At 35.3% G+C, this 144,179-nt stretch overlaps 1 protein-coding gene and 1 long non-coding RNA gene across 48 annotated transcripts in view; both read left to right on the top strand.

Moving 5' to 3' along the window:
- LOC111768611 (uncharacterized) overlaps positions 1 to 3,139 on the top strand; it is a 14,449-nt gene extending 11,310 nt beyond the window's left edge. For both annotated transcript variants that reach the window (XR_002801066.2, XR_011428034.1), the window contains exon 3: positions 2,823 to 3,139. This is a non-coding gene — a long non-coding RNA (uncharacterized lncRNA). The remainder of the gene's footprint in view (positions 1 to 2,822) is intronic.
- A 46,824-nt stretch (positions 3,140 to 49,963) lies between these two features.
- RBM26 (RNA binding motif protein 26) lies at positions 49,964 to 139,332 on the top strand. 46 transcript variants are annotated; one of them, XR_011427464.1, is made up of 24 exons: positions 49,964 to 50,527; positions 77,739 to 77,857; positions 78,496 to 78,632; positions 81,569 to 81,657; positions 82,321 to 82,538; positions 84,236 to 84,496; positions 85,257 to 85,496; positions 85,950 to 86,090; positions 86,435 to 86,590; positions 91,950 to 92,061; positions 93,164 to 93,323; positions 95,638 to 95,802; positions 96,761 to 96,892; positions 98,124 to 98,195; positions 105,993 to 106,118; positions 106,473 to 106,547; positions 108,005 to 108,172; positions 109,809 to 109,913; positions 113,260 to 113,460; positions 116,154 to 116,240; positions 127,511 to 127,624; positions 129,243 to 130,418; positions 131,050 to 131,108; positions 134,795 to 138,054. XR_011427464.1 is itself a non-coding variant. In XM_070239243.1 (22 exons), the coding sequence occupies exons 1-22, from the start codon at positions 50,457 to 50,459 to the stop codon at positions 134,816 to 134,818; spliced, it is 2,952 nt and encodes a 983-aa protein (XP_070095344.1). In that variant the 5' UTR covers positions 49,974 to 50,456; the 3' UTR covers positions 134,819 to 139,332. The 46 variants fall into 46 exon arrangements, 20 of the variants coding, with proteins under 20 accessions (XP_070095344.1, XP_070095343.1, XP_070095342.1 ...); XR_011427468.1 differs by having other exon boundaries at positions 49,966 to 50,527; positions 86,450 to 86,590; XR_011427467.1 differs by having other exon boundaries at positions 49,974 to 50,527; positions 86,450 to 86,590; positions 96,770 to 96,892.
- The last annotated feature ends 4,847 nt before the right edge of the window (positions 139,333 to 144,179 follow it).

Genomic DNA, 144,179 nt, shown 5'->3' with positions numbered 1-144,179 from the left:
GTTCATCTAGGCATTCTTTCTTTTACAGAGTTACCTACAACAATATCTTATGACATTGTGGTATATAGTGGGGTCACAAAAATGAATCAGACACCTTGTCTGCCCTCAAGAAGCTCACTATCTCTATGGCAAGGGTATCCAGGTCTGCTGGTAATTTCTTTTTCTTAAAGGAGAAGGAGGAGTGAGGTTAGGAAGTGGGCTAAAGATGTTTCAGGTAGGAGGAATTTTGAAGGTACACAAGTAGAACCTGGGAAACGAGAATGCCTGGTGCCTGGAGACATTACAGGTAGTTGAGTATCCTGGGGGAGAAGGGTGGTGAGTGATTGGGCTGTGTGGGTAGGAGGGGCTACATAATTAGGCACTCTATTTTGCATGCTAAGGAATCTGGATTTTGTCCTGAAGGCAAGGGGAAGTCAATTAAAGACTCAAATGAGAAATGTGATAAGATAAAATATGAGTTTACAATTAATCTAAGGATCAGGTGGAAGTATATTCAGATTAGAGGCACAAAAGTCAACTGAAAGAGAGTTATGGTAATCCTGGCCGGAGTCACACTTACCTGGAGCAAAGCAGGGACAGTGGGCACTCAGAGGCAGGGCCAGACCCCAGAGATAATGAGGAGGTAGAACTTGCTGGACATGGTGAGAGTCCCACCCAGGATTTAGCAGGTATAGAGGAGGATCTTGAGACCATAGTTTAATAAAATTTCTCGGGTAATGTTGTTGATTAGTCAAGTGTGGGACCCACCAGAGCAGACTGCTTCTCAAAGAGCTTGAGTGTCAAAGAAAAGAGGAGAGAGAGAACGGCAGTTAGAGGGCCAAGGGGAGCCTTTGGTTAAAGATGAGAAGGCCTTGACTGCTCACATGCCAAAGCCTGAGAACCAGCAAGGAGGGAGAAGCCAGAGGAACTGAGATCATGGAATCCAGCTCATGGGGGAAAGACTTTCAACAGGAGGAGGATTTCAGTTCTGAGATGAGAACTAAAGAAGAAAGGATAGGAACATAGACGCAGACGCTTGGAGAAGGAGGGGTGGGGACGGGGTTGAGGGAATTCAACCTTAAGACTCCTCAGTGTAGCAGGTGGTGAGCATCCAGCACCTTTTCTGAAAAGACTAAGGTGCATGAAAAGAAAGGTAAGGATCATGGAGATGAGAGGGACCTCACAAGAGAAAGATAGAGTGCTACTGGCTCTCAGAGAGCCCTATTGAAGAAAGAAACTGTGTGTTTGTACTGGTACCGATGAACACATTCTGTGATTTACTTCCCGTAGGGTTGCCAGATTTAGCAAATAAAAATATTCCCAGCTAAATTTGAATTTCAGATAAGCAATGGATAATTTTTTAGTAAAGAGTGTTTCATGAGATATTTGAGATCTACTTAAGCTAAAAAATTATTCATTAGTTATTTGAAATTCAGATTGAACTGGGCATCCTGTATATTATCTGGCAATCATATATGCGAACTTGAAAAATCAGATGTGAGGATTATGACCTAATAGTTAAAGTTAAGTTGAAGTTTACTATGAAAATCCTCTTCATTTATTAATGTTTATTTCATTTGCAAGCATGACTCACTGTCAGCAGCAGACGGGGCCACAAACACATGCTCATCACATGGCAACAACTACAAGCAACACTGATTAGCTCATGATTGTCAAGCTGTTTCTTTCCTACCTGCTCTGTCTCATTTCCAGAAACATCCACCTTCACTTCTGACTCTGGGAATCAATGTTTTTTAACAGTGAATCATCTGTTAGGTTTTGTTATCCAGATCTGGAAAAATTTAATCATTTCTCTTACACTATCCTAAAGCAGCTACCCTGATATTAGCTAAAAGTAGGGTAACCAACTGTCCCAGTTTGCCGAGAACTGAAGGTTTTCCAGGACTTGGGATTTTCAGTTTCAACACTAGGAATGTCCCAGGCAAACCAGGATGGTTGGTCATCTGCCTTGACCATTATAGATTCCTTTAAGCCAGTGATGTCTCTATTTTGATGATTAAGCTTTCATTCTCACAGGAGAATTATAATTTTTGTCCTCAAGAAACCTCATCTTCATTACTATAATTATCTCTCTCTTTTATATAAAATGTAAGAATTTATAAAGAAAAATGTACATTTTTCATATTTTATGCCATATCAAGTTTTAGTTCTTAGAACATTCTCACTGGAAATGTATGTCAATTATAAGATCATATTTTTTCTAGGCTAATTATTAGTGGTGCCATTTTTAAATGATTGAGTCAAGGAAAGAGTTGATCCTTATACATAGGCTGACTTCATCCCTTGTGTACCAATTTGGAGATATCCTATGATCCATGAATAATATAGAATGACAAAATACATGTATATATCTGTATATATTTGTATACTAGATGCAAAATATATATGATTGGCAATATCTTACTTTCAGAACTCAAAAATCTTAGTTTTGTACCTTGAAGTGAATTACCCTCATATAAACTTCAAGGAAACTCTCATTCCACTGGCTAAAGCATATCTTTAGCACAGGGCAAAAACAAAGACAACATAATTTTGGAGTCATGCTTAGGTCAATTAAAACCCTTATTATGGTGGCAATGTTAGGGTCCTGATTTACAGTTGTGAAAGAGGCTAGCTGCCAAACCAATATTGATTCTCTTCTTCTTACTTAATAACAAAACCTTGATTTTATTCCAGGTAGCAATATGATGAGCTAAAAAACTCCTTTTCACAGCCTCCACTGCAGGTAGACATGGAATCAGAAAGCCTCCTTAAGAGAGGGACAGCCAGCTTGCATGAGTCCTTTTAACTTTCTCTCCTTTCTCTTGCTTCTTGCCTGGAAGTCAAACATGGTGGCTGGAGCTTTGGCTGCTATCTTGGACCATGAGGAAACCTTGAAGATAGAAGCCATGGCTACAAAAGACACAGTAGGAATATGGAAATAGGCTAGGTCTCTGATGACTATGGCACCACCCTATGAGATCTAGACCTTCCATCCCCAAACTTTTATCTGAGAGAAAAGCAAAGATCCTGTTATTTTTATTATTTGCTACTAGCTGCCAAATGTAAATCCCAACTGATTCAATGGTTAATTGTGAATATAAATAAAGGTGAGGTATTGCTTGAATTAGTAATAACAATAAAACTTATCGAATGCTTACTGTGTGCCAATTTCTGAAATAGTTTCTAAACATTGTCTCATTTAATCCTCATAAAGGCTCTATGAGGTAGGTATTGTACATTCTCCATTTTTCATATGAAGAAACTGAGCTCAAGAATGTTAAGTAACTTGCTCGAGGTGAGACACTAGAAAGTGGTGGTATTGGGACTCAAACCCAGACAGGTTGCCGTGAGAGCCCTGGCTCTCAACTTTTCAAACGTAAAAGTTGTTCAAGCCTAGTGCAACCTAAAGAAGATTTTATAGTTTTTAATACAAGTCATTCATTTGTGAAATTATGATTGAGTGTTTGAGTTTTGCTGTTTAATAGAAGCTGACTATGTAGAAATGAATAAGGCACATATCCCATCTTTATAGCTCCTGATTGGGGGGGAAAGAATCCACGAAATATTCCTATGAATCTGTTTAATAATCCTAAGGAAATTACTAAACAGGGAAGGCTTTCCTTCAGAGCCCTCACAATCCTCATCAATCCTTTCCACACCTCCAGTTATAGCCAGGACTGTTGCCTGATTATGTGACACAGGATTCTAGAAGGCTCTGTTCACATCCCTAGTCACTGCTGATTTGTGTATTTATTACTATGATTTTCTGGCAGATGGCAGTAAAATGTCTTGAGAAAGTCTGTTTTTTTATAACTTGCACAAGGATGCTATTAGGGCTAGCGGCAAGGCTGATTATGTCCTTCTGACTTGTGATCTCCCACCCAAAGCACCCCAGAGCCTAGCCCCAATCATATCCTAACCCTAACCCAACAAGCTGTGTCCCAGAGAGCTTCCAGTGTCCTGGAATTAACCCTGTCATCTCCATTCAAGGTCCTGCTATCATTTAGCTGTCAAGGCAATGAAGTCCGTAAACTAAGTCATGATAAATATGGAAATCAATCTTTATTTTTGATTTTCTCTCTTGTCAAGACACACTTGGACACTCAAAGTCTTAATGCATAGAAGTGTGTGTGTGTGTGTGTGTGTGTGAGAGAGAGAGAGAGAGGAGGGAGAGGAAGAGGGAGAAAGAAAGAGAGAGAAATTTTAATAAAGTAATAGTCATTTAAAAATATAGTACTCTTACTATAATCCCTTACCCTTCTCTGTCTAATTCCCCAGGTGAAACTCTTTTTAACGCTTACACTTTTTTTTCTGGTAAATACCTCCATATTTCTAAATAATCTGCTTACACTGGTATATCTTATTTATTAATTTCAAAATTATTTATTAATATCCTGTTATGATGAATGAGAATTTACATCCTTTATACCACCAATATCACTTTCCTTACATCTGCCACTCTTCCAAGATAGTTATATGGCATTTTTTGGTTAAATCACTTCTCAGTATTTACACTTTCATGGCTGTGTAAATATTGACACTTCAGAATCATGTTCTATCTTGTAAAACATTGTCATTCAGCGTTAATAATTGCCACATTTTATCATTTCTTAACATTAATAACTGCCTCATTTCTCATGAGAAATTTTTATACATGCTCCATCATATCCCTCAAATATCAATATTTTTCAAGTACTCAAACATATCAGAAAATCTGTCCACTCCAACAGGCTCCCCCAATCCTCCTGCTCCAGGGTTGAATGGTTATTGCTGGGTTTGTTGCACAGCTGTCCTTTAGGTTGTCCTTCCGCTATTACTCGGGGACTTTTCTTTGCCTCCTACCTGTGTTGGATCCCTTCCTTCCTGTAGTCCCTGAAGTTTGCTGTCATGAGTGCTCCCTCAACTGTTGGAGTATATTCTCCAGCAGTTTCCTCCAAAGTTATGTATTTGAATTCTCATATTTCTGTAAATGTCTTTATTTACCCACATACTTGACCATTAATTCATCTAGGTGAAAATCATTGTCTCACAAATGTTTCAAAAATGGCTTCATTGTCCTCCAGGGTGTTAAATTTTTGCTGACCAGTCTGATGTCACATGGTTCCTATTCCCTTGCATGTGAACTAATTTTAAAGACACTTTCAAGATTCTTTCATCCCTGATGTTCTGACCATTTCATGACTATATGCCTTGGTATGGATCGTTTTTTTATTTATTCTGCTGCTGCTCAATGGGGTCTTTTCAATCTGAAAACTGATGGCCTCAGTTCCAGGAAATTTTGTTGTTCTTTTTTTTCTGGAACTCCTCTTTCTTCAGATGTTCTCCTAGATTGATACTTAGAATCTATTACAATTTTTGTACTAATGTCTTTTTCTTTGTCCTTCTGTCTTATTTTTCTGATAGGTTTTCTTAACTTTATCTTTCAACTCTCCAATTAAAGATTTTATTTTGCCTATCATATAGTTGATTTCTAAGAACTCTACTTTGTCATTTTTCATTTCATCCTGTTTTTGTTTTTTAGGGATGCAATATCTTAGGGAGGTTAGGTATGCACCAGGATATTAGTACTTGGGGATCAGGTCAGGAAAATATGGTTGGAAGCCTTCTTTGGAGAAACATGAGGAACTAATTTACTAACACACTTTAAGAAGATCATGAGGAATAACACATGATCAGACTTCTCAAAGTAGTTTCAGGATTGCCCTTATTTAAATCTATGGAACAACAATATTTTAATTCAGAGACAACTCAAATGTGTGGATTAGGTTATAGTAGGCATTAGACAATTTAATGGATGGAGAATGATTTCTAACAAAATAAGAGTATTTCTTCATTATTGAGCTCACATCAATACCAAAAGATCAATTTAGATTTCATCTCATCTTCCAGCTTTGCCTTCCAGCTGGCTAGCCAACATTTTTATACAGTTGGAATTACATTTAATGTGAAAATCAGGACAACCGAAGTGGTGTTTAAGAAGAATAAGGTAGAGGCAGTGCTTCCTCTTCATCTGAAGATGGTGGAGGCAAGCATGTCCTGATTATCCAGACAGATCTCAGGCCTGTCTCTAGCACTAGCGGAGCCACTTTCTCTCCTTTGGAAGAGAGTAACTGCCCTGAGTCACTTCCCTGCTGTTGCTAGGTGATCGTTTGCTAGGTAGTAACACACTCCGCCCCCACCTCCCCACACAGAGTTCTGGGGAATTGCCCCAATTTTCAGCTCTGCTGAGGTGGCCTGTGACTCATCCTCTTTTCTCTTTAGTGACCTTTTAAAGGGATGGGAATAACCCCTATTTTTAAATTTTTTTTAATTTTTAGTTTTCTTGGTCATTTCTCTTGTAGGCCTCTCCTTATTTATTTGAACACAAACTATAATGAAGTCTAAAATCAGTAACCTTGTTTGCATGCCATTTATATAAAATTGGCTTTCTATTCTGCTTCCCAGTTAAAATATTTCCTTTCTATTGGGGAAAAAAAAAAGTGCAGCAGGATCTTATCTCCTATGGGACAGTTGACTACATTTCCCATTAAATGCTATCAGTAGTTGTCCAAAATAAGGTGTAGAACTGCAATCGTAGGCACTCTATTTAGGATCTGTTTATTCATAGCTGCACATGCAATTCCACTCCTGGAACAACAAGGATTGCCAGCACAAGCAAAGTTACAGCATCTGATCTTTGCACTGTTCTGCAACGTCAAGTGTTTTTTAAATCTTAATTCCAGTATATTTGTTTCTTTGTTTTATTTTATTACTATAGTTTAAAACTGTTCTCATAATTAAATACCTTTCACCTTTTAGAATTGAAAGCCCATTAACCAATATTTTATGTTAGAATTCTTGACATGCTTATTAGCAATTTAACCTCCCATGAGATGGAGAAAGCCGTGTGGATACGCTATGGAAGATATGTCTTTGTCTATGTTCTTAACTCCTATCACTAGCCCTGGAACCAACTGGATTAGAGAATTTTAAGCAGCTCGATTTTGTTGGAACATAAGGTGTGAAGGTGGGAATGGCAGGAGATGATGTAGAAGAGACAGTGTTAAAAAGCTTAAATTTTGTTATTTTAGCACTCGTCATAGGTCTGGAGAGAAAGGCTGGGCAGAATTTAATTTTAGGGAGTCTAAGATCTAAACTAGATAAATTTTCCTAAATTTAAGAAACTATATTTCAAAAAATTCCGAGGAATAATGTATAAGGCTCCTAAGCAGTTCAAGAGGGTTTAAAACTCTGGAAATGTATTCTCATTATATAATTCAAATGGCACTGATAATCACACTGATACTGTGGAGATGCTTACACTACAGTGTCATTGATTTAGTATATTCATGAGTGAGCAGATGGGGAGATATGGAAAGAAACAATGTGATTCACAGAGAATTTTTTGGTAATCTCACATTTAAATTATATATATACACATACACTCACACACATATATATAGTTTCAATGTGAGACTACCTATACACACACACACATATGCATGTATGTACATACATGTAGTGCAAATACAAAGCACATAACTATGGACAGTGTCAAAGGGCAGCAATATGCCTAAAGAAAGAACTGAGATTATTTTTTAAATACCGTACATAGCAAATTGTTTCTTTCTTTCCTGCTTGCTCCCTCCCTCTGCCCTCTCTTCCCATAGTCTTTCCTTTTCTGTTATATTTGACAAAAAAGAAAGAAAGAAAGAAAGAAAGAAAGAGAAAAAGAAAGAAAGAATAAAGGAGAAGACCAAGTTCCATCACCTGAGGCTGGCACCTGCATGTTATGGGTCTCAGCCAGGCCTGACATGCCTCATACATGTTTGCAGACTGGTCACTGCTGCATAAGGCCACTGTACATTGATAAGCCCTAGTCATTTTTATATAACCTATGGACCAGGTAGCAAGATGGTATCTATGACACAGTAAAAAACTGTACCTAGAACCAGGATGAGATGCATGTAATGTAATTTGCTTAAGACAGTTTTAGAAAGCATATAAGGTAATTATCCTGGAGTTTCTGGTGAACATGGTTTATGTAAGAAGAGCAGCAGCAGATCCAGGTTTTGTGGGGTCTGAAGTGTATTCAGTTTGGGAGGAGGACTCTACTTAAGAAGAAATAAAAACTGACAAATTCCAAATTTCTATGGTCTCTCCCAAGGCCTAGGGAAAGGCTTATGCAAGCAAGGGACCCTAAAGTTTAAGCTTAAATCTGCCTTTGCTCCAATGGGGGATTTTCTTTGATGTGGCAGGAACTTACCCTGGACAATCACAAAACCATTGCCACCACTGAACACATGTCCTCTGTGGGACTCAAGAAATCACATTCTCTGCCCATCTGAGCCAAAGAACGTGGAAAAATGATTTGAGTGACAATTTTCACAACTATCCCAGGATGGTTACATAATTAGTACCACTCTAGATACAAAAGAGAGAAGTTAATTCATTGCATACAAGGGATGCCTTTGTGCAATATGCCCTAATTCTCTCATGGAACTAGTTGAGAAAGGCTGCCATAGCTTCATATCTTCTGTTGTTCTTTGCTGAAAATTTATCACTGGAAGTTACCCAAAATTTATAAGATATATATGCTGGAGTGCTCACTTTTGCTACTCGTTAAAGCTAATTTCTATGAGACTAAGTCATTACTTTAGACTATGGTCCCAGAAATAGGACTTAGAGTGGACAGATATGATCCTCTGATTAGTATCAGAGGAGTAATATCAATCATTAGGGCCAGAGGGCAAAGATGAGGTCATATACAGAAAGTGAGGAAAAGCTTCAGGAACCATGGTGGTCAGGAAAGAAATACCAAGTCTAAACATAGAGGAAATATTGCCACCCTGTTCTTAACCGGTGCTACCCATATGACACAAACACAGGCTTGACAGGATGGGTCCAAAGTGAGAGCCAATGGTGTGCTGATGACACAGAGAAAGCATACTCCTTATTTCCTATGCTGTTCTAATATTTTCCCTCAAGGAGAACAATCTTTTGAAGGACAATCATAAAATGAATATTAGTGAAGAATAGAAATGTACAGTTAAAGAAGAGGTTGCAAAGTACATGTTGATACTCTAAATGAGATGAAGTCTCCTAAGTTACTCCAAGTTGGGTAAGTTCCATGTCAGCTGTGGGATATAAGGCATAGTTACATATTAGCTATGCCTATGGGGAGAGGGCATCTAGGAAGGATTCTCAGAAAAGGTAATGCTTGAGATGAATCTCAGAGGTGAATAGAACACTGCAGGTGGACAAGGCAGGGTAAAAAGGTAAAGTCGTGTGAACAAGAACATTCATGAGTATCAGTAATGCTTGAAGGGCTGTGAAAGATGGATGCAGAGCAGGAGTAAAATAAAGATTATACGACATTCAGAAGAGATAAGAAGATCACTCCAGAAATTTCTAAAATGGTTGATCCCAAGGAGGATTCTAAATTAGATTCTTAAAGAATGCTTCATGTCCTTCTAGTTCCCAGTGTGAATTAACTTGACAAGATCAACACTTCCTAAACTCATCTCTCCTGATCCCAACCTACGATTCATTACTGATGGGAGAGGAGTGTGTCTGTGAGCCTAAAGGAGGGGGAGGAGGAGAAGGAGAAGAGGGGCATTGGCTAAGAGGCTGCCATGAAAGTTCATATAACGCCAAGGACTAAAGCAGGCAATGGGAAGGCTATGGCAATGGGAAACGTTAAGACCAGATGATTGAGGAAATAAAAAGAAAAAAATGTGCCAAGTTTTCAAAAATGTTAGAAAAAGAGTTACAGGAATTGAAGGCAGAATATGGTACCAAAAATATGGATCCCAGGATAATAATAGCAAGTGCAGTTTGGGATGAAATAGAAGGAAAGAGAGAGATGTGAGAAGACAGAGGAAGTAGGTCCTGAGTGGTTGTCCTAAAACATTAGTTCTTAAAGTGTGGACCCCAGATGAGCATTATGTGAGCATTTGTTACAAAAGAAGATCTTCAGGCCCTGCCCCAGACCTATTGAATCAGAAACTCTTGGGTGGGATCCAGCAATCTATTTTAACAAGCCCACCAGGGGATTCTGGCACCCACTGGAGTTTGAGAATGGCTTCCCTAGGATGTCAGCTAGAGCTTGCAGTTTGCTCTAATGGGAGCAGGGAGCTCAGCCCAACTCCAAGGGCCAGTTTCTGTCTTCTTATATATTAAAAGTTTTCATTAAAAAAGCCAACCAAAATTTTTGCTTTGTGTTTAGAATTTAAGGATCAGTTATAAATCTTTTTGTTAAAAAGATCTGCTGCAGAAAAGAAGTGTCAATTTTTTTCTCTAACCACTGGGAGTTACAATGAGCTTTTTATAGCTCTGAAAATAAAAGACCTAAAAAAAGAAAACTTAGTGAACTTGCTGCTGATTCATTTGTACCAACCAATAAAATTTATGAACCATCATCACTTTTCACTCTAGTTATTATATCATGGCTTTAGACAATTATTTACAGCAATGCTTCACAAAACCTTAACAGTTACTTAAGTACAAAGATTCCTACTGTGTCTTTCATAACAGATAAAATCATGTTCCATAGCACATCCTCTTCTTTTGGGGGACAGGAGCTTACAGAACAGAAAGTACACCATAAAACAAAATGCAATCTAATTTAGGACATTTATTCCTATTCTAGTGAGTCCAATGAGCAAAAGGCAATTTACTTGATAAAAAGATAAATGATTTCCTTCTCAAAGGGTTTTGAGTCAGGGTCCAGTCAGGAGACAGAAATCACACCAGTTATTTGAACAGGAAAAGTTCAATGTAAAGAACTATTAGATAGCAGAAGGTGGTCATCTACCAAAATGAGTAAATGTCAGGCATAAAAAAGTAACTACTATCTGTAGGCTGTGAAAACACAGACAATAAAGAAACTAAGCACCAGGAGAAGGCTGCCTCCTACTGCAGGTGGAGATTCTGACCTCTTCAGAGAGAAACTGGCTACCACAGTAACACATGGTCTGCTGGTGGGTGAAGACGTTGCCAGAGGATAGCCTGGCACTGGGCTGTAGAAGAGGCCTACCATTGCTGGAGGTTGTGTGGGCTGGAGACGGTCTCCAGAAGTGACATACCATTGCCAGAAGGTGTAGGCTGACCAGAGGTGTGCCAATGTGGCTTCTGGTAGGGAGATCATGGCCTCAGAGCACAGCTGAAAGCTCATCTGCACAGCTGGCTGCTAATTGCGTGCTCTGAATAATAATATCTGAGGTTTGGAATCTGGAGGACAAGTGTCTTCTTACTGTTAGCGTCTGGAAGGTCACACTAGTGCCCCCTACTGGCAAAGTCTAACATTCCCCTAATAGGTGAACAAGGAATGTTTAGAGTCCAAGAGCAGGAAGTATCACAAAGCAGGGCAACGAATGATGGATTTGGAGCTGAGAGACAATAAATTGGTAACTGTACCGCCCACCCTTTGGCTACTCAGCTTCCATATACACTTTCCTACACGCATTTAGACTTCCAGTCAACAACAAAACAGCTCAGGTTTTCACCCAACGAGATGCAGTTATTCTTTGAGCACATGAAGTTCTCATCCTCTTCCCAAAATGAGAGACACACAGTTCCAAGGGTTACTGTAATTACTATATTGTAATTCAATCACAGTCCCACTGAATATTCTGTTACCTAAAGGCTAAATTGTAAATTTCACTTTCAAAAACTTGTTTTAAAAAAATAAACGAAAGAAAGAGAAAGAAGAAAATCACTAATATATAAAAAGAAATGCATACACATAGCAAGCAAATAGAAAATATACAAAACTATTACAGTTCTTGTTTCTGTAATTGGCCATGAGGCTGTAGTAGATATCTATGACTTTTTTATTCTACTCTCCTTTCCATATTTCCCTTGTTCTCAGGAAGAATATCAGCTGGCTGGGCTCTTTGCCTGATGAAATGATCCAAAACTTAATTCCTAAGGGGTCTATATTCCCATAATCTTGTCTTTTCATTTATTTATTTGTTTTTGGTTGCTGAATTTTCCATTAACCTTAGAGCATGAAATTACTAAGAGGTAGCCCAGAGAATTCCCTGGATTCTAGACATAGTACTCCTTGCCTCTATGTGTATTAGCAACTCAATTTCCCCTTGGTAATTGGAATTAGCTATACTACACAGTAGAGTAACTTTCTTTTCTTCCTGTTGGTTTAGTAGCATAAGACCTTCAAATGACCAGGTGACAATAATTATCCAATTCAATAGAACTGTTATTTTGTCTTCTGGTGGAAGCATTGCCTCCTGGAACCAAGACTTCCAAACCAGCGGAGCTCAAAATTGCTGGGACAGGAAGCAAAAATTCTGTAAGTGGGTTATTAGGTAGAGTAGAAAGAGAAGCTGCTTCTACTTCTATCCCTTGATTCTTGTTACCATATATTATGAGGAGAGAATGCCATACAATAGTCCCTGATTCAAAGTGTATACTGTATTCTGTAAGACAGACCCCCTATCTTCAGGGTAGTTTTTCTCCACCTAAACTGGAGCCATAACTGAGTTTTTAGGAGGTCATTTACTAATCAATTAGGCCAATTGCTTCTAGGCCTCTGATTTCAGACATTTTTCTAAAAGAGAAGACTTACAGTTTTGTTCTTGGAGCAGATAATGAAAATGGCTTGGATCTAGTGTGGCTTGAACCACAGTGGAACATTTGACAAACAGATCATGATAAATTTATGGACTATTTAGGGAAATAAGGGTTAAGTAGATAGCTTGATTAGAAAATGGCTGAATAACCATTCCCAAAAAATTCACAGGTAAAAGTCACCTGGGAGGGACATGTCTAGTGCATCAATGCAGAAGAGTATCCTTAGCCCATTAACGTATCACACTCTGATAAATGGCATGGATCATGATGTGATGTTGAGGGCATACTCTTCAAATCTGTGATGTTACAAAATTGGAAAGGATATAAAATAAATTGAATGAGTCAGGATACTTAAATATTTAGATCTTAAATTTGGGACTTAGTTTAACAAAATTAAATTTAATAGGGAAACAATACAAATACTAAGAAGTTCTTGCAGAGTTAGACAAGTTGATATTAAAGTTCATATAGAAAGATGAACAAGCAAGAATAGCCAGAAAAATGCTGAAAAAGGAAACACATCCAGGAGGAATTAGTCCTACCAGGCATTAAAACATAGTACATACAAATCCTGTACAATTAAAAGAGTGTGGTACTGGCGTATGAATAGATAAATAGGCCCACTGAATAGAATAAAATAGCCAAAATTAGATCCAAATACTTATGGAAATTTAATATACGAGAAAGGTGACTATTCAAATCATTGGGTTAAAGATGAACTTTTTAATACATAGTCCTGAAATAACTGAGTAGCCATTTGGAAAAAGATAAAATTAAATTCATATCTTATACCATACACAAAAATAAACTCCAAATGGATTGGAAACCTAAATACAAATTAAAAAATTACAAAAGTACTAAAAGAAAACATGGGTGAACTCCCCCTTACCTCGGGTGTAGTAAAAGAGTTTATAATCATGACTCAAAATCCATAGGCAATAACAAAATTGTAAACTTGATTACATAAAAATTAAACATTATTTTATGATTAAGAAACCATAAACAAAGTCAAAGTATAATTGACAAACTGGGAGAAGTATTGATTTCTCCCAGACAGACAAAGGTTGATAATCTTAATATACAACAAATCTTAAAACTGAGAGACAGTAGCTAAAGCAGTGCTCACTAGGATATTTACAACATTAAATATTTATATTAGAAAGGAAGAAAAGTCTCAAATCAATAATGTAAGTTTCCAATTTAGGAACTAGCAAAAGAAGAGAAGAATAAACCCAAAGAAAAAGAACGAAGGAAATAATAAAGATTAGAGCAGAAATCAATCAAGTTGAAAACAGAAAAACAGTAGAGAAAGTCAATGAAATAAAAAGCTGGTTCTTTAAAAAAATAAATAAAATTGATAAACCTCTAGCAAGACTGAGTGAGTGGCACAAAAATACTAATATTAGGAATGCAAGAGAGGATATTACTGCAGACCCCATAGACAATAAAAGGATAATGAGGAAATACTATAAACAATTTGATACACATAAATTTAATAACTTCTATGCACATAAGACGAAAAGGACCAGTTCCTTGAAAACCACAAACTACCAAAACTTATCTAAGCTGAAATACATAACCTGAATAGTCCTATTACTATTCAAGATATTGAAGAAATATCCAGGCCAGATTGTTTCATTAGAGAATTCTATTAAACATGTAAAGAAGAAATAAGAGCAATTCTATACAATCTCTTGCAGAAAATAGAAAAGGAGAGAACACTTCCCAATTCATTTTTTGAGGCCAGTATTACTCTTATACCAAATCCAGACAAAGATATGAGAAAAGAAAACTACAGACTCATACCCTCAAGAATAGAGACACTAAAATCCTCAACAAAATATTAGCAAATAAGATCCAACAATATATAAAAAGAATAATACATCCCAACCAACTGGGGATTATACCAAGAATGCATGGCTCGTTGGTTCAGTATCAGAAATTCAATCATTGTAATTGTAACAGTCTAAAGGAAAACACTGCAGGATCATTACCAATTTATGCAGAAAAAGCATTTGACAAAATTCAACATCTATTCATGATGAAAACTCTCAACAAACTAGAATAGACAAGAACTTCCTAAACCTGATAAAGGGCATCTACAAAAAGCCTATAGCCAACCTCTATGTTGAACAGCCTCAATCCAATATCAAATATATATATTTGCCATAGGCAAGATATCCATATATTATAAAGTTGACATAAAGGCTTTCTCTAATAGGTGACATGGGTCACATGTTTGCATACATAATATACATAAAGAAGACAATCTTTCCCTTCTTTGTATTTTCTCAGGATATTATAACATTATCTTCGATGATCCTAATCTTTTTTGGTTAAAAAAAACCCAGAATTCCAAAGTTAGTGTGTTTACGTTTTTTATCTTTTATAAGGCAGAAGTTTCTCATATAAATGAAATGGCTTTAATTATAATTACAACAAAGACAAGCAGTCTTCTGAAAAACACCCTCAAGTTTTTCCTTACTTATGTTACACTCAAAGTAATTTTATAATTTCATTTGTAAGCTGGAAAGGTAATATAATTATCTTAGTTGTTTATGAAGCACAACGCATAATGTATTGAAACTCCAAATTCCTGCTTCAAACATTGCCAAATGTTCTCTTTATGAAAGGGATATCAATGAAAAGGTCTAGATTTATTTTATTTAGGGGCGAGTTTGGGAAATGGAAGCTTAATTTATCTCATCAGCCTCATTAATATTTGCTTATGCCCAAATGGAATGTTAATATACCTTATAACAACTACTAAATTGTAATTAGTATACATAATTTTCCAAACAAATGGCTAGAAAAAGGGTGACTCTATAATTCATAACTCTTATTTAAAAATAGTTGAAGTACTTATTTTTGTTTCCTTTTAGTATATAAACTTGCTAAGAGTTAAAATTTATAAGACCAATATAAAGGAGTGTTGTGGGCTGGATTGTGTCCCCCAAAATTCATGTTTAAGTCTTAGCCTCCAATACTTTAGACTGTGACTGTAATTGGAGATAGGCCATTTAAAGAGGTAATCAAGATACAATGAGGTCATATGTGTTGGCCCTAATCCAATATGATGGGTGTACTTATAAGAAGAGGAGACTAGGACATTGACATTCACACATTCAGAGGAAAGACCACATGAGAACACAGAGAGAAGGTGGACATCTGCAAGTCAAGGAGAGAGGCCTTGGAAAAAATCAAGCTTACTGACACCTTGATCTTGGACTTCCAACCTTCAGAACTGTAAGAAATAAGTTTCTGTTGTTTAAACCACTCAGTCTGTGTTACTTTGTTATGACAGCCCTAGCAAATGAATACAAGAAGTTTTCAATTCTTCTTTCAGGATGTGTCGAAAAACACTTGCTCTATGCTAGGCACTGTGGGGAACACAAACGTTTTTAAGAAACAGTTGTTTCACTCAAGAAGTTTAGAATATTCAGAATTAACTGGGTTGAGGACCACTGTGGTGGATCCTATATTCTCTAATAATCAGAAAAATATAGGTATGTATATATATATATATATATATATATATATACACTCACATTCTTTAATAAATAGAAGAGAAAATCGAGTTTTCTCTTCATGATGGCTAAAATAAATCTTACAGTGATTTTTTGACTATAATATATAAAACCCCACAATAATATGTAAATGCTGTTGAATCATGGAAAAATTACTAACGGAAAACATTTTTTCTGTTCAACCGCATTATCACAAGAAGTACAAAAGTAAAAATAGCAAAACTTATTCTGTATGTAACTGAGAACGTCCTCATGATCTCCAATGAAGTGCTTATTAACAACTGCACACCCACTGAAATACAATAATTTGAGGCCAGGGGACTGGTAATTAGAGCTGTGTAGAGAACAGGGGCCATGCACAAATGAAGCTAGAATCCAAACCACAGTGCCCAGGATTTTACTATTTGTACAAAACAGGGATGGCTCTTGTATTTGTAATTGTTCTGAGGAGTAATTATAGAGAACTTCTCTCCATTAAGAAGTTTCAAAACTTACACAATTGCTTTTTCCACTTAACAAAAACCTTTATTATTAGTTAAAAGAAGATATGTTGACAAATGAGAATTTTGTCTGTTCCCTATCATTTGGTACAAGCTGTATAATACATTCCAACCCAACGTCTACATTACTCATCTCTATCACTGAATAATTGAAAGTTAGCCTCACTTTTGGGCACTTACTGCATTATCTTCTCATACATTCTTAATATTGTATTTCTAATAAGTTGATAATGTACCACCTTATATTAGAAATAAATAATTAATCAAAGGTGCTGAACTCTGGAAATATGAGCTGTCAGCTTTCCTTTCCTCCCTAAATATTGAGTTCATTACTTTGATCACTTGGGCCAGTGGTTGGGGTTAGCCCATCCTCTGCTGAACATTGAATAAGCCTTTGAGGGAAGCTCCTTCTGCACATGAATTAATTAATTTTATCAGAAAGGTACAGAAGCAAGTTTACAGACATGTTTATAGTACTTGCTAAGAAATACTCCCAACACATAGTTATTGCTGAAAACTATGTGAAGTCCTCTTAGGCTTTGTTTATAACTTTTATAATTAATATTAAACAGATTAATTCCATTCTTTCATTCAGTCAGTCTACCAAGATTTGCTGAATGTCTCCTGTGAGATGCTATCTTATGTCAAGCTCCCTAGAAGCAGAGCCTGACACAGGGATTCTTGTTGAAATGATAATGTAGTTGAGGGAATGATCTCAGGAGAAGGTGTGTGAGGAAAGCAGGACAGTACAAGAGAAAAAGGCTTCACAAGGATGTGGTCTCAGCAGGACACTAGCTTCAGTCTAGTCCAACGGGAAATTCTGGTCCCATTTTGAGGGAAGGGGGCCAACTTGCGTGCCCCATGTCAGTCAATTATTGGATGGGGGCTGTAATCCTCAGGGTATGGCTGCACCAGTCTCCTGTTCTGCTAAAGGAAAGAGCGATTCTGAGGCGGGGACAGCTGTGAATTGCTAACAACAGATACTCATAACAGCTAGGGGATGGACAAACCAGCCAGATGAAAGAGCTGGGAGTGACGGGGCATCAACACAGTCCAGTAGATGACTGTGTTAGATAGGTCATGACTTGTTAAACTTTTAGAGGTAGAAAATACCTTAGAGATTAGACAGCAAATTGCCAGTCATTTTCCACATAAGAAGAGTGTCGGAAGTGCCTATTTAGGCATAATATGGAGTAAAGAACAAATCTGACTTCTAGTGGTGTAACTTTTATTATATCCTAATTCCTAACTCCAGAAATATTTCTTTTGATTAGTGTACAGAAACCTTATCTCTAATAAGGTTTTTCTTTCAGAGAACTAAATGACCTGATAACACATTTTGGGACTAAATAAGTTTGTAATAGGAAGGAATTAACTGCTCAGAAACATGTAACTGGACTTCTCCTGCTTGCAATGAGTTGAGGAAGAAGAATTCAACATCTAAATTTATATGAGAATGAAAAAAATTAAGAGGCAGCCCCAAACTGGAGATAAGAATAAGAAGCAAGAGGTCAACCTCTTCCTGTCACAAGTGAAGAGGCAGAAAAACCCTGGGCTGGAATAATGCCTAAAAATGAAAGAGCAGAAAGAGATGTCTCATCATTGGATTTTTTTTTTAACAGTACTAATCATTTTGACCACATTTTATGAAAAAGAATCTTGAAAGAAACTGAGAGGATTCTATTTTTGAGTCTTTAGACTTGACATAGACAAAACCAGAAATTTTCTTTTTCTCTTAAATCATCATGGCTTTACAGATGTATTTATGCTGTCTTTAGGCATTATGTAACTATACCAAATAGCTGAAATGTGAGGGTTATAAATTCTGTTTAATTTATCTATTTGTTTATATGAGGAGTTCTTAAATTGAAGTCCTTGGATGCCCAATGTGTCCACAGATATAAGTCAGAGGGTGCTTGAATTTGATGGATAAAAAATATACATCTTTATTTTTCAGTAACATTTAAGCGAAATTTAGAAAATTCTTCAAGTGTGAATGGTGGCAAAAATCTTAGTCCCTGTGACCTTGTCACTACTAGAAATCATAGACACTTTCAAATCACAGTGAAGTTGCAGATATCTCAAAACATCATTTATGCTCCTCACTCCTTCACAAATATTGCAGTATTAGGTCTCAGCCTCCCTGCCCACAGACACTCTTGCACTGGAGCTGGCCAACTTCAGTGCAATTCTGCGCCTCCAAATGGTAAATCCATATAACCTCAGAACAGAAATTTAACTCAAACAGCTTTAGAGAATTTTGATATTCCTCGAGAGAACTTATCTGTTTCTTGTTAAGCAAGCTATGGAATCTTTAATTATATTGATGATAATATATTTTAGAGAATTTGGACTGTCAGCACTTGTAACCAAAAAAACAAATACTGGATGTCTTACCTGACGTGCACATTGCCCTGTCAAAGAAAGTTTATCATTCTTGTTCATGCTAAACAACAACAGCCTTCACACTGAGAAGGGTTGTAAGAATAAAATTTAACTTTCACTTACCTACATTTTAAATCTATTGTTATTTAGCATATTTTTGAAAACTCATATATTGTTATATTACAAAAATATTTTTATAATTTTTTCAATAAACTGATATTTTTTGTAATCCTATATATTCTATGTATTCAAAACCTTATTCTTAATAGGAGACTGCCATGATATAAAAGGTTAGGAACACTTGATTTAGATGTAAGTTGCTATTTACATAAATTATGACACTGAATAGTTGCTTCTACTAGCCTTTGCTTCTGTGTTCTGACTCAAATCATTTTATTATTTCCTTAACTTTAATTTTTCCTTTTTTACACTTTTAATGAGATGTATTTACATATCATAAAAGTCTCCCATTTCAGATGTACATACAACTCAGTGATTCAATTAGTAACTTTACTGAGTGGTATAACCATCACCATAAGTCAGTTTTAGAGCATTTTCATTCCCTACTCAGATCACTCATCCTACTGACGATCCTGAGCTCATTATTAGGCATATTAAAATTGTATCCCACCTCCCTATCATTGATTATAGTGTTTTTTAGGTTATAAGAATTCATCTATAATTAAAGTTCTAGGATTATGCTAACATTTAGCATGGCATGAGTGGTATACATTTTAGAAACAAGTTTAATTAAAAGATATTAATTTTAATTGATTCAGGTAGTAGTCATCAATGGATGCTAAAACTAGTGTGTAAATGTTTGAGGAGTAACAGGATAGTTACATAATTTTAAAGTATCTTTCCAAAAGGCATTTATTGTTATAAGAGGTAACACAGTAATGCTACAGTGGAGAAACATGACAGACATCCCCTTAGCCAAATGATCAAGGTTGGCTTCATCAATAGTGAGACAAATCAACAGCAAATGCCTCCTACTGTGGCGCACCGAGAAGAACACAGCACCATTTCCAGGATATTCCTGCCAAAAGTGCATAATCTGAATGTAAACATGGGAAAACATCAGACAAACCCTAATTCGAGGGACAGTCTACAAAGCAATTGTCCTGTACTCTTCAAAGATGTCAGCATGAAATACAAACAAAGTCTCAGGACTACCATACTGAAGGAAAGTAAAGAGATATGACAACTGAATATAATGCATGATCCTACATTTCTTTTGCTGTAATTGCCATGACTAGAACAATCAGTGAAGTTTGAGTAAAAACTGTATAGTAAACAATAGTGTTGTATCAATATTAATTTCCTAATTTTGAAAATTGTGCTGTGGTTATATAAGAAAACATCCTTTGTTTTAGGAAATATACACTGAAGTGTACAGCAAGAAAGACGTATTGTGTCTACAACTTACTATTAAATGATTCAGAAATGTGTGTGTGTCTGCATGCACGCACATGTGTAGAGGGAGAAAGAACGAAGATTGTGAGTACAATGAAAGTCAACATTTGGGGAATCTGAGTGGAGGTTATTCTCCAATTCTTTGTATTATTTTTGAAACTTTTCTATGACATTATGTCAAAAGAAAATAAAATAAAAGACAGTCCTAAGTGTACTCACTGTCATACCAAATATCCAAAGTTCTGATACCTCAATTTATACTTCACTCTCAGTTATTTTTAGCCACTGGTAAATTCTCTCCATAGATTTTTTTTGCTGTGCCCCATTTGCTTCTTTCATTTGAGTATTTGTGCTCACCTCTTTTGTTTATTTTTTCCCTAGAGCAGATGATGTGAGTTTCAAACATATGGCCATTTTCATTTTCTGCCAATCATCTACGGAAAAAAAAAAAAAAGGCCAAAAAAGACCAATTGCTGTGATACACTAAAATAAGGTATGGAGATGTGGAGAAGAATGAGTCATATATTTTGAGAGTCAGCAGCTTTGGTTGGCCACTGATTCAATTCGTGACCTTGGGAAAAAACATTTCAGTGCTTTGTTCTCTGTTCTCTTCATAATCTTTTTCGTTAGAGTGTTGAAAGGATTAACTTATGATTGTGCATCACTTTGAAACTCCATGATTTAGGTATTAAAGGAGTTACCACAAATAAATATCCCTATAAATAGCATACTTATGAAAATCCTCTTCTTGGTATTTTGGTAGTTGTTTTAGAACTGGAGAAGCTTTTCATAATGCTCAAAGTATTACCAGCATTGGCTTGTAGTATACTTTCTCTCTGTAGACATTATATAACTGAATATTATTGAAGACAATAGGAATCATGCAAGAGATTTATAGAGCACCAATATTTTGCCTATTTTGTCTTTTCATTTCTAGACTAAGTGCCTAAGTTAATTTTTTTCTTCAAAAATTTTTACCCACTGCACCATGCCTGCTGTTTTTGCCTGCCTGGCATCCAGCAACGCTTTTTCTGGCATAGAGTTTAATCTAGGAAAACATGCCTCCCCCAATTCAGTTCATAGGGTTTAGTTGGGACTGATCCAGGAGGATGGGGTCCACGATGCAGATCTGACCAATCAGAGCAGCCCATACCCTGTCTATAGTGATTGAAGAAATAGGCACATGATACCAAGGACCATGAGTCTCTCTTATGATTCACTTAAAAACTATTAAGAAACAGGTGATCTCTTTCCACTAGGATTGCTAAACCAGGAGAATGTAAACCCATTTTTTTCTAGTAGCTCTCTTGCCACCATGAGGGGACAGTATGTCTATGCCTGTTTCCAATCCAGATAAAAGCAGGGGTGAGAAATAAAAGTAAGGAATTTCCTAATGAGCATTTGAGCACCTAGAAAGGATATGCCCAAATAGAGACACCTGAAGTTTGCTAATGTGGGTCAATATACTTCCTTTTTTTTGACTTTGGCTGAGGGAATTCCAACAAAATCATTTGGTACATGTGGTAGAGACAGCTAGTTGATTATTCAATATCCATTTTCCTTTTTATCCTTAGTAATATAATCTCAATTTTATTCAAGGTGCCAATTGTCCTAGCTTTGAAAAAAAGTACTTTCCATCCTCCTTTGTAGGTAGGTATGACCGTGTAACTAAGTGTTCATCCAAGAGATATGGGCAGAAGTTATAGGTTGGGATTTATTAGAAGGTTCTTATTAACAGAAAGCTTGGATGAGTCCTTTTGCTCCTTGCCCTTCTACTTATTCCTGCCTGAAATGGACATCTCCTGGTTGCAATTCCAGTGGCTGCCTTGTGACCTTGAGGATGGAAGCCATGTATTAAGAAAAGCACTGCAGGAATATAGACAGGCCTGGATTCCTGTTGAACTCCATATCAGTGTGGATAGCCCACTTTTGAACTTTTTTTTTTTTTTTTTTGCTGAGGAAAATTCTCCCTGAGCTAACATCTGTTGCTAATCTTCCTCTACTTTGTATGTGGGTCGCTGCCACAACATGCCTGCTGACGAGTGATATAGGTCCATGCCCGGGAACTGAACGTGGGCTGCAGAAGCAGAGCATGCAGAACTTAACCACTAGGCCACAGGACTGGCCCCTTGAACTTCTTTTATGAAAAAGAATAAACTCTTAGGCATTTAAGCCATTGTAGGGTAGTCAGGTTCTATTGCTAGTAGGCAACAAAATTCCCACTTGATATAATTCATCTCTGCAATTGAACATCAATGGTACTTCATGAAATGCTTGATTTCCTGTGAACGTAAAATGAGGAGAAATGGGATGAGAATACTTTTTCTTAAATCTATAGACAATTCTCTTCATTTTTGCCACATTTATGAATTTTAGGTAACAAGAAATTAGTATTCTGGCTGCTACTACCTCAACTTCTTTTCTGACCCTCTCTGCACAATGAAGAAAATTTTAGATAGGTCAAATCTGGCAGCTCAGAGTTACAAAGTTGCCAATATGAGCTTGTAGATGTTCTCAACTTTTTCTTCTTTGTTCTTATTATCATTGTCCCATTTCAGGTCATCATCAGTCTATTACTTGGGACTTCCTGCATCCAGTCTTTGTTCACTAAACCCAATTCTCTGCACTAGCATCAGAGTAGTCACTCAAATATCCATGATGATTTTAAAAAGTTACTTAGAAAACAGCTACCTAGATGAACTGGAGATTGACCAAAATGAGGCAGAAGCTGAAGGGAAGTTAACATTTGAAGGAAGTAGCAACTGATGAGAAAAAAAAAAAAAGTATATATATAGTCTTTATTCTGAGGGCAGGCCCCAGTGACCGAGTTAAACTTGGACAGAAACCCATAGTCACACTAGCTTAAGGAAACAAGAAACAAAGCACAGAGCTTGAGGTAACCACTGTAGCTGGAAAGAAAAGAGAAAAACCTCACAAAGGAGAGGTCCAGAGAGGGAGAGTTCCAAATTCTCTGCTCAAATCTTTAGTTGAATCCTGAACTCTACCTGCGCAGGACAGATTTAAAGTAGGCCAGACAAGGCCAAAATATTTGGACAGATTTAAGCTGCTGCTCTGCATAGGGAAGACAGATTTTGGAATGTGAGTCCAGCTATGTTAACTACCTATTAAAAAAAAATGAACACCACTCTTAGCAAAGTAGGAATATAGGGGAACTTCTTCAACTTTATAAAGAACATCTATGAAAAACTTACAGCTAACATCATACTTAAAGGTGAGAAACTTGAGGCCTTCCTGCTAAGATCAGACACAATGTAAGCATATGTGCTTACCACTGCTTTCAAACATCATGCTGGAAGTCTTAGCTAATGCAGTAAGACAAGAAAAGGAAATAAAAGTTATATAGATTAGAAAGGAAGAAACAAAACTGACTTTGTTTGCAGATGACATGATAGTCTACATAGAAAACTCAAAAGAATTGACAAAAAAACTCCTAGAACTAAGTGATTATAGCAAGGTTGCAGGATACAAGGTTAATATACAAAAGTCAATTGCTTTCCTATATATCAGCAATGAACAAGTGGAATTTGAAATTTAAAATACATTACCATTTATATTTATATGAGATATATATTTCATATATATATTTATATATATTTCATATATATTTATATATATTTCATATATATTTGTATGAAATACTTATGTATAAATCTAACGAAATATTAAAAAAAGCTGTATGAAGAAAATTCCAAACTGAAGAAAGATGTAAAGAAGAACTAAATAAATGGAGAGATATTCTTTGTTCATGGATAGGAAGACTCAATATCATCAAGATGTCATTTCTTCTCAACTTGATCTACAGATTCAATGTAATCCCAATCAAAATCCCAGTGAGTTAGCTTGTGGATTCTAAAGTTTACATGGGAAAAAGCCCCAGAATAACGAACTCAACATTGAAGAAAAAGATCTAAGTTGAAGAACTGATATTATCTGACTTCAAGACTTCCTATTAAGCTATAGTAATCAAGACAGTATAGTGTTCATGAAAGAATAGATAAATAGATCAATGGAACAGAACAGAAAGCTCAGAAATAAACTCAAAAATATAGTCAAGTGATCTTTTTTAAAAAAATTTTTCACTGCGGTATAATTGACATATAACATTGTATTAGTTTCAGGTATACAACACAATGACTTGATATTTGTATATATTGTGAAATGATCACCACAATAAGTCTAGCCAACATCAATCACCATATATAATTACAAAATTTTTTTTCTTGTGATAAGAACTTTTAAGATCCACTCTCTCAGCAACTCTCAAATATGCAATACAGTATTCTTAACTTCATTTTCCATGCTGTACATTACATCCTTATGACTTTTTTACTTTATAACCATTAGTTTCTACCTATTGACTCCCTTCATCCATTTCATCCCCCACCCCCTGCCTCTAGCAACCACCAATCCTTTCTCTGTGAGCTTGGTTGTGTGATTTTTTTTTTTTAGATTCCTCATATAAGTGAGATCATTTGGTATTTGTCTTTCTCTGTCTTATTTCACTTAGTATAATGCCCTTAAGGTCCATCCACGTTGTCACAAATGGCAAGATTTTCTTCTTTTTTATGGCTGAATAATATATCTCACATTTTTTTGGTATCCAATCATCTGTCACTGGACACTTAGGTTGTTTCCACATGTTGGCTATTGTAAATAATGCTGCCATGAACATGAGAGTGCATATATCTCTTCAAATTAGTGTTTTCATTTTCTTCAGATAAATATCCAGAAGTGGAATTACTGGATCATATGGTAGCTCCATTTTTAGTTTTTTGAGGAAACTCTATACTGTTTTCCATAGTGGTTTTACCAATTTACATTCCCACCAACTGTGCACAAGAGTTCCCTCTTCTCCCTATCCTCATGAATACTTGTTATTGCTCATCTTTTTGTTAATAGCCATTCTAAAAGGTATGAGGTGATAGCTCATTGTGGTCTTGATTTGCATGCCCCTGATGATTAGTGATATTATGCATCTTTTCATGTACCTGTTGGCCATCTGTATGTCTTCTTTGAAAAATGTCTATTCAGATCCTCTGCCCATTTTTTAATGGGATTATTTGGCATTTTTTGCTATTGAGCTGTAAGAGTTTCTTATATATTTTGGATATTAACTCCTTATCAGATATGTGGTTTGCAAATATATTCTTTCATTGCATAGGTTGCCTTTTCATTTTGTTGATTTTTTCTTTTGCTACGTGGAAGCTCTGTAGTTTGATGTAGTCTTACTTACTGATTTTTGCTTTTGTTACTTATGATTTTGGTGCCATATTCATAAAATTATTCCCAAGACCAATGCCAAGGAGCTTTTTCCCTGTGTTCTCTTTGAGGAATTTTACAATTTCAGGTCTTACATTTAAGTTCTTAATCCATTTTGAGTTAATTTTTCTGAGTGATGTAAGATAGGAGTCCAATTTTATTCATTCTTTTGCATGTGAAAATCCAGTTTTCCCAACACTATTGAAAAGACTGTCCTTTCCCCATGAAATATTCTTGGCTTCCTTGTCAAATTATTAGTTGATTATATGTGTGCGGGTTTATTTCGGGGCTCTCAATTCTGTTCCATTAGTCTATGTGTTGGATTTTATGTCAGTACCATACTGTTTTAATTATTACAGCTTTGTAAAATAGTTTGAACTCAAGAGTGTGATGCCTCCAGCTTTGTTCTTTCTCAAAATTGCTTGGCTATTTGGAGTCTTTTGTGATTGCATATGAATTTTAGGCTTGTTTTTTTCCATTGCTGTGAAAAATGCCATTGGAATTTTGATAGAGATTACATTGAGTCTATAGATGGCTTAGGGTAGTATGAACTTTTAAATTATATTAACTCTTCTGATACATGAACACAGGATATCATTCCATTTATTTGTGTCTTCTTCAATTTCTTTCATCAATGCCTTATGGTTTTTGGTGTATAAATCTTGCACTTCCTTGGTGAAATTTATTCCTAACTGTTTTATTGGTTTTGACGCTCTGGTCATGGTATTGTTTTATTTCTTTTTCAGATAGCTTGTTGTTGGTATACAGAAATGCAACTGATTTTTGTATGTTGATTTTTTTATCCTGCAACTTTACTGAATGCATTTAACAGTTCTAACAGTTTTTTGCTGGAGTCTAAGATGTTATACTATATTGGAGGCATTGGGATATTTTGGTACCCATTTAGAAAAAGAAAGTTGAATCTGTAATTCACACTGTACTTCAGAATAAAGTTCAAACCCAAACATCAATTTAAAAAACCCACCAAATCATAAAAGTACTAGAAGAAAACATGGAAGAATTCTTTATAACCTGGGAATGGGGATGTGTTTTCTATGACTGAAAATCTAAAAGGCATTAAACAAAATTGACGAATTCGACTATGTAAATATGAAAATTTCTGCATGCCAAATGCCATAAATCAAAAGACAACAAAGTGATGACACATAACACAAAGGGTTAATCTCTCTAATACAGAGAGACTGCCTACAAATTAATAAGAAAAGCACGAAAAACCCAATAGAAAAATGAATAAAGGAGTATGCACAGTAAGATCATGGAAAGGAAATACAAATGGCTCTGACATTGATGTTCGACTCACTCATAATAAGGGAAATGTACATTATACCTACAACTAGATACATTTTTCATCTATCAGATTGGCAAATTTGAAAGTTTGATAATACTCAGTTAGCAATATTGTGACAAAACAGGTACATCGCTCCTGAGGGAATATAAGTAACTTTCATAGATGGTAATTTGGCAATATCTATCAATATTACAAACTCATATTTCCTTTTACCTAGCAACCACACTTTTGGGACTTTATCCTTCAGACATAGTCTTCACTTGTACAACGTTGCATATGTAGACAAGGTTATTATTGAAGTTGTTTGCAATAGAAAAATATTGGAAACAAGCCAAAAGTTCAACTAGGGACGAGTAACTAAATTATGGTGTATTCTTAAAATGCACTTGCTATCCACCTATACAAATGTTTAAAAAAAAAAAAGAACAAGGTCTCTACCAGAGAATTACAGAAAGATTTCCAAGATATATTAGTGATAAAAGCAAGATACAGAATAGAGTGTATGATATACTACTTTTTGCATAAGAAAAAAATGGATTAGAATGAGACTTTTTATTCATATATACCTGTATATTCATAAAGATTTCTGGAAGGATGCATAAGAAACTAATAATACATGGTGTTTATCTATGCATGTGGATGGGCTGAGAATTGAGTAGATGAGAATATTTTATACGGTAGTCCCTCTTAATCTATGTTTTGCTTTCCACAATTTCAGTTACTCATGGTCAATTGCGATCTGAAAATATTAAATGGAAAACTCCAGAAACAAACAATTCATAAGTTTTATACTGTAAGCCATTCTGAGTAGCGTGGTGAAATCTCACACCATCCTATTCTGTCCCACTCAGGACATGAATCATCCCTTTGTCCAGCATATCCAAACTGTATACCCTCCCATGAGTCACTTAGTACCCGTCTTGGTTATCAGATCAACTGTTGCGTTATCACTGTTGCAGTGCTTGTGTTCAAGTAACCCTTGTTTTACTTAATAACAGCTCCAAAGTGCAAGGGTAGAGATGATAGCAATTTGGAAATGCCAAAGAGAAGCCATAAAGTTCTTCCTTTAAGTGAAAAGGTGACTTAATAAGGAAAGAAAAAAATTGTACGCTGAGATTGCTAAGATCTATGGTAACTTTTATTACCCTATATTGCTATAATTGTTCTATTTTATTATTAGTTATTGTTGTTAATCTCTTCCTGTGCCTAATTTATAAATTTAACTTTATCATAGGCATGTACATATAGGAAAAAACATAGTATATAGAGGGGTCGGTGATATCGGTGGTTTCAAGCATCTACTGAGGGTCTTAGAACATATCCCCAAGGATAAGGGGGGACTATTGTATTATGTTTTCTTATATATGCAAGAATTAAATTTAAAATGTGTCATATTTTACCTATCACTTTATATGTTTGTAGCCAGAAGTTTTCCATTTTAGTTTAGTCCATCTTAGCAGAAAGAGAAATCTTTGCTGAAAAAATTTACTTGAAGTAAAACCTATTGAAATTAATAGATTTGATTCATGAGTAGAGTAAATGAAAAGAATATAATTTTAGTTGCCTGCCATTTCTAAATAAGTGATATTGATATCTTTTTTGTTTGGGACTATATTCATTATTTAGCCAAAAGCATGATATTCTTTTTTACTAATACATTTTTATTATTTAAATAATAACTACATTATTTTTCAGAATCTGGTAGCTTTTAAAAGTGAAAATAATTTTCTTTAGTTAGTTAAAAAACGAAACAAAAAAGTTTGAGCTCCCTCTGCTGGCTCTGCAGTAGCATATGAGAGCGTATTTTGGTTTGTTTAGAAACAAACTGGCACATGGTTAATGACATTAATTCATTTGCCAATGTTAAAGAGAGTAGTTTTAACCTGTGTTTTCCGTAATCTTATAAATGTTCAGTTCTGCTAGTATACCACTAACATTGGGAAGTAAGATGAGCATTTCAATACAAATGCTAAACTCTTATTCAGTATGTGCTGTTCCCTTTAATACATCCCTAAATATGATACCAAATAAGTGAGTTGTACAGGAAAAATTTCAACATGCATCACAATATGTACAGAAGGATTTTAGGTTTTTAATTTATTATGGCTTTCAAATTGCTGTAACTATAATTATAACCCACATGTAACCATAAAACCTACATGTGGTTCTGGTATATTCATATTTAATTGATTAAAAATACCATATGCATATTTTGAAGCTAGGAGGCATATAAAATATTTGCATAGTTAAGCAACGATTTACATGACAATTCTGAGTATCTATAAATATTGTTTTGTTCTTTGTCCTGACAACATAATCTATTATGTACTAATTTATGATACATTAGTACATTATGAAAACTAGTACATAATTTTATTATGCACCAATTTTGCAAAACACAATTACAAGCTACCTCTCTTCTCTTTTTATGATTTCTATTTTTATCTTCTAGATCATTGATTAGTGTCTCTGGTGACCATCGTATACTTCTATTTATCTACTAAATTCTTTAATTCTTTTGCATTGTACTTAAATCTCTTTAACGATGTCTTTTAAAAAACGACTCAGGTTTTCATCTCTCTTTTATCAGTTCTATTTTCCCCTTGTTTGCCCCAGTGGTTATAACTGATATTTCTCTCTCAAACTACTCATGCTTCTTACATAAGTTGTTGTTTTTCTTGGTTGGTTTATGCAAGATTGTTGAAATATTAGGAATTCTCCATGTGGTAGAAGATGAAAGTGTTTCCAGTCAATGGTGTGCTGGAGCCAGCTGTTAGCAAAAGCTGATTGTTAATTTTTCAAGAATTTTGCAAGCTAGTCATTAAACATGTTTTATTAAAAACTAATTTATCTAAAGTTAAAATTACATTAATTATATCTAAAAAGGCAATAAATACTCAAAACTCATCATTTCCTAATTATTCTACTTTATTTTTTTATTATTTATGCTCCTCAGGTTATTTACATCTATTTTATCTTTATGGTAGGTATATAGTATAATGTTATGTTACTGGAAAGCTCTTTTCAACTCTGCCTTCAGTGATATCATTTTGGTAACTTGAAATTGGCTATGGTAGAAACATTTACACCATGGAAACTGGCAAGTGCTACAGAGTCAGGCTTGATTTATTGTTTTGCTCATTGTCTAGATATAAGAAAGTGATGCAGAAAATGTTACACAAGCATTTGGCAAAAATCAACTGAAATATTTTGTGAGAACCAATTCATTGTATGGAATTTATAATAAAGAGTATTTTAGGATGTCAGCATCATGGCAGAGTGAGCTGTTCCCTTGGTCTCTTCACCCTAAGCTACAACCAAATGGACATTCATTAACCAACAGAAGATTCCTTACAAACCACAGTAGGATGTCAGACAGATCCATGCAACCAGACATCTGAAGGTGGGAGTACTGGATCCCTAGGAAACAGTGGAAAGAGGTGAGCAGATCCCCTCTTCCTCCCCAGCAGCAGTGATGTAGGTCACGGGTCTTCACACAGCAGCCAGTGTGCAATTATAAGAGGAGATGGGGGAGCAGGCAGGTCTGCACACAAATGCTTTCACTTTCAGAGTTGCGGCATGCCCTGCAAGAATGCTCCACACTGAGTGGCATGGCTCAGCCAACATGTGGGTGCCCCGACCAAGCACAGCAGCCCCAGTGAACCACCCAGAGCAGGCCCACACACATGAAAGAAAGCGCCCCCACCTCCGGCCTGCCTAGTGCACCAGCTCTTCCAGTCCCCGGCCAAGGCAGCAGATCCACACCAGAGCACCCATGTGTGCATGTGTGACCCACCAAGTGGCTGCAGCCAGTGGGCAAATACAGACAAGCCCTATCAGCACAACTTCCAGTAGATGTGGCGGGTTCAGAAAACACAGCTCCCGCCCCTCAGAAGTGGCAAGTGGACTCTACCACTATGTGCTGGCAAAGGACCACTTCATCAAACAATATGAAGAACTATATTAACATTCCAGAGCAGAAGGAAAATGACAAGTCTCCAAAAACGAAACCTCAACTCACAGATATTTAGAATCTAAGTGACAGAGAATTCAAAACAGTTGCCATAAAGAAACTCAATGAGTTACAAGAAAACTCAGAAAGACAGTTTAGTGAACTCAGGAATAAAATTAACTAGCAGGAGGAATTCTTCAACAAAGAGATTGAAACTCTAAAAAAAAAAAAAGAAACCAAACAGAAATTTTGGAGATGAAGAACACAATGAATGAGATTAAAAGAACAATCTAGAAACCTTAAAAAGCAAAGCTGATGTTATGGAGGACAGAATTAGTAATTTAGAGGACAGAAACATAGAAATGCTTCAGGTGGAGGAGGAGAGAGAACTAAGACAAAAAAAATGAAGAAACTCTTCAAGAAATATCCAACTCAATTAGGAAATGCAACATAAGGATTATAGGTGTTCAAGAAGGAGAAGAGAGGGAGAAAGGAGCAGAGAGCTTGTTCAAAGAAATAATAGCTGAGAACATCTCAAACCTGGGGAAAGAACTGGACTTACAAATATATGAAGCCAATAGAACCCCTAATTACATCAATACAAAAAGACCTTCTCTGAGGCATATCATAGTAAAATGGGCAAAAGTCAGTGATAAAGAAAAAATAAGTGCAGCAAGGCAGGAGAGAATAATCTAGAAAGTAACCCTTATCAGGCTTTCAACAGAAACCTTACAGGCTAGGAGAGAGTGGAGTGACATATTCAAAATATTGAAAGACAAAAACTCTCAGCCAAGGACACCCTATCCAGTGAAACTATCTTTTAGATATGATGGAGAAATAAAAGCTTTCACAGATAAACAAAAGCTGAGGGAGTTTGTCACCACTAGACCTCCCTTACAAGAAATGATCAAGGATGCCCTCATACCCGAAACAAAAAGGCAAAGGTTTGCAAAGCTTTGAGCAAGGAGATAAATAGATGGACAAATCAGAAAATTGCAGCTCTCTATCAGAACAGGTTGGTAAACACTTAAGTATAACACAAAAGATAAAGGGAAGGAAAGCATAAAAATAATGATAAATGCTTCATTTTAATCACAAACTCACAACACAAAATAGAATAATTTGTGACAACAATAACTTAGATGGAGAAGACAAAAGGGTTGGAACCTACTTAGGCTCATGGAGATAAGAGGCTATCAGAAAGTGGACTATCTCATTTATGAGATCTTTTATAAACACCTCATAGTAACCATGAAACAAAAAATCAGACCAGAGACACAAATCATAAAGAAACAGAAAACCTTCACAGAAAACCACCATATTGAAATGGCAGTCAGAAATACCAGGGGCAAGAAACAAGGGAAATATAGAACAACCAGAAAACAAGAGATAAAATGGTAATATTAAGCCCTCATATATCAATAATCACTCTAAATGTAAATGGAGTGAATTCTCCAATCAAAAGATATAGAGTGGTGGGATGGATTAAAAAGCAAGAGCCAACAATATGCTGCCTTCAGGAAACACATATCAGCTTTAAAGACAAACACAGGCTCAGAGTGAAGGGATGGAAGATGATACTCCAAGCTAATGGCAAGCAAAAGAAAGCAGGTGTTGCCATACTTATGTCAGACAAAGCAGACTTTAAGATAAAAAAGGCAGTGAGAGACAATGAAAGGCAGTATACAATGATAAAAAGGATTTTCCACCAAAAGACATAACACTTATGATATATATGTACTTAACACAGGAGCACAAAAATACATAAAGCAGCTATTAACAGACCTAAAGGGAGACATTAACATCAACACAATAATAGTAGGGGACCTCAACATCCCACTTTCATCAATGGATAGATCATCCGGACAGAAAGTCAATAAGGAAATAGTGGATTTAAATGAAATGCTTGAGCAGATGGACTTACTAGATATACATAGAACATTCCATCCAAAAACAGCAGAATACGCATTCTTCTTAAGTGCACATGGAACATTCTCAAAGATAGACCATATGTTGGGAAACAAGGCAAGACTCAATAAATTTAAGAAGATTGAAATCATATCAAGCATCTTCTCTGACCACAACGCTATGAAAGTAGAAATCAACTTTAAGAAAAAAATCTGGGAAAGTCACAATTATGTGGAGACTAAACAACATGCTACTGAACAACCATTGGATCAATGAAGAAATCAAAGGAGAAATAAAAAAAATACCTGGAGACAAATGAAAATGAAAATACACCATACCAACTCATATGGGATGCAGCAAAAGTGGTTCTAAGAAGGACGTTCATAGCAATACAGGCCTACCTCAATAAACAAGAAAAATTTCAAATAAGCAATCTTAAACTACACTGAAGAGAACTAGAAAAAGAAAAACAAAGTCCAAAGTCAGCAGAAGGAGGGAAAAATAAAAGTTAGAGCGGAAATTAATGAAATAGAGACCAAAAGAACAGTAGAAAGGATCAATGAAACTAAGAGCTGGTTCTTTGAGAAGATACACAAAACTGACAAACTCTCCTTCAGACTCACTAAGAAAAAAAGAAGGCTCAAATAAATAAAATTAGAAGTGAAAGAGGATAAATTACAATGGATACCACAGAAATACAAAGGATTATAAGAATATTCTATGAAAAGTGATATGCCAACAAATTGGACAACCTAAAAGAAATGGATACATTCTTAGACTCATACAACCTCCTGAAACTGATTCAAGAGGAAACAGAGAATCTGAATAGACCAATCACAAGTAAAGAGATTGAAACAGAAATCAAAAATCTCCCAAAAACCAAAAATCCAGGACCACATGGCTTCTCTGGAGAATTCTACCAAACATTCAAAGATTTAATACCTATCCTTCTCAAACTATTCCAAAAAATTGAAGAAGATGGAATGCATCCTAATTCATTCTAAGAGGCCAACATCACCCTGATACCAAAACCAGACAAAGACAGCACAAAGAAGGAAAATTACATGCCAATATTGCTAATGAATATAGATGCAAAAATCTTCAGCAAAATATTGGCAAACCAAATACAGCAATACATTAAAAGGATCATATACCATGACCAAATGGGATTTATACCAGAGATGCAAGGATGGTTCAACAGCCACAAATCAATTAATGTAATACATCACATTAACAAAATGAGGAATAAAAAAATCACACAAGTATCTCAATAGATGCAGAGAAAGCATTTGACAAGATCCAACATCCATCTACGGTAAAAACTCTCAATAAAATGGGTATAGAAGGAAAGTACCTCAACATAATAAAGGCCATATATGACAAACACACAGCCAACCTCACACTCAATAGTGAAAAACTGAAAGCCACCCCTCCAAGAACAGGAACAAGACAAGGGTGCCCACTCTTGCCACTCTTATTCAACATAGTACTGGAGTTTTTGTCCAGAGAAATTAGGCAAGAAAAAGAAACAAACAGACACCAAATTGGAAAGGAAGAAGTGAAACTCACATTATTGTGGACAACATGATCCTATATATAGATAACCCTAAGGAATCCACCAGAAAACTATTTGAAATAATTAACAACTACAGCAAAGTTGCAGGGTACAAAATCAACTTGCAAAAATCAGTGGCATTTCTATTATTACTATATAATAATAATCAGTTGCATTTCTATTATTAGTGTATCTACGAATAAATTTAACCAAGGAGGTGAAAGACCTATACAGTGAAAACTATAAGACATTATTGAAGGAAATTGAAGATGACATAAAGAAATGGAAAGATATTCCAGGCTCACGGATTGGAAGAATAAACATAGTTAAAATGTCCACATTATGTAAAGTAATCTACAGATTCAATGCAATCCCAATCAGAATTCCAAAGACATTCTTCACAGAAGTAAAACAAAGAATCCTAAAATTCACATGGAACAACAAGAGACCCCAAATAGCTAAAGCAATCCTGAGAAAAAAGAACAAAGCTGGAAGCATCACAATCCCTGACTTCAAAATATACTACAAAGCTATAGTAATCAAAACATCATGGCCCTGGCACAAAAAGACATACAGATCAATGGAACAGACTTGAAAGCCCAGAAATAAAACCACACATCTATGGACAGTTAATCTTTGACAAAGGAGCCAAGAATATACAAAAGAGAAAGGAACATCTCTTCAATAAACGGTATTGGGAAAACTGGACAGCCACATGCAACAGAATGAAAGCAGACCATTACCTTACACCATACACAAAAATGAACTCAAAATTGATTAAAGACTTGAGTGTAAAACCTGAAACTATAAAACTCCTAGAAGAAAATATAGGCAGTACACTCTTTGACATCTGTCCTAGCAGTATCTTTTCAAAAACCATGTCTATTCAGGCATGGGAAACAAAAGAAAAAATAAACAAATGAGACTACCCCAGATTAAAGGTCTTCTGCAAGGCAAAGGAAAACATGAACAAAATGAAAAGACAACCCTCCAACTGGGAGAAAATATTTGCAAATCATATATCTGACAAGGGGTTAATTTCCAAAATATATAAAGAACTCACACAACTCGACAACAAAAACACAAACAACCCAATCAAAAAATGGGCAGAGGATCTGAACATTTTTCCAAAGAAACTATACAGATGGCCAACAGGCAGACAAACAGATGTTCAACATCACTAATTATTATGGAAATTCAAATCAAAATTACAATGAGCTATCATATTACACCTGCCAGAATGGCAGTAATCACCAAGATGAAAAATAACAAATGCTGGAGAGGATGTGGAGAAAAGGGAAGCCTTATACACTGCTGGTGGGAATGCAAACTGGTGCAGCCACTATGGAAAACAGTACAGAGATTTCTCAAAAAATTAAAAATAGAAATACCGTACAATCCACCTATCCCAGTACTGGGTATTTATCCAAAGAACTTGAAATCAACAATTCACAGACACTTATGCACCCCTTTGTTCACTGCAGCATTATTCACAATAGCCAAGATATGGAAGCAACTCAAGTGCCCATCAATTGATGAATGGGTAAAGAAGATGTGGTATATATATACAAGGGAAACTACTCAGCCAGAAAAAGAAACAAAATTGTCCCATTTGCAACAATCTGGATGGACCTTGAGGGTATTATGTTAAGCAAAATAAGGCAGATAAAGAAAGTCAAACATCACATGATTTCACTCATATGTGGAAGATAAACAAACACATGGATAAAAAGAATAGATTAGTGGTTACCAGAGGGGAAAGGGCTTGGGGTGTGGGCGAAAGGGGTAAAGGGGCACATATAGATATATGGTGACAGATAAAAATTAGACATTGGTGGTGAGAACAATGCAGTCTATACAGAAACTGATAAATAATACAATGAGATTACACAATGTTATAGACCATTATGACCTCAATAAAATAAAATTTAAAAACCTAATAAACTCAGAAAAAGAATATATGTTATTATTATTTGTATATTGTGTGATACACATCCTTTATATCAGTAAAACTAATATACATACATATGTACCCACACATTTTGTTTTCTGGAAAGTCAATTGCTAAACATTAACCAGCACACCACCAAAGTCTCTATCTCCAAAGGTAGTATAGGCATGCAAGCAGTCAATTCTCTGCTGCAGCCCCTGGAGGAATCATTGATGTAGCAGTCATCCAGGCTCAAGGGTAGTGCTGTGGTTTTTAAAATATGTCCACAAATTCTTTGATATATCTCCTTTGTAATGGTGAGGCCTAAATCTCCTCCCTCTGAATATTGGCTGTACTTGACTCTAATGAATAGAATGTGGTGGAATGATGGTATTTACTTCCAAGTCTAAATCATAAAAGAATTTTTGGCTTCCAACTTGCTCTCTCTTGGACTGCTTGCTTTGGGACAAGCCAGCTGCCATGTCATGAGGACATTTAAACATGCAATTGAAGAGACCCAGGTGATGTGGAACTGAAGACTCCTGCCAACAGCCACTTTGGAAGAAGATTCTCCAGTCCCAGGCAAGGTCTCCAAGACTGTGGCTCCAGCAGTCATCTTGACTGCAACATCATGATGCACTCTGAGCCAGAACCTCTCAGCTAAGCAGCTCTCATAGAACATTATTGCTTCTTGAGCTCCCAGTAAGGCTTGTACAATGATAATTTTCACTGGTTTTGTTTGAGATTTGATTTTAATTTGTCTTTAGGACATACAGCTCCCAAATTAAATTAATATCCATTCTCTGGAAAATTACATGCAAACTAGGTAATCTATTGAAGAAAAAGGATTAGAATTGACTCTTGTTAAAGTGTTATCTATTTTAAAGTCACAACTTTCAGCATGCCAACTGTGATAACATGCCCTGTCCTCCAACTTATGTTGGTAATAAATCCCTCTTCCTCAGTCAAAGAGATAGGCAAAGACTCAAGCTAAGTCACTTAGCTTCTCTATCCTGATCATTTGTATCTTGAACAGAGATGCCCACGGTGGGTGGTTGTTATTGTGTCATTGGAATGCAGCAGTGTTGTATAGAAGAGATCCATGAAGAAACAAATATTGGCTGCTATGATTTCAAGTGTGCTGGTTTCTGTTGCCTGGGAGGCTTGTTGTTCAGCATTCTTTGATGCCATGCATTACCTTAATTTCATTCAAAAAGAATATCCTTTTATATAAGCAAATCAACTATGAATATTGGTTGGATGAATGATGGAATGAAAGCTAAGGCTGTGCCATAAGAAAAGTATATGTTGATAGAGACCATAAGCCTTGGTGTGTTTGTTGGGCTTTATATCAATTAGTGTTTACTACATAACGAAGCACCTCAGACTTCATGGCTTAAAAACATTTATTATTTTTCGTCATTCTATAAGTTGCTGGGCCATTCTGGTTTGGGATGGCTGGCCAGAAGTTGTGTGCTTTAGGATTGTCTCACTCATGTGTCTGGTGGTTGGCAGGCTGAATCTAGCTGAAACTTCTTCACATGGTAGTCTCAGGGTTCCAAAGAACACCAGAGAGGGCAAGCCCTGATGTGCAAGCACTTTTCAAGTTGTTGCTTACATCACATTTATCTCACCATATTTACTTTAATTTCATTAATCAAAGCAAATTACATGGCCAAATCCAGAATCATCATGGGAGGAAACTACTCAAGGATATGGATAGGGAAAGTGTGAACAAATTGGAGAGCCATTACTGTAGAAATTTAGCATGGGCTTGGAAATATGAGTAGAGATAGCCTTCCAGCTCCTCTAATTTTCTAGCATCTTAAAATACAAAATAAACCAAAAAATCCCTGTTAATTCCTTTTTAAACCACTTCATTTTATTTTTCCCTCTTTCCTTTTTCCCTGATGCTATGAAGAACTGGAGTGCCTTACCCAATATTAAGAAAGATCATCACTTGTCCAGAGTCAACAAAGATCTTTCTGCGCCCACAGCTTCTAATGAGGAACCTGTCCTTAGTCAAATAAGCAAATCACTAGGTTGGTAATAGAAAGGTCAATACAAATATATCTGCTAATTGGCTGATGAATCCATGTCTCAGCAAACCTGAGAGGAGCTCCATTGCCCAAGGGGGATCAGAATTTCAATCTTTAGCTTTTTGGACTGTCTCTTATTGTCCAAGGAGTAACACTGGGTGAGGATAGTATTTTAAATCAGTAAATCCTAATGATGCACGCAAACAGGGGCAGGTCTGATACAGAATTGGGGAGGGGTGGATGAAGCTTCCAAGTCCCCTCCTCTTGCTCCTACCACTATCCTTCCCTCTCCCAACTACTAGCTTTCGTGGCATTTGACTGCCTGCTGTGTTTGGAACATTCTGCACTTTCACAAGCTAAAAGGGCACAGACTTCTTGAGGCCATATGGCAGAAAAGGCTCTGGAATCAGACAAACCAGGTTGAAATCTTGGTTCTATCATCTCCCACTGTGACTTGCCCAAATCCCTTGAGTTGTCTGAGCCTCAGTTTCCTCATCTATACAGTTGGGACATGAATCTACCTTATGGGACTGATGTGAAGAGTAAATGTACGTCAGCTCCCAGAACTCCATAAATAAGAGTTGCTATTTGGGACTCTGGATTGATTGAATGTGCTGGCATATTTTTTCTTTAACTTACAAGGACACAGATATTGAAGTGAGCATTATGCTCCTCAAAGCAATTGCCTTAAGAATAGCTCTAAGCAGAGAGATACCTCTAAGCAGAGAATATCTCTAAGCAGAGACCTTTTTCCTCAAGATCTCTTTGCTTAACACATTCCTGCAACTTCTCTTTTAGAATTGCCTCCAGCATAAGTATCTTTGGTGATACTTCTGGTATCTTGGTGATGACAAATCTCTTTCCTTTGGGGATACATTATGACCAGAAAGGTCATTCAGAACCAAGTGCGGTATTGAGAAGAGGAGCATCCTTTCGGTCAAACGTGAGGGGCGACTGTGAAGTTCCAATCCAGTCTCAATACACGTGTCCAGCTCTATCAGCTGCCACCACTTCCACCCTACTCACTCAGAGTTCCTACTTCATCATTTCCTGAACGAGCAGAGCCTTTCCTGCTCTCAGGGCTCTGCATGGGCTACTCCTCCTGAATAGAATGGCACAGCCTTCTCTCCCTGATCCATCTGGAAATATCCTACTTATCTACCACATTGAGGCCACATTCAATCCTCTGTAAAGCTTCTCCTCTGCCACTGAGGCACAATAGGATGTCAATGGTTAAAAACAAAGACATGATAGTGCAACGTCAGGGCTCACAAGAAGCAGCAAAGTGGTGATTTGTGTGCCATGGAGCCAGGCTGACTGGCTCTGAATCCTGCCTCTAGATGTGGTCACGAGCTCTGCGATCTTAGATGAGTTACTTTACTTCCCCAGGTCTCAGTTTCCTCAAAAGGGAAATAGGATAAAGAGTGACAGCTACTGCAAAGGTTTATTTTGGAGATTAGATAAAGCACCTAGAACAGTACTCAGCTGACGTTTGTCTAATAAAGTCCTAGATCTATCATTTCTTACCTGGGTGAACTTGAGTGGGTTATTTAACCTTTTTGCATCTCAATTTCTTGACTTTAAAATGAGGATAAGAAAAATAGCACCAACTTCATAGGACTGTTGAGAATTAAGTAAAATAATGTATGTAGCTTGCCTAGTACATAATTGTATGTAGAGCCTTGCATATGGCAGGATTTCAATAAAATGGTAGTTAAAAAATAAAGTTAGGGGGCCTGCCCCAGGGGCTAGTAGTTAAGTTCAGTGTGCTCTGCTTCAGCACCCTGGATTTGGTTCCTGGGCACACACATACATCACTCATTGGTGGCCATGCTGTGGCAGCGTCCCACATACAAAATAGAGGAAGATTGGCTCAGACGTTAGCTCAGGGTGACTCTTCCTCAAGTAAAAAGAGGAAAATCAGCAACAGATGTTAGCTCAGGGTGAATCTTCCTCAGTAAAAAAGGTTAGTTGTTTCTTATGAACTCAGTAATACCATACTTACATCTCTATTATGGTACATAGCAAATTATAATAGACTATACTGGGAACTCCTTGAGGACAGCAACTTTGTCATTATTCTTCTGACAAAAGGAAAACTAGTTCAACTGGCAACTAGGTTGAGAGGGAGGAAGTGAAAATTGAAACAGAAACCACGACTTGTAAAACTGTATTATGACTCGCAAAATGGAAAAATTGTGCAAAACCATGACATGCAAGACAAATTGAGCTCAGACTCTTAACATCAGCTCATTCAGACCCAGAGTGTTCTAAACAAGACCACAGACAAACTAACCTAACAATAACTCCACAGAAAGTCACACGTCCCAAAGATAAGACCACTGATTGTCCCAGAAACTTCCTAGTTTCAAACTCTGACTAATCTCTGCCAAGGCCATCCCATGACAACTCCAGTCCTGCAAACTCTATAGAAACTCTTCCCTAACTTCCACCTGTTGAAATATTGAACTCTCCATGGTATGTGCTCTCTCTTGCTGCAGGAAGCTAATAAACCTAAGCTTGTTTGGAAAAAAAAATGTACTACCTAATATTTTAGATAGTGGGAATAAAGCAGTGAACGGAAAAAAGGCTTTTGCCTTGAAGGAAGCAAATCTTTTAATGTGGTAGATAGATGCAGTGGATATAATTATAATACAGATAAATACTGTGAATACTCAGCCCAGTCAGGGAAATCTTTCTGGAAGAAGTAATTTTTAAGATAAATCCTGAAGAGTGATTAGGAGTTAGGTAAAGAATAGGGTTCAGCATGGTAAATGTTATAAATAGGAGGGGCTCCTTGTGCAAAGAACAGAATAAAGGATAGCATGGCTTGGAAAAGAATAAAGGACAGCTAGGAATAGATTAAGGATTTCATAGGCCCAATGCATCAAAAACATTATAATGCTCCTCCATTTGAATTCAAAATAAAAATAATGCTAACTATAAAATACATGTAGGAAAATCCTGCTGTCTGGTTTTTCTCATCATGTTTGGCTTAATACTTTAAAAGAAATCCCAAATTCTCTAAAAAATATATTCATGTTTCTGCTTTGATGGTTTCTTCAGGATACACTAGTTTGTTGCATAACGCAGCACTGTTTGTTTGGGGAACTACAAATACATTGGTATGGCGTATTTGTGGAATGTGAAAAGTGAAGAAGTGACAGATGAAGCTAGAGAGCTAGGCAGGTACCACTCAATGAAATATCTAGTAAAAGATGTGGTTAAAGATGTGGTCTTTGTTGTTAACTGACCTGAGTTCAATCTCTGCCACGCTTGGGCATTCACTGTATATGCCTGGGCAACTCAAGCCTTAATTTCCTCAGCTGTAAAATGGGAATACTAAATTGTGAGGATTAACATAAAAAAACTAAAGTACTTAGCACACATAGCATAAAACACACTTAATTTCAATTAAGTATTATTATTAATAAATTTGTACTTCAGCCTAGGAAATGAGGAGTTAATAAAGGGTTTTAAACAGTGACATGATTAGGACGGGCTTTTATGGCTTTCTTTGGCTGCAGGGTATTGTCTGGGTTGAACGACAACAGGTAGATTCTAGGTGCACTTAGGAGGAAGACACCTCCTTAATGATTGATTGGATGAAGGTTGATGATATATATGCATATATACATATGTTGTGTTTTTATACATAGATTACATATTCATACACGCACACATTTACAAAGTCTCCTGTACAAATCGCTACAGATGATGACAGATGGAAACCTCAGTATCCAGAGGAAAAAAATATGTAATATTATTAAGACCATCTGTCAGTGAAATGATGTGATGTCTACACTGTCAAAATAATTTGCAAAGAAGCAAGGGGAGAAGACGGAGTATCGACGAAATACGATGACCATGAGTCGATTTTTGTTGAAGCTCAATGATAGGGAAGATTACACTTCTTTCTGCTTTCATGTATGTTTAAAATTTTCTATAATAAAAAACATTTTTAAAAAGCCTATTATGGCAGGAGACCCAGAAAACAAAAAGATCCCTGGGAAGGCCTAACACACTGGCAGGAATACACGTTCCATGAGGGCCGAGACATTGCGTATCTTGTTTACATCTGTATCGCCAGGACCTAGAGAAGTTGATAGCTCACAGTAGATTTTCAAAATACATCTGTTGAATGAATGAACACTGGAGAACAAAACGATAACCTGCAGTAGAGTCTGACAGCTTAGATTGAGAGCTACAACTCCTGGGGTTCCCTTCGACTTTCATGCTACATATGACATTCCATTAACTTTATTGTAAGGATAAATACCTCAAGAAAACCACCCCAAGAGAAAGCAAGGAGATTCACAAACTTCACTTTGGAATTTCATGGGAGGTAGGTGTTTGCATGCTTATATGCATATGGTCCCTAGAGAGCTTCTGGGGGGACTCTGCCATATGATTTCATTGCTTTTTTCCAACAAATATTTACTGTGGAGATGTCTCTGGTCCTTCAAGACAAGAATCAGATCAAAACTGTTTACCCTATCCTCCCCTTCCTTCTCTTATTTTCTGCTTAACAGAAGTGAGGGGAGGAATAAACAGTCTTTTGAAGAAGGTTCACCTGTACATTTTGTTCTTGTTTCCTTAGAGCCTTAGGACAAAACTGTCTATTACCAAAGTAATGCTGTAAAACTTTAATTAGGGCTTTTGAAATTCAGGTCCAATCTTATTGGAGGCCAAAACCTGAGCAGAGCAAAATGACCAATAACACTGAAACAACAGACATCAGGCACAATTAAATGGCTACAGGAGTTACTCTCTAAAGTTTTAAAGCTGCACTGTCCAACACCATAGCCTCTAGCAACGTGTGGCTATTGAACACTTGTGGTGTGGCTTGTTTGAATTGAGAGGTACTGTAAGTGTAAAATACACACTGGATTTCAAAGACTTAGTAACAAAAAAAAGTAAAGTATCTCAATTTTTATATCACTTGCACATTGAAATGATATTTTGGATAAATTAGGCAAAATAAAATATATTATTAAAATTAATTTCACTTTTTTCTTTTAAAAAAGTGGTCACTAGAAAATTTAAATAGGTGACTCACATTATATTTTTATTGCACAGGGCTTTTCTAAAATGTAAGGACTTTTTCTCTCCTTATGTGGAATAAAATAAAGAGTTCAGGTATTAATAGCATAATGCCTAGTCCTCTTACTCTGTACTGTTTTGGTATGTTTTGGATCCCTTCTATAAAAGTATTGCTATATGGAGTCATTATAACCAATTATGGGTATAAATGGAGTACCCACTGAAGAATTAGTGATTGTCACTCAAACTCTTTACCAGAAGTGCTCTGATCTTATTAAAGGGGAAATGATAGCATGTCCTCTGATCTCAATTTGCACTATTAGAAATTGCTGAAGTGTTTCCTCTTGAATTACCTAAGGACATATCTCACCACAGCAAGCATTATTTTTCTTTCCAAGTTATCAGCATCTAGTCTCAGATGAGAAAACTATACTCCCTTTATTAACATGCTCTTGATTCTACTTCTAGGCAAATAAAAATCCTGGCATCATTATGTTAAAGGCAATTTGCCTCCCTTCTGTTTTTACTTAAAAGTTCCCAAATTTCATTAAGCTTTCTCTCAAAAGAATTATGTGTGTGTGTTTTTTCATGTTTTCAGTTCATCCTGCCACACTGAAAACCTTTCAGTGGCTGTGCATTATATTTTAAATAAATCTGGTTAAAAAATCTTAGCATGGCCCTTGCTTCCCTAATTTGACCTCCAGCCATGTTTCTATCTAACTTGATGTCCTCCCACCTCTCTGGCCTTCTTTAAGATCCTGGCTCTTGCTTACCTCAGGGACATCCCTCAAGCTATTATGTCTCCCTGTACTGTTCTTGTCCCTATTTTGTTTCACATAGCTAACTTCTACTCATCATTCACTTTTCTTACCCATTTAAATATAATATTCTTAGAGAAGCCATGCTTGAGCCTTTCCAGTCTAAATTGTTACAATGGTTCATATTTCCCTCTATTTTCTTTCACAGTACCTAATATAATTTGTAATTATAAATTTTGTCCTACATGATTATTTGTTAGATGTCTCCCTTCTATATGAGGCTATAAGCTCCATATGGCAGATACCATGTCTTTTTTGTCCACTGTGTTCTCAGCAAGTAGTATTATGTCTGAAACAGAGCAGACCTTCAGTTAACATTGCTGAATAATAAATTGGAAAGGCCCAGTAGAGAACAAGAATTGAAAATAGGAGATAAGGAAGTAACTTATAAAACAGGATACCCAAGGAAGTCACAACGGATTACATTCAGAGCTCTAGATGGAACATAGAGTATAAGCACATTAAAAAATAAAATGATAGGTGCTAAATCAATCATGGCCATAGAAAGTCAAAGCTTGTTAGAATGTATGTCTTGGGAGAGATCATATTAAACTGAGGTGGCCAGGGATGGCTTCCAAGAAGTAATTGGATCAGAAGGGATAGTTAGATTTTATTGTTAACTATGATTTTTTTTTGAAATTCATAAAAATAGAATGAATCAGATGATGTAACTTGTGTCATAGGTTGGATTTCTGGGAAGCAGATGTTGAGATGGAGTTAGAAGAGCAAAAGGTTTACTGGAAAGAAGTACTTGTGAAAAGGAAAGGAAGCAAGATGCCACTTGGGGGAGAGGGTGGCAATCAGATTGCCATGTAGGTCTGACATCATCAACCTGCTTCTGTCATCCCAACTTTGAGTAGGTCCTTACACTAAGCCTTATTCAGTCTTTGGCTGAGGATGGCATGGGGGAGAGGGGTTGCTCTGAGAATAGTACATCTTCAGCTTGAAAGCTGAGATGAACCCAGAAGGAGCTAATAGCTGGAGGCTGTCAGTTAACTACATGCCTCACACTTGGGCATTGAATCCTCTCTGAATGTAGGTCTGAGCAGCCCAACTCTGTGACTGCCACACATTATAGGATGCCAATACAACCCAAATTAATCTATGGACTCAATGAAGAATTTTTTTTGACAAGCTCAACAATCTTGTTCTAAGAAGTAGTTAGAAGATCAAAGGTTCACATTTAGTTAAGTCAAATTTGAAAAAGAAGAGCAAAGAGGAGGGATTTGCCTTATTATGTATTAAGATAGTCTATAAGATGATAGTGAAAAAAACTCCCATGGTACTGGTATAGTCATTGACAAAGAGACCAACTGAAGAAGACGTCAGAACTACAGCGATATATAAATGGAAATATGAATATATGATAAAGGTGGCATCAAAAAGCAGTGGGGATGGGATAGAACGTTGTGTAGAATTACAGAGAAAAATTGGCTTGCCATTTAGAGAAAAAATAGGCTGGATCACCACCTTACACCAAATAAAGGAACGTATTCCAGAGAGAATAAAGATCTAAATGTGATTCTCTGGAGAGAGTAATGAACTGTAAAAGAAAGAGAAGAAAATACAGAATATGTTTGTGTTGTTGAAATGCAGGCTGAGTTTTTAAACAAGAACCCAAAAGCACCATTGAGAGTAATAACATGATACCCATCAGCTAGGAGAGAGAACTGAAAGACTCTAAGGAGGAATTAAGTACACTATAGAGAATATTCCTAGAAACAGGGCAGCTAAGTAAACTATAAGGAGATACAGATCTGTTAGGAGATATATCGTTATGACTTGCCTATCCAAAATATTTCCCCTTGTCTCTACTTCCTTCCTATTTAAAATGAAGCATATACCTTTCAATAAAAATTTTTGAATTCCAGATACTGTGCTAAGTGCAGGAAGTAAAAAGAGAAACAAGCTTGAGTCCTAGTCCTTACTGAGCTCATAATCTAGTAGGGAGAGAGGTGAGAAAACTAAATAAGATGTTTTAACTCCTATTCTACAGGTAGGAACCAACAGGCAACTCTCTCTGCCTAGAGCATCGGTGAGAAGCTGATATTTGAGCAATGAGGAAAGTCATTCCAGGCAAAAGGAACAACACTAACAAAGTCACAGGGCTTTGAAAGAGCACGGTGTCCTGGAAAATGTTGAGTAGATTAACTAATACTGAACATTCTGAAATGTTTGTTGCTGAATAGAGAAAACAGTCTATCGGGTTGTTTTACTCGTTTCTTAGTAGCATTGATTACCACATTAGCTAATTATCTCCTTTGAAAGCAAAGCCAAAAAAGGTGAAGCACTAAAGTGATGAGGGATAAATGTTAATGGGTAAAAAGAGAAGCATGCTGGGAAGCACTGATGACTGACCGTGGAGTGATAACCAGCACCACATCATGGATTCAGAGGAGGTTGTCACTATCAGCGACATTGGTCAGGGAAGATTTCATGGAAGTGGTAGGGCTTCATTTGATCATTCAAAAAATTGAAAATCGAGAATTGACTGTATTTATTAGGGGATGTGCTTGGAGAAAGAGATTCAAAACTATAATCTACTATGGAACAAATAACAAATAATTGCAAAAATAAAGCAATGAGTGCTACAAAACAGGCAAGCGCAGGCTGATGTGAGAAAATCGCAGTGACTCTTGCTTTACATCAGAAATGTCAAGGATGGATTTCCAAAGGTGATACTGTATGCACTAAATTTTAACGGAGAAGTAGGATTCCATCAAGTGAAAAGGAGGGAAACACATTTTGCAATGGCTCAGTTTAGTGAGAAAACACACATCTTTCAAGGAAAATGAAATAGTTCAGGATGGCCAGAGCAAAGGCTGAAGGCACTGAAAGAAGTTTCTCAGGTAAATAGGAAAGAGTTTGATTACAAAAGCCGTTTTATAGGATGTTAAAGAATTTGGATCTTTTTGGGGCTGGCCCTGTGGCCGAGTGGTTAAGTTCGGTGCTCCGCTGCAGGTGGCCCAGTGTTTCATCAGTTCGAATCCTGGGTGCAGACATGGCACTGCTCATCAAACCACACTGAGGCGGCGTCCCACATGCCACAACTAGAAAGACCCACAACTAAGAATATACAACTATGTACCAGGGGACTTTGGGGAGAGAAAGGAAAACAAATAAAATCTCTAAAAAAAAAAAAAAGAATTTGGATTTTTATCCTAAAGACAATGTGGGAGTTGATAAGCCTTTAAGCAGGGAAGTGACATGATTAGGTACAAGTTTTACAATTGCTTTTTTTTTTTTTGAGGGAGATTAACCCTGAGCTAACATCTGCTGCCAGTCCTCCTCCTTTTACTGAGGAAGACTAGCCCTGAGCTAACATCCATGCCCATCTTCCTCTACTTTATATGTGGGACGCCTGCCACAGCATGGCTTGACAAGCTGTGTGTAGGTCTGCACCTGGGATCCGAACTGGCAAACCCCAGGCTGCTGAAGTGGAATGTGGGAACTTAACTGCTGAGCCACTGGGCTGGCCCCTGATAGCTTTTTAAAAAAGTTTTTGTGGGGCTGGCCCCGTGGCCGAGTGGTTAAGTTCGCGCGCTCCGCTGCAGGTGGCCCAGTGTTTCGTTAGTTCGAATCCTGGGCGCGGACATGGCACTGCTCATCAAACCACGCTGAGGCAGCGTCCCACATGCCACAACTAGAAGGACCCACAACAAAGAATACACAACTATGTACCGGAGGGCTTTGGGGAGAAAAAGGCAAAAAAAAAAAAAAAAAAAAAAGTTTTTGTGAGGAATACTGGCCCTGAGCTAACATCTGCTGCCAATCTTCCTCTTTTCACTTGAGGAAGATTGTCCCTGAGCTAACAGCTGTGCCAATGTTCCTCCACTTTGTATATGAGATGCCACCACAGCATGGCTTGATGAATGGTGTGTAGGTCCAACCAGGATCTGAACACGTGAACCCTGTGCCGTCAAAGCTGAGCACGTGAACTTAACCACTATGCCACCAGGCTGGCCCCCCGATTGCTATTAAAGGCAATGATAATGAAGGCATTTGAAGATGAACCGCCTAAGAGGCAGAGAGATTAAAAGGCTGCTGCTACTGTTTAGGAAAAATAAGAGAAGACTTCAACATACAGCAGCAGTGGTATTTAAAGAGAAGGGTGGGCAGTTTGAGGAGCCAGAGAAAGAAGGCATTCCCTGTGGAAACGATGTGAATAAATGTTTTGAGAAGGGAAGGGTGAACAAATCAATTTACCTGGAGTATATAGTATTTGATGGCAGAGTGATGATTAGCTTTGGATGGCTGGAGTGGAGGGCCAGAATTATGGAACAGTTGGTGATGAGGTTGAAAACAGTGGTGAAGTCAGCCTGTGGACAGGCTATTAAAAAGGCTAAATGATTAGGATTTTACTTTTTCCCTAGCAATACTAAATTTATAAAGTATGTTTTAACATGGTAAAATATACACAACATAAAATTTACCACTTTAACTATTTTTTAAGTGTACGGTCCAATGCCATTAAGTACATTCACATTGCTGTACAACTTTGAACACCGCCCATCTCTAGAACTTTTTCATCATTCTAAATTGAAACTCTTTACCCCTTAACAAATAACTCCCCATTCTCCCCTACCCCTCCTGCCCCTGGCAACTACTATTCTACTTCCTCTCTCTAGGACTTCCATTACTCTAGGTACCTCAAATAAGTGGAATCATACAATATTTGTCCTTCTGTGTCTGGCCTATTTCACTTAGCTAAATCAATTTAATCAATATTCTGGTTATACAGCAGCTGAATTCTAATTCACATCCTACTTTGTATGCCATATTCTAAAACAAATGTCTAACTTTTCTTACTTGATAATCTTTTCCACTTATTGCTTAACGACACTTTAGCAAATTATAAACTCAGAGTTCTTAACCACAATTTAGTTTGCCACTTTAGCCATAAAGAGCTTTTTATTGGTCTACTTACTCTGTGTCTTTACATTATCTCTTATTTTCATTGCATTATGGTCTATAGGCTCTTGCAAAATTCCACCTAGTACCTTAATATTAGTAAGTAACAGAACTCAGGCAGGAATCAAACTTATTTGACCACCCAGGAGTAGGCAAGTTAATTTAACTTGCTGATATGAAGGTCCTCTCTTTTGATACTACGTAATTTCCCTACCTGGCGCTGTATTGGCTCTAAATAAAGAGAATTAAAAACACAAACACCTTTCTTGTTTTTAGTTGGGGAAAAGTCCAAAAGTTTCAGACGGTTGGAAACCATTTGAGAATTGCCAAGGTGATCTCACCTTTCATTTGGGGCATCCCTAGTTCATTAGTGCTTTGCCAACAAGTCTAGTAATTTTGGACAAGACACTAATCCTCTGGAGGTCTCTAGGTTAGACAGACCAGCCTGTGCTTCCCAATCTTGTCTCATCACAGCACACACAGAATGTGGTATTGCAGGACACTGAGTAAACGGAGGAGGCAGCACAGCGCAGCACACCTGGAGCCCACACCGGAATGGACGCTCTCGGGGAGCGCTCCAGACCGCAGGCTCGTTCCAGCTGACGCGCCACGGCTGTCTGTAACAGAGGACGAGCTGGGCTCCCGCTGTTTCTGAAGTCAGCGGCCCTTCTCTCCTTGTAGAAAAGAAAGTCTTTATTCCTTACGAGGGCCAAAGCATAAAAGTACACAAAGGCCCACAAGCCATGGAAATCCGCAAAAATCGAGCTACCGCACTTGCTCAGCGCGCCCTCCGCTGATCTTACGTCTCTTCCCAGAAGGCTCCGGGAGGCACCGCGAGACTTCATGAATTCTCGCGAGATTTATCGGCAGCCATCTTCTTGGGGGTGCTGGGAGCCGGGAAGACCCCCCGAATCGTTCCCATTCAGCTGCCCTTCGTCTTCGCTTTCTTCACTTTTGCCTTTTCTGCGCTGCCACCAAGCACCTGGTTCCGAGGCTGAGAGAAAGCCTGGGTCTAGACGCGTGTCGCGCTCCCGGTCCAGGAAGATTCGCTGGGGTAGAGGGAAGGGGGAGGGCCCGGGCAAACCGTTGCTGCCTCAGTCCGGGCCGGGGTCCGAGGAGGGGGAAGCTCCTGGCACCCCGTGGACTCGCGGCCTGCGGCGGTCCCCGCGGAGCTGTTCGCGGATCGGGGCTCGCGGGAACCCGCCACCGGCGCCTCCCACCGCGGCCCACGCGGGCGGCGCGCGGAGGAGGGGGCGGGGGCAGCGGCGGCTGTAGCGGCCGCAACCTGGGCGGGCGGAGGAGTGTGACGGGCCTTGGGGCCGCTGTGGATGGTTTCTAAAATGATCATTGAAAACTTCGAGGCGCTCAAGTCCTGGCTCAGCAAGACTCTCGAGCCCATGTGAGTATCCGGGGGCTCCCTGAAGGGATGGGAGTGGGCGGTAGGTGGACGCACGGATCTGTGCAGTTTCCCCGAGTGCCTGCGGTGAAGGCCGAAGCGGCGAGCGGAGGTTCCAGGGCTCTGTGTTTTCTCATGCTCTTCCATCCTCGCTCCCGGTTCAGGATACCCCTGAGAGCCTGAGCCGACCTTTATTTTCTCTTAGTTGGTCCTTGTACCGACGTCTGCTGCTGCTGTTATCCCGTTATAGGTAGACCGACTCCAACCTACACACACTCTCTCTCTCTCTTTTCTCTGTTACATTGTATTTGCTGAGCGCCCCCAAGTCGATTTCTTTTCTTTCAGTGAATTCAAGCATAACCTCTTGCCCGCAGACTATTTTCCCTTGTTTCTTTAAATAAAGTGAATGGCTCTTATTCTAGAGATTAAGACAGTTCTGGTCTAAGCCACTCACGTTTTATCTAAACACAATCCCTGAAAGCAAGGCCACGTCTCCCATGTGCTATCTGGCTCATCGGCACCTTTCTTAACTGATTTGAAGATGTAACAGGTGCCAAGGTACCCAGTAAAATTCCTTTTTCCTACCTGCACGTTCGTTGGCTTGGAGAGGAGAAAGAAAATGCAGTCTATCCATATGGAATATTTAGCAGTTTTAAGTGGGATGGTATAGATGGACTGTGTGTGGGGGGAGGGGGGCGAGGGGGGCCGGGGGAGGTGTCGGAGTGCTGGAATGTTTTTGATTCGAAAAATTAAGGAGTGTTTTAAGGATTTTTCTTTTAATACATACGAAATATATCTTAAGCCAAGCGCTTTATCAGAATTGGTTGATTTACAATAAACAACTTAAAATGCAATGGAGAAAATCCCCTCGTTTAATGAATTTATGAAGTGGCCCCTATATACTGTGGGAGACTTGGGGGATAGAGCTTTTAAATTCCAGAGTTGGCAAGACAATAGTAAACAAATAAGATAACTTCAGATTATAATAAGAGCAATGACAGTTGTAATAACAGGATCATGTAAAAAGGTGATTTTCAGAAGACCTCTCAGAGGAGGTGACCTTTGAGCAACACCTGTGGAGAAGGACTTATCTGTATGGAAGTCTGGAAAAACAATGTTCCTTGCAGAAGGAACAGCAAGTGCAAAGGCCCTGTAGCAGAAATGATCATGGTTATGTTTCAGGAAGAAAAAGAAGGCAGTTGTGGCTGTACGTTGTGTTGGGGGAGAGAATGGAAGGACATGAAGTTGGAGAAGTAGGCAGGGGCCAAGTCATGTAGGGTCTTCTAGGCCGTGGTCAAGAGCTAGGATTTTATTTAAAATATAATGGGAAGATGTTAGATGATTTAAAGCAGCCAAGGACTGATTTGATTTTGTTTTAACTCTGCCTGCTTTGTGGCGATTAAGGGGACAAGAATGGAAGCAAGGAGACCATTTTGGAGAGCATGTAGGCAGAGATGTAGATAATTTGCATTGGAGTGATAGTGAAGACAGAATTAAGTAGGTTTTTTAAGTAGATCTGATAGAACTTGCTGATGGATTGGATGTGGGAGATGAAGGAAAGGAATGTCAAGGATGATGACTAAGAAGTTAGCCAAAGCAACTAGATAGGTCATGGTAGTGAAGGCTGGGAGAGAACAGACTGGGGGGAGGAGAGAAGAGTATGTGGTTTTGATCATTAAGTATAAGATGTTTCTTACACATCTAAGTGAGGTGTCAAATAGATAGTTGGGTATATGAGTCTAGAACTTAGGCCAGGGCTAGAGAAATTTGGAGTCATGCAGATTGTATTTAAAGCCATGGAATTGTGGGGCATTTTCTAGGAAGAATGTGTAGATAGGGAAGAGAAGAGGGCCCAGACCGGATGTAGGAAGAAAATTGGGATTTACGTCACTAAAGAAAGAAACGTTATGACAAAAGAGATGAGCTATCAGCTTGATGGGATGCTGCAGATTGGATGGAAAAGATGGAGGCAGATAAACGGCGCTTAGGTTTGGTAAGGTAGAAGTCATTGACAACCTTAGCAAAATAGTTTCACTGGAGTGGGACGGTGCAGATAGTAGCTGTATTTCAGTGGTTTGGAGAGAGAGTGTGCTGCAGTTTAGTGTAGTGGTTGAGAGGGAGAACTCTGGAGCCAGAATGACTGGCTTTGAATTCTGCCTCTGCTCCTGACCAGCTGTAAAATGTTGGGTAAGTTATTTAACTCAGTCCCTTCATTTCCTCATCTCTAAAGTGGAGAAAATAACGAATATGTATTAAGAAAATCTTTGAACACTGCCTAGTTTGTACTGAGCACTCAATAAGTATTAGGTGAACAGAAAACTTTAAAAAATGCTTTCAGTTGAAATAGCATTCCTTTTTTTAAGCCTTCAGTTTTCAAATTACGTATCAGCTTTGCTACCATTTCCTTTTTTTCACTAACCTAGAAGAAGATTATTTATAGCTACTTAGTGTGTTTTTTCTTTAGTTTTAATAAAGCGTATTCCAGGTATCAGATAGATAGCTGTAGCATTGCAGTTGTTCCTGTTGGAATAAATAAGGCACAACTAGTAGAGTCTAGACCGCAGTAGGAATTGGGATTGGTCCTTTTATAATGTACGTTAGTTACTGTGGTAAAAATTGAGCCCTTACCCAAGTCTCTGTCCCTTTAATTGCAGTTCAGGTGAATTCTTGATGACTTTTAAAAAGCTAATACCAGTTATTTAAGATCTATGGCTTCTAACGTTGGTTTTATGAAACTTTAAGATGTGTTTGTTATCTAAAGGGGTTTTTTGCTTTACTTAAAAACTATAATTGCCAAATAGCAGCTATTGGAGAGAGGAACATTGGAAAGACCAAGGGTAAGATGTTACTCAAAACTTGTATAAAACTTTTTAGCTACTTGTACTAGTAAAGCATCTCATGGTTTTGAACTTGGCCCACATTTTGAATGCGTTAATGTAGCAAACGTGTATTAAACACTAGTCTACTCGGTGCTAACCAGTGTGATAGATATTAGGGATGGTAGGAAACGACATGAAATGACTATCTTGTGATGGATATTGGGGATGGTAGGAAATGACATAAAATGGCTAGCATTGTTTACCATTTAGCAGGGAAGACAGATGTTGAACAAGTAGTTACAGGACTAATGAGTGTTATGAAGTCCAGAATGCTGTCAAACGATATGTCTAGGAGGTCAGGAAAGGCTTTCCTGGCAGGGTAACGTTTATTCTCAACCTGGACGGATGAAGATCAGTTTGCTGGGGCAAAAGGATGGGAATGGAGAGCTGTGAGAGCATTCTAGGTTTTGGAGAACAGATTGTATGAAGGCCCTAAAATGAAAAAGAAAGGTGTCTTGGAGGAATTGAAAGAAATTGAAAAATGAGCTAGGGGAAGAATAGCGGTGGATAGCTCCAGAGAAAAGAGCCAGGTCTCACAAGACTTTGTTGAGTCATGTTAAGGTTTTTGGATGTTATTGAAGGATAGAGGGAAGCCAGTAAAGGGTTTAAGGGCAGGGGAGTTTTCAGATTGACATTAAAAAAAAAAATCAGTTTGGTTGCAGTTTCAGCGTGAGATAAAAGTTGGTATATCTATATATTTGATTATAAGGTCTGTAGGTATTTCAGGGTTCTGAGTTTTTCATAAATTACTCAAAATGTAGGTGTTAAAATTGTCATCTTGAAATACTTAAGACTGATGTTTTGTTCTCTCCAACCTTTGCTTAGTCATAGTTGCTAATATAATAAAATTAGATGTTGGTCTTTTCTCTAACATTCATTTCTCTTTCATAATGTGAAGTCCTGGAAAAAATTTAAGTGCTTTTTTTTTGATGTTTAATTTTTGTCTATTTGTTTTTTAAGCAGAAAAGATTTTCTCCTGTGTTTTAAAACTTTTTCTGAGTTTACACATCAGTAAATGTTGTAATTTAATAAAATCACGGGCTTCATCTGAAGGGAAACTTCAGGATCTACTCATACCTCTTCGTTTTTCAGAAAATCAGATTGAGAGGCAGGTAGACTTAATGATGTGCCCAGATTTTGTGAGTTTAGTAGTAAAAAACAGAATGTCTGGTTTTGTGCTCCTGCTACTATGCAGTGCTTTTCCATGTGTAGTGTAAATGAAACAAGTTTTGTGTCCACGGAAACCAGTGTTCAAATCTCAGTTCTGCCACTTATTAACTGAGTAATCTAGGCAAATAAACCTCCCCTTTCCTTATTGGTATAATAGGGAGGATTATACTTGTTTCCTTCCATAGTTGAAAGGATTGAATGAGACACATTTTTAAGACCCTAGCTCTTCCCTCCTTTAAATACTGGTTGATTGAACACAAAGAGGTTACACTGCTACTATTGCTCCTGTTACTATTATCACTAACACTGATGCTGCCACTACCACCTAACATTTGTATGCATTGCTAAAAGTTTTGTATTACTTCTGAGTTCTATGAGGGAAGCGTTGTTACCTCCATTTTGCAAATGATGACACTGAGGCACTGAAGCATGAAGTTACGGTGCTTGCCCAGAGTCACAGCCAGCTATATAGCATGTGACTAAACAGTGATTTAAACTCAAGCTTTTTGGCTTTGGAACCATGTTCCTAATTTACTACTGTACCGTACAGTGTATTCTTTCGTATTACTGTATGTACTTTTTTACTATTACATTTTCTTAGTAGTGGCTGCTATTGTAAAGGAGCAAAGTTCTAAAGCATCATGGTTATCAGTGCTTTAGAGTTTAAGAAACCTCTTTGGCGTCTTTATAGTCTTTTCACCTTCAACCACGCTTGTTACTATCCCTTTCTAACCACATTAAAATTTATTTTTGTTCCTGTTTTGCAGGAAGAACTGAAAGGTGATCTTTTTACTCCTGAACTTTACTCCTGTTTTCTTCCTTTGATCTTTCTCTTTCTACAGGCTCCTTTGAGCATAGAGAGTCAGTCTCCCATTCCTGAAGGAAGAAAAATGCAGTAACAATAGAATCAAAAAACAAAAAATAAAATCACGCTTTTCTTCTAGTTATTCTCACGCTAGCTTTCTTTTCCTTTCAGTGGTAAATCTTGAAATTCTCAGCATTGTTTTCACTCATTTGCCTCCAACAGTTTACTACGTTTTTTTTTTTGAGGAAGATTAGCCCTGAGCTAACATCTGCTGCCAATCCTCCTCTTTTTGCTGAGGAAGACTGGCCCTGAGCTAACATCCGTGCCCATCTTCCTCTACTTTATATGTGGGACGCCTGCCACAGCATGGCTTGCTAAGTAGTGCGTATCCGCACCCAGGATCTGAACTGGTGAACCCCGGGCTGCCAAAGCAGAACCTGCGCACTTAACTGCTGTGCCACCTGGCTGGCCCAACAGTTTACTTCTTAATGCCTTACAATATAGTTTCTTACTACTTAAAATCAACCAGAATTGCTTACCTTAATGTTACCAATGAATTTGTTGATTAAATGTAAAAACTTTACATAAATGTCATATTCTGTGACCTACATGTGTAACATTGGACATTGTTGATGCCTTTTTTTTGTTTTAAACTTCTCATGTCTCAAATCCCTAGTACTTTGGTTCTCTTTCTTCTTAAGTCAGTCCTATCTCCTTTAGTTCTTTTTCTTGCCTTTTAATTGTGTTTTCTAAGTTCTGTTACCATGACTTCTTTTTTTCTCAGCCGTTTCTACTCCTGACAGTCTGTCTCATTCACATTCATTTCCATGGATAGTTTCTCTTATAATTCATGCTAGTGGTTCTTAAAAAACTTTTTTTATGTGTGTTGTAGATTCTTTGAAAGTGTGGTTAAAGACTTCCTTTACTAGGATGTTGCATATACTACATACACATTTGCATTGAATTGTGGAGCTTTTCCAAGAGTGCCTCTACTCTGCATTTATTTTTCACATAAGTATGTTCAGACTTAACCACTCTTCAAAGCCTCAGGTTCTTATCTCCAATTGCTAGCTGTATATCCACCTTGTTATCTCATCTGAACTTGAGACTATGTTTCTGAAAACAAAGTGTTCTCCAAATTCACTTATTTCCATTTCATTTCTCCAAATTATCCAGGCTTGACGTTTTATTTTTTGACTTCTCACTTCATACCTTCCCCCCATTCAGTTATTGTTAGGTTCTGTCTCTTTATTTTAATAATTCTTACTAATGACATTGCTCAGTAGGGGACCACACACTCCTTACCTAAACCATTGCAGTTTGTTTCCTAACCAACTTCCCTATCTTGTCAAATTTCCCTTCCAGTTCTTCAACAACCTGTTTATATCCTATTGTTAGATCAAAATCTTCAGCACTCCTTTTGTGTGTGTGTGTTTTTTTTTTTTTTTTGGTGAGTAAGATTCACCCTGAGCTAACATCTGTGCCAATCTTCCTCTATTTTATGTGGGAGGCCACCACAACGTGGCCCGACGAGCAGTGCTAGGTCTGCACATGGGATCTGAACTTGCAAACCCGGGCCTCCAAAGTAGAGTGCACAAACTTAACCACTACACCACCAGGTCAGCCTTCAGCACTCCTAAATAAATAATTGCATACTTTTTTAACTTGACTTTCAGAACTCTAATGATCTATTTCAAATTATCTTTCCAGTTTATATCTTCCTACTTTTTACGTGAGTCTTAATTTCAGCAAAGCTGAACTTTTCATTCTGATTCTCTGACACATTGTTTATACTGTCCCTTTTTCTTCAACTTTAAGTAGTAGGTAATACTCATTGACTGCTTGCTGTGTGCCACCTGTGCATTCATTCTGTGTGAGCTGGGTTCTGCTATCCCAGTTTTAAAGATGAGGAAACTGGGTCTTAGGAAGATTAAGTAATACATTTATTCATAGCTAATAAATGATGGAGGCAGGATTTGAAACAAGACATTTCACTTCCAGAGCCCTGTTCTGTGTTATGATCTACTGTCTTTCTCCATTTCATTTATATATGTTGAAATCAAAGGTCAAGTGTGATTCAGATTCTTCCAGAAAGCTATTTATGATCTATCCAGTTAGAAGCAGTGATCCCTCCCTCCATGACTTTCCTTGCGCTAGTTTGCATTATTTATGATATTCATCACTTGCACACTTCTTTAGTAGTTACTTCTTACTTATTTTAGCTTCATTATTAGAGTCTAAGGTCCTTGAAAGTAAGCTCCAACTCTTAAGATTTAACTGTCTTCCTGTTCTGTACAGCACCCAATACATGCCTTGTGTGTGGTACATCCCTGAGTTTTAAATGCATTATTTGAAGTTTCTCCTTTGTGTACACATGAGCTAAGCAGAAGGAAGAGACATTTGTGTAAAACTATAAAACCTACCATACTTTACCTGGAATTTTGTTTACTTACTTATTTGTTTACATTCAACTTGAAAGAAGTAGATATGTAAGCAGTTTGAAGATTTACTGATCTCTGGGTCTATTTCTCTTTATGTTTTCCTTATAGCACCTTCAGATTAGGTAAAGCTTAAATTATTTTTTTAGGGGGAAGGACACTAAAGAGTATTACCATTTGCTCATTAAAGTATTGTTGAATGCTGCTATGTGGAAGATTGCTGGCATCCATGGAGCTGCATAAAAAAAGAATTATATAGGTAGAAGAGTTTTTCTCTAGTTAATTAATGACTAAAATATGTTTTGTTACCTTCTTCACCCCCTTAACTTTTGTGGAGTTGACTTTCATTACTGCATTCCACTGCTGCAACCTTACTTGACTTTTCCGTCTGAGTGCTAAGTAGTTAAAATGCATTTAGCATTTTCTATGTTTTATTACTTCCTTAATCTTTGGCTTACAGTACTTCTCAAGTAAAATTATGATCGTTTTTTTTATGAGGAAGATTTGCCCTGAGCTGACATCCATTGCCAGTCTTTCTCTTTTTCTTTCTCTTTTTTTGCTTGAAGGAAGATTAGCTCTGAGCTAACATTTGTGCCAGTCTTCCTCTATTTTTTATATGGGTCACTGCCATAGCATGGCTGACATGTGGCATAGGTCCACGCCCAGGATCTGAACCCGGGCTGCCAAAGTGGAGCACACTGAACTTAACTACTACAGCATGGGGCTGGCTCCCCCGCCCCCAAATAAAATTATTTTATGTGCATAAACCAAAAGACAAGGGTAGTATTATGAGCAAAATGGAAAATAAGATATTCCAGTGATTGGTGTGTACATATTGAGAATGACTAACTTAAGCTTGAGCTTCTAGGCTTCTAGGAATTTCTTTTTCCTCCTGCTTCCCTTCGTCTGAGAGAATAGTGAGTGAGTGAGAGAAATGAGTGGATGGTAAACCCTTCCTACCAAACTTACTACCCTCCCACTACTTTATTTCTGTGGAAGAATCCTTTCCAGTTTACAAATAGTAGCTTCCGAAATAGGTAAAAGTTTATTTTTAATTTGGGATTATCTTATGTATTTTGTGTGTGTATGAAATAATGAAGTATATTTGAGATCCGTTACTCAGTGATTCTTCCTGAGATATTTTACCATCATACAGGCAAATATGTTTATGTATTCTTTCTCCTTTTTTATATAAGTGGTATCATAATTAGAGGTCATTCCACTTGCTGTCCTTTTTTTTTTAAGGCTGCATAGTATTTTAATGTAATGGATATACCATAATTTATTTAATCATCCTGTATTGAACTGAACAAATAGTACTATGGTATATATACTTAGTACATGTCAGTTTATAATTAACATAAAATAAATCAGTTGGATAAGTTTTGACAGTTATATACACCTTTGTAATCACATAAGACAAGATCTAGAGCATTCTCTGGAAAGTTTTCTTGTGCCCCTTTCTAGAAGGTTTTCCTTTTCCACCCCAATGAAGGCAGCCACTTTCTAACTTTGGCATTTATGAATATGGCTGCTGTGAATTCACTTACTCAAGTCTTTGTGGAAATATTTTCTTTTTTTTGGGTAAATACCTAGGAGGGTATTTGCTACCTCATAGGGTAGATGTATGTTAAACATTATACGAAACTGCCAAAAGGTTTCTAAAGTGGTCAAACCATTTCACATTGCTAACTGTAATGTGATGTATGAGTTCTAGTTGTTCCACATCATCAGCAATATTTAGCATTGTTGGGTTTTGTTTTTTTTAATCTTTAAAGTGAGTGTGAAATGTCACCTTATGTTTTTTTGGACTGACAGTTTAATTCTCTTTATGGTTTTAGTTTGCATTTTCCTGATGGCTGATGCTATTGAGGACCTTTTCATGTGCTTATTGACTATCATATCTTTTGTAGAGTGTCTAAGTCATGCTATTTTTAAAGTTGGGCTTTTATTGTTGATTTGTAGGAGTTTTTTATGCATATACAATCTGTATGTGCTGCAGATATTTTTTTTCCCCTGCCCTGTGGCTTATATATAATGATGGCTTTTTGCGAGCAGAAATTTTTAATTTTTAGTAAGTCCACTTTATTTTTCTCTTGTGGTTAATGCTCTCTGTGTCCAAGAAACCTTTGTGTCTCCCAAGATCATGAAGATGTTCTGTGTTCTAGAAATTTTCTACTTCTGGGTTTTATGTTTAGGTCTATTATTCATCTCAAATGAATGTTTTTTTAAGTATGTATGGAGTGAGATAGGGCTAATGGCTTCTTTCTTTTCCTTTAATAAGGATATGAATTTTTTCAGAAATATTTGTTAGAAAGATTTTTTTTCCCTTAGATGATTTGGCATCTTGGTTGAAAATCAATTGACAGTATGTGTGTGAGTCTATTTTTGGACTCTGTCTTGGTCCAATGATACTTGTTTATTCTGATTCTTATACCACACTGTCTAAAAGCTAACCAACTTTATAGTAAGTCTTGAAATCAGGTTATTTAAGTCCTCCAAGTTTGTCCTTTTTAAAGATTGTCTTGGTTATGCTGGGTTCTTTGTGTTTGTCTATAAAAGTGAGGATCAGTCTGTCACTTTCTACAAGAAAGCCTGTGTGATTGTTGATAGGGGTTGTACTGAAATAGAGATCAATTTTAGAAGAAAGAACATCTTCATAATATTTAGTCTTCCAGGCCACGAATGTGTAATACCATTCCATTTATTTAAGTCTTCTTTAATTTCTTGTGGCAGTGCTTTGTGATTTTCTGTGTGGAGGTCTTGTAAATCTTTTGTTAGATTTTTTTTCCCTTGGATATATGATATTTTGTAATAGCTTTGTAAAATTTGTTTTCCCAATTTTTGTTGTTAGTTTACAGAAATATAATTGATGTTTGTGTATTGAACTTGTATTTTGCAACTTTACTAATAAGTACACTTATTCTAGTAGTTATTTTGTAGAGTCTTTGGAATTTCTTCTACCAATCATGTCATTGGTGAATAATGGCAGTTTTACTTTTCAGATATTTTATGCCTTCATTTTTTTTCTTATTACACTGGCTAAGGAACTGTAGTACAGGTTATACTGAAGTGGTAAGAGTAGACATCTTGTCCCATTCCCAGTCTTAGGGGAAAGGCATTTAATGTTTCAGTATTAACTGATGTTAGCTCTAGGTTTTTATAATGGCTTTTTACCAGATTGAGGAAATTCTTTTGCGTTTTTAATTTGCTGAGTGTTTTTGTCATGCAAAGGTGTTGAATTTATCAAATTCTTTTTCTGCATTTATCAAGATGATCATATGGGTTTTCTCTCTTTTTTTGTTAATATTGTGTATTACATGGATTGGTTTTCGAATGTTAAGCCAGCCGTGCATTCCTGAGAAAAACTCTGCTTTGTCATGATGTATTTTCCTTTTAATATGTATTTCTGTATTTGATTTGCTAATAGTTTCTTAGGAATTTCTGCTTCTGCTTATGAGAGCTATCTGTATTTTTCTTTTCTAGTATTTGTTTAGTTTTGGAATTGATGTTATGCTGGTCTTATTAAAACTTAGTGGGAAAGTATTCTGTCTTTTTTCTGAAAAAATTTATTTAGGATTAGTATTTTTTTCCTTAAAATGTTTTGGTAGACTTCGTTAATGAAGCCATCTGGGACTGAAGTTTTCATTGTGAGATGGATTTTTTATTAGAAAATCAGCTTTTTAATAGTTATAAGACTATTTAGGTATTCTGCTACTTCTTGTGTCACTTTTGGCAGTTTGTTTTTCAAGGATTTTTCTCTTGAAATTCTGCCAAATTTATTGACAAAAAGTTGTTTGCATTGTTGCACTACTATTCATAAATCACTGGGATCTGATCCCCCTCCCCTTTTAAAAACTAGACCTGATGTTGGTAATTTTATTGTTTTCTTTCTTTCCTTCTTTCTTTCTTTTTTTTTGAAGAAGATTAGCCCTGAGCTAACATCTGTGCCCATCTTCCTCTACTTTACATGTGGGGCGCCTGCCACAGCAGGGCCTGATAAGCCATGCATGGGTCTGCGCCCAGGATCCCAACCAGCAAACCCCAGGCAGCTGAAGCAGAGTGCACGAACTTAACTGCTACACCACTGACTGGGCTGGCCCTTTCTTTTATTTTCTTGACCAATTTTGCTGATTGTGTCTTGATTTTATTCATCTTTTCCAAGAGAATTATTAACTTTGTTAATTTTTTCCTGTTTTCTATTTCAATGTTTTTTAATATTTCCTTTTTTTCTACTTTGAGTTTAATTTGCTGTCCTCTTTTTTAAGGTGGAATCTAAGTTATTGGTTTTACACCTTCCTTTCAGTTCCAAAAGCTGGGAGCCTGGAAGTGAAGCACAGGCAGATATCCAGAATCTTGTTACTGCTCAGATTCTAGGCCCTATGATCCTGATACTGCCCTCAAAATATTTGAAGCCAGTGGTGAACTGAATCAAACTAAAGTTGTTACAAAGCCCAGAACCAGATCAGTTACAGAGTAATTGACCCAGCCTCCACTCTAGTGGCCTAACAAAAGAAATGGCATGCCCTTTACTGAAGCTAAGTCTTATTTACTTCAGTCTCCACCTCAGTGTTCTTTTACACAAAATTTTCAGCATAAGATCAAATAACGAGGAACACAAAATAGTAAGAAAATGTGATCTACATGAGAAGAAATAGTCAATGAAAGCATACCCAGCGATGGCCTAGATAATAGAACTATTGGACAGAAACTTTAAAGTAACTATGATAAAAATATTAATTATTCAATTTATTGAAACATGGGGACAACATGCACAAAGAAACGAGGAACTTCAGCTAATTCACAAAAACTATTAAAAAAAAGCCAAAGGGAAAACTATAATATCAGAAATAAAGAATTCTGCAGCAGACTAGATAGTATAGAGAAAGACAACAGTGAACTTGAAAATAGAAAATATCCAAACTAAAAGCAGAGGAGCAAAGGTAATTTTTAGAGAAATATCCGAGATCTGTAGGACAATATCAAACAATTTAGCATACAAGTAGCTGAAGTTTCAGAAAAAGAGGAAAGAAAATGAGGCAAGAAAAATGTTTGAAGACGTATGACCAAGGACTTTTCCAAAACTGATGGGAGACATCAAAATACAGATCCAAACTGGCCAAACCAAGCAGGATAAAATACACAGCCCTAAGCATATCATACTCTGCTAACCAAATGAATCTTAAAAGTAGTCACTGGGAAGGGCTAGTACGGTGGCATAGTGGTTAAGTTTGTGCGCTCTGCTTAGGCGGCCTGGAGTTCACAGGTTTGGATCCCAGGCATGGACCTAGCACCGCTTGTCAAGCCATGCTGTGGTGGCAGCCCACATAAAGTAGAGGAAGACTGGCACAGATGTTAGCTCAGCAACAAGCTTTCTCAAGCAAAAAGAGGAAGATTGGCCAGTCTTCCTCACACATATGCACACAAAAGTAGTCAAAGGGAGAAAAAAGATACAGGAGAACAAAGACTGAAGTGGCTGATCTTTCACCACGAGCAGTGGAGGACAGTGACAACAGAACAATATCATAAAACAGCTGGGTCTACAACCACTCAGCATTTACCAACTGAAAATCAGGAGTGGTTCTGGGAGCAGGGAAGGAGAACTAGGAGGGATATGCCAAAGCACCCCCAGCTTTCAACTAACAAAGTCTAGGAATGGAACAGGAGGGCGGAGCAAAACTTCTCTGAAGCGTTCCGAGCCTTCACAGAGAATTGAGTGGTTACCCTACAAAAGACAACGGAAGGAGCAACAAAGCAACAGTGCTGAAAGATAGCTCCCAAAGTAATGAAAGCAGGAGGTGGGACTTAAGAACAAAGAGATCTGCTCAGCAACTCAAAAACTTGGCAGCAGTGCTGTGAAGCAAGAGATCATTCACAGTTCACCTTGCCATGCTCCCACCTACCCCTAGAAGCAAGCACTTTTCTGATTTTTTCCACTTTAATTTTGCCTCATGTAGAACTTTATATAAATGGAATCATAGAATATGTACTATTTTGAGTGAGACCTTTTTACTCCTGATATTATTCATCTATATTGTTGTGTGTTTCTGTAGTTTGTTCCTTTTTATTGCTGAGTAGTAGTCCATTGCCATTTGCACGCTATGTAGTTATAATAATAATGCCTGTACTATTTTTTAGTACTGATTAGTTAATTTAACAAAATTTTTCTTATCTTTTTAATTGAAAATAGTACATGCTTGTTTTAATAAAAATTCAAACAGTATAGAAATATAAACCCAGAGTGAATCTTCTAACCTCCTCCCAAGTCCCATGTATAAACATATATCTATAAAAATAAACATTCATGTATTATGTGTTTAGGTATGTAATTTTTTTAATATAGATGGGATCATATTATTTATATGATACTGTAACTGATGTTTCAGGTAACAGATACTCTCCATATCCTCCCATATGAGTATATTCTTAAGTAGATTCCTATTCTTGCCAGTGGCTCCATCGTATTACATTATGTGAATATACTACAATTTGTTTTAATAGTGCTTTAAGGTGTAACCATTACTTTCTAGGAAAAAAATTAGCTTACTGTCTTAAAATAGTCCCTACACATAGTTACAAGAAAGAAAACTTAACAGTAGGCTTTGAAATGAAAAGTAAAAATCCTCTTTACAGTTCCCACCGTAGCACTTTTAATATTAGTATATAGTCTTTATACTTTTAAAATGACTGAAATCCAGTTTTATTGACTGTACCATAGTTTTACCTAACTGTGTTCTTGTCATTTAGTTTGTTTTCTCTTTGTTTTTTACTTTATAAATAACTGCAGTGTACTTCTTCCCCTAGGTATCAGGTATCTCCCCCCGCCCCCAATGTCATTAGTAGGAATTATTTTCCAGATGTCATGTAATACTGCTTTTGGAGGCCTTTTTAATATTAAGACGTCGTGTTTGAAAGCTGGGCCAGGCATTCTTTTGGTGGTGGTTGTTTAAATCCAGTAGTTCAGATAAACTTGTTTTATGATGTCATGTGCTGCGTTGTGGCAAGTAGTTCCTCGTTTTCTTGTTTCAAATAGCCATTTAAAAAAAAGAGACAGGAGCTAGTATGTCAGTATAAGTCTGGTCTGTTTTTGACTTCTTTGTGTTATAACTTTCTGCATCTTGCTATTCCTGCTGCTATGCCTACATTCTCTAATTATTAATTTTCCATTATTTACTGGCAATTTAAAAGTTCATCTAAAAATTTATAAAAATTTTAAATGAAGTCAGTTATTATAAATGAAAAATATTTGAATGATTACAAATCCTACATATAGGCATTAATATGCAGTTTAGCAGATCATTTATTGTTCTTTGTAATACAATTTTAAATGCAAAAACAGGTGCTTTGAAACCTATAATTTAGGATCTTTTTGAGACATGCTTTTAAGAAATTGTTATTGTGACCCTTGTTATATGTTTATTTTCTTTAATGATAGCTTAAGTACTTATTTTACCTTTTCAAAAAGTTTAATTCGTTATAATACAGGCAGACTGTGAAAGAGAGAGATCCCATTTTGAAAACTGTTTTTATAAACTTGGAATTACCAGTCTTTGAAGTTTTTCACACACTTTGTCAAATTGGATTGTGTTAAAGTTTTGGAGCCTCTGATGACATTAAATAACCCAAATTGGAAGAACAGTTATATTCTTTGAGGAATTATGACTATTCATTATGGGCAAGAGGTTTTTTAATCTAGCTAGCCTTTGTTGGTTTCAGAGTAAGGAGAGTTTTTATTGCAGTGCTGGAGTGTTAGGCCAGTTTTGGGGACTAGAGTATAGTATAGGGGGGAAGATTAAGGTAGGGGAGTAATGTGATCAGATCTTTTTTTAAGGAGGATACTATGGCATGTAAAGATTTGATTAGATTGTAGTATTTTGGAGACACGGAAGACTAGTTAGCAGTTTTGCAGTTTTTTATTCTAGTTTTAAGAGTGAATTGTAAAATGCCTGAATTTGGACTTTAGCAGGAGGTGGAAAGAGAGAGGTAATAGTCTTGGAACATATGTACTTAATATATATGAGGGTCATCTCAGCAGCATCTCCTCAGGATATGGGAGGAAAAGACAACTAGCAACGACTTGTCAAAGTGCTGGAGACGTTTTTATTGATCTTTTTTTGTGTCTGTGACAGGTGTTTGCACTTGTTAGTACACCTTTTATATTTGTCATAATTGGGTTTGACCTTAACAGAGTTGTTTTTTGTCAGTTTTGGTTGGTGTGTCCCTGATTTAGGACACCCTCACATAAAATGCTAATTGGTAGATACTACTTAATACTTTGTGATTGATTCTGGGGGAAAAGTAGACACAGTTACCTAGAATCCCTATGGGGAAAGACTGCGCACCAATAGTAACATTTTAACAGTCATAGAAATATGTACAGATCTTAATGCCTGGCAATTTAGGAGAAATATATAAAATGTTTCTACTTAGTAACATTTAGTTATTCTTTTTCCTTTCTAAAAGTTCAAAATTTGCTCCAGTGTTCAGAAAAGGGGATTCCATGGCTCTTGAAAAAGACCTAGAGGAAAAGATTTTAATTTTTTTTCAGGTTACATACTGAATTTTAAAGCTCAGTTAACTGAAAGTTTCTGGAAATGGGAAGAGGGGAGGGAGTGTAATGATGGTGAAAGCATGGCATTTTATTCCTAAAAATGACCCACTTTTTCAGATCGTATGGTTCAGTGCCTTTGTTTTAAAAATGAGAAAGCTGAAAAGCCTGCAACAGTAAAATGCTAACCTAGGATTACATAACTAATGAATAAAGTAAGCTAACACTGGTCTAGAAATCTGAAAACCCTTGGGTTTTTCAAGTTCAGTCCAGTGCTTCTTAGCTGTACCAGACTGCTTCAACGAAAGGCTGACAGTTTGGCTTAAAGGACAACCATGGGTTTGAAAGAGAATAGTACTTAAAGTATAGTAACTAGATTTTAACGCCTATTCTAAGGGGAGTGAGTATAGGCGTCTTATAACTTTAAACTTTTATTTCTTTGTTTAGTAATCCATTTGTTACAGTGTTTAGCAGGCTAATAAAATGCTGTCATATTTGATATTATTTCTAATTTGGCAGAGCAGCTGTTCTCTCAGATAAAGAAACTGCAACTTAGTTTCCTTAGTCCTGAGATTTGTGAGCTGAGAAGTATCCATAACATTTTCCTCTTTTTAATGAAAAATTTTCAGCATGATTTGGTAGCAGTCTTAGGAAATTTGGGGGCAATTGGAAAGAGATGTGGAAGCAAATATATACCATATACAGCCACAAAGCGTTAGCCAGAGTCTTTCTCTCTTTTTTTTAATATGTTAGAAAACAGGTTGTAAGAGTTTAATTGACTCAGTCAAGTTTATGCAGTAGACTGACAGAATTAGGTTTTTCAGATATCTAGTCTTAGTGCTATTCCTTTTGGATAATTCTACCTCTTCTTGGTTATGAGAGAAAGATGTTCCCTGGTAGCCTCTCCTCTCTCTTAGTAACTGAAGGGAGGAAGTGCCTTAGATCTGTTTTGTAACTTGGTAGACTATGTATCCACTTTTGGTAACTGAAGGGGTGGCCTTTGGAAGCCAGAACCCTTTCCCAGAGAACTCAGCTCTTCCTCAGCTATGAATTGGAATCTAAAACATAGACTAAATACGGAGTTTTGTTGTAGGCTGCCATATCAGCATTTCACCTACAGTCCTGCTTTTCTTTTAAGGGAGAGTTCTGTGGCATGATGCTATAACCACACCCAGCTGTGCTCACTTGCCATTTAGGCTACTGCTTTTTGCAGTGAACAGTATAGTGTTTTACAATCTATTAGGTCTTACCTTTGAGAGTATGAAAATTGACTTTGCCTTTGAATTAAACACTTAATAGATAACTGTCTAAATAACTTGTAAAGCAGTGGTTCTCAAGTGTGATGTGAGGACTTCTGGGGTTTCCTGAGACCCTTTCATGGGGTCTGTGAGGTCTCCACTTTTCCAACTGTATGTATGTGTGAAGCCAGATTTTCTTCATCTATATCAACCAAAACGTATCACAACAGATTGAATGTAAAAGTAGATACAGAAATTGGTCTGTCTCCTTTTAAGCCAGACTTTGATGGTATTTGCAAAAAATGTGAATGATTGTCAGTCTTCTCTCTAAATTTTAATTTTGTTGTGGAAATATAATTCTTTTTTCATAAAACATTAGCGTGTTTAGTTTCAAGTGAAGCTATTAGTCAGGGATCTCTGCCCGTCTCCGCCCTGCAGTGGAGATATGGCCTAAGCTGGGGAGGATGAGTTGTTTTCAAGGATGAATGTATTGCTGGGGGAGAGAAGGGCAGGCAGGCCCTTTTCTCTGGTTTCCCTAGCTGGAAGAATAAAGTAAGCCTAACTGCTCAAGGGGCCATCTTTGTTGCCATATTGAGAGGACCTGCCTGAAAATGAACCAAATTCAAGGGAAAGCAGAATGGAAAGAGAAGGTGCTGGTGACATTATTTGAGTTCCTACATCCATCTATGCCTGAAGTTAGCCCCACCATTGGACTTCTCATTTATTTGTACCAATAAATGCCTCCTTTTGATTACTCCCTACCCCAAAAAAGGGTCTTTATGTTAAAGTGTAGTGGATTTATTGTTAAACTAAATTAATAATTTAAAATTGTCTCAGCTTTAATTCTCAATATGGTAAGTATTGGTAGATATAACCCTTTTAAATAAAAGCTCTTTGGAGTTTTCTATGATTTTTAAAGCATAAAGGGATCCTGAGGCCAAAAAGTTGAAGAACCTTGTTCTCAAGGTAAGAAGGAATTGCTGCTATTCCTTAGGGTAATACAGGGGAATGAAGAAACTGACTGAATAGATTTTAGTGTTATAATTACATGTATTGTGATAAGTTTTTACAGTGTTAAGAAGTGGTTTGTGTGATCTTTATGGATGGGTCGTGTTTACATATGCTTATTTTGTGGTAGTGATTTTATTTTGTAGAATGAAGTGGGTATATAATAATTCTTAAAGAGTAACCTTTGCTATAACTGTACTATGTACAAATAATATATTTTTGCCTCCTTATTTGAATTCAGTGAAGCTGTATAATAAATTACAGCAATTGAATTTTTCAATGTATGTATTATATTTGTTGCAATGGAACTTGGATTTTTAAAAGAGTAATCCTAAATACAGAATAATGGAACCATGACTTTGATGCAAATTAGATATTTCTCTTGAATATAAAGTGGAAGTTTGGTAGGAACAGACGTGGGTGTATATCCGTGTTCTAGAGTTACTGAGTTAACATATTTAAATTTAATTTTTAATTCCCACTGCCACCTCCAGCTCCTCCTTCTCAAGATCACTGAAAATGGAAGCTTGAATTTCATCACTTATCTTCCACTGAATATCTAAAGCCTCCAAGAAACCTGAGCAAAACAAACTTCTCTTTGAAATATTGTACTGGAGTATTAGCTTTTTACTTTACTATCTCATTACTATTTTGAAAGTCCTGAATTAAAAAGTAAAAACTAGTATGTTAGGAGGATTAGCTACAGCCTTTATTTCTAGGGATTATTTGATTCATGTTATTTAAAGTATTATGTGAGAAAATCCAGTTCTTTTAGTAGATTTTATTATAGCACTTGATTTCCTGCATTGTTTTGGCTTCTCTAAGTGTTTAGTGTGTGTGTTGTCATGTGCTGCATAATGACGTTTCATTCAGTGATGGATCGCGTATATGACAGTGGTCCCCATAACATTAGTGCCATAGAGCCTAGATACGCAGTAGGTTATACCATCTAGGTTTGCGTAAGTACACTCTGATGTTCACACGATGACAAAATTGCCCAATGATGCATTTCTGAGAACGTATCCCCAAACATGACTGTACTTCCCTCCCCAGCTGCAGTTAGAAGAGAATGACCCTCTTAGATGGTCACCGCTATGCTTTTCAAGAGCATTATTAGTTGTATCCTTAACACAATATATTCCGAGATTGATAAAATTTTATTTTTATGCCTTTAAAATTATTGGTTTGAATGACTTCATAGACATTCAATGACTATGAATGATCGAGATATTTATTTTGTCACAGTTCTTTGAAGCGGTTAATTTTAAATCCTTATATAGGTGAGAGATTAGACATCCAAGTATTCATGAACACTCACATGTTCCATTCCCCTGGACTCTTACTCCTCATGTGTCAAGTAGGGGCCGACCTCAGACCTTTTCTGTTGGGTTCCCTTGGCCTGGGCTCTTCTTTCTCCAGATAGCCAAAAAACTTGCTTGTACTTCATTCTGATCCCTGTTTAAATTCTGATCCATGTTTAAATATCACTTCATCAGAGTCCTTCCCTAATGATCCTATTCATTCATTCCTTCTCCTCCCTGCCTTATCTCCCTCCTTCCTTCCCTTCATTCCTCCTCCTCTATATTTTACCGCCTTACCTTGCGTTATTTCTCTTCAGAGCGTTTGTCTCCACGACAGTACATTGTATGTATGTATGTATTTATTGCCTGTCTCCTCCCTGCATCTCCAGTGTAAATTCTGTGAGGATAGGGACTTTATTTCTTCCAAAGTTGTATCCTCAGGATCTAGAACAGTACCTGACATAGGAGGTGCTTACTAAATATTTTTGAAAGATGAATGTAAATTTGGAAGATAATATAAACTTTTATTTTCAGAACTTTATAAAGATGAAAAAGAGTGAGTCTCTGACAAAAATGAGGTACTGATCTAGTGAGCTAGATTTGTACATATGTTCTCTCTCTCTCTCTCTCTCATTATTCTGTCTCTGATACTGTGTTAGGTGCAGAGGCTATGAGGAAAAAGTTCTATTTTGGGATTTTGATATATTTTTGCTAAGACTATCTTCTATAGTGTATTTTTTTATCTAAAGTGTAATGTAATTAAAAATATTACTGATATTTATAGATCAGTAATTGAAAAGGATACTGTATTATCCTATATTTCATGTATCTGTACAATATCCCATGAATAAAGTTAAACCTAAAGGTTATACTCTTTCAGGTTTGTGAGGGATTTACTATTCAATCCAGTGCTTATCTGCCAGGGGCTGTTCAGCTTATACTAGAAACTGTGCTAATGATGGAGAACTCACTTTCTTTCAGACAGTTTATTCAGCCTTTGGGAGCCTCTGATTATTAAGAAAGTTCATCTCTATTTTAAACCAAAATCCATTGCTTCCACTTACTGGCTCTAATTATATCCCGTGGAGGACATATGGCACAAATGTAATCTTCCTTGTGATAGCCCTTCACTTTTTGAAAACCTACCAAGTTCTCTCTGCTATTTCAATTTTCCAGGCTGAAAATCCCTAGTAAGCTATCTGATAATAACATCCATTTACCATTCTGGTCATTTTCTAAGAATCTGTTTGAGTTTGTTTATGTATTTATAAAAGGTGGTACCTTAGAAGTGAAAGCAGTGGCACTATCTGCTGCATAGGAGATCTGCCCTGTTTCCTTTCTGGTTCTCAATTTTCTATTTTATTGCATCTTTATGATTTGTTTTCCCCCAACCATATCACACTATATCTTGTTTGACTTTTGTTAATTAAAATACTTAGTTGCTTGCCCTCGACCCCACCTTCCACTAGTGCTGTTGGTAAGTCATGTCTCATACCTTCCTTGTTTTGTAGTTTCTGGTTTTCTTTCTTTGTGCCCCCAACCCCACACACATAGAAGGGTAGTAGGAGTTGGGGCGCATTCTGTGGTCAGAATCATGCTTTATTGGCAGATTATGTTTTCGGTGGGCTAAGAAATATTTATGGAACATAGAATCAGTGGGAATTCAGCCTGTTTTCTAAGGTAAGAATGAAATCTCTCACTCTATCAGTATTATTTTTTTGTCCTTAAACATTTTCAAAATCTGGTTCTTTTTTTCTCTCTCCCTGATCTGCGAGATTTCAGCCCTACATTTCCAGAATGCTAGTAGTATATTAGAGAGTAAAGTCTAGCTCTGACAAGATATGTATCATTCAAGTCACAAACCTATCATCAGCAGTGAACTGGTGTAGTAAAGTACCTCATGAACAATCTTGCTTTCCATGGAGACAGTTTTTTAAAATAACTAACCCCTTACTGTCTGAATATACTTTTCTTTTGATTAGGTAATTGAAATATTTTGAGTTCATTTCTTTTGCATAGCAGGTTTTCATTGCTAGATGTTCAGATGAAGTAGCATTTCCACTTTTAATTAAGACAAATAGAGAAGAGGACATATTTTTACCTTCTCTTCCTGGTCCATAACATTTTGGTATATTATTAAAGTTCAGTGGCTCAAATTATATTTTATACTTGCAGCTGTAATTTGCAAGTACATACTCTTTTTTGTTTTCAAAAACATTGAAATAAAAATGAAATGACTTCTTATAGGACTTAAGAAAACTTACCTCGAAATGCACTTTGCTGTTTTGCTATTAAATGTCAATGTATAAAACCTTGTTTCTACTATATAATTTGCAATCTAACAAATTTTAAAAAGTAACCTGCCTTTCAGACTATTTCAGGCACTTAGAATTTTTGTGTATGGTAGTTGATTTTTTATAGCCTTTATTGGTTCTTGATCAAATTCAAACTGCTTCCTGTAGAAGATGTTGAGCAGAGATTGTTGAAGAATTCTGTCTTTCCATTTTATAAAACTCTAGTCTAGGGGCAGCCCCATGGCCTAGTGGTTAAATTCAGTGTGCTCTGCTTTGGCGGCCTGGGTTTGGTTTCCAGGTGTGGGAACCACTTGTCGGCAGCCATGCTGAGGCTGTGACCCACATGCAAAATAGAGGAAGATTGGCACAATTGTTGGCTCCGGGTCAGTCTTCCTCAAGCAAAAAGAGGAAGATCTGCAACAGATGTTAGCCCAGGGAGAATTTTCCTCAGCAAAAAAAACCCCCAAAAAACTGTACTCTGTAGACCATAATAATTACAAAAATCACAAAGATCTTTCTCCACATTTTTAGCTGCTAACATTTTAATTCACTTTTAAATTGTCCTATTTAAAAGATAATCGGGAGGGAATGGAGTAGATTTGGTACTTAGTTAAGAGAAATGTAAAGTAACAGTTAAGTCATTAGAAAGACCATTATTATTAAACCAATTTTCAATCAAATTGTAGCATTTGGACTCAATGTAAAGACTCTGAATTTATTTATTAACAACAATTGCAATGAAACAGTATAACACAGTGATAGTGTTATGTATCCCAGTGATTTCCAGTAAGCTGAAGTATGTTTAGCTTGATATCTAGTTAGGTTAATGTTGAGTTGATTGTGCTTGTTCAGTTTACCTAACATGAATATTGTTTCATGGTCTCTCAGTATTACCAGATTACCAGATACAGGTATATCTATAGAAACATCATAAGGTTATTATCCCATTTCTTCATACTTATTTCATTACAGATCTAATTTTTCCATGTTCGTTATAGTAAAACATGAAAAAATTAATTTACCATAAATTGTTTTGTCTGTATTTAAAATAAAATTTGTTGGTGTAAGTATATTGAAATAAGTATCAAGGAAAAAGTTTTTTAAAATCTCCCATGTACCATTGAAATGAAATTTTTTTCTTTCTTCTTGTTTAGGTTATAATCTGCTTCACGTCTTTGTAAATAAATGAAAATAGATTTATGGGAAAAATTGATTTATGATTACTAACAAATTACACTGAAACTTAGCACAGGAGACATTTATCATCTCATGACATTTATTATTCCTGTGGGTCAGGAATTTAAGAGCAGGTTAGCTGGGTATTTGTAGCTCACAGTCTCTCATGAGATGGTGGTCAAGCTGTTAGTCAGTGCTGCAGTCTTCTCAAGGTTCCACTGGAGCTGTAGAATCGATTTTCAAGCTCACTAATATGTGACTACTGGCAAGAGACCTCAGTCCTCCCTGGCTGTTGACTGGAGCCCTTGTTTCATTGTCACATGGTGCTCTCCATAATGCTGCTTGAGTGTCCATGGAACCTAGCAGCTGAGTTTTCTAGAATAAGTGATTACAGAGAGAGAGCAAAGCAAGGAGGATGCCACAATGCCTTTTATGTCCTAGTCTCAGAAGTCAGACACTTTTGCCATATTCTATTTGTTTAGAAGCTAGTCACTAAATTGCGCCCATTCTTAAGGGGTGGGGAATTGGGCTCTCCCTTTTGAAAGGAGGAGTGAAGAATTTGAACATGTTCTTACCACAATGATGGATACTAGGGAGTCTTAACAGCATATGATAAATGGTATAATGGCTCCTTAATAGAGTAGTTCTCAACTATGACACTATCAGGTTTATCTGATAGTATAGCCTTTATAAAACAAAGCCAACCACAGATGGTTGAATTAGTCCTGTTGATTCATTTGCAGTCAAGTTTTCCATAGGTGTTTCTACTCTGCAAGCAAAGCTGTCCACTGTCTTTAAGATGTACTTTTTTTATGTGAGGAAGATTCACCCTGAGCCAACATCCATTCCCAAACCTCTTTTGTTTTTGCTTCAGGATGATTAACCCTGATCTAACATCTGTGCCAGTCTTCCTGCACTATGTATGTGGGATGCCTCCACAGCATGGCTGATGAGTGGAGTAGATCCACACCTGGGATCCAAACTCATGACCCTTGCTACCAAAGCAAAGTGCACAGAACTATAACCGCTCTGTCCCGGGGCTGGCCCCCAAGATGTACATTTTGATTCAGTGACATATGTTACTGCTATACTCTTGTAGAACTGTTACATTCCAGATATGTGTAGAAATTAAGACTTTTTAGTGAATATATGGCAGTATTTTCTAGCTTTAATGTTTATAGGTTCTTTATTAATATTCTAGCATTTGAACTTTTGGTAGAACATGTGGAATCTCTATTTGTATTTATTATTGTTAGAGTTAAAATTGTTTAAAATCTTTAAAAAAAAAAAAGAAGGGGGGCTGTCCCCGTGGCCTAGTGGTTAAGTTCACATGTTCCGCTTCAGTGCCCCAGGGTTTTGCCAGTTCGGATCCTGGGCATGGGCATGGCACTGCTCATCAGGCCATGCTGAGGCGGCATTCTACATAGCACGACCAGAAAGACCCACAACTAAAAATGTACAGCTGAGTACCGGGGGGCTTTGGGGAGAAAAAGGAAAAATAAAATCTTTAAAAGAGGGGCCGGCCTGGTGGCACAGCACTTAAGTTCACACGCTCCGCTTCTCAGCGGCCCGGGGTTCGCTGGTTCGGATCCTGGGTGTGGACATGGCACTGCTTGGCACGCCATGCTTTGGTAGGCGTCCCACATATAAAGTAGAGGAAGATGGGCACGGGTGTTAGCTCAGGGCCAGGCTTCCTCAGCAAAAAGAGGAGGACTGGCAGTAGTTAGCTCAGGGCTAATCTTCCTCAAAAAAAAAAAAAAAAAATCTTGAAAAAAAATTGCTAACAGTTGTCACAATAAAGAGCAATAAAAATTAATTAAAGGATGCTATGTCAAATATATCTTGTATGTATCTGTTTTTCCTCAGATGAACTATTATTAAGTTATCCTCTCCTGCCCCACCCTCACCCTGCTCTTTCGTAGTAATCTCCCTATTATGACTCCCTAATATTTTCCTTCGTCCTTTTTTAAAGTTGTGATTGTTAAGCCTTTTTTGTGTCCTCAGTATCCTTAGAAACCTAACTGAGCATCATTTATATTATTGGCACGAAACTAAGCTATTGTTTTATGCCAGCAAGCTAGAAAATTAAATGTAAGCTGGGAGGTTGATTCTAGGTTGGGATTTTGCCAAGCTCGTGATATAGAATAGTGGAAGGAAAGTGAGGCAGATATGGTTGAGGAGGAGTTTAGAGGTCCCTTGAAATAATAGACTTTGAAAATTAGTACAGGAGGAGGTAAGTTAGAGGAACTGTGCCTTGGACAGCAACTAAGGATATAGGGAGGTGGAGGCATTGTGGGGGGTTTTTACTAGGAGTCATTGGATGGATAGGGAGTTGGTGGTTGTGACAAAGTATAGCAATAAGTAAATTGGAGGTTTGGGTTTTTGGGCAGCTCATTGTAAGAGGGAATCTACTGTAGTGGTTAAGAGTGTGAACTTTGGAGTAAGACATTTAAATTTAACCTTGTTTCTTTTGCTAACTTCCGCATAGACTTGGGCAGTTACCTTAGCTTTTTTTCTGAGCCTCAATTTCTTCCTCAGTATATGAGAGCTAAATATAGTATGTAAAGTATGGAGTGCAGTTTGGCTCAAACTAGGTGTTCAGTAAATGTTAGTGATTAGCTTTTGCTATCATTTTATTGTTACTTACCCTAACTTGTAAAATGATCTTTAAATAGATAACAATTTTAGTTTAGATGAACAACAATTAGCTGGTTTTTTGAATTGGGTGGACATAGTTCAGGCACTGGAAACTTTTTCTCTGACCCTGTTCCTCCTTCACTTAGTTCCCACTCCCCCCAACAAGAAACCATAGTTATTTGTTTATACTTCCACATATTTATTATTCAAATGTAAGCAAATCCAAATATATAATTTCTCCTTTTTCCCCACAGAAATGGTAACCTGCTATACTATTTTTTCTCTACATTTTTAAACTTAATATGAACATTTCTCCATGATATGAAAACTTTCTTACTTTTTCTGTCTTTTTGCTGTATAGATTTAGTATAATTTCTTTTTCCAGTCCTCTGTAAATGGATGTTTGCACATTTTTGATTTTAAATCAGTTGTGACAATGAATAACTTGTATACATGTCATTTAGGACATGTAAGTATATCTGTAAAGTAAATTCATAGAAAGTAGAATTGCTGGGTGGGTTGCACTTGTGACCTTGATACTGCCATACCCTAGGGGCTGCCAGTTTACTCGCAGCAGCCACAATATATGTAAACTGCTTATCTCCCCGTAGTCTTATCTCCAGGATTTATTTTCATATTCTTAGATTTTTCCAACTTTATAACCTAAAAATTATATTTCAATATAGCTGAAGTTTGAATTTCTCCTATGGGTGAGATTGTCATTTTTCTCATCTCTGAGTCATTTTTCTTTCTTTTTTTGATTAGTATCTTTTCATACCCTTTGTCTTTTTTCCTCTTATGCTGTTGGTCTTATTGATGGGTAGAAAATCTGTGTATTAGGAAATTCTCCTTTTGTGATGGGTTAAACTGCTTGAGCTTTTTTCTCATTTGTCTTTGGACTTTTTCATTCTAAAATTTTTGCTTTTTTTGTGTTGTCAGATTACCCTTGCTGTATATGGATTTTCTGTCATAATTCAAAAAGTCTTCGTTACTCTAGAGATATAAAATAACTCTTTCTTGTTTTGCCTCTAATACTTTAATGGCTTCATGTTTTTACAATTTTATATTTATTGTGATATACAGAATAAGTTGCAGATGCAATTTAGTTTTTTAAAAGATAACTACCAATATCTCAATATCAGTATCATTTATTACCCAGTTTATGTCTTCCTCAATGATTTGGATTCCACTTTTATAAATTCTAAATTTCTATGTATATTTAGGTCTATTTCTTGACTTTCTTTTCTGTTGTTAATATACTGTGTGGTATGTTTTCAAATTTTCCTTTATTGCCCTTTCTCTCAGGGTTTTACTGGCTATGATTTGTCTAGTTCTGGAGGGAAAAAAGCCTTTTGGTATTTTATTGGTATTTGGTATTTATTAGTATTACTACACTAATTATATAAGTTTTTTGATGTGTTGATATTATTTATAATTTGTTATGACTTCCATTTTTAATAAAAAAGCCTACTGAGCTTTTAATACATATTAGTATATATTTGGGAAGATACTGAATGATGATTACATATACTGTGTAAAGTATATTAATGTAAGAGAGAAGAACTTATATTTCTTCATTGCCTTCAATGAGCCAGGTGCTTTTTACATATATTAACTCGCTTAACTATTTATCATACCAACTAAATCAATTTGTAGCTGGAATTTGCAGAATGTGCAATTGTTTATGGCTAGATTTCCTTCAACGTTGTTTTTTTTTCAGCTGTGATGCAGATCCATCAGCCCTAGCAAAATATGTTCTCGCTTTGGTAAAGAAAGACAAAAGTGAAAAAGAGTTAAAGGCATTATGTATTGATCAACTGGATGTATTTCTTCAAAAAGGTAAGATCTTTGGTTTAAAAATACTACTTTATTTTAATTAGTTATTTAAAATAAGATTGTCTACAGCATAGTAAAGGAACTCAGTAAGAGACAGGCTCTAATTGTAACAAAGTTGAACAAACAGTATTATCACTGGGTATATCCATAGCTTATTTATAATGGAAACTTTTTCTATCATTAATGTCCTTACACTCTTTCTTAAACCATGCTGATGTTTTTTCTTAAGAGATTAAGAAAATGACTGAATGCATGTTTATTTAAAGCTAGTACTGTTTGGGAAACTACTTTGAATGTTGTCTGACACAGTGCTTCTCAACTTTTTTTACTTTGCCAACATGTGGATAATGATAGTATTTGTAATTGGCACACTGAGGGAGTACATGGAGACTAGTTATGGCTAGAAGTAACTAGACTAGAGGCTCTGGCTGTTCTGTTCCCTAACACCCTAAAATTGAGTGGATCAGTATTACCATAAGACTTGTGCCATGGCATACTGGTTAGGAAGCGATTGGTAATATAACTTCCAGATTTGTAAAAGTAAAGGTATATTTCATCATATAGAAGTCTGATGTGTAGAAGTGGAGAATTAGTATCTTAGCAAAAGTCTTTTGATCTATGGTTTTTGGTTTTATTTTTAGAGACACAGATATTCGTGGAAAAACTTTTCGATGCTGTGAATACAAAGAGTTATCTACCTCCCCCAGAGCAGCCATCATCAGGAAGCTTAAAGGTAGAGTTTTTTCAGCACCAAGAAAAAGATATAAAAAAAGAAGAGGTAAGGATTTGTGATAAACCTTACATGTTCTTTAAAAACATATAAGGAATAATTAAACTGATTTTATTTTCTGTAACTGTTTGGAGTCCTCAAGTCCATGCCCAGGTTTGATGATTTCGCCAGGAGCACTCACAGGACTCGGCATATAGTTGTACTCATGGCTGTGATTTCTTACAGCAGAAGGATACAAAGCAAAATCAGCAAAAGGAAAAAAGCATGTGGTGTGAAGTCTAGGAGAAAACAGGCATAAGCTTCCAGAGACCCCTCCCAATAGAATCACACAGGAGGCTCTTAACAAGTAGTGACAACATGTGTGAACCAGGGAAGCTGGTTAGAGACTCAGTGCCCAGGGTTTTTATTTAAGGCTGGTCACATAGATACCTTCTACATAGTATGTACCAAATTTCCAGATTCCCAGGAGGAAAGCAGATGTTTAGCCTAAACCATATTGTTTACTTAAACAGTTCAGGCATAGCAACCTATTATTATCAGGGAATGAGGGGAACCCTCCAGAAATCAAAATTTGCAGACACCAGCAAACAGCCTACCTTGCAAGCAGGACTTTCTAAGGATAACAGTCTCAGGCTTGCTTTTAACTCTTTTCTGCACAGTATCTTATAGCTATAGACTCTGATTATCTCTGTTCTATGAAAATAATTAGATTGACAGTAGATCTGTTTGCTTTTGTCCTATATGCATTTTGTGAGAAACTATTTTTAAGGTAGTCAAATAAAAGGACCTTCACAGGGCAATGGGAATGACTTCATACTTTTAAGAGGCTTTGAAGTTTTTGCCTTTGATACAAAATTACCATTCTTGTTTCATAATCATATGATAATTCAGATCTCCTCAATTTGATGTTTAAAGATTGTAATTCCAGCAAAAATGTTGACAATATAGCTATTATATTTCTGTGGTTAGCCTAGCTTTAAGTCAGATACATCTTGGTTAAAATTTTGGCCTTACCAGACCCTGTTTTGTGACCTTGAAAACATTAGTTTTCTGAGCCTTAGTTTACTCAGCTGTGAAATGGAAATATTATAGAGTTGTTGTGAGGAATAGTCAAATAATGTCTGTAAAGCACTTGGCAGAGTGTGTGGCACATAGTAGGTTCTCAAAAATTGGTAGTAGTTGTTACTGTTGAGAGATTGTTATGTGGTGGGAGATGTGGTTGTGGTTGTGACCTTTTTTTTTTTCCCTCATACTATTTTTTTTCCTGATTATATAAGTGATACATATGTATTATGTAACTATGTATACATATATAGTATTATATAATAATTCCCAAATGCATTTTTTAAAATGTATTTTTCTCTCTGTATATCTGAACACATGCACATGAATATGTGTATAGTTACACATACACGTAAAACACTCCCATCCTGTCTATCTGTAGGGAAAGACCAGAAATAAGTTTATAACAGTGCATATTTCATACCTAACAGTATAGAGATTCTGTTAGTAAAGCAGAAAGGGGTGACGGTTATTGTTTTGGTAACTGCTTATGCTCCATAGAGACATACAAAGTTTTAAGTTATGCCCACTGATGGAAGTTTGGGTTGGTTCCAGATTTTTGCTATTACAAATTATATTTTAATTCTAAAAAATCTTTAGTAAATCATGAGCTCTTGGTTTGAGAAGCAGTAAGAAGTCTTACCCCCAAATGAGTTAGTGGTGAAGGCTTAGTCTTAGATCTGTTAATATAATATTTCACCAGTTTTCTTGACCAATTGTGAAGGATATTTAGCCCTGATCTTTCAGAAGTGTCGAAGTGTCAGATGACAGTTGGGATTTAAAATGCTGTGGGTGTGTAAAAGTTCCCAGTTGGGTATATGCTATGGAATATGTTGATCTGTTAACAGAAATTACTTGCAAGAGTGCATTGAGGCGGATAGGAGAGAAAAAGTCCATCAGAAAGGTCTTATTTGTACCCAGATTTTTTTGGCAGGGGGGATGAAGTGGGTGAGAAGAGGAGAAGAAAAGTATTTACAAGAAAAAAGCAAACAGTTAAAAGAAGGCTTTTAAGCTCGGTTCCTCAGAGTTTGGTCTCTTGATAGGATTTCCATTTACTTTATAATCCAACGTGGTTCACTTGACACTGAGAGGCTCTTACCCAAAGGGATGCTGGAACAACTGGTATAAACTGGGATGTATTTATACTGTACTTGGACTACTTGCGTCAGGATATCTTAGAGTTCTTACTAAAACTGCAAAATCTTGAGCCCTATCTTATTTACAGAGACCACATGTTCATTATTTCCTGAATTTGTTTGTCTTCTAAATCCTTTTTTTCTAGTAACACCTATTAATGTCCTATGAAACCAGTGTTTCATAGCGTGGAAGAGTCTGGCTAAGAAATTGGTCAAGGGAATCAAAGGAATATTTTCCAGGGCTGCTTTCTATTAATTATGTGGTATGAATGGAGGCCCCTCCTAGGAAAGAGGAATATATGGCTGCCATAGTACTATGAGAAACTGGAGAACTATTTGACCTTGTATGTTGTTTTCTCAGATGTTCTCTTTTTCTATGACTTGGTTGGTTTTAATGCGTTCTTCTATATTCCCTAATATGATTGGTGCCAGACCAAATCCGTGAAACCAAAACTTGAATGTATGTTGGACTTTTGAAGGAAGAAATTAAAATTGGCTTTCCACTAATTATGTTAAAATGAGGACACTTGCTGAAAATGTTTTCTCACCACTGTTATCTTAAGATAAGCATTTATGAGTTTTTTTACCGTTTAACTTTGAGCAAGCCTGTTTTTTATGGTTAAATTAAAAGATTATACTTGGAAGAGAAATTTATTTTGTTTGAATGCTTTTAGAAGAAAACCGTTTTACTTCTATGTTTTAATATCAATAAAGTCACTGAAATACTAGTAACATGGCGAGGAATAACTGTTGCTAAACGTATACACTCTTTTCTTTGTATATCAGATCACGAAGGAGGAAGAGCGAGAGAAGAAGTTTTCTAGAAGGCTAAATCACAGTCCTCCCCAGTCAAGCTCTCGATACAGAGAAAATAGGTGATTGATTCATTGATCCACGTTCAGTGTTTAGACATTGGCTATCTTTTATTAGGAGTGTTTAGACTTGATTATCCTTGTATAGGAGCAAGTAATATCTACACTTTTATTGGTCTAGGAAAGTGTAACTCAGTCCTTTTCTACCAAGAGTATGTAGGTTAGATTTGTAGGTCCTGGAAGTGAGATTTAGAACAGTGCTTGGCATGTATTAGTTATTGTTATTACTTGTATTCCTAACTTCAAATTCCAGTGAAATCGTACTGTGAGACCTTTTTTGCCCAGTTTCCCATTAATAATAAATTATTTTTCCCACTAAGGCTTCAAAAGCATTTACGTGCAATGCATGTGATACCTGTCTATAAGTATGAAACTGTATGTACAAGACAATATATGTTGTAAGACATATGTACAGATGCTTAAATGTATAGGTGCCTTTGTGTATAAGACTGAGGATTAAGACTTTAAGAGTTTTTTTCTTTAAAGGGATTTTAGAGTACTTAAACAGAGCGTTCCATTTTTCAGTTGAGTTTCCTATATTTGTAATCTGATGGTGGCATAAAGAATCATGATGTTACAAGAATTAAATATGACTTTTGCATTTAATTAGGGTTTTTCCTGTATCCTCTTAATTATTTATATATAAGTGATCATATATTTCTTTAGAAGTCGTGATGAGAGGAAAAAAGATGATCGTTCTCGCAAAAGAGATTATGATCGAAACCCTCCTCGAAGAGATTCATACAGAGACCGGTACAATAGAAGACGAGGGCGAAGTCGCAGTTACAGCAGGAGTCGGAGTCGAAGTTGGAGTAAAGAGAGGCTTCGTGACAGGGATAGGGATAGAAGCAGGACTAGAAGCAGAAGCAGAACACGAAGCAGGGGTAAATAATCCATATATATGTATATTTTGGTTGGCATTCTTTTATTATGAAAAACTCATTTGTGAGTTTAAAAAATTATTTTAATTTTATCAATGTTGTCTTCATTTTTTCTATTTTCATGTACTTTGTGGTCCAAGAAAATGCTTTTTAAAAATTTCTTTAAAAAATTTTATTTCATGCAAATTAAAACACAATGAATTACCACTGTACACCCATCAAAATGGCTAAAATTTAAAAGACTGACTTTATCCAGTGTTGGTGAGGATGAAGCTAAACTGGAACTCTTTGGAAAACACTTTGACAGTATCTTGAAAATGTCAAACCAAGTGACTCAGCCATTCCACTCCTAGGTATTTACCTAAGAGAAGTGGAAGTGTATTTCCACACAAACAAAGACTTGTACGCAAATGATCATGGCAGCTTCGTTTGTACTAGCCAAAAACTAGAAACAACCCAAATGTCTATCAGTAGGTGAATGGATAAACAAATTGTGGTGTGCCCATACAATGGATAAAAAGGGAAGAACTTTAATCCATGCAACAGAATAATTGAATCTCAGAATAATTATGCTGAGAGAAAGAAGCCAGACAAAAAAAGAGTATATATGTATATAAAATTTTAGAAAATGCGAACTAATCTATGATGACAGAAAACAAATCAGTGGTTGCCTGGGATGGATTATAAAGGGGAACAAAGATACTTTTGGGGGTAATGAGTATGTACAGTATGTACATTATTTTGATTGTGATGTTTGGTTTCACAGTTGTATATGTAGATCAAAATTCATTAAATTGTATACTTTAAATATGATCAGTATATTATATATCAGTTATACCTCAGAACTGTGAAAAGTTAAAAATTTTCATTTCAGATGTGTATATTTGTAAGAGCATATCATTTCCATCATGTATAATTTTTCTTCCACTGTGTGTTATTGAAAGGAAGATATTGCAGCCAGTAAAGCAGCTAAAACAGCTTTGAGTAAAACACCTTTACTAAAGCTTAGATTTTTACTACCCTTACAGCCTTTGTTGTACAGTCACCTTTAGCCTTTAGGAAATAATATTTATGGCCTTTGTGTAAGCCCTGTACTTCTATTACTCTTAGAGATTTTCCCCCTGTGATCTAAGTGTACTAGGCCTCTCTGCCCATTGCTTCACTTAACTAATCTCCTTAATACCTTTTCTCTTCCCTTGGGACTGTATACAGCCCATTTAATTTTATTGTTCGTGTTTAATATGAACTCCTTTTTCTTCCTCTTTGCTCATCCATTCTCATCTTTAACAAATAGTGTTCGCTATAAAAAGCCATGCTGGGATTTTTAGATGGATAACAACTAAAAATATTTATCACAGAAAAAATAACCGTACTTTTATTAAATATTTTGTTTTGTGGGCTGAAGTTATGTATACTAACATTGTAATGAAGAAAATAAAAAATCTCTTCCATAAACAGAACTTCAAGAAAAAACTCATTACAGCAACTTTATGTGTGATTTTATAGTTTGGGTCACATTGAAAAGAAATAGTTTATCTTGAAATATTGTGTATTCATTGATTAGCTTTTAGAAGCAAAGGTAGATTGTGTAAAATTTGAACATTTTCTCTGTTTAGTAAAAATATCACTATTTCTTAGATCTGGGACATGGTTGTTTTTAATAGAGTGTAGTTTTATAAGTCATTTATATTTTGTTGCAGAAAGGGATCTGGTAAAACCTAAATACGACCTGGATCGAACAGATCCATTAGAAAACAATTATACTCCAGTCTCTTCGGTACCTAATATTTCATCTGGCCACTACCCTGTACCTACTTTGAGCAGCACTATTACAGTAATTGCTCCTACTCATCATGGTAATAACACTACCGAAAGTTGGTCTGAATTTCATGAAGACCAAGTGGACCATAATTCATATGTAAGACCACCGATGCCAAAGAAACGCTGTAGAGACTATGATGGTAAGTCTTTCAACTCTTTCATGAAGTATCGAATTAATATTTCCAGCTGACTAAATTCTGTAAATTTAGGTTGCACACAGTTATTCAAAGACTTAACCTATTGGAAATAGTGGGAAATTAGTCTTAAGCACTTCATGAATTCCTCAATATTATTGAAACCTTTGTTAGTCACCACTGACTATGGAATAGCAATTTAAAGATAGTGTTTATTTTCATTTGAGTCTTAATATATACTGAACAAGAGTAATATCTACTGAGTTATTTATCAGGGAATCTTATATTGAAACATTATTGACAAAACTCAATTCTTTAGAAACAAATGGTTTATTGGCATGGAAGTAGAACCTAGAAATGTGAATATCACCTATGTAAAAATTTTATAAATGAATTGAAGACTCTTAGGGTTTACTGTAAAAAATTTGGAGATTGTATTAAAGCTGTAGTTGTAATATACTTAGAGTTTTAAGTGAGAGATTTAAATGAAAGAAATTTCTAATGACAAAAATACATATAAGTTTTATATCATGTTGCTAGCTAGATGTACTCATTTTAATTTGGTGGTTTTTTTTAGTGTGTAAATTAGATACATTGTCACTTGATAAATATTTTATATTACTGGAAATTAGATAGCTCTTGTCATATAGTTAATTATACTTGCCCAATATTTAAAATATTCCTGTTTTTAAATATCTTTCTTTGACATCGAAAATTAATATGTATAGCACTTTTCATATTTGTTTCTAACTATTCTTCCTCACAGAAAAGGGTTTCTGTATGAGAGGAGACATGTGCCCCTTTGATCATGGAAGTGACCCAGTAGTTGTAGAAGATGTGAATCTTCCTGGTATGCTGCCTTTCCCAGCACAGCCTCCTGTTGTTGAAGGACCACCTCCTCCTGGGCTTCCCCCACCTCCACCAATTCTTACACCTCCACCTGTGAATCTGAGACCCCCAGTGCCTCCGCCAGGCCCGTTACCACCCAGTCTGCCACCTGTCACAGGTAAGTAAATATTTTTGTTTGCTTGTACGTAGTATCTACCTATTCATAGTCTTTTTAAAAAATTAATACATTGATGCTTGCTTTTGTTAAAAGTATCTAAAGTAATCCTATAAATGCCTGCTAGAAACTAAGAGCAAGATACTTGCATTTGGAATTTGCCCCCACTTTGCAGGCTATGTCAAATCTATGGTTTACTATGGTTTGGAGTGGCCCTGAATTATGCACGTCTTTGATGAATCCCAGCTGCCTGTAGTTCTTTATAGCTTAAGTAAGACAAACCTGTTTTGGAATACATTAAAAAGATATTTTTCCCTAGGAAACTAATATAGTTATAAGAGCTTGGTGTTTGTAGATATTGTAGTTTGATAAATGAGAACATCATGCTTGAATGTACAATAACTTATTTTATTTGTTTGCTTTCAGATGATATTTCTTATTCTTTGGTTTTGACAGGACCACCACCTCCTCTTCCTCCTTTGCAGCCATCTGGCATGGATGCTCCCCCAAACTCTGCAACCAGTTCTGTTCCCACTGTAGTAACAACTGGCATTCATCACCAGCCTCCTCCTGCTCCACCCTCTCTTTTTACTGCAGGTGCAGTTTTGGCCCTCTCTGTATTCATAATATAATGTAGTTTTAGAGAAGAGTTTTAGATGAGGAATTTAAAAATGTCTACAGAATGAATTGCTCTATCAGGTCTTTTTTTCTCACTAAAATTATATAGAATAAAATGTAGACATGATGAATGTACATTAAGTAGAAGTCCTAGTTACAATTTTTTAAAAAGTAAGTTATATTTTCTTTTTATTGACATTTTTATTGTAAAACTAAATTTTTAATACATATAAAACATTATTTAATAATATATTAGTGTACTTTTTCTGTTATCAATATAAAAAATTACCAAATGGAGTTTTATAATTGTTTTTTAATTACAGTTTTTGTATTACCAGATACATATGACACAGATGGCTACAATCCTGAAGCCCCAAGCATAACAAACACTTCAAGACCTATGTATAGACACAGAGTGCATGCACAAAGGCCTAACTTGATAGGACTAACATCAGGGGATATGGATTTGCCACCCAGAGGTACTATGATTAATCTTCTCTTATCATTTTCATAACATCAACAGTGGCAAAACATCTGTAAAGAACAATTGGTTCTGTGTTTATTGGGGTTGTGTAAGGGATGATGATTATGTTTATTCCTTGGATCCTTTGTCTCCTATGAGAGAAAAGGTAGTGTGTGGTTCCCTGTTTGTGGTATTGGTGACACTTTATTCTACCATCCAAGGGAAGGAAATTTCCCAGAAGTACTTATTTTTTTAAGGTAGCTTTTTGGGGGTATTTTCTATCATTGCAGTCTTAATTGGTTCATTTAAACTCTTGAGAGGAATACTTTAATTCCTAAAGGTAGATTCTTTTGTGGTTTGGATAATAAAATTAGCTGTACAAACTGGTGCTTAAGATGTATTTTACCCTTATTTACTTTTGACATGTTAGAATTTGATATTGGTTTGCTTATAATAAAAGAATTATATTGTAGGAAGTGACTCATTAGCTTATAAAATTTTCTTAAGGAGACAGACTTGATAAAATTTCTAAACGGAAGAAGATAGAGTTTAGACTGATACAGTTACAAGCCAGGGCAGTAAAAGTGCTACACTAGAGGTGCAAACTGATATGAAGGTTCAGAGGAGGGAGAGAGTTCACATTAATTTGAAGGATGGAGCATTTGATACAGGGAAGTGAAGGATTGTCAGACACAACAGAAAATATTATATAGGCCAACCAATAAAAATATATCTTTTTCCCTAACTACTTCAACTTAGAAATCTCATTTCTTTTCAATCTTTCCTTGCTGTCTTTTTTCCCTAGTAAAAAAACAAAATGCCTCATCAGTCGTGAATAAAAACCCAACTTATTTAAGTAAGTAACAGTCAATACCTAATGTGGTTTAGTAACCTGTGATTACTTACACTTTGCATTTTTTAATTTGTTCATTGGAAACTCAGATTCTGAGCGTCTACCTTGAGTGTTCCAAAAACTTTTTTGTGATGGAGGTATAAGGGATATTTTAATTTATGTTCAGTTTAATTTATATTCTCTTTGAGATCACAGAATAGCATTTCATGTGGATGCCCTCTCTTCCCCATGTCTTTTAAATTCTTCTTGAGGCATTCTAATAACTATCATTAATAGCAACAACAGGAAAAAGACTTTTTGACAGTTTCTATGTAAGGGATATAAGAGTGCTTGTAATTGAAAAGTAGCCATTTCACATTGTGGCTCTTCATGGTGTTTACCTTTCCTCCAAGTCTCCTGCCTGGCTAGTTCAGAGAATGATACCTCGGCCTTCTTTGAGTCACTATTGAACAATTTTTTTCATCTTGCCAATGCTCCTTGCTTTTACTGGAACCTCCCACATCGTCATCTCTTTCTTACCTTGCTGCTTTGGAGTGGCATAAATATATAAATATATGCCACTAGAGATCAGTATTTATTAGACCCATTCCAATGTCAGAGCAATTTTTTGTTGGTGATCAAGAGAAGGAATAAGAATCAAACCCCTTGCATATAAATCTTACCATGTAGAACTTGGGGTTATAGTAATTTCAGCTCCACAGGGATGTAGTTACAAGTTACCAGAAGTGGCTCTATTGAGAGAGAAATGTTTTGTATGCCTGCTTAGGGATTTGAGTGCTTTTTCACATAGAATCATTGTGCATAGTGATTATTTTAGTATTGTTCTTTAGCTACATCATTCACTATTTTTGTGACCTGGTTTAGGAATATATTCTCCATTAATGACATTGTTTTCATGTAGCAGACAACAGATTTGGCAACCCATTTAAATTGAGGATTACGTATACTTGTATTACCTTATCTTTTGTCAGTCCTCCTCCCCACAAAATGTTCTCATCTATTGCTCATTTGGTTTGAAATCTACTGTCCTCTATTGTGACAGAAACATAATTAAAAAGTTATAATATTGTTCATTATATAATTATTATACATTTCTAATAGCCTATGGATAGCCTTAATTTAAATTTGCCATAGACTATCATGTGATAATTGTAATTTTATGTTTCATACTTTAAACTTGACGGAGAATTATCATTTCATATTAAACATATGAACAAAATTTAGGTACTTTGGTGCCTTGGAATTACTAATATAAAAGTGACCTAGAGGCCCTGATAATTGTTCTTTCCATATTTCTAAGGAGGTGGGAAACTTGATAGATACTCCCTTGATTGGCTATAGGTAGGAAGTAGTTTTCCATTTGCTGTCAGCAAAACCAGTGGTGAAAATTTTAAGCAGAAAAATAATTTACTAAAAGGATATTCAGAGAAAAACGTAGTACATATAACTAATAGACACATTTGCTAATTGTATACCAAGAGGAACTTGCTTTTGTGTATTTAACACTTCGTTTTGGAAAAAATAACAATGAAAGAGAATCTGAGAGAATACAGATGAGTTGGAGCAAACACATCACAACTCCCAGGGGGGAAACATACCACTGCCTCTTCTGGTGCACCTTCAGTTAAAGGACCTTCAGTTAAAGTAAAAAAGAATGTCGGATAACTCAAAGACTCTCCAAAGGGGCCACTGAACCAGGCTTGGGAGGCAGGAATAAGACCACAAATTCTCTTGCAGAACTGGACAAAGAGACCTCAGTTCACACTGTGAACGTCACCAATACTAGATGCTGGGTGTTTCCACCTGATCTGCTGTGGACATGTAGGATAAGTCAGCCAGAGCACATAGACCCAATAATAACTTTTGAGAAACAGAAAGAACTTTGTGACTGGAACAGAGGGAATAAGGGATGTGGAAGGAGGTGAGAATCCAATTAAAGGCAATTTAAAGAGTTTTAGAAAAGAGATGATAGCTTGGATTAGGGTAGTAACAATGGCAAGTGGAAGTTTTAAATTCAGTGGAAAGAACTGACAACACTTGTAACTTATTGGATTGTGGGACTTAGAATGGTGGTAATAGGGTGAAATCAAAGACAACCACGTTTCTGCTGTGGATAATTGGGCAGATGATGATGATGATTGAGAGAAAGAACAGATTTGGTAGAAAGGTAAATTTAGTTTTGGAAGTGTTTAATTTGTTGTGTTCCTGGGGCATTTGAGTAGAAATGTCCAGTGGGAGATAGGATCTTGAAATCTGAGGTCTATGAGAGACAGCTGGCTAGAAAATACAGCTTTTGGAATCATTAGCCTGTACAACAGTGGTCTTAATCTTTTCTTCTGTGCCATTAGTAATAGTAGGAGATAAAGGGAGATGGAATTGAGGCATACCCAAAGCTGCAAGCCTGACTGGCATAGATTCCAAAAGCCTTCCTTGTGTGTTTCTGATACTCCCCTCTTCCCTTTGAGAATCACTGCAAATGATGAATGAAGCCATGGCAATGGATGTCTTAGGGAGATTGTGTAGAGTGAGGTTAGAAAGTGCAAGTAAATAACCTAGAGAATGCCAACATTAAAGCAGTGGGCAGAGAAAGGAGACCTTACATAGGGCACTGAGAAAATGAAGCCAAAAAGGCAAAGACAAAAGCAGGTGGTGGGGTGTCCTGAAAATAGAAGATGACAGTGTTAAATACTTTTGAGAGATCCACTAAGAGAAGGGCTGAGATATATTCCTAAGCTTCAGCAGCAAGTTAGGGCATCAGTGATTTTAGCATGACCAAGATAAATGCAGTAATGGGAGCAGCTGCCAGTTTTTGGAGGTTTAGTGAATGGGTGGGTGTTAAGGAAGCAAAGTTAGCAAGTGTGGACATCTCTGAGGAAGTAGCTGTGAGGTTAGGGAGAGAAGGCTGTAGCTGGAGTGGAAAGTGGTTTTATGAGGTTTCTTTTAAAAATGGAGTAATTTGAGCTTGTTTAAATGTTGAAAGGAAGTGCTGGTTTAGATGAAGAGGTTGAAGATGGAGGAAAGCAGCAGGGCTCTGGGATGTTGATTTTGGTAGCTGTCTATATAGGAAAAATTTATGGCAGGAGCATCTGGAAGCAGCAGCCCAGTTAGGACAGTAGACTAGGCCAAAAGTAGTGCAAGTTTGTACCAAACTTGTCTTAGGGGGAAATGAGAGGAAATACATGCAAGATGAATTGAAGGGATGTGGGCAGAGTCAGAAATTAAATATGATTGGGAAAGGTGTAGTTTCATGAATAGAAATGTTTAGGAAAGATTTAAAAAGTACATTTAATATGAAGATAGTTTGTCCTTTGTACATAGTGAGTTTTGAGATATCCCTAGGATTTCCAAAAGATGGCCGGAGAAGACCAAGAAGTTAGAAATTGAAGACTGGTCCTTAGAGCAGAGTTCACGTGTGATAGAGAGACAGGTAGGATCTCCTGCATGGAGATCATAGTTGTAGCCATGAGAGAGATTGTGCTGGAACAGATCCTAAGTTCTTTTGTTAGTTAATTGTATTTAGAAATTCTAAGAATAGGATTTGTACAACCAATTTATCCATCTTTAAAAAACAAATTTTAAAATTATATTTTTCTATGTGGACTAAGTTTTGCATGTTTTAAATTTTGGTGTCATTTAGGAATAACAGGTTAAATGAATTAGGTTTGTCATACTCCATCTAAATGTAAAATGTTGATAGTAGCAGATATTTGCAGCTTTTTTGTGCTGTATTTCAATCTTGAATATTTACATTTTTAAATCAAGTATACTTTTATAATGTTAATATGTTGGGGTTTTTTTTTTCTTTTTTTGGTGAGGAAGATTGGCTCCGAGCTAATATCCATCACCAGTTTTCCTCTTTTTGCCTGAGGAAGATTGTCCCTGAGCTAACATCTGTGCCAGTCTTCCCCTATCTTGCATGTGGGAATGCCGCCACGGCGTGGCTTGATGAGCAGTATGTAGGTCTGCACCTGGGATCCCAAACCCACAAATCCCGGGCCACCGAAGCTGAATGCACACACTTAACCACTATGCCACTGGGCGAGCCCCAGTTAATATACTGTTTAAATAAGCAATTCGCTTCAATCACAACTCCAATTCTTAAAGAAAGGGCTTTGGATTAGTGTTAAATTTTGAATCTCTTAGATTGTGCATATGATTTCAAAACTATGAACTCAAAGCTTCAAGATGATTTATTTGTACTTTTGTTTATTTGTGATGAGGGCGATGGCACATGGGAACAGTGACATGGATTTTACCCCCCAAAGAAGTGGCCTACAGAGTCATATTTTAATTTGACATGTGAGAATTACTGATTCTTCTTCAGTTAGCTATGAAATGAACTTGAAATAAGTTACAATCCCTTAGATTACTATATTTGAATGTACAGTTATTTCTCTGTCTTCTAAAATAGGTATTTGGACAAAAAGCCAGAACTTTGTTTTTTTAAATAGGAATTTACGGAAGTAGCTATGATAAACAGAAAATGTTAATCCATGCTTTCTTTTCTTTTCTTTTCAAACAGAAAAGCCTCCTAATAAAAGCAGTATGAGGATAGTAGTGGATTCAGAGTCAAGGAAAAGAACTATTGGTTCTGGGGACCCTGGAGTTCCTACAAAGAAGACTTGGTTTGATAAGTAAGCTGGCAGGGAAAATTGAGGAATTTTATTGTGCGATGATTTTTTACGGTAGTTACAGTATTGTTATGATATTATAGTATCTTCTTTCAAAATAAAATTTATATTATTCTGTTCTGTAGGCAATCCCCAACTAAAGTGTAAGTTATTTTCTAAAAATTTGTAAGTTAGTTGTTTGATACTTGGAAGGCATTTTCATATAGAAATGGTGTGGTGGTGAAAACTATTGTTTTTCCTCCTTCCACCTCCCCCACCTCCAAAAAAACACCGCTTAACTTAGAGATGTTGTTGAATACCACCTATATAGTCATGAGCCCATTATTAGGGAAGAAAGTGTGGGTCAGGTCTGGGAGGAGGCTTTAGCACGTGGCAGTTCCCGGAAGAGCTCGAAGACAGTCTTTTGGGAGGACTAGGGGAGGGTGAACAGGCACTGAAGTCAAGGGAGGGCTTCAGACAAAGGGGTAAGTGATTGGAACGTTAGTGTGTCTGATGATTTATTTATCAATTTGCATGTTTGAGGCGAGACCAGGATCGCACTGTTAGAGCTTTAACATCTATTTAATAATGCATAATTTCTAATTCTGTATCTGCCTTTAAATCTGTGATTTAAGGCAAGCAGTATAACCTCTCTGGGCCACAGTTCTGTCCTTTTTTCAAGTGTCAAATGTATGGTCTGTAGTTCTGACATTTTTTTTTTTTTTAAGTTGGAAAGAGGTTGAGACAGTCATTCTTTGCTTTTAATCAACATTTTAAACTAGGATACATTCAGTAAGCTAGCTTTTGCAGAAATGAAACAAAGGTTAAATGCAAATTGACTGGAAGAGGGTACTACGACCTTTCCTGCTAAGAATTTTAAGTAGGAGTGGATTGGAAGTAGAAATTACAAATGATATAGAGGAACCCTTAGTTGGCTTCCATGGAAAATGTGAAGACTGCTAATTTGGAAGCTTCATTTTTTGGAAGCAAATTTAAATTTTCTTTATCAACCAGTGATTTCAGTTTAAAAAACATTGAACTTAAATTGTAAAACTTAATTCTTTTGTACTTGATTGAGGTCAGGATTTATAAATGAATGTATTAATTAACTTGGTTTTTATTACAGACCAAATTTTAATAGAACAAACAGCCCAGGCTTCCAGAAAAAGGTTCAGTTTGGAAATGAAAATACTAAACTTGAACTTAGAAAAGTTCCTCCAGAATTAAATAATATCAGCAAACTTAATGAGCATTTTAGTCGATTTGGAACCTTGGTTAACTTACAGGTAAGAGCTATGAAATGATTTTGTTGTCTTCTCTTAATTATTTAGGGACAGATCTTAATGTAGTAAAAAAAATACTTTTATAAAGAAATATGGAAAATTTGGAAAATTGGATATGAAATGAAACTATATTTTAGAAAAACATGTGATTTCAAATAAGTTTTTTACTTTGACAAGGCAGGAATTTTGATTGATCATGTTATATATACTTTTTACTTAATAGAGGTTATCATAAAATTACAGCAAAATTATATAATCACACTGCTAAAATCTAATCTGGTAGTAGTTTTCATTTCCTCACTTTCTCAAAATCATTTCAGCAGAATGCTTCAGTCAGATTTATTTTTGCCACGTCTGTGGTGCCATGCATTTAACAGATACCTTTTGGGCCTAAATACTGTGTAATCCATAATTAGTTTAAACGTTTACTTTTTCCTCTGCCACTTTTGAACATCCTTACAGATAAATATTTGTGTAATTTGTATTTAATTTCACCTAAAATTAGGTCTTGGCTTGGGTATATGTAATTTGTAAGATTATTTAGTATTGAGCTAACATTATATGACGTTAAAAGTGTTGAAATAATGTTGGGCTATATTTCTAGTTTGTATGGCATTCTTTTCAACTGAAATAATTATTTCCCTTAATCTGATAAAAATAATAAATTTTAGAGAGTGCAGCTTAGGTTTTGGAAACCTAAATATTTTGGAAAATTTTGTTTTCTTGCCATTTAAAAAATATTATTACAAAAGTAGTGGAAGAAAAAAATGCATGCTCACTCTGGGTGGGGTAATGGAGATTTACATAGAATTTAAAGAAAACTTGTCCTTTTAGCTGTTTTTCTTCTTCACATTCCTTTGCACATATATCCCCGTAATATAATTACATTATTGTTAACAATTTACCATATGTTCTAGATTTTTTGTTTTGTATTTCTGTATCTATCTACTTACCAATCAATCAGTACACAAACTTAAGAATATATGTAGTAAAAAATATGTGGGCCCATAATATATATATGTTACCTAGGTGTTATTTACTTAATCTTGAATATCTCTCTTTTTTTATGGTAATTCAATTTGATCTACCATGTTTAGATCTAGACATAAAGAAGTTCTTAGAATATTCTTTTCCTCACAATTAACTACGCTGGTAATGTTAAATTAAAAAATTTTTCAAAGCTAAGGGGCAAAACATGGTAACTTACTGTTATTTCAATTTACCTTTCCTCAGTTACTAGTGAGGTTGATATCTTTTCATCTCTACTGATCTTTTGCTATATCTGTGTACTACCTGCATTGTTAATTGTAAAATACATGTTTTTAAAAGTCAGTTAAAAACAAACCCTTTAGCTTTATCTAATTAAACATATTGGTGAAATTGATGTTTTAAATTCCAGTGAATAATTATTAAAATGCTACCTAAAATCATCCTTACAGCTAATATTTATTGAATATTTATTATATACTTTCTCTTCATGAATTATATTTAATTCTTCACACGACAGAGTGGATATTGTTATCTTATTTATGGAAGAGGAAACAGAGGCCCAAGGTTTAATAACTTGCTCATGCTCCAGTGAGAATAGCAGTCAAGCTTTGAGGCAGGCAATTTAATTCAGAGTCTGTGCTGTGAATTCCTAATTTGTATTACTTCACATGACCAATGGTTTATATGCCACACTTTGGAAAACACTGCTATTATTGAAAGAACAGGAAATTTGAAATAAAAACCTTAGGTATTAAATACTTATTAGTTGTATGGTTCTACAGAATCACATACTTTTTGAATATCAGTTTCCTTGTTTTTAAAATGTGATTGTTGCTTTTATGTAGTCTTTTTTTTTTTCCAGTTTTATCACCCTCTTGAACATATTTTTGTGAGAATTACAAATTTGGAAAATTTTACAGATGGATTTTTCTGTAATTTTTAGTTAGAGATCACATCTTTCAGAGAAGTTTACTGCCTTCTTCTGACTGTGGATCTTGGCTGTGTCTCTCGTTGACACAAGGATTATTTCTCTTAGTATTAATATTGGGGGTAAAAAGTGAGCTATTTTGATTGCTTGTATATGACATTTGTGCAGTGAGCCTTCTCTACTAAGTGTCATGTATAAGAGGCTCCTGTTCCACTCTGAACAGTCCTCAGTTACCATTTTTTCTGGAGTGAAAGCAGGTTATGGTAATAATCTAGATATAAGAAGTGGAAAGATGGACTCTTTCTTGGAAGGACCAATATGTTATTTCTTGAAGAATTTTACTGTATGAAGCAACAGACTTATTTGGAAATTCACTGTTCTTAATATTTTAAATCTTAGGTTGCCTATAATGGTGATCCTGAAGGTGCCCTTATCCAATTTGCAACATATGAAGAAGCAAAGAAAGCAATATCAAGTACAGAAGCAGTGCTGAACAATCGCTTTATTAAGGTTTATTGGCACAGAGAAGGAAGCACCCAGCAGTTGCAAACGACTTCTCCAAAGGTAAGAGAGAATTTTATGTGAAATTAAATGCTGTTCTTAGAAAGCTCTTAGCATAGTGTTTAAGAACAGAGCCCTTGCAGTCAGGTAGACTTGTTCACATCCTGGCTCTACCATTAGACTTGAGGAAGTTGCTTAACCTCTCTAACTTGTTCTTTCATTTTTTTGTGAGGTTAATCCTTAGTTTAGACACTTATAAGATGATATGTGTAAAGTATGTAAAACAGTCCCTGGTAGATAAGAGACACTCAGTACATGGTAGCTATACATATTCCAGAAACTCAGGCTCTGGATTCATCTTGGAAATTCTTCCCTCCATTCTTCTCTCTCTCTTTTTCTTTTTCTTTTTTTAAATTTTTTTAAATTTTTATTTTTTGCTGGGAAAGATTCACTCTGAGCTAACATCTGTTGCCAGTCTTCCTCTCTCTTTTTTTTCTTCTCCCCAAAGTCCCATACATAGTTGTGTATTTTAGTTGTAAGTCCTTCTAGTTCTATGTGAGTCACCACCACAGCATGGCTACTGACAGATGAGTGGTGTGGTTCCACACCAGGAAGCAAACCCAGGCTGCTGAAGTGGAGCACGCTGAACTTTGACCACTAGGCCATTAGGACTGGCTCTCTTTTTCTCTCTTTGAATCAGTGAAGAATCAATCATGACATGTTAGATTAGTTACTTATAGAGGTGTATTACAGCCGTTTGTTTCTCGATTTAACTTTCTCCTTTTCAATAGAAAAAAAAAAGACGAGATAAAGTAGACTTTAATTTTGTCCTTTATAACTAAGCTCTTTTATCCAAAGAAAACATCTGTATACATGTGTGAAGAATTTTGGAAGGTGCTTAGTTTGGATTATAAGCTGCACTTTAAAAACTTTGTCTGGACAATTTATTAACAAAATAACAAAGGTTACTTTCCATGCTCATGAACTAATCAGCTTGTTAACGTTTTTTTCATGTTCTGAGGTAATACAGCCTATAGTTCAGCAGCCCATTTTGCCTGTTGTGAAGCAGTCAGTCAAAGAGAGATTGGGTCCAGTACCTTCAAGTACTGTTGAACCAGCAGAAGCCCAGAGTGCCAGTTCAGACCTTCCTCAGGTAAATGCAAAGTCTTATCATTGCGCCTGTCACATAATAGGTTCTCAGTAAATTAATTTCCCTTGGCAATTTGAATTATAGTTAATTGTATATTTTTTATACAGAGAAATGATAGTCTATACATATTTGAACCCCACCTGTAAACTTTTTTTTACCATTACCGTAACATTTTCACAGTCTACTTTTCCTATACTATTTGAATCTTAAATTCTTCTCTCTAGTTAATACTTGTTTATGAGAAAGAGTTATCATTCATTTTGTCAAGGGGATATTTTCCAGCAAAACTGCCTGAAAAGTGAGGTTCAGTACCCTAATCTTGTTTTTCTCACCACCTTTCCTTAACTAGGATTCTGTTCCAGAGATAATTATGCAGTAGACTGAACTGAAAATTTTGGGGAGGGGAAGGCTTAAATCATCAGGTTTTAGCATACTTGATATTATAATATTTCAGGTTACTTGTGCAGCTCTCGCAGAACTTTGCCTCACTTATTCCTAACTCTCAGATTCTCCATATGTCGTCCCCCTCCCGCCCTCTTCCACACTTGTGTGGCAATTTCTTGTTTCTACAGTCTCTGAAACTCAGCTTTCCTTTGTCTCCAGATGTTTTAGCATTTGCTGTGTAAAATAAAGTTAGGATATAGTATCCTACTTAGCTAAGGGATGCCACCTTATTAAGATAGTCTTCTTAGATAATTCGTGAAGAGTAAGATACTGAGATTCTATAAAAACATGCAGAATGTAAAGTGGTTAATTACTAGTTACCAAAAAAAAAGTTCCCAATCCTGTTATCCCAAATCACACCAAGTACAATATATTTGTCTATAAAACTAACATACTTTAGGACAGAATGGCTTTTATTTTTAAACTCGAGAAGTAGGCACATATTTTAATTACTCAAATCTAATATTTAAAATGTTCAAACTTTCCACTTGTCAACATAGGATTCTTAAGAATTTAAGCTTCTGTTTCAGTGGAGGGGACTTTAGTAACCACCTGTTTCAAACCTCATATTTTACATCATAGTTTTTCATGATTGAGTAATATTGCACACTGTTTGTTTTTCCTTACACATTTTCTTTCTCTCTCTCTCTTTGAAAAAGACCCAAGTTTTTGTGATTAACATCAGTACACTTAGAGTCAGTATATGTTAGTAGATTCAGAATGTTCAGAATCCCAACAGTCTTATATATGTTTGGGGAAACACTGAATATGTCCGTTTTAATTTTTTTAGAATGTAACTAAGTTATCTGTGAAGGACAGGTTGGGTTTTGTATCAAAGCCATCTGTTTCAGCAACTGAAAAGGTAAGAAGAATAGCATGATGTGTTTGTCTTGGCTTCATAAATGTTCTCAGGTGGCATCTTAATTTTTTAATTTTTTCATAATTCCAAGCTCTTGCTTCTTAATAGTTTCTGTATCTCTTATTCCTACCTTTTTGCTTTCCATTTGCTGAAAAAGAAAAATATTTGCCTACCTTTTTTTACTTTTTGCATCAGCATTTTTAATACTTGCCTCTCACTGTATTTTTCCATGTGCTCCATTCTTGTTTTTTCTTTTTATTTACTATATTTTCTTTAGAGATATTGTTCTTTTTAATTTGAAAGCCCTGGTAGCCTAATACAAAAGGCCATGAATTAGGAGTTTTACCTCAGTTCAAGCTCTGGCTCTTCACTTACTAACTGCATGACATTGGGCAGTACTCTTAACCTTTCTGAACCTTTTCTTCATCAGTAAAATGGTGATGGTAATATTTGTCTTGCTTGTGGGGTTTTGTGAGGATTAAATAAAATCATTTCTTTGAAAGTGTATTGTAACCTGGAAAGGATGATGTAAATGTAAGTTTTTTATTTACTAATAACAGCTATTGTTTATAGCCTGACAATATATTTACTCATTTCATTTTTAAATGACGGGGTAAATGCTGATTAAATTAAGATCATTTATGGACCTGTCTTATAGTTCTGTAGATGTGTTATTTTTTGTCTGTTTAGGTATGAGTGATTGCCCTGATCTTTAGTCTTATTTGAGGTATGTGGAATCACAGAAATCAAAAGTAGATAATCTTTCTCATTTCTATGTCCTCACCTTAAAGAAAGGTAAGGCCCAAATAGTTTTATAATTGATCTGTACACTGTGAGTTACTGAGCTAGGACTGGAATCTGGGTCTCCTATTTCTAGCCCATGGGTCTTTCTGTTATGAAGATTACATAGGAAATTGACATCGTAGGTAAATAGATGATAAATGATATAGCTGAACTGCTCTTTTCACTGGTTCTTCAGTGTATTGTTTTCCTTATTTACTGGGTTAAACTTTGGCAGTTCTAGAAATTTGAATCTGAATCTCATTCTCGATATGAGATATTTCTTTTGGGCACTTCAGCATTACTTCAGGTGTAACATGCCTAAAATGATTCATTATTTCCCACATAAATTAGTTTCTTCTTCTAACCACCTCTGGATGTGATAACCAATATTTTTCAAGTTGTGCAATCTAAAAGCCTTAGAGTCACTTACTTGTGTTTGTAGTTCACTTCTCTTTCTGTACCACCTTCAGTTGCCTAGCCTCGGGATGCAGTGTCATAGCTGGCATCCTCCTCCTCTAGTTTATACTGCCACCATCCTACTCTCAGACTTATTTTAATATTAATTCCTTGCAAAAACTGTTATTTCCTCAGCAAAATAACTTTGCTTGATCTTATAGCTCATCATACTTCAGTTTTTCTGGATCTTTTACCTCTGCTTTAGTCCTTCCTTTCTGCTCATTGTCCCTTGCTCTTCTGCATCTCTTTTTTTTTTTGGTGGTGATTTTTCTGGAATGCCTCTCCCTCTGCCTAATTGAATTCTAGTCATTCTTTTAAAGATTGAAAATCACTCTGTCTCTATGAAGCCTTCAAATTTTTCCATATGATGCCCCCCTGCCTTTTCTCTGAATTTGTGTTGCGTGGTCTATGCTGCTGGTTTTAGCAGTATCTAAATATTTACTTTGATTAGGTTTATTTTCCTTGATAATAAGTAACTAAGGAATAAAAATGCAATATAAGATCTGATATACTTAACTATAGTCCTGAGCAGTTCTGGAGAGGTCTTTTAAAAACCTGATGATGTTTAGGATCTTTTTATGTCAGGATTTGAACTCTGAAATTGAAATGTACTAATTATAGTGTTTACAAGATTTTAGTATGTTTTGCTACTTTTTTCATTTTTTTTAGCATGTTTTGCGTAGCTTTAGAGATACAAATTTGGAATTGATAGTATAAATTTACTACTACAGTTACCACTAAGTGAATTTGTGAAAAATCACTAATGGTAGTGGGCTATTTATGAAAAAAAACTACTCTCTAAGTACTGTAAAGAATCTTTTAAGGAAAGAAATTATTTACAAGTATGTAACTTTAAGTCATCTTCAGTGACTTGTTTACAGAATATCATTTTATTTTTGCTTATTCTTTGTTGTTTCTGTTCTCCTACTCCATAGGGATTTTTGCTGCAGAATCCTTAGTGGTCAATGATTCAAAGAAGTCTTAGGGAGAATTAAAGAATGCTCCCCATGATTGAATATTATTTAAAAAATGTTTTTCTAATTGAAGGCAGAGGAAAACTCAAAACTAGTATCCACACAGTATCTTCTATCATTATTAAAGCAAATAAGTACACAAATGTAAAATTTTATCCCCTTCCTGTAAACAACACCCAGTAAATCCTTTAGTGATTCTTCTTTGTTCTAAGATTCTATTTTCATGAGAGGGCTGAGAGAGAGGAAACTTAAAACCTGATTGATACTGCTAAATATTAAGACATTGCAATAGCTATTGAATAGGTATTGTTTGAGTAATCAGTGAAATGATGTTTGAGTGCCTCTCAAGAGATAGAATTATGAATAAAGGTGGCATTTGTATATACCACCCTGGTTAGTTTTTTAAAAAAGACTGTCCAAAGTATCTTTCTAAAACCGTTGTAAATTCTAAGAAAGCAAGCTGATTAATTGGTTGAATATTTGGTGTTTGTATGTCATATTAGTTTTAGGTAGAGTCATGCTTTGCACAATGATGTTTCAGTTAGCTAAGGACCGCATATATGACAATGGTCCTGTAGGTTAGTACTGCATAGCCTAGGTATGTAGTAGGCTATACCATCTAGGTTTGTGTAAGTACACTCTACGATGTTTGCACAATGATGAAATCACCTAATGACAACGTTTTTCAGAACATAGCCCCATTGTTAAGCAACACATGACTGTATATCAAACTTATGATAAGGGGCTGGCTTGGTAGCATCCTGGTTAAGTTCAGTGCACTCTGCTTCAGCCACTCAGGTTCACAGTTTTGGATCCTGGACACGGATCTACACCACTCATCAAGCCATGCCTTGGTGGTGACCCACATACAAAATAGAGGAAAGATTGGCACAGGTGTGTTAGCTCAGGGCCAATCTTTCTCACCAGAAGAAAACAAAACACAACTTAGATATGGAATGCTACTCTTCCTTAGCAGTGTTTTTTTTTTGCAATCTAAAAATGTATCTTGGTCCCTTTGCGTGGTGATTAGTTAACATTGGTGCCGTGGAACTTTTAAAAGGGAAATTGTATGGTATAATTGAAGGAACATTGCATGTCATATAGAGATTTCAGCTGTTGATTTGGAAGCTGACGTTCTGTAAGATCCTGAGGAATTCTTATTTTCTCAGTTTCCTTAACGGTAAAATGCAGTCACTTAAGTAACACTTTGATTTTTAAATTTGTATTTTTTTTGCGTAATTTTGCTACTTTAAATATAAAGATTAAGGAAATTTATGATAATTTCCTTTCATAGTTATTATTGACTACTTTGGATTTTTTAATGTATTGGTCTCTGTCAGGATTATTACCTGGATTACTCAATCAGAATTATTACCAGGATTATTTTGCTTATAGAGGAGTATGATTTATATAAAATTATTTGCTATGCTGAAACAATCTTACTATGGGAACCAAGCTGTTGTAACAAAAATTGATTACAGACTGTACACATTTTTCTTTGCTGTGAAAATATTTCTCTGCAAGATCTTTAATCTTTCTCTTTTAAACTATTTAGTATTCTTGAAAGAAATGAAACTATTAATCCCTGAAGATATTTTATAAATTTAACTTTAAAGTAAAATCTGGTTCTTGCTGGAATTCCCATTTTGTTAGGTTTTGCTATAGAAAACACATCTGGGTGCTGCTTTAAGAGAATATCATAAATGATATTTTTTAAAAAGATTATCTTTTTATTAGATAAATGTATAGATACCAGATTTATTAAAAAGATAATTATTTATTTAATATAAAAATTGACCATAGAGTGAGTATATTAATAAGCTTCTTACACATAACTCCTCAGATACTGTCTTTTTATTGCATCTAGGCAGGGCACTTCTGTTTTAGAAACCTGTGAGAGCTAGCTTATTTTGAGTGTGGCTATGAAGCATCATAACTCTGTTTATTTTGTATTTGATTCCTACTTGGGCATTGGTTATTAAAAAATGATACTTGGATAACTTAATTTGTAACAATCTTCTTTTGTAGTAAGTAGTTTTTACAAAATACTTTTTCCTTCCATTCTTTTTCCATGAGAAAAATCTTTTTCTTTACAAGTACTAATAGTAGTTATAGCTGGTAATATTTTACATAGGAAATAAGATAAAGAGGTGTTAATGGATTGTAGCCTCTATCTTGTTAGGGAATTGGCTTTTGTCTTGGAAAGTTAGAAGTATTAGTGATGTACATTTTAGCAGCAAAGCATGTGATACTTTTCAACTCCTCTTATGAATTCATCATACCTTTGATAGCAAAACTCACAGGAATATTACAAGAAAGGAAAGTTACAAGCCAATGTCTCATGAATGTAGACACAAAAATTCTAAACAAAATATTAGCAAATGTCCAGTGACAAGAAAAAGCTAATTCATCCTGGCCAGGTAGCATTTATTCCAAAAATGCAAAGTTGAGTTAACATTTGAAAATCAGTTTAATTCATACAATAACAGAATAAAAGGGGAGGAGGGCTGGGAAAAACAGAAAATGCATATGATAAAATTCCTTAATTAGTCATATTAAATACTCTGCAAACTAGAAATAGAAAGAAACTTCCTTAATCTGACAAAGTATATCTGCAAAAAAAATCTTGAAGCTGACACACTCATTATTGAAATATTGAATGCTTTTCCTGAGATCAGGAATAACAAAGGATGTCTCCTCTCATCACTTCTTGTCAGAAGTGTAGGGCCTAACCAGTACAATAAGGCAAGAAAATGAAACAAATGTTATAAAGATTGGAAAGGAAGAAACAAAACTATATTTACTCACATATGGCATGATTATGTATGTAGAAAATCCAAAAGAATTCAAAAACAACTGCAATTAATAAGTGAATTCAGTAAAGTTGCTGGAAATAAGTGCCATATGTGAAAAAACAGCAACTGCAGAAACTTGTTGAAAAATAAAGAAGGTGTGGTTTGAAAGGCTACTGCCTATACTTTGATGGTGTTCTTGGAATTGTAGCATCTTTTCTGTTGGGTCTGCCACTTCCTTCTGTTGGTTTCATTTTTGACAGATTTTCTTCTCCTTTATCACAACTCTGTTCTCATCTTTTGAAAATACAGATGTCCCTTGCTATCCAGGCTCTTAACTGTGTAAGCTCTGGAACCAGATAAATTCAAATAGGGAGCAATATTTATAATCATACAGTTTATTGTTTCTAAGACATTTTATTTTCACATCTTAACGCCTCTGAAGTCATGGGCTACATCTTATAGTTGCTGGTGTTTATGGTTATAATTGGCAGCCTTTTTTTCTTTAGTTAGGGGTGTATGCTAGTGTTTCTTGTGGTCACTGATGTCTTAAGCTCAATGAAATATGTTAGCTGATGTTCTTTTTATACAGAAGGAAGTTCCTGGATAAAACAAGGAAGTGAGATGCTTCTAGGAATAAGGAAGTCTTCTGATTCTTGTCGGATACTGTCATTCACTTTGAACCCAACACTCCTTGGTCTATTATCAAATGTTAATAATACTTTGAAAAGGAATGTTCCTTACTGACTGAAATTGGAGAGATGCTGAATTAAACAATTACTGTCAATGGATTTCTTTACTTTGGGCCTTCTTAGAACTTTTATGATACTATACATTTTGAAACTAGAAAGATAGGATTATGATATTCATTGTTTCCAACTTAGTTGAGTATAGATATCTTTTTTGGGCACAACTTTTCAACTTGTTATGGAATCCTCATGGAAAATACAGTTTATGAAACACTCAAACTCTGTCTTTAGCAGATTATCTTGTGTTTTTCCCTTTATAAAGTTACAGTCTCATCTTTGTATAATCGTACAGTTTGGTATTGTTTGGTATAGTAAGGTAGCATGGAAAAAAATTTTCTCCAGAATTACAGAGAATTGTGACTGATAGACTAAAAACTGTCTATGCCCTGTTTTACTAAATGCATTTCATTATTTCCATTTCATTATTTGTTATTGATATCTGAGTATTAGTTTTCGTTATTGAAGAAAATTATCAAAGTTTGATGCACATCAAATATTGTAAAGAACCTTTATTTTCAAACATCAGTAGCACTCTGTGGAACCCGTATAAAGTATTCTAGGTTTTTATTTCATTTAGAAGCTAAAATATTCTTGAATAGTTTAGAATAGTGATGAATTGCCTAAACTTTGTGATGCTTCCTAATCTGATTTCATGATAGAAGATTAGAAAATAGTGTCCAAATTGCTACTTCTCTGATATACCTAGATATTTACATTTTAGGAGCTGAAAATAGGGCTCTTTTTCTCATTGATACTCTTCTGTTTGTGGAGTTCTTTTTAGTCTGTTAGGTCATGAACTCCTTTGAGAATTTGGAAACTATGTTTTTTCCTCTGGAAAGTTATGGTGTTCACACATGGTTTCCTATTTAGTTTTTGTAGCATTCATTGATCTCCCTGAAGGAATCCCTAGCCTCCTTTCTAAGAACCAGTAACCAACTACTCCATGGAACCTACAGCTTTGTGCTTTTGAAGGGTAAAAAGGCAGCCTGTATACTTTTATTTTCTTGAATTGACCCTTGTGTAGAAAAGGTGGTCCACTCTTGATCTATCATCATTTTATTTCAATTTAGTGCAAAAATGTTTATTGAGTATTTACTGTGTGTCCTAGCACTGTTCTACGTATTGAAGATACAACAATGAGCCAAGCAGAAAATCCCTACCCTCATGGAATGAATTTTTGGTTTTGTGAGGACATTAGACACTATCAAGTTGAACTTTCCAATTTTCTAGAGAAGCAAACTGTGAGGCCAAGAAAGGTGTCTGAACTTACCCGGAGTCTCATAATTAGTTGGTAGCAATGTTTAGGTACTGGAAGAGGCATAAAGTGGAGAAAAACAGTTTTTGTTTCCAGGCCCTAACAGTGTAGACAGAGAGAGAAACATAAATTAATATATCATCAGGTCATTTTTATTACATCTTTTAATAGCTGTAGGAATAAAATTTCATGGAAGGACCTGGGCAGAAGAAATAAATGATTAAGGCTTTATGGAGGTCTTGACTAGTTGTGCTGAACCTGAGCTGGGTTTAAGAGAATAAGGTCACTTAAAGTAGAAGGAGCAATGATAGAAAAGGAATGGAGAAAGAGAGCAATAAGGTTAATTTCAGAACTTTAAATTGCAGATGACCATGTTAAATTGCTTGAGGGACAGGTTTTCTCCTGTGCCATGCTCTTGTGTACAGTTTTTGCTTTAGTCACTAGGAATGCTAGTAAATGTATTCAGCAACTAATATTTTCTCAGTGATAGAGTAATAGCAGTGTTTTTTCTTGAAGTATTTATATGCTTTTTTGCTTTTTTTATTCCTATATGTATGTGATGTTAATTTAAAATTTTTTGTTTATAGCTTATCCTTCATTCATACCCTTTCAAATCACTAAATGTGATTTAGTTACTATATATACACACACACACACACACACACAGTACATTTAGTTCAATATATTGAATTTTGACACAAGTGCTTTAAAGTTGAGTTTTATAGAAAATAGGACTTAGAAAATGATGAATACTTGCTACATTGTTTAAGAAATTGATTTTATATTGGTAGGTGTTGTCTACATCTACTGGCCTAACAAAAACGGTGTATAATCCAGCTGCTTTGAAGGCTGCACAAAAAACTTTACTTGTTTCCACCTCTGCAGTTGATAATAATGAAGCACAGAAAAAAAAACAGGTAAGTACACCTAGTAGTGTACAAATTTTGCATGTCAGAAAGCTTTTCTGCGTGTATATGTCTTTTCAGTGCTTATCACAAAATAGAAAAGAAAAGTGTATGTTGGCAGCCACTAAACTTTCACTTTCCTTAGTGTAGCAATAAATATTAATTTTTTCTTGAAATGAAAGGTTCTCTTCATTGATATTTGAAACTTGCGTACATATTTAAGTTTTACATAGCAAAACTTTGCATTTAGTTTTTTGTTGCCGAGCTTCTGCAGTTACCACTGTTTCTCTTATCTTAAATAATTTTGTTTATCAGAAAAATAAACAGTAAAAATATTCTAATGATATTTTTGATTCCTTTCTCTAGGAGGCATTGAAACTTCAGCAGGATGTAAGGAAAAGGAAACAAGAAATTTTAGAGAAGCACATTGAAACACAGAAGGTAAAATATTAAAGTTAGATTTGGCAAAATACATTTTTAACTGTTATAGTTTTGAGTGAATTTAATCTTACACTATATAGATAGTCCTGAGAAACATTTATTCTAATTGATAATGATAAAACTGAAGTGTTTATCAATGATAATGTGTGTATCAGTCGATAATGTATTGGGGATGAAGAGCATACATTAAATGGTGGACTAGGAATAAGAGTAGTTTAAATGGAACTGTGGTTTTAGTTTAAATGGAACTGTGATTATCAACTTGAAATGAAAATAAGGCGTATTTATCTAGGTATGTTGCTGCACGGTATTTTGTTCAAAAGATAGTAAAATAGAACCATATTCTCAATGTTGAGATACATACCTATTTTAAGTTGGCTTGGGATCCTCTAGTACTCTGTTCTCCACTACAGTAGCTAAAAGCCACATCTGACAGTTGATTACTTGAAACGTGTCTAGTCCAAATTGAGATGTGCTGTAAGTGTAAAATATATACAAGATTTCGAAGACATAGTATGAAGAAAAAAAGTGAAATATCTCAATAGTTTTTGTTGAAATGTACCATTTTGGATATATTGGGTTAAATAGGATATATTATTAAATTAGTTTTACTGTTTCTTTTTTTATCTTTTTAATGTGGCTGCTAGAAAATTAAAAATTACTTGTGTGGCTTGCAATATTTCTTTTGTATGGTGTTGCTCTAGTTTATCACATTCAATCGGTGTCACTAATTGATTATGTCTGGTAATAAAGCTTATAACATCTTAAAATATTGAAAATACAGACACTTTTTACATTTTGGTTTAAAATGTAATGTCTTTTCTAATTTAAAGATACAGACAAATCACAATGCTTTACACCAAAAACTGAAACCGTCTTCACTCAGAGAAGCTATAATACTGTGTGGTGTCTTCCACCCCACATTACCTTGTTTATCTCCTTGTTTCCTCTCCATCTTGAGGATATCATTCCTAGGCTAGTCAATTAGCATTCCTTGTGACAAAGAAAGTAATTAAACATTCCGTTTTTCTAGTATCTCATTATATGAAGGGAACCATAACACTTTTCCTCTTTTTCTTTCTGAGATACACTACCTTTGAAATGGGCATACTAAGAGGCAGTAATATCAACAAATGAATTAGAAAGTAATAAAATTGTTGATAATATTTTAAATTGGTAACTTTTCAGAGATTGAATTGAATTTCTTATGGTTGTGTGCTCTGAACTTATGTTCTGAGACCTACGTAGTAATACAGTTCTTCACAAAGTAAACCAAAATTAAGACTTGGATTGAGATAGCATCACCAAATCTGTTATTCTGCTATGTTAGTGGTTGTAAGCCTTGTCGTGAATACATAAACTAAAGATAGCATTTATTTTTATATTTACTTTGCTGTGTTTGCTTTGTTAATAATAGTAAGAATAAATATATTTTTCTCTTTTTAAAAATTTGGCAGATGTTAATTTCAAAACTGGAGAAAAACAAAGCAATGAAGTCTGAAGATAAAGCAGAAATAATGAAAACTTTAGAGGTTTTGACAAAAAATATTACTAAGTTGAAAGATGAGGTCAAAGCTGTCTCTCCTGGACGCTGTCTTCCAAAAAGTATAAAAACCAAAACTCAGGTATTTTGATTTGTGTTATTATTCATGTTATTGCTTATTAAAAAAAAATTTAAAAACTACGTCTTTAAGATTCAGTTTTCTTTTTAGGTAATATCCTTTGCTCAGAATCCAACCGTTGTGTGCTGTCATTCTCTCCCTCCTTCATTAATTAATAAGTAAATAAACACAAACAAGCAGACTCTGCTAATCTTTTGAATCCTGTGTAATACAGTTGGAAAGTCAGTAATTAGAGTAGTTGTAGATAATCTTGAAAAGGTAGGATGAGGACAAAATGATATAGGTGCTTGAATGCTTGACTGAGGAGTTTGAGCTTTATTTTTTAAGAAGTTGTTGGTATAAAAGGTTAACGAACAGAGAGGTAACATTATGACAGCACTGTACAGAATGAATTGATTGATGGGGGAAAATTCAGGTAGATTAACCTGTTAGCTACAAATAAGTGAGCAAGATAATTTCAGGTGGTAAAAAGTAATTTAAAAAAACAGAGTTATACAATGTTTATACTTTGTGTGTGTATATATATGTAAAATCATGAGTTCATATTGATATTTGTGATTCTAATCCAACACCACAGAATTCTTCCTTTCCTTCTCTTATTCCATGTTTTATCTCCCTGTTCCCGTAATGACAACTTGGTTCTCACTAGCATCAGTACACTACTCATTTGCATAGTCCTGTAATACATTCCAGATAGTTCCAGAATTGCTACAATACCACTTCCAACAACTAACTAAATATAAAATTCAGAATTTTTTTCCATTTTTTACAGCCTCACAATATATTCCACCAAGGGAATAGAGTCAGAACTGAGGTCTAGGGTTACGTTTTTTCTTTTGTCAAGTTATGTTATCAATTTGATAAAGTTAGGTGTATTTCTATTTGTATTCACTTTTAGATCCTGCTCCCCCTCGTTGCTCATTTAATTTTATTTTTTGAATAAGTAAAACATTAACATGATTCAAAAGTTAAACTATAGGGGCTGGCCCGGTGGTGCAGTGGTTAAATTCGCGTGTTCTGCTTCGGCAGCCTGGGGTTCACCAGTTCGGATCCATCCTGTGGTAGGCGTCCCACATATAACGTCGAGGAAGCTGGGCACAGATGTTGGTTCAGGGCCAGTCTTCCTCAGCAAAAAGGGGAGGTTTGGCAGCAGATGTTAGCTCAGGGCTAATCTTAAAAAAAAAAAGTTACACTATATAAAAGGACATACATAGAACACCTTTCTCCTTTGATCCCTGACAATCTTTCTCCACTCTTTTCTCCTTCTTGGTGTGTGTGTGTGTATTCTTCCTTACATAAAAGCATACTATATATTGCTTATTAACACCTTGGTTTTTTGTTTTTCTTTCCACAGTTATTTCCTGAAAATTACTCCCTATCGGTCCATAAAAATCTCACTCTGGCTTCTGTAAGGAAAATGAGTTATAGGGAAATCCGTGGAAATAGGAACAAGTTAGGAAGCTGTTGTTAGTAGTGTAGATGAGAGGTGATTGATGGCTTGTACTAGGCTGCTAGGCCTGGAGATAGAGAAGAAATATATGGATTAAATGGGAATGTGTCAAAATCCTTTGTGAAAAAGTTTTGTATAGATGCAGGACATTAATTATTGTCACTTAAAATATTAATTACTATTTTCTAGATGCAGAAAGAATTGCTTGACACAGAACTGGATTTATATAAGAAGATGCAAGCTGGAGAAGAAGTCACTGAGCTTAGGAGAAAGTATACAGAATTACAGCTGGAAGTATGTTTCATCCCAACTACACAGTATGCTAAAGAGGAGCAGATATAGTTGTGGTGGTTAATTTGAAAATCTCTTCTCATTCTAGTCATCAGTTAGTCTCTGGCATACGTATTGGGAGTTGATATAGGAAGGAGGAAAGACGCTAACAAATTTTTCAGAGCTCATAGAGAAAATCTGGTGTTTAATGAGGGGTGGCAGCGGTTTTACCTATACACCTAAGTCCCTCTGCTTCTAGTGAATTTTGTTCCTTTTCTGTTTTTGATCTGTCCTTCTCCCTGGGACCAAAATCATTAAAAGCTTTTCAGGTATTTTTATGGTGATATTCTGCACAAATATAGGCATATTATATTGTCTATAAGGATCAGATTTTTCAGTAGTAGAACTATGTTGAAGAACATGCTTACTTCAGTTTTGCCTATAGATGGTGCTGTGGATGTTTATAAAAGAGAAAATAAACTTTCTTATAATTTAGAAATTCTTATAAGAATCTCCTAGTGAAGTTGATCCCTGTACATGAGAATTTTTAACGTTTAGCAAAAAAGATGTGTGAAAATCAGGATTACATTTTGAAGTACAAAGACTTTAATGTCATTAATGTAGTTGGTACTTGTTTATATTTATCATTGTTTGATGCCACAACTTAAGTTTTTTTATTTTAGATTATTGCTTTTCCTTAATCTGAGAATAATGTTTTTTTCTAAATTTGTTAGCACCTTGATCATTTTTTTCTGACTTGGTACAAATCTATATTGAGTACTGGCATCCAGGTATTAAAATCTTGACATTTAGCAGTCACTGTGCTTGTCTTAAGGCTCTATCTTGTAACAGTCATAGGAAACTATAGGATGGTGTCCTAAACCTGGATGTATTTTGCCTTCTCTGGAAACTTGATATGGTTGCCAGTGTCTCTTGCTCAAGATAACAGGTTTTGAAAAAAGATAGATTTCTTTTATGTTAATATAGAAATTGTGTTTTCCCCATTCTGGAGATTCATGCCTGTTTTGGTGGGACTTAAGAAAAACCAAATTGTCATCTTAAAAATTTTGACCCATAGTTTTAGCAGATAAATAATATAATATTAATATTCTTTATTAGTCTATGTTTTGATTCTTTATCACTGAATGGCGTTTTCTGTTTTTCTTTTGTGATGGCTAAACTTTCATTTGTAGTTATTGTTAGTATATTTTACAGTACAATAAGTATTCCCCAGAGTGTGTTTATTCACCATACCAATTCCATTTTTTCTTAATAGGTATTAGTGAAAAAATCTTCTGAGGCCAAATTTGGAAAAGGTTATATTAAACATGTTTTTTGACTATAGGATTTCTTAGAGACTTTTAATTTGTAAATATCCAAAAATACATATTAAATATTCAGTATTGCTCAGACTTGGTCCGTGGACTCCCTTTTTCAAGGAGCATTTTGAGACGTTAATGTTCCTCAGAGCCTGCTTTTGTGTATGCTACTCTATTATTAACATTAATCCTTGACCTCTGAAGTTTATTATTTGGATTTTAGATGATTATTTTAGCTAAGGTTAAGATTGTCTTAAGAAAAACTGAAGTATTATACTTGTAGAGATTTGACAGTGGCGCCTACTTGACATTTTCGCTTGGATGTCTTGTATCCTCAGACTCAGCATGTGCAAAATTGTGGTTATTTTACCCAGAAATTCCGTCTCCACAATTACACAAAGCAGAAATCCAGTAGTCTTCATTGATGCTTCTTTCTTCAGTATCCATATCCAATTAATTTTGAAGTTTTAGATGTGTTACTCCCAAATATATCTTAAATGTGTTTACTTCTTTCTGTCTCCATTGCTACCACTATAGACTAAGCTTTCATCTTCAGTTGCTGGTACTACTGTAATATCCTACTGACTAGTTTCCCAGCTTGTTCTCATCTTCTTTCTACTCTGTTCTTAAAACTCTAGCCAGAATAACATTTTAAACACTGATCTGATTACATTACTCTACTTCTCTGCTTAAAATTTTTAATTGATTTTCATGGCTCTTGGGATCAAAATCAAAATCTATAATGTGGTCCTTAAAGTTGTTCATGATCTGGCTCTGCCTATCTCTCCAGCCTCATCTCTCTGTTTCATGTAGTCCAACTGCACTGGATGTTGTTCATTCTTTGATGTAGTACCATGTTCCTTTCAACCTTGTTTCCTTTGTTCATGCTGTACCCCCCACCCCTCACCCTTTTATTCTTTGTTCTTTCTTTGATTCATTGAACAAATAGTAAGTATCTACAATCTGCCAGTTACTATTATAGGTACTGGGGATAAAGAACAGAGTACAACAGGGAAAAAAATCCTCATGGGACTTTCATTCTAGTAGTTTATTCATTGCAGATCCTTAATGTTCTGTTCAAATTCTTTAAGTAAAGCATTTCGTCACTTTTTGAGTCACTTTTTAATATAATTAAATAACTTGGTTGCTTAATGTCTCTTTATTCCTCTAGGATTTGAGTTTCATGAGGGTAAGACTTGCACACAGGAAGTGCTCGTTAAATATTTGTGGAATGAAGGAATAGTATGCTATTCCTATAGAGTGATATGGGGGAGTATAAGTGACTATGCTACATTGGTTGTATAATGATAATGATGTTAGTGTAAGTGATCAAAATGCTGAGTTTAAGATGTGTATCTACACAAGTCAACAAACAATTAGAAACAATGTATTTGAAAGTCATAACTGGGGCCAGCCCTGTGGCCTGATGGTTAAGTTTGGCATGCTCTGCTTTGGTGGCCTGGGTTCAGTTCCCGACGTGGACCTACACTACTCCTCTGTGGCCATGCTGTCATGGAGACCCACATACAAACTAGAGGAAGACTGGTGCAGGTGTTAGCTCAGGGTGAATCTTCCTCAAACACAAGGAGGAAGATTGGCAGCAGATGTTAGCTCAGGGCCAATCTTCCTCAGAAAAACAAAAAAAAAGAAAGTCATAACTGGAAAAATACATTTACTGTGTTTGTAGGTATTATGTATCTGTATTAAACTGACATCTGACGTAGCACCTAACATTGTGTATTATTGGAAATCAGGAATTGCTTGTCCTTTTGTGATATAGTCTCATGTCTTAGGGAATGAGAACTTAGAAAAAGGCACATTTAGTAATTTCAAAACATTGCTTAAACTGTTATTTTCTTTTCTAATTTCATTAGCTACTTAAATTTGCTTTCACTTAAAAACTAAAACTCCAACTTAAATTATGAGAATGTTTTATAGGGCATTATTTGAATATGATGTCCAACTGTATAAGTTTGACTCATCTGACAGAGTATAACACTTGGCTTGTGTTAGTAATGGTGATGTTTACCCTGTTGTCTGGTGTCTTCTAGGCTGCAAAACGAGGGATTCTTTCATCTGGTCGTGGTAGAGGAATTCATTCAAGAGGTCGAGGTGCAGTTCATGGCCGAGGCAGGGGTCGAGGTCGAGGTCGAGGTGTGCCTGGTCACGCTGTGGTGGATCACCGTCCCAGGGCATTGGAGATTTCTGCATTTACAGAGAGTGATAGAGAAGATCTTCTTCCTCATTTTGCGGTACTTTCTTACTGCTCAACCAAACAAATATTGATAACCATTGTTGAGGATAATGGATAAGGGGAAATTGTGAAAATGATAGGAGTAATTTAAACCCATTAATCTGACCAAGGGGTTTGATTAATATATAATAATCTTTTGTTAATTATTTTAAATAGAGCTGTAGGGGTTTTTTGTTATTTTATTATCTCAAAGAAAGGATACTATTCTTACACTTAGTAGGCCTTCAGATATTGTGAAATGAATGATTTAAACTTTACTGTTTCAGAGAGGGAAGTCTTATAGTTTCATCTGACATTAACTTTTAAGGAAAAATTTAACACTTTGCACCATCCAGGTTTTATTTTTCTCTTAAGGTGGAATTGTATTTAAGACTGTATTCTTGATCTAGCTGACCTAGCAGTGAAACATGACAAAATTTTGGTATATAATCTTGAAATTGCTTTAGTCAGTGCCAGGCTATAGTTAAAGGGAGTCAGTCTGAAGGTAATAGACCAACCTATGAGAAAACAGAATGGGATTCTAGTCTCTGCTAGTCCATTATCGACTTGGACTTCTGGTATCTGTTGGGCTCATGTGCAGAGAGGAGATTATATCTGCCTACAGGCCTTTTCAACTTAAATCTTATGATTCTTAGTGGTATCTCAAAGGTTGGTTACTAAGCATCAGTCTTGCCCTCAGCATTATAGTAATTGCTCTGGAGATAGGAAGGAAATAACCAGTTCTTTACCTTTAAGAATTTTGCATATATGGGTTTAACACAAGCCAGTTAAAGTAAACTACAAACATAATTTTTAATCAAGTTAAATTTATTAAAAACTGTAAGTACTTCAGTAACTTGGAGAAGTAAAGCTTGTGATGGAAAAAGAACAATAGAGGCAAGTTTCACGAGGTAATAAAACTGGAGCTTAGATGTTGGAGTATAGTTAAGTTTATAGATAGGTTCACAAATCACTTAACCTTTTGAAAATTCAGATTTAAATGTTTAACAATCATTTTCCAGGCTGTTAATAGCAGGACATAGGGCGGTATTGACAGAAATGGTATATGTTTAAGAAATAACTGAAATGATTAATATTTAAGGATGAGGAGTCTGGAAAGTCCTATGCTTGATGACTTCAAAGGGAGAAAGAAAGGAATCAGAACTAGAGAGGAGCTTGGAGATAATCTAGCCCAATTCTTCCCTGCTATGCACCCCACTTCCACACCCTTTACAAGTGGAAGGAGATCCAGATAACTTACATGTGTTGCATATAGTTATACAGCTAATCAGGAAACTAGCAAAGAATATGCCAAAATAATCCAAACTAACAAGGTGAGTTTGTTATGAATGTGTTTCGGTGAGACTAAGATGATTTTGGTTTTATAAACATTCAGAGGCTCTAAATGGAGATTCTTGCATGCATTTGAAGACTCAAACTCCTCTCAAACTTAGTTGTGGTAATACACATTTAAAAATTGTCGGTCTTTAAGAGTGTGGCTTTAAAGTTCAGCATCTCTGTCTCAACGTGTGATTTGAACATATGACAGGTATCAGAGAAAAAAACCCAGGTTATTAAGGGACTATTGACTATTATAAATTGTGATTAACAAAATGCTTTCTTTCATTTATCCACTGGGACCAGTATTGGTAGTAATAAAAACTACAGCTAAAACTTAATAGAGCACTTATTTTGGGTCAGATGTTATTCTGAGTGTCTTGCATAACTCATTATATTATGAGTTATTCTGACAACTCTATGAGGTGGGTATCTCTATTAGGCCTATTGTAGAGATGAGGAAAATGAAGGGTGAAGAGATTAAGTAACTTGTTCAAATTTACACTCCTAGTAACTGACAGAGTTGGGATCTGATTGATTCTAGAGTCCATTCTTTTTACTATACTCTACAGAATTTCTGTATGGAGTCTGTGTGTGTGTGTGTGTTTAATGAGATTGTCTTATAATTTTATTTTTGGGTGGGAAAGAAGGAATGTGGTAGTCATGATTTATAAAGGACTAGAATTTTATATGATAAATGTTGCTATTTGTAGACAAATCCTTCTACACATGGAAAAAATAAAATCTGACAAGCCAGAAACAAGCATAATTTAGTGTGTTTAGCTTTTAAATGTCCTAAAAGAGTGTGTGATCTAGTGGAGTGTACAGTAAGAGTGAAAGCAGGGTCAGTTAGAGTGTTAGACTTTTGGATTAAAAGACCTGGACTCTCATCCTAGTGATTAACTTAATTACTTTGGGACAATTACTAAACTTCTCTGACTCCATCCCCCCACACCCCCATCTTTAAATTGATAATGATACAAAAATTCATCAGATGTTCTGAGGATTAAATATTCTGCTTTAGAAAGTATTTATTGGCATATTCTGGGGTCGGAATAGTGAGTATAAAAGGAAGGGCAATAAGGAAACTCAGTCTTTGACCATTGTTTCCTTTATTTAAAGAATAGTTCAATCAAATAGAAGTTTTTCTAATTCAAAAAGTGTAGCATTATAAGTAATATTGGAAGATAGGACCTTCCTTTATCTTACAATATCAAGTACTAAGGTGAATTAGGCACCATTGTTTTCTGTTAATCATCATGAATTGTTATGTATTCTGGGTTATATTTATTGGTATTTTAATATTTTAAAAACCGTTAGGATTTTGGATTTTCAAAATATTTATTTGGAGGAAATACTTTTTTTAATTTAAAGCAATATGGTGAAATTGAAGATTGTCAGATTGATGACTCTTCGCTTCATGCAGTAATTACATTCAAGACAAGAGCAGAAGCTGAAGCAGTAAGTATTACAAGTAATTTATTGAAAATTCAGATTTAAATGTTTTATAAATATTGCTTTTAAGTTTTTAGTGTAATTGATTATTTTTAACTTACTAAATAACTACACTTTGACAGTAAATAGACCATATGAAGTGCAATTCATGGCCACAAAGAATTTCCTAAAACGGGCAATTCTGTATATAACATGATATAATTAGAATATATGGTTAGTCACCAAGTTAAATGTCAAGTTGTATTGTCTTGAGACAACAGGAATTTTCCTTTCTTTCTCCTTCACAGGAGGTAGGGTCACCTTTCTTTTCATCATCCTTTTCTCAGCTGGCCTAGAATAAGGTCTGCTTTGGCAGAATGAGTGGTGAGGGATGAGGTAGAAGCTGAGATGTAATTCTGCTGCTTGCCCTTCTTAACCATCCCTCATCTGCTGCTTCCTAGTACGAGGGGGCTGAACTCTAAGGAAGTGACCCTGGCTCAGCATTCTCCCACCCATGCTTCTACAACTTTTTGCCCAAGACATGATATATAGCTCTAGCTTTTAAGGTCCTTATAGTTGTCTTAACTATGTATCTCGAGTTGTCTTTCCAAAGGATGACCAGAAGTATATGCAACCTTGTTTTCATCTGAGTTTAAAAGATTAAAAAAGGGAAAATGAGTGTGAGGTGGGGGGATTCATAGGAACCTTTTTAGCCCTGTGTGTTCTTTCTTTAGGATTGTAGAGAAATAGACATACCATTTTATCCTTGGAAAAATGCATTAAGAATTCCAAACAGTTAACCTAATGTGCGTGGGTGAGTGGGATGCTTTTCAGAAGTTTTAAGTTGATTGTGGTCTAAATAAGTTTTGAAAAAAACCTCCTAAATTGATTTATCCCCTTTGTAGTGAATACTCCCTGCCAGCACAATGGTCCATTGCTGGGGGTTTCCCTGGTACGACTTGCTCTTGGAGCATTGTAACCAGTAGAAGACTGTGGGTCTGCTAAGTCTTAGAACAGTGTTCAGCTGGGACCCTGGAATAACCTAATTTTGAGGTTAGCAAAGGTGGGTGGTGGATAGTTTTATAGACTAGTGATTCCTGATCCTAGAGTTCTATTTATTTAAAATCTAATTTTGAATAATCTTTCATTTAAAGATCTTTGTGAAAGTAAAAAGTAATTTATAATTGATGTGAGTTTAAAGTGTTCTTATAAACGTGTGTGTGTATGTTATAGTGAAAAAAATAGATCTCTGATCAAGTTTTTCTCTCAAGGGTATCTTTGAGTACAAGTTTAAGAATGATGGTTTCAGTGACAGTTTTTTTGTTTTGTTTTTTTGGGGAAGATTAGCCCTGAGCTAACTGCTGCCAATCCTCCTCTTTTTGCTGAGGAAGATTGGCCCTGAGCTAACATCCATGCCCATCTTTCTCTACTTTATATGTGGGACGCCTACCACAGCATGGCATGCCAGGTGGTGCCATGTCCGCACCCGGGATCCAAACCGGCGAACCCCAGGCCGCCGAAGTGGAATGTGCACACTTAACCGCTGCACCACCGGACCAGTCCCTCAGTGACAGTTTTCAATGCAATATTAGATAGGTAGCTTGAGTACCATCTCTTTATGTTGTCTTTATTTTCTAGGAAGTAGTCCTTATAAAACATTGATAGTTATTGTATAAATGGTTAAAATATTACCAAGTTTGTGGATTTAGTGAGAACTTTAAAATATATATAAAAAATATATATACTACTTCTCCCTGCCTCTTAAGTAATTTTTGGAAGTTTTGTTCATGGTAAACCCTACTGACATAACCTTTCTTGGATGTTTTTCTACCTGAGATATGTATTTTTTAATATATTTTTATACAATGTATATATTTTGCAAAGTGCAGTGCAAACAATTCAAAAGACCAGAGATTCATGTGTAAAAAAACTTTAACACTGAATTATATGAAGGTTGAATAAGTGACAAAATAACTTAGGTCAAGTTAGATTTGATGAGAGTTACCTTTTCAGGGTAAATATCATTTTAGTTGGATTTACTTAGTAGGCTAAAGGAACAACTACCATTGTTATGAAAAACATTTGTTAAGCCATAAATATTTCCTTAAGCCAAGAAATTTCTTAAAAGTTTTGTAACGTTCTATTTTAGAAAAGAATAGAAAATTAAATTGAAGCTTGTCTTATAAACATAGGGTATAGGCTAAAGCAGTGGTTTTCAAACTTCTGGATTTCAGGGAACATTAGCTTTAGGAATTTAAAAATGAATATGTTTGACATAGGAGTGCTAATTTTTAATTTTGTCAAGAAAGAATGCTTAAAAAGTACAAAAAAGATTGCTGTAAACCCTCACCATCGTTGTAAAATAAAGGAAATGTTAACACCAAAAATGTAGAGGGATGTAAACTCAAGATAAACCATATGTCTTACCAAGAAAAGAAAATTGTCAACCTTTGCTAATGTTGATTTCCAAATATTTCGTTGTTATCTTCTGATCCATTGTCCTGGATGACTGAATGACTTTGCCTTTACTTTCTATAATCAATGGATGCATAGTATTTCAAAATGAAAGTACGGGAATAAGGTAATTGAGGCATTCAAATGTGTCTGGAATGAGAGAAATTTTCCCAGGAAAGAGATTGAAGTATTTTAAGGAATAAATAATATAAACAGAACACTTTTAAATTAGGTTAAGATGGTATGGTTTGACTCTGGTTAGTTAGAAGATGCTTCTTACTGCTTTATTTTCTGTTTGTCTGTCACCCCACTGTACTAAAGTTGGATAAGTACCCAAAAAGGACAGAAAAAGTAACCTCTTCCCATGGCTGGTTATTAATGTTATTTTTCCTACTCTGAATTGTTCCTATACCTTTGTAAGAAACCAGGATCTACTTTCAGAATAGAGACAGTTAAGTTCCTATTTTATAAGAATCAGTCCCAAAGATTAAATTCTACAGTCCCAAACTCAAAGCTATATAGCTATTTATATCGAAAGGAAAGAGAATCTTGTTCTACTAGTGCATTTTTGACCCCATGCCTCAACTCCCAGTAGTTGTTAGGATTCACTGTTTGAAAACTTGTAAGGTACTTAGAACAGTGCCTTGGATATAGTACGCATTCTTAATATTCTTAATATTCTTAATATTATTGTTGTGGGTTTTTTGTCCAGAGTGAGGAATGATTAGTAAATCAATGAAACTGAATAGATCAAGATGGAGTAAATGATTTCAAAACTCTCCTTCTTTTGACCTGAAGTTTGAAGCACAAAATTGGGTTCATAGAGGATAGTGCAGCATCAACAGTCAGAAGTTGATGGGGCTGACTGAGTAAATGGTAAATTTATAGCAAGAGCAATATGTATAAGTGGATTCAATTAAGAGAAATCAAATCATGTACATAGTAGAGGCTTTGCGTACGTTTTTAGTGATTTACTTAATTGTTACTAAGTGCTGTTATGTGATATGGGCACTGTACTACCAGAATTAGTAAATCTGTTCCTGAAGCTTGTGAGAAAGTGGCTGTGAGGCTTGAACTCAGGAGTTAAAGAAATCAAAGTGTTTCCCTATAAGGTCTAAAAATTAGATTTTAATTGTTGTTTTTGGGGTCCTTTAATCTAACTCCTACCTAAACATTGTATATTGTGGTTATTACAAACATTAGTAAACTTGCTTCTAGCATTCTTTTATAAATTAGTTTTATCATTGTGGTTACTAAAACTGTAAGATACACTAGGATTGCAGCTTTAACTCTTCTGACCTTAGGTCAGTTTTTCTCACACTGTTTTTACAGAACATTTTTTCTACATGAGCTCCCTTAACAAAAGATTCTCTTGTCAGATTTGTGAAAAGCTGCGTTTTGTATATTCCATTCAGAATCACAATCTAAATGACTTGAAAAGTCGGAAGGTAGACACTCCTGCTTAATTTTGCTTAACTCGGCTTTTTCTGAGTGTTAGTTGTTTCCAGAACCATTTTCCATGTAAGACATGGAACCCACCTCATAATGACTTTTCATACTTTTTTCTTCCTCCTTATTTGTCAGATCTTCAGCCTTTTTTTCCTTCTGGGGTGTGTGTGTGTGTGTGTTGTGTGCCTGCTTTCCTTAGTTCCTAATTTGCTGCCAACTTTGAGTGACTGTGTACGAGAATAAGTAGGCAAAGGGCTAGGGCAAGTCTATGAATAAAATGCTTCAGCTTTTAAGCAGACTTTTTGTTTCACCTCATAGCATAGAAATTAGAATTGTAAAATGAACCTCCGTATGCTTATCGTTGAGCTTTAGCAATTATCCACCTATGGCCAGTCTTACTTTTTATATCCCACCCACTACAACGTTCCACTCCCTATTTTAAAGCCATTCCCAGTCATCGTATCATTTCGTCTGTAGACATTTCAGTGTGTGTTTCTCACTCAGTGTTAGAACCTTAAAAAAGTAAAATGTAATACTGTATCACACCTAAAGATGATTGATATTTCCTAAATATTATCAAATAGTTAGTCCGAGTTTACATTTCCCTGACTTTCTTATAAATTTTTTACTCACTTTAAAGATCTAGATAAGGTTCGTACTTTGAGATAGCTTGACTGGTATCACAAATTCATAGATTGAAACATTTCGTGGGTAGTACTCCGTTATTCTCCGTTATTGATGTATTGTCCCAACTTTGGCTAGTGGCTAGTATACAGGTTTGTTCTTCAGTCCTTTTAACAGGACTCTAGTGAGCTATGAAAGTTTCTTTGCTTTCTCATAGGAAAAGGTATTCTGGATTCATCTTATACATTTTATCTTCCAGACCTGGCATTTGCTATTTCTCTAGGGAGCTCTGATTCTTCTTACTGGGCAAAGATGTTTAGACACCACAATCTGAGTACTAGAAGTGCTCGGTGCTACTGAATGTTACTGTCACTAAAACTTTTCAGTGGTCAGAACTGGGAGTGAAAAAAATAGGCGTATATTTGCACACGTACGTATATACACACGTGTATTCATATATATACACATATATAAGGAAAATAAGTTCAAAGGTTATACTGATATTTTCCATTTGATTCTGGTCTATAGGGTTTTTATACATACACACATAAAGAGAGAAAGAGGTAGGTAGGTATGTAGAAAGAAAAAGATAAATTCAGAACTCATACTGATACTTGCAAGTTAATTCTGGATTATATGATTTCTGCATAACCTCATGAGTCTTAATATCTCTATTTCCTTTTTTTCATGTTTAAAGCTCACCTTTTTCACTGGCACCAACATGATTATGTGTGTTCTCTATATAAGTCTGAGAATAATAAAATCACCTTTGCTACAAATAATATAATTGCTGGGAAAAAAAGTTTAATATTTTATAAGTTATCTTATCCTTATGGTATATTACATCAGGTATGTATAGCATATACTTAGCACAAAATCAATATTTGTGGCTATTGAGACAGTTTTAATGAATATAAACATTTTTATTTGGGAAGGAATTTTTAGATGACAATTCATCGTCTAGTTTGTCTGATTTATTGTTGCAGTTGTAGTTGTCTTTATATGGTAATAAGAAAATCTCCATTTACCTAGATAAGGAATTGTAAAGTATAACTTTTTTTTAACCGTCTCTTTGTAATTTCAAAATAGGCTTCAGTAAATTAAGGATGGTGCAGGTATACAAAAATTATTGAACTGGCAACACACATTAATTTATTGTTAATGTCCATTGTGTTAAAAGTTGCTGGTTTACACATTTGAGTGTTTTTTAACTGCTTTAAAAAATAGCCATAAATTTTATTTTTTAAATTAATTTATTTTTTGAATAGACAATACATATTCATGATATAAGAACTCCAAAGATTGTGAAGTAAGAACTAAATCTTCTTCTCATCCTCATTCTTGGTTTTCAAGTTCCCTGCCCAGAAATTTTTAGGTGGGTGTTTTGGTTTGTTTATATTTTCAGACTCACACTATGAATCTGCAAGAATACATCAGTAACTTTTTTCCTCACACAAATGGTGGCATATGTGCAATATTCTTCTCCTTGTCTTTTCCACATTAACAGTCTATCCTGCAGATCATTTCATATCACGAGTTGCCTTATTCTGTCATTATCGCATAAGGTATTCCATTATATGGATGTGCCAAATGTAATCAACCGTACTGAACTTTAAATTCTTTTTATTTTTTACTGTGTGGCAGTGAATATTTTTGGTGCATATTTCTCCATGTATGTATATTAATATGTCTATAGGATATATTCTTTATATCTTATTGCTGGGTGAAAGGATATGTGCATTTAAATTTTTGATGAATAGTTCTAAAATTGCTCTCCATACAGGTTCTACTGCATTTGCTTGCTCATCAAAGATGTATTGAGAGTGCCTTTTCCCCACACTCCTGCCATAATGTGTACTGTCTACATAGTGGTTTTACCAGTTTTCGTATTAAAAAAATCCATGGATATGTAAGCCGCAGTGAGATAACAGTTTTATCTTTGTAAAATAACTCATTTCAGTTTTATTCCCTTTTTTCTCATGACTGAAGTTGAGTGATTTTCACGTGTTTAAATGTTGTTTATTTCTATTTCTGTCGGCTGGTAATGTCATTTGCCTATTATTTTGCTGAGTTGTCTATTCTCCTGATTCTTTTTGAACAAATTATAGGTGCTCTATCTATATTAGAAAATCAGCTTGTAAGTTATAAACATTTTTATGGATTTTCATTTGTGCTATATTTTGCTGTGCAGTAATACTGTATTTTCCAGTTAATTTTTTTCTGTAGTTCAAAAGGCTTTCACCAAAGATGATAAACATTTTCCCTAGTGCTTTAATAGTTTTATTTTTCCCTTTTTTATTTTTTAGATTTTACATTTACTTTTTTTTTAATTCATATAAAATTTATTTGGGGTAAGGAGTGGAATAGGGAGCCTGCTTGGTTTTATTGAGTAAAGCTAATTTTCCAAACTTATGTGACATATCCTTAGTATATAAAAATTTTTCATATGTTTATTTGGGTGTGTTCTGGACTCTGTTGTCTTACATTGATCAGTTTTCTTTTCGTGTGCCTCTTCTTCACTGTTTTAATTAAACTAACTTATAATATATTTTAATGGTTTGTCAGGGCTGTTGTTTGGATTCCCCTTCATGCCAGATTATTCATTTATAGAATCATTCTGGTAGGTTTTATATGTTCATTTTTTACGTAAACTTTAGAATAAGTGTGTCTGGTTCTAAAAAGATAGAATAGTTTATGGAAGAATTAACATCTTAATAATACTAAATCTTCCTTTAGAACATTGTATTTCAAGTTCTTCAGTCTTTTTTTATTCTCAAAGAACATTTTAAGGTTTTCTTTATATAGATAATATATATTGCTTATTAATTTTCCCCTGATAATTTATCTTTCTCAGCTATTTTAAATGATGTCTTTTCTTCTGTTATGTTTTCTAGTGATTGTATGTAGAGAAACTATTCATCTGTTTTTATTAAATATGTAACTCCCATCTTACCAAGTTATCTCTTGATAATTTTAAATTTTGTTCTTGTGGGTTTTCTGGGTATTCATTCATTCAATCATATCACTAAGTAGTAGTAGTTTTACCTTCATCTTTCACATTTATACACTTATTACTTTCTGTTGTTTAATTCCAGTACCTTTGGAAAATGTTAAATAACATTACTAGCAATAGTCTCTTACTCATGAAATGTCATTGTCTTGCTCATGAAATGAGTGAAAATGATAAATCAGTGAAAACACTTCTAGTATTTTTAGTATTATGTATGATACTGGCTTTTTAGGTTAAGGTAGAATACAAACAATTCTTGTTCTGTTAAAGGCTGTAGAGATTTTTGATCATAAATGGATTTTGTCGTGTCTTTTATATATTTATAGAAAGAAGAGGGGTGATGTTTTTTCCCCTTTCATCTATTTATATGGTTTACCAATATTGAACTAATCGTTCACTTCAGGTGTAAATCTCATTTGCTTGTACTTTTCTTTGATAAATCACTGAAGTCTTTTTAAAAATTTTTTATTTTTGTTTGTTTTGACTTTTAATTCAATTTTCAAAAGTAAGATTGGTTTGTAGGTTTGGAGGGAATATTATTTTCATCACGTATCAATATTACCTAGCTTTATAAGAAGTAATTGAAAAGTTTCCACCTTTCTTTGTACTCTGAGTTATTTTAACTCATTGGAGATTTGAAGATACATGTTTCTTAAAAGTTCTGTGAAGCTTGTAGGTTCAACAGATTTTTAGATCATGTATCTTTTAAAAACCTTTTTCTTTTCTGTAGAAATGATTTGTTTAGTTTTTTTTTCTCTTCTGGCTTTAGTTTGGTACTTTGGTAGTTTCTCATCTAGATTATCAACTCTATTTGCATTGAGATGAGCAAATTTAATCTCCATCTGAGCTTATTTCCCTCACTTTACTTTCTTATTTTGTGTATTTTTACATTTAGCCCCATTTCCTCCTTCATGACCACTACCAGTTTGCTCAAATAGACATCCTGTAGAATACATTTAAACATGATATTTTTTATTAAAGTTTTATAATTAGTTATGAAATTCATTTGCCATAGTACACTGTTACAAAAAGCACTGGTCTGATTCATATTATTGAACAACAGTAATTAAGACAGTATGATACTGGACTTGGCCAAAAGATCCCAAAGGTTGCAAGGAGAAAATAACATTAGAATAACCAAGAATATTCTGAAAAGGATGAGGAATCATATTGAACTCATTATGAAATAAAGAATTAATATAGTAATGGTAGGGAGTAGACAGATAATAGAACAAACTAGAGTACAGAAGTAGACTTAAGTATATATAAGGATTTTAGTGGATTACAAAGGAGATGTTTTATTTAAATCAGGGAATAAAACAGATTATTTAGTAAATGATGTTAGGACAACCAACTAGCTATTTGGGAAAAATAAGGCATTATGTGTTTATTTTTTATATCAAAATAAATTCAACTTGGATAAAAGTTTTTTCTTTTTTTAATATATGAGACCAGTAAAAAGCTAGAGGATTTCTGAAAAGAGTCTTAGTGCAGAGAGGGCTTTTTCAGGCCTAGCACAGTATCTAGAAGTCATAAAGATAAACATTGATAAATTCCAGCACATGAAAATTTACAACTTCTTTCTGGGAAAAACAGAAGAACAGCAGTGACTCCTTCCCCTCCAATAAAAACATGCATCATAAAATCAAAATCCAGTTGAGAAAATATTTTGCCAAATAAATATGACAAAACACCATTCAAGAAATTGGTTTAAATATGCTAAATATATAATATATGTAGCCGTTCAAGGAAAGTGACAAATCTCTTGGAATGGATATGGGAGGAATCTATGAAAAAATTAGGTTATTTATATAAGAAGGAAGTTGTAAAATCAGTAAAGTATGTTCCCATATATGTGTCACATATATGTGTATACTCAAACCTTTTAGATATGTGCATAGGAAAATATTTGTAGGACTTTTTCCCTAACTCTTCATAGATTAGTGGTTATCACTAAGGGATGGGATAATCATGGATTATGATTTTTTACATTATGTGACCTGAAATTTTTGAATTCTTAAATGACTAGGTTGCAGAAGAATTTTTTTAGCATTTAAAGATTTTATGTTGCAAATTACCTGAAATAAATTTGCATCTTCAAAAAGCAAGAACACAGTTATTTCAAAAATTTACACAGCCAGGGGCCAACCCGGTTGCGTGGTGGTTAAGTTTGTGTGCTCTGCTTCGGTGGGTTCACCTGGGGTTCACAGGTTCGAATCCCAGGCGCAGACCTAGCATCTCTCATCAAGCCATACTGTGGCAGCATCCTGCAAAATAGAGGAAGATTGGCACAGATGTTAGCTCAGCGCCAATCTTCCTCACCAAAAAAAAAAAAAAAAAAGGAAAGTGAAAAGTTTCTGATGGAGCAAGGTTAATAAAAAGTTAAATATACTTGGCTTTGAAAATCATCCTGTAAAAAATTTTAAAATGGAAACTTTAGAGAGTTTTGGACTCACCTTATAAATTTGAGTAAGTGTGTGTTGAATGTAGAGATTTACAAAATTAAGTCATCAGAAATTTTGTCATGAACTTACAGAAAATGTCAGTAACATTTTTTGCCTTTTGTAGCTGAATGAAAAGATGGGTTTTATGAGTAGACATCTTGTATGAGAATTGAAATTCCTTCCAGTAATATATTTTTATGTAACAGTTATAGCTTAAAAAAATTACAAGTTGTTTCTGAACTTAAATATCATCTATAAGTACTTAAAAAATTTAGTTATGTGACATTGTGATGAGGCCATTTACTAAAAACTCCTGAGCTGCATTTTAATAGGCATAATAAATTTATCAAAAGTTTTTATGTACAGATTTAAAATTTATACCTGGCGACTTTAATATCTCACAACTCATGGTCAGATGTCATTGAACATGTAATTGTTTCTACATTTCACATTATGCTGCACTTTGAGATTGTGCTGTAAGTCTTTTGTGACTATGAGTTATTTTGGTATATTGCTAACACTGATTTACATCAGTTCATGTTACTTTAATTTGAATGCACTATTTCCAAACCAGCCACTTAATGTAGCAAGTACTTAGATTTGACTATTTACTAAGTTTATTTTATCATACGCCATTCTGAAAGATTTGTAGGGAGTACTTTAGTTTTCATAGAAGAGTTTGGGGTTTATTTCCTTCATTGTCATATTTATATTTTGTAATAGTGATAGATCAGTCAAACATTTTATGGTTATTTGTTATTTGATGTAATTTGCGTGTATACTTTGCACATGCAAAATTATTCTTATGTTTTTCAAAGGTTTCTAGTCCATAGTTACTATATATGCCAATTGTAAATTAACAGGAATTAAAATGGATAAAATGCATTTAGCCTATTGATCCTAATTTACTAATTTAGAGTTTGATTCAGAATCTCCAGCCAGGATCTTGAAGTGCTTTGGGATTGTTGCCTTGAATAGCAATTATCATTGTTTTGTAAATGTATAGACACAATTCTTCTTCAGTAGTAAATTCTTCAGTAGTGAAATAGCTTTATTTAATTATGACAAATTGTTCTTGTTTTCTTTTTAAAGGATTTTCCAATCACTAGGCTGATTTTAAAAGTGAATAACCATGAAAAGTAAATTATAAATCATAGCAATAATAATAAGTAGAGAAGTAAATATCCACAAAGCAAATGAATAAACTGTCTTCACTTGTGTTTATAGTTTAATTTAAATATTAGGTACAATAGCATTTCATTTTTTTCTTCAGAAATTATTAATGTTCTGTATTTTAATGTTCTTAATTGTTTTAGGCTGCAGTTCATGGAGCTCGTTTCAAAGGGCAGGATCTAAAACTGGCATGGAATAAACCAATAACTAATATTTCAGCTGTTGAAACAGAAGAAGTTGAACCTGATGAAGAGGAAGTATGTTTGTTTTTTTTTTATTTGTTTTTGTTCACTTTTTTATATAAAATGTGATTTTATGGCTGTGATTTTAATGTAAAACTTTTATTCCTGAGCCATATTCCAGGCAGGGGATATCAGATAAATGCAAACAACTTTAAATTTTCTGGGTTAATGAGAACTGTGGATTGCTAATCCAAAAAGAATACATGAAAATCATATATATACTCAGTTTTCATTTACTCTTGGAAGACAATAATTATTCATTAGATTTTTATCCACAGGAAATCTTTGTAATATTTTAAGTTTCAGAGTATATATTCTACTCAATTGCTTTATTAACATTTCAGGTTTCCTTTATTTTAATTCATACTGTTTTAGTCTATTAGAGTGAATGCCTGCTACATGATAGATACTGTGATAGGCATAAAAATGAATAAGACACGGTCCCTATTATCAAGGAGCTTATAATCTGGAAAGGGGGGTAGTGACAGACACTTAAGAAACTAAAATAAAAGGCAGACTGATATGCTGAATAAAGATTTGAACAATATGTTGTGGGAACCCAGAGGAAGAAGTGATTGTTTCTGTCCAGAAGAATCTTGAAGGAGATGGTAACGGTGGAGCTGAAGCCTAAGTGATAAAAAAGCTTTCCATAACCAAGAGCTGGGATAGGAATAGAGTTGAGAGAGGCATTTTAGGCAGAGGGACAAGTGTGGAAGAATACGTTTTTCTTGGGTAACAGCAGTTAGTCTGATGGCTGAGAGGGGTGAGCATGAGGAACAGGGAAGTGGAAGAGCCCTTTGAAACTAAAAACTTAAAGATAAGCAATTCTATTTTGTTTAATCATGAAATAAGGCTGTAGGAAAAAGTTTGAGGAAGCTAAGTAATAAAGGTAAGGTGACAAAACTAAATGGTTCAGTGTTTTACCTTTGTTAGATTTTCATAATGGCGCTTCATTTTGTTTGAAGAGCGTTCAAGGGTGTTATACATTTCCATAGTCAAATGCAAGAATAAAATGTGAATTTTGAAACTCATGTACATGATTTGTCATTTTATATTTTAGATTATACCTTTGTCCTTCCATGAGTTTGAATTGAATGGGGAGAAAAGCAGGAGAGCTCCTGGTATTAGGTATTTTGAAAAGTTTGAAAAGCAGTCTGAGAAGTTTTTATGAAGAAAATGGGGAAAAGAAAGGAATGCTATAAAAGAAAATGTTTGTTACATGCAGCAGAAAGGAGATATAAATCTTGATAGACTTTTATACAAGTTATTGGTGATTTAGTGTTCAGAGTTAGGATAAGTCAAAGAAGACTTATTTATTTAATTTGTTTTAGAAAGTATTGGGCAGTGTTTGTAGGGATAGAAGACGGCATAATTTGATAAAGAGAGGCAGGAGAAATGGCATGTACAAAGACTTTGATATTTCTTCAGTGCCTGTTTGATGCAAGCAACAGGATAGATACCATAGAGAAACGATTGAGTGACTAAAGGTGTGCTTTTCTTTGTTTCTTGAATATTCTAGCTGTAGAAGTACCTTTTGTATTCGACTCTATTGAGAGAAATCAGTATTTAAAAGTGTCACCTTTTTTCTTTTCTTTTTTTTTGGGTAAATTCCTAAATGCATTTTAACCTAAAGTTTCAGGAAGAGTCTTTGGTGGATGACTCATTACTTCAAGATGATGATGAAGAAGAAGAGGACAATGAATCTCGTTCTTGGAGAAGATGATTTGACTGATCATTGATCTGCATATGCTAGAACTCTACCTGTGTTTCATTAGTATTATCTAATGTACTTTTACATATTTGTAAAAACAATTTTTGGTAAAATGTGATGAAGATGGATTTCACAAATAGACAAAAGAGAAGAAAACTACCTTCTGATCCTGTATTTTGAAAGATTGATGTTTGCGTTTTATTTCAGTAAACGATTGCTAAAGACATCACACTAGAAACATATGCAATGTTTTTATTACATACTTCTACTGAACATTACGGAATTCTTTGGGTTCTTTGTAATTTAATGAATAGGTCTGAAAACTTATGACCAATACTTGTTATAACTTAGAGGATTTTGTTTTACTCCAAATAAGGAATGAATTTGCATTTAAAATCTTAATGAATGTTTTCAAAAATGAATAGATAACATAGTACTCTAACTAAAGTCTCCAAGTTATGTATTCATATTACATAGTAGTATGCTTAGGCTTTACTATGTATTAGCCTTTTGTTGGACTTGTGTATGTATTTTACCACATGGGTTTTAATGATAATGGTGTATGACTGCTTTGCATATGAGTCCTTATGCATTCAGATGTTAAAAATAAAGTGGAATGGTCTCTTAAAAAGAAAAGAAAAGAAAAAAAAGCAATGACAAAAAAAACAAAAAACAAGACAATGTTCCTTGATTTAAAAAAAGAAAAAAGAAAAAAAAAAAAGAAAAGAAAAAACTTTAAAATAAATAGACCATTCCAGATGGTGATCTACCCTTCTTCCCCCCAATTATCACAAAAGGAGCTATAATCACTAACTTATTCTTAATAATAATGGTTACTAGTACCTTTACAATAATGTACAATCCAATGTTTAAAATTTATACCACTTCAGTTTGGTTTGATCCTATAAATTTTCAACAGATGTCTTAAAATTTAAAAGCAGGCTGATTAGTTTGGAACCAGACTTCAAGTAGAGCTAACATTTGGTGAATAAGAAAACATCACATTACATTTTGGATGTATGAAAGAAAACTTGACCATTTGAAGATTTATGAATAAAGAAATGTACTATAGATACTACTTTAGGAAAACACTGTTTGGTAAGTGTTCCAGTCTGATATTTTAAGTGTGCATTTCCTATACTTGTATAAAAATCTTTGACATTTGCAGCAATATTGTGATTTTTAAGTGGACTTCTCTCACAAGTGAACGTGATCATTGAAAGTTGATACAGCAGTTTCCAGGAAATAAATGCATTCCTTGTAGAATGAGAGGGTGGGAGATTACATATTTATCTTTTAAAATTCATCGTTTTGGTTGCAAGTGTCCTGAGATCATAGTGATTATATTAAAAGCCACATTAAAAAAAATCACTTTGTTCCCATACTGGGGTCCTCACAATCACAAACTGTAATTCCACTACCGTAGTCTTTTGCCAATGGAGTAACTAGTGGGTGCTGTTCCTCTTTCTTTTTTTCCCCCCACACTTAGGGTTAAAGTTGTATACATGTTCTTGATGGTATACTGTTTCATAGGAATGTTTTGTCTTGCAGTTGGTGCACATGTTTATATTTAAAATTTCCAGATCAGATTTCTTTCGTCAAAATAGTGACTTTACTCAAAAACTTCTTTACTATACTTAGATCTGTGATATCTTTTTATGTAGTCTCTTGTATGTTAACTATGTGCTATTCTGATTCATTAGGTAAGTTTGTTTTCTTTTCTTTTTAGTAGTCGTGAAAGGTGCCAAATTGGCAGAGGCTCACGTTTCTTCTCTTTACACCAAACAGGTATTATAAAGAAAGAAAATCTTTCAGAGGCCAGTTAAATCTCCTTGCTGATTTTTGGCTTTATAATTTGATTAGTAAATGTTAGCCTGATGTTTTAAAAATTACTGTAAACTTCCCCTTGTAATGTAACTGAAATTACCTAATATTTATTTAAATCCATAAATAGCTCATCACTTTCCCAAGTTTTAAATTCTCTAATAACCTAAAATTAAAGTGTTTTAAGCCGTGTTGCTTTTAAGTGAATCAGAAGGCAAGTATGTTTTGATTGATTTGATCCCGAAGTAAGGGATTAAATATTAGCAATATTCATTAGGTTTACAATTATATTTTTATCATTAATATGATCTTAATATTACTTAGTGTTTAATTGCTATTGAATTTTTAAAATCAATGAGTATGTTTAGAAATACTAATGCTCTATATATACTTTAATGTGTTCTCATTTAAAACTTAAGATATCCCTTCAAAGTAGTTGTTAATTCCCATTTTACAGATAAGGAAACTGAGGCTAATAGAGATGGAGTGACTTGCCCAAAGTCACAGCTACTGAGTGGAAGGACTAGATTTGAATGCAAGCATTCTGATTTCAGTGCCAAGTTCTTTTTAAAAACTCTGTATTGCTACCTCCTTCCTAGTTATTGATTGAGCATGAGATTGTGTTTGCAGTAAATGTGGTAGTTCTCGCACAAAATTAGTAGGTTTCTTGGTCATTAGCCAGTTCATACCTTTACCCTTTCCTTTAATACAGCACTTTGTTCATATCTCTGTTACAGTACTTATGTTGTAATATAATTTACCTGGTTTATGTCTGTCTTCCCCACTAGATTACAAGCTCCTCTAGGAAGGGGACCATGTCTTATTCATCTTTTTATCTCTAGTGATTATCACAAAGCCTGGCTCATAGTGGGCACTCAGATGTTTGTTGGATGAATTAATGAATGAATGCGTATTTAAATCTCCAAAAATGGAGTGACAATTACCTCCCTTGTTAATTCTTATCAATTTTTCGAAATTCTTTCTTGAAGGTCTTCTCAGTCATTGGGACCATTTTTCTAAACAATTGGTACAGTTAACTTATTTGCACCAGTGGGGTTACAAATACTGACGGAGGAATACACACGTAGTCTTAGTGGGATTTCCGTAGCAATTAGTAAGCCATTAATGTTTTGGAGTCTTAAATGTTGTAGTCAGTTTCAGGAGTAAAATAGCTTTTTGGACAGTGTGTAAGGATAGAAATGCCAAGAGCCACCAATCTAGCCCATCCCACTAATTTTTTTATATCTAAAGATGACCTCGTGTAGAGTGCCAGACAAGGGTTAAGAGATTTAGCTTTTGGTTTCAGCTCTGTAACTGATTCTCTGGCCTTAGACAAGTCTCTTAACTTATACAGGGCTGTTTCCTTGTCTGTAAAATGAAAGGGACTGGACTAGATGATCTTTAAGGTCCCTTTCACATTTATAGTTTCCCTGGTGTTATATTAGTGTTTGATCTAAAACAGTTTAATATATCTATACCAATTCTCCCAACCTGTTGCTGCTATTGTTGTTTCTCTCATCTTATCAATGGAAACAACTTAGATTTGGTTATGATAATTTATATAATGTGTCTTGGTACAATTTGTATATAGTGTTCCCGAATGCTTGCCTGTGCTGGCAGAAATTCCATTCAACCTATAAAGTATGGATTAACTTCTGCATTCTCTAGCACTTTCCCTTCCTGTTTGTAACTTTTCCTTTCACTTCTAAACTCAAAGTTTAAAATTCTTTCCTATTAGCATATGCTACCTAAAACTTGAAACAGTTTTAATTCTCCAGTTCTCCTAACAAGTTCTTAGTACAGATCTGGGCTGAGTTGGAAGTGAAAAAAGGATTGAGAACCATGTAGGTAGCTACTTCTTACAGAAAAAAATTGAGGGAAATTATATATTATTGGTTAAAAGATTGATTAGGATTACCTCAAGGGATGGTTGAGTTGTCATTTGACATACTTCACTCAGTATTTTGTGTCTCTACTTAAGCAGTGTTGTTTTAAATGTTATTGGATAATTGTAACATTTTAAAAATTAATTTTAGTATTTAACCAATGCCCAAGCATTTAATGAAATCATGTTGCAGGAATGGGAGAGTATTCCATAGCTCTTGTTTTATTGTAATATGATCAAATGCATCAATCAGTAGTTTACTGTAAAGATAAGACTTCACTGTTTTAGCTGATTACCTGTAGAATAAGTATGGCTGAGCTTAATTGAAGGAAATTTTTGTTACTAGAACTGTTTTATGGGAATTGTATTTCCAATCTTACTTGGAGCACTAATTATTGACTCTAAGGGTTACAAAAAGAAAGCAAACAGTTCCTTGTTTGGTATGTTGAAATATCAATGGCTATTTTAGCATATTATACAAACTTTATCAATCTATATTTTCTTTCTTTTGTCCCCTTACCCATAATGTGAACTAATTATAGAAGATAAGTTTTAGTCCTTCTAGAATTTATATAAATATTTGTAAGCTGTTTTTCTTCCCGTTCAAAAGTCTTTTAGCCTTTTAAAGCAAAAATATCCTGCTTGAAATTCTGCCTAATTAAGTTAGTTCGCTTTTTGGTCTTTTTCTCAGAGCTTTTCTTAATCTTCTAAAACCCTGTAAATTAAACGTGGAAATTAAATCATCATTGTACAATATTTGTAAGGCAGAAAGAAAATTTCCTTTTCCCAGATCTCAGGAACTACCTTGTTCTTGTTAACTTCTTGAACTGGCTAGTTGCTCTAAGGTATGTATACAGGCTTTTAGAGAAGAGTAGTTTTTTTTCTCTCTAATCATTATTTACCTATCATATGACAGCAGATAATCTTCTAAAGTAGCTACCTAAAAATCCTAAGAAAGAAATCTTGGTGAACATGACTGCCATGCTCAGTAATTTCTAATGAAAACATCATACTTGTTTAGTAGGAAAATTCCTAATTTGCTAGATAACTTTCTTGCAGTTTATCAGTATTATGTACTCATTACTTAGTGTAAATGGAAGAATTTTTATTTTACTTTTTTATATCAATTTATTATACTTGCTCCTTCCTAATCCCTACTTCCCTGTTACTTTATTTCATCCATCCACTCATCTTCCCATCATCCAAAGTCAGTCTTCCTTTGTATACTAAGCACTGTCTCATTTTGATGTGTTCTTTTTATTTCTGTTGTTAATCATTGTGCTTAGTATAGAATTTTCCGTCATATAGTGTGATTAAAGAGTGAAATGATTATCGTATGGAGTTTAAGGAAATTAGATGTATCTCACAATTACTTTGAAATCTTTGGGAAACTTAAGAAAATTCTTTTTTTATTTTTGTATACAATATCTTGGAATTTGTTCATGATTTCTTAAAATTACTCTTCCTACTCACACCTCTATAAAAATTTACTATCTGGTTTCCTAACAAAAAATTTTAGATCACAGCCAAGTTGTAGAGTTCTGATCTTTGCCACTTAATGTTTTAAGGTAGCGTAACGCAGAGAGGTTCTGTTAAAATCACTTTAACTCGAAGCCGATATTTTGTGAAATTTGCAACTTTGTGATTCCTTTTTTAAATAGATTTTAATGTTTAGAAAAGTTGGAGATGAATTTATGATGTGATTCAATTTTTAGATTTATTTACTATTTTCAAAGTGTTTTTTAATAGTCTTCTCTTTTTCCAGCAGAGAGAGATCATCATTGCCTGAATTTAGCTTTGTGACTACAACAGCAAGACCTGTTCCTGTCCAGAGACGACTGTTATAATAATATCATCCTATCATTTTATGTTTGCCCTTTATCAATTTGAATAGATGTTTACATGTACTATAATTAGCATTTTATCTTTACAGTTCTCTAAGGGTACATCTGAGTCCTGAAGTATATCTGAGTGTGTGCTTTGTCTGGTCTTATTCTTAAGTGTTTTTCTCTCCTTACTTTATAGCCGTTATTTTTTAAATACCATAAGCAGGAAAAGGACCTCTTGGTTTCTTAAAATGAGATAAGTTCAGTCTCAGCCAAGTTGAGAATTGTGTCTAGGAAATCTATAAAGCCATGATACTATGTTCGTTAGAATAAACAATTTAGAGTGAAAAAATGATTAAAAATTGAGCATGGGTTTGGTTATAATTTTTCTGGGTTTTAGGATACATTTCTTGGGTTAGAATAGTCACTTAAAATAATTTTGAACAGATGGTAAAATACTTTTTACACACTGTATAACTTGCCTATTTCTTCTAAATATAGTTATTTAGAAATCGTTGCCAAGGCCACTTACCCGAAAGAATTTTTTTTTAATTCTTAGCTCTTCAAAGCCCACAAGGAGAATAATTTTCTTTCTTTTCAAGTAGTACAGGATGATCTGTGGATTATAAATATTGAGAAATATTTATTAAATATCTGATTTACAGTTTTTCATATTTTCCTAACTTGCAATCAAGACATCAAAGACAATCTTAAAAGCAAGGGAAAATAGTGTTGTGTGTCTAACATTGTTAAAGACTAGTTTTCCTGTCATAGGTTGGTGTATGTCCATATTATTTATTTAAAAGCAATATGGCTTAGAATTACTTATAAAGAGTGATTAAATCTTATCCTAAATATTCACCCAAAATACCCTTTTTATAATGGGCACTATAAAAAAATTTTTCAGAAAATTAATTTCTGAGTATTCCTTCTTAGATTCTCATGAGGCATTTGAGAAGTTGGAAGTTATACTTCGTGGCAACTTTATTAGGAAAGTCCAAATTATATGTGATTCTATTCACCTTTGTTTTTTCTTTTTAGTTTCATTCAGCCATGCTATTTTCACTTTTTTGTGCAAAGTTGAATATTCTGCAAACACTTTTCTTTCTGAGTACACATTGCATTTGTCTTCATGAAAAATAAAAAGAATGAACACATCATTCATAATGTAAGTTATCTATTTTGATCCACATTAGTTGGAGACAGCATGGTTAAAGTTAGGCTTGGTTTAAAGGAAAAGCACATATTTTGGAAGATCTTGTAACATAATTATGACCTAGTAGCCTACAAGGCATTTTTAAAATTAAACTTGTTTTAGGTCACATTTGCAAACCTAGCATATAGCCGCAGGGAGTTCGTAAATATTTTCCAGATTAGTTAGTATTTTTTTCCTTTTCAAGGAAAGATTCTCTGCCCATCTAATAGTGGTTTACCTGCTAGGTTAGAAACCTAAAGAACATTGTCTAAGAGACCGTACTTGCTGTTCATAGTTTTGGTTGGTTAGTGGATGTGGACCACATACCGCCATATTCTATTTTATTTTGTCATCTTCCTTTTTTCCCCCCTTGCTTCTAAATTAAAAACAAAATAAAGCAAAACCAAATTGAACGTGCCATTGGGAATCAGAAGTTGAGATGATTTCGTTATCATTAAGATCATTGCAGCTTTTGGAAATTCCACTGAGATCCGGCAGGTCAGTTACATGTCTGAATTCCGACATGTTGATTAATTAAAGATAAGGATTTTCATTATTTCATTTTCCTGAATAGGATTCTCATGGAGCTATGTATAGATAACTGTACAGAATCACTTTTGTGTAATTGAATGAAGCAGTTTACCTCTGCATGATTGCATTATGGAAGCCTTTTATATATCTTTATATTTTTCAATATACTTAGATTTTACACTATTAGCTGCTCTAGTCATGCTATATTTGTTTTTTTTTAAATAGAGTTTATAAATATTTATGCTCAAAATACAGATCAACTGAATATTTTTGGTCTTGTTTACAAGATGAAAAATACTTTAAAGTGATGCAGCCCCTCAAGTGTCTTAGGAAAAAAGTCATTGGTGCTACAAAACCTTTCAATATCATTTTTGAACCTGTTATCTAGACTTTGCTAGGCTTCAATCTGTGATTGCTTGTGACTTATTCTAATCTAGCAGCATAATTGTAAAAGTGGTCTGTGGTAAGTCAGGTAAAGATCCCAGCCCAATAGAAACACCCCATAATTCAAAGATATGAAGCAGAATGACAGTATACTCATTTATGCCCAGCTTCCTAAAAAGAAAATAGTTTCTTCATTTTGTCGTTGGCTCTTTTGATAAGAGGAACGGTGTTTAATCTGGCTAGAGTGAAAAAATGATGCATTCAGCATGGCTCAGTTTTCCAATATTTCAAATGGAAAACTTTTCTAGTCCTAAAATATGGTGTTGTCCTGCTCTGCTTTAAATTCCCATCTGTCTTTTACTCAACAAGAGGCAGCGTAATTCTTAAATATTTATAGAACATTTGATGAGTTGTAAAGAGACGTATGATTTACAAGTTTTGCGTTGATGTGTAGATTGTTTTCCACATCTACAAGTCTTCATTCCAGCACCTTAGTGAATGTTCTTAAGATACAATTTTTAAGTATCAGCAAAGCATTCATAGATGTTTACTTTTGATTCTTGGAATCCTGAACCTGCTTTGGGTGTGATGTTACTTCAGAACATGTTGTCTGGCACAAGATTTCCTTTAAGAAGTGGTTTAGTTTAACTCAGTTTCTGTGGATTGTTGAACCTAAAAGCACCAAAGGAGTCTTTTCTTGTCTGGAGACTGGATTGTTCCAGTTTTTAATACCTGTGCCCATAAGTATCCCATTTCACGAATGTGTGTTGGCATGGGGAAAAAAAATTCCCTGCTCTTTGAGTGGAGCGAAAGTAATTGGTTAAGCTGTAGCAGCTTTTTTGTTTATTTTTAAAAGTGATAATAAAACTTGAACTGAAAAAGGTAAAACTTGAACTAGAAAACTACTCTTGTATGCTTAGAATGTTTATAGTATTACATGTTTATGTGGAGTTGTCAACATTTTTATTATTTATAGTTGAATTATGTTGTTTTGTTTGTTAAATATCCATAATGTTTATTATTTTTATATTTTGGAAAAATTTTTTAAATAAAGTAGTCTTACTAAAAGCAGTTGTTAACTTTTTAAAATTGTCTTGCATTTTGTCAATTATATTAATATAGAATAGAAAGAAAAATTTGCAGCCCTCAGGCATTGCACAATTGAGAATTCTGAAAATGTTTGTACAAAGAAATGGCTCCGTGTTGCCTCTTCCCCTCTTTACCCTCCATTCTCACTTTAAATTGTTCTAAGTTACCTTTGGTACCAATGTGTTATTGGCCTAATGACTCCTTTTCTCCTATATATACAAATCTGCCATACCCTCCTTCTTCCTAATTCCTGGCTCTTTACTGCTGGAAATTTTCTCATTATTCCATTTTGGGAATAAAAAGTTTCTCCTTATCATGAGTGATGAGTATAGAAATACTATTGTGATATCAGACAAAGACGGCTGTAGATTCCGAAGTGAAATTAGATGTAAAGTGCTTATACTGTTAACCTCCAGAGCCATTGAAAATTTTCAGAACTGCCCTCCCTGATTTTCAGTTTTCGTCTGAACATTTCTTCTCCTGATCTAATTTGACTTGCTTTTCCAGCATTCAGCATGTTCATTTCATATTTAATTTTATTGAATGATAATATTGCAGTATTTCTTCTTTTGTTTTTCATCACAAATTTACCTTCTATCATCTATAATGTGGGTTAAATAAGTTTGGTATTAACTTGTCTTCCACTTGTGACACTTCTTCTACGAGAAAATACATTATCACCTCAAAGTTCCTGAGTCTTAATAAAGAGCTAGTTAAAGAGATCCAGTTGTGAAATATTAGAGGACTCTTGCTTGAAATAGTAGAGGACTTTGGTTAATAAATGATGACACACTTGGTAAAATTATTAAAAGGAATTATATATTTTATGTATATATTGCCAGCCCCTGTGGAATATTTGCAGATTGAGAATGTCAGCCTTCACTTAACCTGAAAAGAATTTCTCTATAAAGTATGAATGAATTTGGTCTTTTTTAATCCTTTAAAAAAATCACATGTAATATGTTACTGTAGAAAGGCTAGAAATCGAAAATAATAAAGAGGTAGGATGATAGCCCATCTTCTGTAAATGATCACAAGACATTTTTAAATGGAGTTATATAATGTATACTGTTTTGTAGTCTTTTTTCATTTATGGTTGCCAGATTTATACCATTTTTAAAGCCCCACTGTTTGTAGATGAATGATAATGTATTGAACCAATCCTCATTTTGGGAACTCAGAGCCTTTCCATTTTTTTATTTTAATATAAATGATGCTGTATCCTTGAACATCTCTGATTATTTCTTCAAAATATATTCTCAGAACTAGTGGATCAAAGTACAGTTGTTTTATTTTTTTGCCAAGGAAGATTACCCTGAGCTAACACCTGTGCCAGTCTTCCTCTGTTTTGTATGTGGGTCACCACCACAGCATGGCCACTGACAAGTGGTGTAGGGCCGTGCCCAGGAACCGAACCTGGGCTGCCGAAGTGAGCATGCCAAACTTAATCACTAGGCCATGGGTTGGCCCTCAAGTACACTTGTTTTTAAAACTTGTGCTACATTTTGAATTTGATCTTTTAACAGGTATGTATAAACACCTCGGTGCTTTCCATAATTTAGCTTTGGAGAGCAGCATAAATTTGGTTTTCTTTGCACATGTGTTAGAATTAACTGAATTTATTCTACATTCATATTATAACAGGAACCAGATTATGCCTGATATAGTAGTTAAGCTCTGATGCAATAGTGAAACTATTATTGATATTTTCCACAATGTATAGTTGCCAGGATTTTGTATACCATAGCATATTTTTTCCTTGAAACTATAGATTTTGTTATGGCATTTTATAAATTTTCAAGAACTTTTCTACTCATAACTAGTCTGTATTCTTTACCTTTGTTAAATAAGATAAATGGCAGAATCAGGACTAGAATTTCCGTCCCTTAATACCATATACACTGTAACAATATACAAAGAGGTACCTAGTAATTTTTGGCAACAGCAACAAACTCCTCGTATTTTTATCTCAACTTTCCAAACTGCTTTTCTTTAGAAAAATATTGTTTGTTTTTCCCATGAAGTTCATGAACATTTGTTACTGAAACTCATAAAGGAGACTGTACACGTAAATAGACTATGAAAGAAGAAAGATATATAGAAAAGGGAAGATAGTGGTTTACATATATTTTCCTCTTATGAACAGAAAAGGCCGTCTTTAAAAAGACAACTTGGGCCGGCCCCGTGGTTGAGTGGTTCAGTTTGCGCACTCTGCTGCGGCAGCCTGGGTTTCACCCGTTCGGGTCCGGAGCACAGACACAGCTCCACTCGTCAGGCCATGCTGAGGCGTCGTCACATATAGCGCAACCAGAATGACCTGCAACTAGAATATACAACTATGTACGGGGGTGCTTTGGGGGAAAAAAAAAATATTGGCAACAGGTGTTAGCCTAGGTGCCAATCTTTAAATAAATAAATGAATAAAAAGGTAATTTATTGGAAAGAATAAAATTCCATGCAAACCGTGAACATTTTCCTAAACTATCCACGTAATGGTCATGTTTTATCTAATACTCAATGTTGTATGCCATTAGTTCCAGTATTTGAGGGTTTGCAATGTTATGGCAGAGTTTTCTTAAGTTGTCAGTCTTTAATTCACTTTTTATAAATCTAAAATGTGTATTGTTGAAGTATCATGGAAGAATATTTTGTATTCAGTGCTATGAGAATCAGTTCTGATGATCTAAAATACAATATACAGTGTATTTGTTATGAGGATTTTGAATTTAGGACATGGAGTTAATGAAAAGACCAGTTCATACTTTTGATTTCAAGGAGGATAGAGTACAAGTTACACGCACAAAAAGTAAGCCTTTAAGAAGTCTTTTACATACTTGAAACATTTTTAGTGTTAAAATGTTAGTATCCCAAAGATCTCATCTAAATCAAATTTTTGAAGGACATTACCAATGTATTTTTTAAAAGAAATCTGACTTAAGACTTCATGGATATCCTGTATTTTTTATTAGAAGTCAGTGTTAGAAAGAAATACTTAGAAATTATCGGTGTCTGCAATTTTGGAGTTAGAAATGGTTAGCTGTCAAATTTGTACTGTTTAATGCAGTATTTAGTTTTTTTGTGATAAGTAGTCTATTAGATAATATGCCAATTTTATGTTTTATTTTCTTACCAAGTTAACATTCAGAGTTGAGAGAAATTGAGTGATAAAAAACGTATCCGGCACTTAGCAGTTGTCATGTCTGAATAAGGTAAGAATTTAAATAAAAACCAGACACGTAACCCTTAACAAAAATATTCTTTGAGTGCTGATCTGATTATTAGTCGTAACAGCCCTCACGCATGTCGTTTATAATACTAAATGGATGAAAACTACATGTATTAAAAAATGTAATAATCCCAACCAACCATTCTTTGGTTAACCTAAAGGAGTGGGTTTTTAAATTTTATTTTGTCAAGCTCTCCGGTGAAAAAGAGGAGAGATTCCCTAAATTGGGAGTTCTCACAAAAGAATAGAGCTACCTAAGGATGAGAAAAGAAGGATGGATTCCAGATTTAGTCCTGCATTTGTGAAAGTTCTGATTGAAAGCAACCTGGAAACAAGTAGTTTATCTTTGTTTTTTTCCCCCAACTGATAAGATTTATTGAGCATTAAAAGACATGAAAATGTCATAGAAAAGCATGCATACAAGAGGATATCTCTTCAGGGTCCCTGTTGTGTTCCTCATGGGGAAGCACTCAAAGTAGGGGTGATGATAGCAACCTGAGTGAGTTCCAAGGTACCCCCACAGAAAGAGCCCCCTTTTATCTGTCACAAGAGCACCTCCACAATTTATATTACCGCATAGAGCAATAAGCCACACCATTCAGACCTAATGTCCAGGTTCAATGTCCCAAGATTTTTGTTGTGCTTTGCTTACATAAACCACCTGGGACTGCTCTTGCCCAGTTGGATGTGGGGATTTTCCACATGTGAGCACAGAGAGCCTTCCTGTGTGCAGTTCTAACAATGACTTACCACAAACTATAAACCTGCAAAAATCAGTTGTACTTCTGTATACAAGCATTGAACACTTGGAGACTGATGTTAAAAATACAGTGCCAATTATAATCACACATGGAAAAAATGACATACTTAGGTGTAGATCTCACAAACCACAAATGGGACTTGTATGCTGAAAACTACAAAATGCTGATAAAAGAAATCAAAGAAGACCTAAATAAATAGAGAGACAGAAGTTTATGGGTTGGAAAACCCAACCATAGTAAATGTGTCATTCTCCCAAAATTATTGCACAGGTTTAACGTTATCAAAAGCCCAGTAATATTTTTGTTATAGATAGACAAGATTATCCTAAAATTTATATGGAAAGGCAAAGAACTAGAATAACAGGTTTTTTCCCCCCAAGATTAGCCCTGAGCTAATAACTGTTGCCAATCCTTTTTGTTTTTGTTTTCTGCTTTATCTCCCCAAATCCCCCCGGGTACATAGTTGTATATCTTAGTTGCAAGTCCTTCTAGTTGTGGCATGTGGGACGCCGCCTCAACGTGGCGTGATGAGCGGTGCCCTGTCCACCCCCAGGCTCCCAACTGACGAAACCCTTGGCTGCCTAGGTGAAGCGCGCGAACTTAACCACTCGGCCACGGGGCCCACCCCCAGAATAACAATTCTGAAAGAGGAATAAAGTGCCTTTCACAATGAGACAGCACTACATACTTATCAGAATGGCCAAAGAAAAAATAGTGACACCACCAAATGCTGACAAGGATGCAGAAAAATGATCACTCATATATTGCTGATGGGAATGTTACATTGCACAGTCACTCTGGAAAACAGTGTGACGGTTTCTTAAATAGGTAAACATGCAATTACCATATGTTCCAGCAATTATACTCCTGTGCATTTAACTTATTTTCATACAAATACCTGTACACAAATGTTCATAGAAGCTTTATTCGTAATAGTAAGCTGGAAATAACCCATATATCTTTCAGTGGGTAAATGGCTTTAAACTGATACATCCATTCTGTGAAATACTCCTCAGCAGTAAAAAAAGAAACTTGATACATGCCACCTGGATGAATCTCAAAAGATTATGCTGAGTGAAAAGAGCCAATCCCCAAAGGCTACTGTGTGATTCCATTTATGTGACATTTTTGAAATGACAAAATTATAGAAATGGGGAGCAGATTAGTCGCTAGAGGTTATGGAGGTGGTGGGAGTGGGAGGGAAGTGGGTGTGACTGGAAAAGGGCAACATGAGAGATCCTTAGGTGATAGAAATGTTCTGTATCTTGACAAAATCAATATCAGTATGCTAGTTGTGATATTGTGTTACAGTTTTACAAACTATTACCATTGGGGGAAATTTGGTTAAGGGTACATGGGATGTTTCTTATTTCTTGCAACTGCATGTGAGTTTAAATTATCTCAAAAAGTTTAATTTGAACAACAAAAAAAAGGTGAAGGCAGAGTAACATCTACCTAGTTCCAAGAAATGTCTTGGAAGGATGTGTGCTCCATATAATGAGGTTGTGAGAGCAAGTGTTTGAGGTGTATAAAAGGAATAAGTTGAGTTTGCACACTTAAGAATTTCTGGAAATACAGTAGTCCCCTGTTAGCTGCAGGGTATGTGCTCCAAGACCCAAGGTGAATGTCCGAAACCAAACTTTATATATCCTATGTTTTTTCCTATACATCTATACCTATAATAAAGTTTAATAGGTAAATTAGGCACAGTAATAGAGTGACAACAATAATTAATAATAAAATAGAACAATTCAACAATAAACTGTAATAAAAGTTACCTTAGAGTTTAGCAATCTCAGCATCGAATTTTTTTTCTTTATTAAGTAGAGAGCTTCAACTTTCTCACTTAAAGGAAGCATTTTACAACTTCTCTAGGGCATATCCGAATTGCCAGCATCACTACTCTTGTGCTTTAAGACCATTATTAAGTAAAATGAGAGTTACTTGAACACAAGCACTGCAATACCCAGTCCATCTGACAACCAAGATGGCTACTAAGTGACTAATGGGAGAGTAGCAGATACAGGGAGGGTAGATGGATAAAGGGATGATTCACATCCTGGGCCCGTGGAGCAGGACAGCCCAAGATTTCATCAAGCAACTCAGAATAGCATGCAATCTGAAACTTACGAATTGTT

This window comes from Equus caballus, chromosome 17 (assembly GCF_041296265.1).
Source record: "Equus caballus isolate H_3958 breed thoroughbred chromosome 17, TB-T2T, whole genome shotgun sequence".
Classification (NCBI taxonomy): domain Eukaryota; kingdom Metazoa; phylum Chordata; class Mammalia; order Perissodactyla; family Equidae; genus Equus; species Equus caballus.
The sequence above is the reverse complement of the archived record's forward strand: the minus strand, read 5'-3'. Positions and strand labels throughout refer to the sequence as shown.

Excerpts from the sequence above, each read along its gene's own strand:
- RBM26 (XM_014732016.3), top strand. The coding sequence starts at position 50,457 with ATGGTTTCTAAAATGATCATTGAAAACTTCGAGGCGCTCAAGTCCTGG. Across the intron at positions 106,119-106,472 it reads AAGCACAGAAAAAAAAACAG|GAGGCATTGAAACTTCAGCA; the intron begins GTAAGTACACCT and ends TCCTTTCTCTAG. Across the intron at positions 116,241-127,510 it reads CAAGAGCAGAAGCTGAAGCA|GCTGCAGTTCATGGAGCTCG; the intron begins GTAAGTATTACA and ends TAATTGTTTTAG.